This window comes from Manihot esculenta, chromosome 10 (assembly GCF_001659605.2).
Source record: "Manihot esculenta cultivar AM560-2 chromosome 10, M.esculenta_v8, whole genome shotgun sequence".
In the NCBI taxonomy this organism is placed as follows: Eukaryota; Viridiplantae; Streptophyta; class Magnoliopsida; order Malpighiales; family Euphorbiaceae; genus Manihot; species Manihot esculenta.
In genome coordinates, this window is record NC_035170.2 from 3,773,706 (window position 1) to 3,917,884 (window position 144,179).

The window sequence follows — 144,179 nt, forward strand, 5'->3', positions numbered from 1 at the left end:
TAAATTTGTATGTAATGATATTAATAAAATTCTCAAATTAGAAAATGATTTTTTATTTTTGAAAAAAAAAAACTTTAATATTTTTCTATAAAATATTTTATAGGAAATTACAAAATATAGAGAATTAAAATTAACTCTAACAAAAACTATGGAATTAAGTTATTGAAGTTTGGTAGAAACGGATCATCAACGACTGACCACATACATTTTCTTTTCCATTTCTTTCTTTTATACTTTCCGTCCTTCTCTTTAGAAAAACTTTATGTATTTCTTCCTTCTCGCCCTTTTCTTAAATATTATTGACTAACAATTAATATTATTAAATTATTTTTGAAAATTGCATGACTTTATTATTTATGGTTTATGGATTGTCAAGTTACAAAAGAATTTGTAAACTTTGAGTATAATTATATAAATTAATTATTTTTTTTGTGAAATTATTTGATTATATTTTGATAAGTGATCCCCAATTCAATATTTTTTTTAAAAATATTATTGAACAAAATCTAAATTTTAATATTTTTTTTTACTCGAATATATATGGAGTCATTCTGAAAAATGGGTGTGTGCAATTTCAGGTAAAAAATTGGATGGAAAAGGAGTAATTGAGTGAAATATTTGGCAAAATAAGTGATCCCCAATTCAATGTGTGCATAAATATGTATATATAGCTGATTTGGATTCCAAGGCTTTGTTTGGTTTGGTTACAGAAAATAGGATGTGAAGTTTGAGGCTATTGGCTATGGTAACTCAATGCAAGAATCTGATTCCAAGACTAGCATATGAGGAATTGCCATTGCCATTGCCTTGCGTAATTTCGAAGATAGTTATTATTTATTTTAATTGTGATTGATAGAATATTATAAAAAATAAATTTTTATAATATACTTTTTTTTAATTTTAAATGACTGTATTTTGATAAAGTTAAAATATAAAATATTATTTTTAAAATTATTACTAAACAAAAATTTAGAAAACATATAGATTGTTATAAAAATAACTTTGTTTAAAATTTTAGCTGATGAATTTTTTTTTATTTAGATATTATTATTCTTTTAATATTTATTAGTTATAAAATTTTAGCTTTTTAATTAATTTTGTATACCCATAAATTATTTATTAATATAACACAAATAAATATAAAATATTATAAATGATAATTAAATTAATTATAATATTTATTTTTATATGACATAAATAGGTTTAGACTATAAAATCGTTATATCTGCTTCACGAATACATGTTAATTTTATGTAATGTTTCACGAATATATGTTAATTTTATGTAATGTTCTGAGATGTAGAGTCCACATTTATATAAATATGAATGTAAAAACTTAATACGAGGGGTTACGTAATTTCCATTTATTCCTTTTTCTTTATCTTTTAGTGACGTACACTACAAGAATCCAACGGAACACTAACGGACTTCACCAACGGATTGAAGTCCGTTAGTGATACTGACGGTTTACTCTAACGGATAATTTTAATCGTATTTTCTATCAACGGATGGAACCATCCGTTAGAAATCCGTTAGTGAAATATTAACGGAACCTTTTCCCGTTAAAAATCCGTAAGTGAATTTTTGGAGCCAAATACAAAACCTAAATGAAATCCCTAAATCTTTTGCTTGTAAAATCAAAATCAAAAGCACTCTGAAATCTGAACTTCCCTCCAACTTCTTCTCGGTCGTTCACTGTCGCCGGCATCCATCGTGTTGCGCTATCAACGGTTCGCCGCCATCCACTGTCGCCGGCATCCATCGTCCTGCGCCATCAGCTTCTTCTCGGCATCACTGTCCACGTGCTCACTGAAATCTGCACTTGCGTCCAACGGAACGCTCGTTCACTGCCGCAGGCATCCAACGTCCGCCGCCATCAAAGGTTCGCCGCCATCTATTTCAAATTTCCCACTCCACTGGTAGGTTGCATATTTCTTTTGAAATCTAGGAACTACTTGCATGCTTGAATAACTTGAACAGTGTGACTCAGGTTATACATTTTATTTTAGAAAACTAGAGAAATGAAAAGCAACAGAACATATGAACCATGTTAAATGCCTGTAGACTGGGTTATGACAAGTTACTGAAGTTAAAGTGGGTACTTGTTCTGTGCCATGCTATTCATTTGATTAGTGAGCCCTTCCTGTGTTTTAGTTTTGACCATATGGAAATAAGATAATTTGGAGTTGGATGACATATCTAAACTTGCATAGGGAAGTTAAATATAAATCTGTTCAGACTCTATTTAATGCAGCATGCTTATAATAGTTTGGAATAATGTTGGATTTTACTCCTTAGGTTCATTAAATCCAGGTTGCGTACCAACTTAAACACATCTAATAGACTTGTAATATTAGGCTTGTCATATCCAGGTCGTTGACCAATTAAACACATCCACTAGACTTGTACATATTACTGTAATATTAAACTGAAAATACTATATCCATTCTCAGGTTGAGATATTAAAAGGAAAAATAAGGCTAAAAAGGCTTACACCACCATGTTAGAATCTGAGAAATTAATTTTGGAAGGACCATGAATAGCATTATTTCTATAAGTGGTTGTGGTACCTGCTGTAAAAGGTTTCACATGGTCTGTCTTTTCAGGAAACAACTAGAGGGAATACTCGAAAATCTCAAAGAGAAGCCAGATGGTGGAACTTTGTTGCTGGTAAAGACTCTGGAAAACCTATATTATGAGTTCTATTATTTAATATTTTTAACCATTCTATTCTTTCCTTTCTACTTTAGCAGTGAAACCTGCAATAAGTTGTATATCTTAAACTATTTTGAACATATTGGCACATCTACTGTCTAATGTGTTGAAACTTCATCTGTTTGACCATTGTACTGATCTTTGAATTAGATTAAATAACATTAAAATAAAATCTTTGCACCACTTTAACCTTTGCCGTCTTGTCTGTCTGATAATTTGTTTTTCTTGCATCCTAAATAAATTGGATTATGTTCTGCTTAGTGCAAATTACTATTAGGGGATTCCCTTGAAGGAGTTTTCCCAGCACTTGTCTTGGGGTTCTGGAAAATTTTTTTTCTGAGTATTTGCTAGCTATTACTTGTCTGACTTAGCTTCAAGCAATTAAAATTGGAGTACCTATCCTCTACCTTTCTTTGGTGATGTTAATGAGATGTTAATGCACAGTATGATCAATATTCCTGTCTCAAGAATTCTTTGATTTCAGGATGCCAGTTTTGCATCTGCTAAGTGCTAATGCTACTTTTGTTTCAAAATTTGTGTCCAGGCACTACAACGAACTTTAGAATTTGAGGATGAATTAGCAGAAAAATTTGGAGGCCGCTCTACTAGTAGAGAGATTGGGAATGAGATAGAAGAAATTGGCAGGGACAGTAATAGTCAAACTGTATCAGATATTCGAAAAAAGTACGAAAAAAAGCTTGCAGCTAATCAAGGAGAGCCTGAAGTATGTATATTAGTCTTCCTTACAGAGTGATACAATTTTTTCCTAATTGATATATGATTTGAGTCAAATTGCCATTTTTTATTTGTGCTAGCAGAAGAAGGATGAAATTAAAGATTTATCAGTACCAGGAGCACCAGCAGGTGCACATTTCAAGTGCACCAGCAGGTGCACATTTAAAGTGCACATGCTGGTGCACTTGTGCACCTGCTGGTGCACTTGGACAAGTGCACCAGCAGGTGCACTGCCAATGTGTGCACCTGCTGGTGCACTTTAATGTGTGCACCTGCTGGTTTCAAGTGCACCTGCTGGTGCACTTGGACAAGTGCACATGCTGGTGCACTTGTGCACCTGCTGGTGCACTTGCCTTGTGCACCTGCTGGTGCACTTGTGCACCTGCTGGTGCACTTGGACAAGTGCACATGCTGGTGCACTTGGACAAGTGCACCTGCTGGTGCACTTGCCTTGTGCACTTGTGCACTAGCAGGTGCACATTTCAAGTAAATATGCTGGTGCACTTCAAAGTGCCAGAGCAAATGCACAAGTAAATACACCAGCAGGTGCACATTGGCAGTGAAATTGAAATCTAATTGCATTGTGAAATTTTTTTGTTGCATGTGTTTGAATTTACACTAAGTGTGCGTGGATAGGTAGATATTCCAAACATGATGCATTTTTAATATGGATGATGGCTGAATACGTATACTGATTGCTATAATTTCTCATTAACAGCCTAACGAACCTGGTTATACTGCCCCGCCACCTTCCCCTCCAGTAGAAGATACTGCCATTGATATCAGGCAAGTTCAAATTTATGTTAATATTTAGTTCCAAAATGAATGTAGTTATCAGATTATCATTTTGATATAATGCACAATTTAATTGTTGGTTTTCAGGCTCTGTTCGAAGATAGGGTTTATAAGTTATTTGTTTTCATATCAGCATATTAATTGTAGTTAATATGACTGCTGAACGAAGTTGGATGTATGCTCGTCTCATAGACGGTTTACTGAATCCCAGATATTTAGAGGGTATCAATGAATTTCTAGAGAAAGCTAAGACCTGCACAGAATATTTAAATGGCGATCAGATCCGCTGTCCTTGTAATCGATTTTAGTGCCAGAACCGTAGCTTTCAAGATGAAAATACAGTTAAATATCATTTAATGAAGCATGGTTTTGTTCAAAATTACCTTGTTTGGTATTTGCACGGTGAAACTGAAGTGCATGACGGATATGGTGATACAGATTTAGACATGTCTTATGGTTCTGACAGTGTTAATCGCCCAAATTTCAATCGTTTTGAGGACATGGTCATGGATGCAACAAGCTGTCATGTAATGCATAATGATACATATGAGATGCCAAACTCGGCTGCACAGAAACTGTATGATATGTTAAATGCATCTAAGCAACAACTATGGCCTGGCTGTGAAACTCACTCCCAGTTATCAGCTGTTTCACGTTTATTAAATCTGAAGGCGGAACATCATTTCTCAGAACAGTGTTTTGATCAGATTTGTGAACTCATGAAGGAGATGTTACCGAGTGACAATGTCATGACGGACAGCTTTTACTCAACAAAGAGACTAGTCCGAGGATTGGGGCTTCCTGTACAAAAGATACACTGTTGTGCGAATGGTTGTATGATTTTTTGGGAAAATGATAAAGAACTTACACGATGCAAATTTTGTGACCATGGAAGGTTCAAACGCCTGAAGCACAACTTGGGGAAAGGGAAGAGTCAAATACCATACAAAAAGATGTATTACTTCCCCATTACACCACGTTTGCAAAGACTTTATGCGTCATGTGTTACAGCTAAGTATATGACTTGGCACAATGACCATGCAACTGAGAACGGGGTGATGCGCCACTGTTCAGATGCTCCTGCTTGGAAGCATTTCAACCAAACTCATCCAACCTTCGCACTGGAGGCCCGAAATGTCAGACTTGGCCTTTGCACTGATGGATTTCAACCATTCGGTCAATCTGGGCAACAGTATTCTTCATGGCCAGTAATACTAACTCCATACAATTTGCCACCAGGTATGTGTATGAAAGATGAGTACATGTTCCTGACAATTATAATACCTGGTCCCAAGAATCCGAAAGAGAAGCTTGATGTGTACATGCAGCTATTAGTGCAAGAATTGAAAGAACTTTGGGCAACTGGTGTTAATACTTACGATGCTTTCCAACAGAATAATTTTACTATGCGTGCTGCATTAATTTGGACTATAAGTGACTTCCCTGCTTATTCAATGCTCTCAGGGTGGAGCACTGCAGGACGCACTGCATGTCCCTACTGTATGGAAAACACAGATGCATTTACATTACGAAAGGGGGGTAAACAAACATGGTTTGACAGTCATCGGAAGTTCTTGCCTGACGACCACCCTTTCCGTCGAAACAAGACATCTTTTATTAAAAACAAATGTGTATCGAAGTCACCACCGCCAATTAGAACTGGGGAATACTTGCTAAAAGAAATTGAGCAAATTGGGTTGAGGCGGGTTATAGACATTGACAGTCATGAAATAAATTGTCGGCTTTCAAAGATAACTGGTTGGCGTAAGCGGAGCATATTATGGGATTTGCCATATTGGTCTTCAAATTTGATTCGCCACAATCTTGATGTCATGCACATTGAAAAGAATGTATTTGAAAATATTTTTAATACAGTTATGAATGTGGAGGGGAAGACAAAAGACAATATCAAATCAAGGGAAGATTTAAATGAAATATGCAGGAGACCAGAATTGAAGAAAGATCCAATTAGCGGGAAATATCCTAAAGCATGTTATTGTTTGGATAACCAATCGAAGGTGATACTGTGTGATTGGCTTAAAACACTCAAATTCCCTGACGGATTTGTTTCCAATCTAGGGAGATGTGTTGATAGTCGGAAGCTTAGACTTTTTGGTATGAAAAGCCACGACTGTCATGTTTTCATGCAACGAATTCTTCCTATAGCTCTCAGAGAGTTCTTACCAAATAATGTTTGGCAACCAATAACAGAGCTTAGCAATTTCTTTAGAGAACTCACCTCAACTACACTTACTAATTGGGACATGCAACGGTTACATGAACAAATTCCTGTGATCCTTTGTAAGCTTGAACGAGTTTTTCCTCCAAGTCTGTTTGATTCAATGGAACATTTACCAGTACACCTTGCATATGAGGCATTAATTGCAGGACCAGTACAATATCGGTGGATGTACCCATTTGAGAGGTACACGTACTTAATATTTACTTGCACTCCTTACCATGATGAATTACTTAGTAAACATATATAATTTTTGTTTCCACACACTAGGTACTTGAGAAAGTTAAAGAACAATGTTAAAAATAAAGCAAGGGTTGAAGGTTCAATATGCAATGCTTACTTGGTAGAAGAAGCAAGTGCATTTTCTGCTCACTACTTTGAAGCACATGTAATGACCAGACATCGAAAGGTTCCACGCAACTTGCATGAATTTGTATCTGATGATGACATACCAGGTAAATTAAGCATATTCAAATGCACAGGTAGAACTATCGGAAAAGGAAAATCCAGATATATGACTGAAGATGAAATCCAAGCCGCTCAAACATATATTCTATTAAATTGTCCAGAGGTGAAAACATATATTGAGTAAGTATTGGTAGTTATACTAATAGTCAAATACCTCTTATATTGTACATTATTGTTAAACATTACTTGTTTCTTTGTATGTATAGTATTTATGTGGAGCGAGTAAAGTCGACACAACCAAATATCACAGATGCAGTTGTTGATGAAAAACTAGAGAGGGACTTTGTCAAATGGTTTTACAAGTATGCCCATGAATCGCCAAACAATGTACAAAATCAGCTTATGCAAGATGTGGCGAAGGGACCACTCAGAAGTGTCACCACTTTTAATGGGTATTGTGTTAATGGATGTAAATTCAACATAATCAATGGAAATTCAAGTAGTAATTCAATGAATTTTGGTGTATGTATAAAAGGGAGTAATTACAGTTCTGAAGAAAGTGACTACTATGGACAGTTGGTCGAGGTGTTGCGATTGGAGTATCCAGGGCTACCAATTAAGCGGACTGTACTTTTCAAATGTGACTGGTTTGATCCAACACCAAATACGGGCACCAAAGTACACCGACAGTATAGAATTGTTGATATTAACAATAAGCGTAGATACAGTAAGTACGAGCCATTTGTATTGGCCTCTCAGGCAACACAAGTCGTTTATGCTTCATACCCGAGCAAGCGTCGTGACAAAAATGATTGGTGGGCTGTGATGAAAGTTAAAGGTAGACCCGTTGTTGAACTATCTCAAACGTCTTCAAAGACATATGAACCTTTTCAAGAAGATGACATAGAATATGCTGAAGTAAATATCGATGATATTAATCAACAACACTGCCTCAATGATCCTAGCGAAGGAATGACTGAGATTCATGATGACGTTTCGATAGATGAAGACGAATTCCTTAGTGACCCTGACTCTGATGCAGATGCAGACGGTGATAATGAGTACAATTCATATGAATCAGACTAAATTCATCTATATACTAAAGAAGTTTGGAGTTGTAAATTTCTTTTATTACTCAGTGAGTACCTTAATACATTTGTATATATTTAATATAATGTTTATAAACTTTATATTATTTTTGACTATGACATTTTTTGTTTATTCACAGATGAGGGGACGTGGAAGGGTTAGCAAGGCCAGAGGACGGGTTCAACTTCCTGCAAGTGCTAGTCAAGAGGACGCGAATACAGATGACGGACATGAGCATGAGGCGCATATACCACGGGCACCGACGGGACTTGGGGATACGGAACTTCAAATATGGGTTCCACTTGCATCCAGTGTACAGCCATCTCATATAGATCGATCATATACACCAGTTGCACCATCTGCCGATGCACAGCTTCCCCGTCCCCTTCCACCACCTCACCGTCACAGTTTACATCCTCACCACCCTCCTGCAGCTCCACGACCACCGGTATCACATACACATTCACCTCATTCTGCATCCCCTTCTGGTACTGCATCCGCTAGAGGGACAGGATCTGCATCAGCATCTACTCCATCATCTGCTCCTGCATCAGCTCCAGCATCAGCTGCATCAACCACTGCTGTAGGCGGAACACAGTCATTCAGACAGACTATTTCACTCATTAACAACAAGTAATAATTAATTGTTTATTAATTTACAATATTTTAAATGTTACCATTTACTTACTCTAAAATTATCTTGTTCATGTAGTTTGCATCCGTCGGAGATGTGCAGCCGCAGGATAACTCTGATAGTGAAAGAAAGATTGGTCGAGGAAGGCCACTGTTGGAAGACTGTGCCCAATGAAACCAAGGAGTTTTATTGGCAGGAATTCAAGGTGAAGCATATTTAATTTATCCCAAAAAGTTTATCATCTATTTTTGAACTGTTTAATTACTATCTAATCATAAAATGTAATCTTTTTGCAGAAATACTTTCTATGGGACCAAGCAATTGAGAGCTTGGTAAAAATTGCCTGGCAGAAAAAAGCCGCTGAGCGATACAGGGGCTTAATGTGGGAAATCCGGAAAGGAAAGGCGAAGAATCTTGCAACCCCTGATTATGTTTTGAGGAAGTGGCAGGAAACTTGGAACACTTCTGAATACAAAGAGAAGTGTGAGAAGTTTTCTGCCAATAGGCGCAGTGAGGCTGGAGGTTCAGGATCTGACATTTCTAGGCACGCATGCGGTTCTGTTTCACAGTACACCCACCAGCGGAGGATGGTATTTCTTATAACTTTTATTTTATAATTATCTTCTTATAAATATTTTGGTTCGATGACAAATGCTACAATTCTTATAATTGGTAACAGAGGGAAAGACTAGGCAGAGAACCACATCCGCATGAGCTTTTTGAGGCCACTCATAAGAGAAAGGGGACGGAGGAGTTTGTTGATGCCAAATCAAAAGCTATTTATGTAAGTTCATCTTAAATGTAGTTATTAACAATTTTGATTGATGTAAATTGTTTTACTTATATGTTACTTTAAAATTATAATGCAGGATAAATACGTAGAGCTGAAGGAGGCTGCTACACATCAACAGGAGGGAAGCAATGAACCAACGCCCATAAATGAGGCCCAACTGTACTACGAAGCGGTTGGTGGACAGAAAAAGAGTCGAGTTTATGGGTTAGGGTCCCAGGCCTCAGCATATTTTCATGAGCCAGCTCATTGTTCTGCATCATACACGTCTGCACCCCCAGTGGATCCTCCTACAATTGAAACAATGAACAGGATGCAGAATAAAATTGATCGGCTAGAGACAGAGAATAGTCGAATCACCACAAGGCTGGACGAGTTGCAGACGTTTATGCATAGGATGATGGCACAACAGGGTATTGGGACATCCACTCAGACATCTAGTCCTACGCCACCTCCAGCTCCGTCTCCACAGCAGCGGCGTGATGATGCTCCTGCCATTGGTGATCATCATACAGATAGTGATGATGATACAGATGATGAGCTAGCTAGTTTAGTTTAGTATGTACATTTTGTTATGACCACTTTATAATTTTTTTTCCAACATATAATTGTAGTACAAATTCATTACGTTCTTTATATATTTTAATGAGTAATTTAGTTTTGTCTGTTTATAGTATTTTTATTATATGAATATACAAATGGATGTATATGAATGTACAGGGTACAGATGCATGTATATGAGTGTACAGGATATAGATGGATGTGGATGTATATGATTGTGGATGTGGATGTATATGAATATACAGGGTGCAGATGGATGTATATGGAGTTACAGGGTAGGGGTAGGGATGTGTAATTCTGTATTTTTATTCACTAACGGATTAGTAACCAAACATCCGTCACTGTCACCAACGGAAAATTCCGTTGGTGATCCGTCACTGTCACCAACGGAATTTCCGTTGGTGATCCGTCACTGTCACCAACGGAATTTCCGTTGGTGATCCGTCACTGTCACCAACGGAATTTCCGTTGGTGATCCGTCACTGTCACCAACGGATTTTCCGTTGGTGATCCGTCACTGTCACCAACGGATTTTCCGTTGGTGATCCGTCACTGTCACCAACGGAAAATTCCGTTGGTGATCCGTCACTGTCACTCACGGGTACAAATTTCCGTTGGTAATTAAAATTACCAACGAGGATTTTCCCGACGGACTTAGTCCGTCATAGATCCGTTGGTGATCCGTTTCACCAACGGAATTTCAGTAATTACCAACGGAATTGTCCGTTGGTAATTATGAAATTTCTTGTAGTGGTATAACCGTGGTTACGTAATTCTCATTTATTCCTTTTTCCTTTATCCTTTAGTGACGTATAATCGTTAATCTACTATAATGCCACATGTTTTATCACCGATATCTATATGTAAGGACCAGCGCATCCATTTCTGTCAGACGGTTATGAAGTAGGTGAGTTTGTTCCTCTGATAGACCCAAGCATAGGATGGTCCGGATGCGCATGCTGATAGGGTCACGAGTTAGTTGGACCTGTTCTCCTACCTCCTATCATGTCACCGGACTAGATTCTCCTCCAGTAAACTTAAGCATAGAATGGTCTGATTTGGTTTAGTCACGGGCTAAATGGCGCGATGTTGAGCACTCAATGAAGTCTATTGAGTTTTAAACTTATTTTATTCTCTAGAGCCCGCCTTTAGCTCGGGTGCTAAAAGTCCGGCGGTCAGGACAATGAATGTTTAGTATAATACTAATCAGCAAATATTGGAAAGGGATATAAAGAACCAAATTCCAATTTGTTTTTCATTTCCTAATTTCTATGAGCCGCACGACACAAAAGAAACAGTTGCTTTTTTGAGCTGGAAAATTTTACATGAACAAAGCATATGTCCCAGAAAACAAAAACAAAATAAAAAACAAAAATTGACCTTCCATTAAATCACAGCCCTTCAATCCAAACAAGCTCTTTATCATAAGATACAACACCTGGTTTCAAAAGTAGCAGTCTTCCCACTTATAAATATCACCAGCATCTTAAACAAAGCAAATCAAGCAATCAAAGAAGATCAGTAGATAACAGTTCCTTCATATTCTTGTTTTTATTATTGATGATGAAGACGTTGATGGAGTTTTATGAGTTGGTGAATGGGTTGAAGCCGGTGGTGGTGATGGTGGTGGTTCAAGTGGCGTACGGTGGTGTTAATGTGCTCTATAAATTAGCAATCAGCAATGGAATGAGCGCCAGGATCATTGCTGCCTACAGATATATTTTTGCTACTGTTTTCATGATTCCTCTTGCTCTCTACTTTGAGAAGTAACAATTCTCTCTCTATTTCTTCTTCCTTGTTTGTCTTATTTTCTTTGATTTTGATCTAACTTGTTTGGATTCACAGAAAGAGTATAACTAAACTTACATGGACAGTACTTTTTCAAGCGTTTCTTTGTGGGTTATTTGGGTAATATTTTCTGCCAAACTCATTTTCCTTAATTACAGTATCATCCTCATTTATTTGTAAGTTTGCATTTTCACCCTTGATTTAATTACAATATTTGATTGCAGGGGATCATTATCTCAAAATCTGTACTTGGAAAGTTTAGTCTTGATATCTCCCACATTTGCTACTGCCATTTTTAATCTTGTACCAGCAATTACCTTCATCTTAGCCATCTCTTTTGGGTATTATAACTTAATAATTCTTATTTAATTTCTCCATTTTTCAAAGCAGGATTATTAATTTTCTTCAACTAATTAATTACAAAGCTAATCATTCTTCTTCATGTGAATTTTAGGCTTGAGATAGTGGGATTAAAAACTCCAGCAGGAAAAGCAAAAGTGTTAGGGACAGTAATGGGAATTAGTGGAGCTATGCTACTGACCTTCTACAAAGGACCAGAAATTAACGTTTGGAAAACAAATATTAATCTTCTGAAACATCATCAATCTCATCAAACCCACTTGGCTTCATCTTCATCATCTCATATCTTAGGTTGTTTATTAGCTTCGGGCAATTCCATCGGCTATGCTTTGTGGTTAATCGTTCAGGTGATTCTGTTATAATCACTGATTATGGTTCTTACAAGTTTTTATATAATTGCCTTAATTAATTTTATATTTATATAATAAAACATTTTCTCCTTATAAAAAAAATTAACTAAATTATATTTCTGGCGTTAGGCTAAGATGAGTGCAACATATCCATATCCATATTCAAGCACAGCTTTAATGTCATTAATGGGATCAATTCAAGCCACTGTTTATGCTATTTGCATTGAGAAAGATTGGAGTGCATGGAAGCTAGGCTGGAATATAAGGTTGCTCACGACAATATATGCGGTAAATTTATTTATTTATATATCTATATACATAATTTATTGCTAGACTAAATCTGTGAATACGGTTATTTCATCTATTTAAATTGTTAATATAATTAAAATATCGAAATTTTATTATTTTTTTTATAAAGACTATTTAGCGTATTTTTTAAAAGAGAGATTAAATAGTGTTTTTGGTTGAAATTGCAGGGAATGTTTATAGCTGGCCTGATGACCACTCTTGTAATATGGTGTGTGCGCAAGAAAGGTCCACTGTTTGTCTCCATCTTTAGCCCTCTAATGCTTGTGTGTACTGCCTTGGCTGGATCTATACTACTTAATGAAAATCTACACGTGGGAAGGTATATAGATTTTCTTAATTTTCTTTATTAATAAGAATATATATACTTGAATTATTAAAAATTTTTGCAGTATGGGAGGAGCAGCATTGATAGTGTGTGGTTTATATGCTGTACTATGGGGCAAAAACAAAGAGATGAAGAAAGTGAGTCAACTTGTTCCATTAAGAACCTTCCAAGAAACTGAAAAGATTGAGGTGGTTGTTTCTTCTCTCAAAAATGATAATGACAACAATCACTCCAACGTTGAACATTGCAATAAAGACATGACGACGGCTGACGATTTTTTACAAAAACAAGATAAATAATAAGATTTACAAAGAAGCAATTAACAAAAAAAAATTCGCAGACCGTGGTCTCGCCATTGTTCCAATTTCCAATTGCCACCAAGCTTGGGCAAATTGGAAATTATTTATGCATCTGCTTTTTTTATTTTTATTATTATTATTTATTAATTAATGATAATCAAATAAAATTTTGCTTACAAGCAGCAAAGTATCATATTTTTATTAATTATTTTACATGCTAATAATAATATTTTATTATGAATTTATTATCAGCTACCCATTATAATTTAATTATCTGCTATTAATCATATTTAATAATTAAAAAAATAATAGTGGGTAACAAAAACAGTGGCGGAATTTTTAACCATGCAATACACTAGCTTAATATATAAAGCTAGCGGAGGTCACTTTTGAGGCAATATCAATGTGATTACAGTAAAATTTTTATTAACTGATTATCTATTAATTACCAATTAATTCCTAATGAAATTTAATAATTATATTTTTAATTTTTAAAAAATTTACTATTTAATTCTTAAATATTACTAACGAGTCAGCATTTTCAAAAATCTATTAAAAGATTTTTATCTTTTTTATTTATCAAAAAAATTATCTTTTCATTTATTTTTATCATTAAAAAGATAATAAAAAATTAAATTATCTCTCTTCTTCTGTTTTTTCTTTTTGACACTTTCTTTTCTTCTTCGTCTAGACGCTTTATCCTCTTGTTTTTTCTTCATCAGATGCCTCATTCTCTTCTTCTTTTCTAATTTTGATTCTTTTTTTTTATTTTGATTATTCTTCTTTTTTCAAAAACAGGAAGAGAACTCTTCTTCATTTTTTCTCTTTTCTTTTTGAGGATGAGAGGAAAATGGACTACTTTATTGATAAAAAAAAATAAAAATATTTTAATAAATTTAATAAAATATAAAAAATTTTTAATAATTTTAAAAAATATATAGACCGATTTATTGTTAATAATAATATCTAAAAACTGAATAAAAAGTTTTATTTAAAAGTAAAATAAAATATTAAAAATTTTATCTTTTATTATTCATTTATTTTAACGAAAAAAAAGATTATTTTATTAAAAATATATATAAAAATATTTTAATAAATTTTTAAAAATAATAAAATTAATTTATTAATAATAAAAATAATCAGAAACTATTTTTTTTTGTGGTGAAGTAAGGCAAGAGATGAATATTGGGTAAAGTGGTTTTCGACTCAGTTTCCATACTAAGCGGACAAAAGATATTTGGGCAACTTCTCTTTAATGAATAGAAAGGCCCAACTCAACCTTTTTAACTTCCAGACCATCGTATTCTAATTATACAAATCCTAAAATTACAGGAAATTAAAATTAATTATTTATAAGGTCATTATTTTTTACAATCTTTTTCCACCTGAAGCGTGAGAATCCCACTTCTCATCACGTCTTTGTACACTGATAGGGATGTTTATTGCTGTCATTCTTTTTTTTTTTGCTTAAAGCCACCCACTGTCGGCTGCCAAAATAAAATTAATTTTTACTTTTCTTTTAAGAAAAATATTATTTAAATTTTATAATATAAAAAAATTTATCAAATGATTTTTTGATTTTAAAAAATATATTAAAATATTTTTAATAATTAAAATATTTATTAATAAATTATTTAATTAATTTTAATTATTAAATATTTTATTATTTAATTTTTTATAATTTTAAAAAATTTATTAATTAATCTTTTAAATTTATAAAAAATTTATTAATTAATTTATATATATTATATATGTTTTAAATTTTTTTATAATATTTAATAATTAAAATTATAAAAAAATTAATTAATAATAAATTTTCGAGATAAATGATAAAATTTATCTGTTTCTAAATATTATTATATATGTTTTTTATTATATATTAAAAATAAATAACATATATATATTATATATGTTTTTAATGATAAAATTTTCGAGATAAATGATTATTAGTTTCTAAATATTATTTATTATTTATTTTTAATTATTAATTTTTAAAATAGATATTAATTTATTTTATGTTATTTATTTTTAATAATAAATTTTTAAAAATAAAAATATATATATATTTTTAACTCGGAATTGAAAATTGGAGAGTAAAACTAGAGACTATTTAAATTTACTCAAATACACTTATTATCAGATTAAATATATCAATGCAAAAAATATATTAATTTTTAAAACATTTTATTATTTATTTTTAATAATAAATTTTTTAAAATAAAATTAATTCATCTTATATTATATATATATTTTTTTTAACTGAGAATTGAGAATTGAAAAAATAGAATATGAGATCTCTCATATTTACTCAAATACACTTTTCACCAGATTAAATTTATGAGTGTAAAAAAAAGTATATAAAAAATTTTAAATCTTTTAAGATTAATTTTATCATATAAAAAATTTTAATCACTTTTAAATTTATTATTGAAATATTTATCATTCGCATATAAAAAAAATATTATGAATTAATTAATATATAAATGAATTAATATATAATGTATTGAATACGTATATACTAAAAAATTAAATATGCAATGCAAATATATAAATATATAGTTGTATGACATTTTATTGGTATATATTAAAATAAATAATTATAATTATATTATAATGAAATTTATATTAATAAAGTTAATTTACCATGTTAATAAATAAAATTTTAACTAACTAGATATATATACAATAATAAATTTAAAATTTTAAAATATTTTAGTTTTATTATATGATTACTTAAATTTATATCATAAAGTGATATTTTTAATTAAAAATATACTTCAAAATTTATAAATTATAATGAATTTTAATATATCATAAATTTATTTTAAGAATTAAAATGTAAAATTAAAAATTAAAAAATAAAAAATAATAAAAAGGGAAACGATGTGGAACCAAGTGGGATTGAAGTCCCACATCGTTCAGAAAAGAAAAGGGAGACATTTGCCTCCCAATAAATAATGAAAAAAAGCTTCCTCCATTAAAAATTCTTAAGTGTTTCCCTTTTAATTATATTAATCAGAGTTTGGTACAGTGATTTTTGCGAGTATTTCACTTATTTGCATTTTTAAGATCAGGATGTGCAATGAGTGTGTTCAATCTCCAACATAATTAGAGAATATGTCTTTTTAAGTTACTGAGTTGGAAATATCATTTTTTTTTAAATTAAAAAAATTGAATAGTTAGATTTCACCGTCAAAATTTGAGACTGCAATTTCAATTCCCATTCTCATAAATCTTAATCGAAATCATTGATTTTGGTCTAAGTAAGCCCTTTAATTAGGCATAATGTTGAAACCTGTGGAAGTGGGCAACAATAAATTATGAGAGTGGAGATGTAGGATGAGCTGGATTTGGCGTTAATCATCAAATTAAACAATTGTAATCATTTCATAAATGCTGGTTTGAGAAGAGAAGGCAGTGTCCAAAAATGCAAGGAGAATTTTTACTTCAATAACACTCCATACACAAATATCTATTAAATTTGAAGCCTCAATTAATGAATTTTTCATAAACTTAAAAGAAAAATAATTTTAATAAAAATCAGAAACTAAATTATTTACTGTTAAATTAGCAAGAATTAAATTATATATTTTATTAAATCTCAGGATTATACTGTAAATTATCCTAATTTTCTTTTTTAATCTTCCCAGGAAATCCAATGACTGCAAGCCATGTGGAGGAGTTCTGGGCCTGGGCCCAATTCAAATGGTCTCATCTCACTCCAATGATTGGTTATCAAACCCTAATTTTAGAAAACCTAATTCACATGCAAATCACGTGACTGTATTTTTCTCATACTACGTAAATAAAGATGCGAATATGTCTCCACACCTGGAAAAAAACAAAAACTCTCTCCACTCCAGTAAAGTCAAAGCAAAAATGTCAACAACAAATCTGGAAGTAGAAGAAATATGAGTTGAAATAGTAAAATTCCACCATTAAACAACGAAGATCGTATCACTTTAGCGCCAAGTACGCGAACACTGACATCAACGCTGCGCGCGTAAATCCACGAAACGACAGAAAATTGAACCCCACATTTCCGTGTTCTTTGTAAATAATTTTTTAATTTAACGTTTCTCTCTCTCTTTCCTCCATTATCTTTCTTTCTTTTAATGATTAAGGTTCTTTTCATTTCTTTTTTATTCTTTATTTTTGTCCCTGGATTGATTTATCAAGAACGAGGAAGGAGAAAAATACCCGATTTCTGTTTTGGGTCTTAGACATATTTTTTTTGTTTTTTTTAAAAATTTTTTTTGCGTGTTCAAATTTGCTAAATTCAATTGGTTTGGACCATTTTCTTTGTATTCGTATCTGTTGACTATAAATTGTTTTTCAATGTTTCGGCGTGTCTGTTTCTTTTCTTGATTTATAATCAACATTTGAGAGTGATCTAAAGATTGTTTTATTTACTTAAACATTTTATTTAGAACGATTGGAGACGATCCTGATTCAAGTTTTTTGCATGCGGTGGAGAAATCGGGTTCTGGGTACCCAGAAGAAGTTAAGATTCCAATCTTAATTGGAAGATCTCCGAAGAAGGTCCCTTCTCTTTTCCCTTTTCTGTGTGATTAATTCTGTTTTATTTTTCTTTTTATTTTTTGGGATGGGGAGGGGGGTGAGCGGCGGCGTTGCGATTGTGATTATTCCGTGTGATTTCATTTTGGAGTGTGCTGTTAAAGTGGGTAATTTATTTTTTGTTCTGTAGTGGGATTTCATCAGAATCATTTTGTTTTATGATGAAATAAAACCATAGATGGCTATTATCGTTGTTTGTTGTTGATATTATGGCAGTTCATTGGTGGAACTTTAGTTTTATTTTTCACCATTTTGTAATTGGAATTTATTGTATCTACTATTCAAGTGATGATAGCTGTACTCAACTTTACACTTGTTTCTATGTTGTTCTAATTATTGCTTACCAAAAGAAACTATTTTAATGATTTTGTTTCTGCATGTTTGAATTCCTGCAACTTTTACTTCTTGCCTTTAATGGATTTGATGCGTCTGGGATTTCTAAATTACCTTTTGGCTTCAGGTTTGGTCCCTTAATCCTGTCAGTTGGTTTCACTTGCAGTTTCTTTTTCTTTTCTTTTCTTTTTTTAATTACCTTCTATTTTATTTTCGTTTCATTTTTTTCCCTTTTCTTTATTCTCTTCAAAGTTGATAGATATTGTCTGGCCTGCTGTGATTCCATTATCTGAGGCATTTTCAAAAGCAAAATCCAACCTTTTGTTTTGATTTGTTTAGGTTTAATCTGGGAAAGGAAGAAAAAGGGATGCTTGTGTTCAGGCTTAGAATTCTTTGTGCTATTTACTTCACTTTTTATGTTTATGTTATGGTGTTTTAAATATGTTTCCTTTCATGAATCAAAAAATTTTTTTATTACTGGCCTTTCATGATTGTATTTAGAGTCCGTCTTTCGTTATATGCGCCATTTCTTGGCCCTTCTTTTTGTAAATCTTTGGCATATTTGCTTATTTTCTGTGCACATAAATGCTTTTCATTTTCATTGAAATATTGAAGAATCATTTCCAAGAAGCCGGGAGCCTGGATTCCTGGGAGTCGTCGTCCAAATTAGTTAGTTGATAGCACTATCACTTAGGAAGTTAGATTGAGCAGCTTATTAGCATATTGTTTTGCAGATGTTTGCTGCTTTATTTTGCATAGCAAATAATGAAGAGGAGGAAAATATTGAAGAGTTAGGCTATAACAATAAATTTATTTCCTTCTTCAAATAGCTTTTCTCTTTTTGTTTGATGCAGGTGCATCATTGTATTTTCTGAAGTGCTTCAAAGAAATGTCAACAAAAAGGGAATCTAAACAGGCTGCACCAAGTGTCATGGCAAGATTAATGGGGTTGGATGAAATGCGACCTCAGCAGCCTATTCAAAAGAAACCAAGAGTTCTCTCTGAGAATTATCTCTGCAAGGCTGCTTCTATTGGTATCAGAGAGAAATGTCCAGAGCGTCATTCATTTAATTTGAATTCTGAAGATCAGGATGGACATAATGCTGTATTCTTACAAACACTGAGGAAAAAGAAGCAACCTAACACGCCAGTTCAAAAGAGGGAACTGCATTTGGATTCATCTGGGGTCAAGATGAAAGTCACAGAAGCACATCATGTTTCATGGGATAAGAAACTAAGAAGTTCAAAGGATTCTAATGAACCGTTAGCAGCTATTGATTCAGAGATGATCAATATTCTAAAACACCTCCAGAGACCAGATTTGCGTATCACCAAGAAAGTCAATCAGCCAAATGATGTGCGTTCGAGCTTGCAGTCAGGATGTGTTAGAGTCTTAAAGTCACCAAGTGCTTCTTACAGCAGAAAGATTAGCATGTGCAGGAAATTTAGGAGGAAAAGTGAACGAGGGCATGTCAACTCTCTAAATATAGTTCAGAATGGTCTTGGAATAGGAGACGTTTTAATTGATGATATGAACAAGTTTTCAAGATCAAAATTCAAGGCAAATAACAGATCATTTCTCCCAACTTCCACAATTGTTGTTCCAAAACCGAACCTGGGAAAGGCAGATAGTGCTTTGAGATCCTTTTCTCATTATGTATCTTATCCGGGTAACGGAAAGCAAAAAGATATTCTAAGTTCTTGCAATGGGGATTTATATTCTCAAGTGAAAAGGGGTAAAAACTTGGCAGATGGCGTGGGAATTGTTAAGCCAAGGTCTAGATTTTTGAGGGAAAGAACCAGAAAAGTGGGGCGCAACATAGGTAGCATGCCCTTTGAGGAATCAAGTTCTGAAATTAGTGGTAGTGGCCTCTGTGCAAAAGAATCTGAGTTAACAGTGCTCTCGACTCCCATTTTATCTGATAGGAAGGGACAGTTTTTTAATTCAGATGGATCAAATGTGGTCAGGGAAGCCAAGAAGCCAATCTCTGAAAGGTGGAAGATGACCAAAAGAAACTACGATACTCTAGGCATAAGCAGTGATGTGAGTCATGAGTTTATCCGTGACTTACCGAGATCCAGGTCCCTTCTTGCATACTTTAATGAAGTTGGAAGTCCCAATACCAGGACAAGCCATGAACCTCTTGAAAATAGCAGGCGTGCAAGTGACTTTGAGTCTGTCAATTTGATACAGAACAAGTTAAGAGAGCAAGATTTTGACCAGAAAGATGATAGTTCAGAATTTAGAAGCTCAGACTCCAGCTATAAAAAGTCTCAACGTTTTCCTTGTTTGGAGGTAGAAAACATTAGCCCAGTTGGACATAATTGTGTGGTTCAGAATGAAATGGAGTGCAAACTCAAGGAGAAGGATTCGGGTGGCCAAGTTTCAGCAGTTGCTAAGTCCTCTGGGCAAAACAATCAGACTTCACAAGATATTTGGATGAAGCAGGAGGGACTCAAGAATGAAGGATGGAGAGAGGATCATCCTGGACATCAATTTGAATCAAGAAACTCTGTCTTGTCGATAAGAGAGGAAGATTCTTATTGCCATATCCAAGATAGTTCAGTTCAACAGGTTTGTTGCATCTTGCTTGTGAAATACACTTGATACCTAGGAATGGTCCTTTTTTAGCACATATCCAGGGCAGTTTATGTCCCTTGTAACTCTATTCTTTTGCAAACAAAATTTGTATAATCCTGGTTCCAAACTTGGCCTGGTCTTTTCCTGGCTTGAACTCTGTGAAGTTAGGACTGAGCTAAACGGAACCAAATATGTTTAGTTTGGTGGAGATCCTATAGGATCCTGTGCCAAAATTTTACTCCCGTCCCCTCTTGTCATAACTCATAAGAAATTCTCTAATGGTACACAATTTGCTATAATAATTAGCACATATTCTGTCTTGTTGCAAAAATATATCTTATTGTACCTCAGATTATATTTTATAATAATACCTAGCATGATATAATACAAACATTCAGAATTAGTGTTTAATTGGTTTTGAAGAAAGAAACTAAAACAAAACCCTAAGCATAGCAAAGCATTTACAGGCTTAAAAATAGAGCATATTGATGGAATCCAGGATTGAAGCCATTCATGTGTTGTTCTTGCATACAAATTTCTTTACTTTGTCAAATGGTATAAGCATGTGGAGAATAACTTATTAAACATGAATTATGTGAAAATACATCTGTTCATCTATGACATTTTTACTCCTTTTCTTTGTTGTAATAATCTTGAGTTCTTTTGCTTGATTGAGCTGAATCTGGAGTTATGTAGTTTGGTTCATTTATCAGCTTCATATTGTCTTGCAAATACTTGAGTGTTTGCCGCAATGAAGTGAAATACAAAAAGCTTTTGAGTTGACTGTTTCTCTTTCTAGGATTCACATCATGCATTGTTTTGCATATGCTACCCCATTTTTTATGTGAAACCAAAATGAAGAATCATGGACAGCCTTTTAGTTCTTTGTGCAGTTGAAAAATAATTTAGGAAATATAGGGCTTTGTTTAGAGTCAAATAACGTCCCCTGTACAGTATTGCGTCTATTAGAAGGATGGTATGTGATTCTTGTTTTTAGGACCAGGCTTGAGAATCGGATAAGTGCTGCATTATACTGATATGGAGTTTCTGGATGCAGAGAAACAGTAGAGAGGTTATGGGGATTGGGAAATTTTCTGTGAGATTTTCTTTTTTAACAAATTTGTCTTGTTCTTGAGAATTAAATAATTTTAGACTCTTCAAATTTCTTTATTTGGCTTATAGATCCCCCTAGTGAAATTTATTACTTATCATCTGAGGTGAAGCTGTTAGCACAAGGCCATATAACTAAGAATTGTTTGTCTGTCATCTTGATGTTATATTAATCAATTAGTTACCTTGCTTATGAAATCATTAAAAAAAAAGATATTTCTCATAAGCACTAAGTGATTATCGTTTCTTCTCTGCACATTTTTTTGGATAGTTCCTCCCCATTTTTTCATATGTATTTGAAAGTTTCTATGCTTCTTGCTTATTTTAAGTTATTTCATAACATTGCAGGAATTTTCCAATGATATCTTTGAAGAAGAGTCTGTTTCCTCACCAATCTCTTGCACAGGCCCAGAATCAGTGATGAGCTTCGAGGAGGCTTATCAACCTAGTCCAAATTCAGTACTGGAACCATTTTACGGAAAGGAGATTTTTTCTAGCTCTGACTCTTTTAAAGGAGTGAATGCTTCCTTACATGGTTAGCAAACTAGCGCTGCTGCTTCTAAATTATTAAAATTTATTTCCTTTAGGTTTTCCCCTTCTTTTCCATATATATATTTTTTATAGATCCTTCTTTTTGCTAGGTTTGCATACGCAACTTGAACTCCTACAGTCAGAGACATCTGAGGCATACTCTGAAGGATCCAGCATGGTGGTGTCTAGTGATGAAGATAATGGGGAAGGATCTGTAAATGATTCTGAAGAAAATCAAGGCCTGATGAGATTGTTCAGGGTCGAAGAGAGTAGGGATTTCTCCTATCTCGTTGATGTGTTAGCTGAGGCAGCTTTTCACAACAGAAACTCTCACTCTCAGGAATTCCCAATCAGTTCTTCTGTCTTTGAGATCCTGGAGAAAAGGTATGGTGAGCAGATATCCTGGAAAAGATCAGAAAGGAGGCTTCTATTTGATCGCATTAATCCTGGGCTGATGGAGATTTTGCAGCTATCCATGGGTGTGCTGACATGGAAAAAATCTGTGGCAAGAAGGTTTAATTTTAGTCGAAGGCCTGACATGATTGAGGAGGAGCTGTGGATGTTACTGGTTAACCAGGAAAAGGAAGCAAGGAAGGAATCTGAGAAGTTTCTAGGAAAACATGATGGGTGGATGGAGTTGGGAGATGATATTCAGATCATTGGCAGAGAAATAGAGAATTCTTTGATTGATGAGCTAGTAGCAGATGTTAGCATGGAGAGTTTTTGATAGACGGTATTTTTGCTTTTGATATATTATCAGAACTACATTGCATATAGATTTTTTTTTTTTTTTTTTTTTTTAACTAGAGAAAGAGAAGAAGAGGAATGTTGTGTTTGTTTTTTTCCTAGTTTGTGTTCTTTTTTTTTTTGAACCACGAGAGAGATATATATAGGAAATTTTTTGATAGAGTGAGATTTGAAATTGGGTAGTCAATATTCGTGTAGTTTTTCATAAAAAGAAATGATGAATATACATGTGCCCTGTTCTTCTTAGGTTTTTCTGTTCTTCGTTTTAAGTTAGCTATTTTCTGTCCATAACTTCTTGCATGCAATTGTACAGCCTGTGATTTTATTTGTGATGTTATACTTGTGTTTCTGAACTTGTGAGGATTTGCTGATCACTATGTAATGATAATATATACTTCTCTTTCTTCACCAGCAATGCATCTTGAAATCTTAGGACATGCTTCCATGATGATTACTTTTTTGTCTCTGATTCATGATGTTTCATTTTTGCCCATGAAGTTGTCGCTTTGTTTAGGTGAGCTAAACCTGGTATTCACATGCCACTTTCCAAACCTGAATGCAAACTTCTTTTCGTTCCCAACCAAAACACTGAAAATTAGAAGTTCATCTACCAACTCCATCCCATCAACTCCCATTTTACAGCTCAAAACTCTAGCTATTTATACAAAAATTGGCAATCCCTTCAATGCATCAAGAGAGCATCAAGGGAGCTGCTGTTATTTGCCTGCTTTATCTATTTCATGGATTGCCACAGCTTTCTCTTTATCATAAACAAAGCCAAGGCCACAGTCTACCTTATATTCCTTGCCCTCACTGTTGCCGCCTCAGCTCGGAAGCTAGTTGAAGAACCACCAGTTCCGGTGGTGTCCCCGCAGCCGCTCCCTACATCATTACAACCTAATCCTAGTGTAGCTGCAACTACTACTGCTTCAACAGTCAACTCTGGCAATACCTTAACCTTCTTCATGCATGACATTCTTGGCGGGTCAAACCCCACAGCCAGAGCAGTCACCGGCATAGTCAACAATCCAGCAGTCAGCGGTCAACTCCCGTTCGCCAAACCCAACGGGGCAGTCCTTCCAGTGGATAATGGGGTGCCCCAAAACAACAACAATAATGGCCTTATAAACAACAATAACCTCCCATTCCTTACAGGCCTCAGTGGAACCACAGCAAATGTTGTTCAAAACAATGGGAACAATAACTTGATCAACAATGGATTTAACTTCCCGGTTGTCAATGGAGACCAACTTCCATCCACTCTTCAACAACTCATGTTCGGAACGATTACTGTGATCGACGATGAACTAACCGAAGGGCATGATCTAAGGTCAGGATTTGTAGGCAGGGCTCAAGGGTTCTATGTGGCTAGTTCTGTGGATGGTACCAGCCAAACCATGGCATTTACAGCTATGTTTCAGAATGGGCATTATGAGGACAGCCTTATATTTTTCGGAGTTCATAGGACTGCTGTGTCTGAGTCTCAGCTTGCTATTATGGGTGGCACTGGAAAATATGTTAATGCTAAGGGCTTCGCCATTGGTAAGACCTTCCCTGCTACTAATCAGCATGAGACTGATGGTGTTGAGAGCTTGTTGCACTTTACTGTTTATGTTAGTTATTAATTCTATTTTGATGGGTATTATGTTATAATTCAAAGAAAAATCTGTGAATCATGTTGAGTGAAAATTTGAGAAATTTCAGTTTATTTTCATGGATCTGAAAATATTATGCTCCATATAAAACGGATATATTAAAATTATATTTTTATAAAAAATAAAAAATTAAAATTACCACAATTATTAATATAATAAATTATAATAGTTTAGTTGTTTTTATAACGGTTAATTTAAAGTATTGAAAACACTATTTTATTTATTTTATTTTACATTAATTATTTTACGTTAATTATTTATCTCTATTTATTTTTTTATATAAATTATTTAAATTGAATAAAATTTTATACAATTAGTTTTATTAATTCTTTAATTCTTTTTATATTTTATCACAATTAATATTTTTTATAATAATTTTAATTTATTATATAAATTTATTCTATATAATTATATTTTCTATAGGATAATTATTTAATTTTTATAAATATATTTTTAATATTAATAAAAAATATAATATTATTTTAATAATAAAATACTATGAAATTTTTATTATAATAATATATTATATTAAAAGGTAATAAAAAATAAAAAAGTTAGTAACAATTTATATAATAAATTGTATTTATTATATCAAAATATAGAAAATCGAAAAATCATATATTAATAGTGATGATAAAAATAATAAATAGTATTTAACATATATATTAATTATTATTTTATATAAAATTAAAATTAAAAATATATAAAAATTATAAATTTATGCTATATGACATCATTATGTAAGTTAATTATGTACTAGTAATTTTTTATATATTTATTATTATTTACATGAAAAATATATAGTATCAATTAATTAATAATATTGATTATAATATTAATTATTCACATAAATAAAAATAAAATATATATATTAAAATTTTTATTTTATTATAATTAATATATTATATTAAAAAATTATAAAAAATTAAAAAGTCATATAGTAGAAAAATAAAAAGTCATATATATATCATAAAAATAAAAATAATAAATTTCATTTATTATGAATATATTAATTAATAATATTATTAAATATAAAAATATAATTTAAAAATAAAAATAAAAATATTAAATATATCACTTTATATAAATATATAAATTTTAATAATGTTATTTACATAACTACATAAATTTAAATATATCACCGGTCAATCTCTCTCTAACTTATTTTAAAATTTAGCTTTATATATATTAAAATTTAATTTTTATAAATATATTTTTAATATTATATTTATTATTAAAATAAAAATATAATATTTTTTTAATAATAAAATATAATAAAATTTTTATTACAATATTAATAATATTTTATATTAAAAAATAATAAAAAAATAAAAGGTTAATAATAATTAATATAATAAATTATACTTATTATAACAAAAGGTCATATATTAATAGTGATGATAAAAATAATAAATTATATTTAATATATATATATATATTAATTATTATTTATATAGAAATAAAATTAAAAGCGTATAAAAAATTATAAATTTGTGTGAGTTAATTATAATACTTTTACAATCTCTCACATATTTATTATTATTTCTCAAATATATTATTATTCACATAAAAATAAAAATATATAATATTAATTAATTAATTATGTTGATTTTTTTCAGTTTATTTATTATTAAAAATAAAATATATATATTAAATTTTTTATTTTATTGTGATTAATATATTATATTAAAAAATTATAAAAAATTAAAAAAACACATACTGTAATGATAGAAAAATAAAAAATTATATATATATATATATATATATATATATATATATATATATATAAATTATAATAATAAAAATAATAAATTTAATTTATTATAATTAATAATATTATTAAATATAAAAATATAATTTAAAAATAAAAATAAAATATATTAAATATATTATTAGACACAAATATATAAATTTAATACAAGCACTTATATAAATATACAAAATTAAGCATATTATTTATCAATCTGTTTACGCTCTACAAGATTTGAGCTTGATGTTCCAGCTCTTCAACTTCGTCAAACACCGTCCGTCGTGTGCTGATCCACCTGAGGAAGAGTCTCAACGGTGGCTACCCTTTTGCATTCTCATACTTTCCGGTGCCACCAACCACCGCAATCTGCGATTCATGCGATGTAGTCCTGTGTACCCCAAAGAAACTAATACTATCTTCAGCAACTCCATGCAATAAAATCGTCAGTGCCATTGTAGGGCTTGTACCATCCAGCGAGCTAGCCAAATAGAAACACTGAGAAATTCTTAGGTGGAAGAATTTTTAATAATGCAGGATCCACTTGTCTGTCTTGAATTTTTGATGGACTGGGTCCAGCCAACTTTTTCCTAAAACCCTGTGCTCTGCCAAGTATAGCAGATCCCAACTCATCATGCTTTCTGTAAACTCGTCATCGATGACCGTGATCGACCCAAACATGATTTTCTGCAGTGTGGACCCTTCCAGGATCTGACCGGCGGTGACAAATGGTTGGTTATTACCGTTGACAACGTTGTTGTTGTTGTTGCCACTGTTTTGGAGAACATTGTTGGCTTGGCCAGGGTTTAGGCCTGTGATCAATGGGGCAGTGTTTGGGCTTTGTAATGCTGTTAATATTGTTAAGGTTGGGCAGTGGAGCCCCACCTTGGAGTGGGAAGAAGTTGTTGTTGGGTACAGAGAATGGGATGCGATTACTGTCTGTCCGGGCAATGATTCCGGTGACCACCCTCGTGTTATAGAAATAACTTTGATAGCTTATTTAAATAAAATTGTGAGAATGAAAAATAAGAATGATTATAAATTTTTTAACATTCTTATGATAAATTATATGTATGATAAGCAGCTAATAGAATTTTTCTAACTTATGAGATAAACATTGAAGGAAAGGAGTTTCTTTCTTTTGTTTTCTTCTTCCCCTACACTAGAGTCTCCATCTACAACCTTAATCACTGCATAGCCATTAGCAGCCTGAAACTTCCCAGTCCCTCCAATGACTGCAATATGAGACTCATGCACATCTCTCTTGTACTCGCCAAAAAAATTCAACCCATCTTCAGACTCACTCTCGCCAAACTTCACAACCATTGCCACTATATGACTAGTTCCATTTTCTGAGCTTGCAACAAACATTCCTTGTGCTTTTCCTGTCGCTAACGAACCATATGTTGTTTCTTCAAATAAGTTTTCATCAATTTCAATCACACTTCCAAATTCCATTTCCTGCAGAGTAGCACTGACTGGAAACGACATCCCAACGTTCGAAAAATCAAGCGATGCGGGGTTGGATTGCGGTAAAGGGATGCCTCCATTGGGAGGAAAATATCCAAGAGGTTTAGAAAATGGAATTGGGGTAGTGAATTTAGTGGTTTTAGGGTTTGGAAAAGGGTATGTCACATTGAGAACATTTGGCATTAGGAATGTGATTTGGGGATGATTATGGTTATGATGAGAATTAGATGGAGATGGATTGCCAAGATTTCTAGCTGAGAAGGATTGATTGATAATGGCCATGAAGAAGAGGAAACCAATGATGGCTAAAATGAAAGGGTTCTTGGCCATTGTCATTTACAAGTTTATGGTAGTTTGGACCATGTTTAATTTCTAGGGTTACCAAGTTTGATCAATTTATAGAAAATGAAGAAGAATGTGAGAAAATGGATTAGCTTTGCTTTTAATGGATTTGGTAAAATGGTGGAGTTGGTAGTAACTGCATGGCTTTTGGGCTTGTTTAGCTACTGCAAAGTGTGAATTGTTTGGCAATTGGAATTCAATTTTCATCTCCTTTGAGCTTCGTCTCCTTCTTCAAATATCTATTTACGAAAGAAATGGATCAGTAAAAACAAACTTCTTTTTTATTATTTTTAAAATTATATAATTTTGTGACCTTTATTATTATTACATAGCCAACGACATGACGTTTGGAGGCAGGCTCAAATATATATGGGCTGTACTCGGGAACAGCCTAAAAATTCTTTTGATGGACTTTGATTCATAGGCCATAGCCCGTTATGTGACTCTGAAATTAAATGCTTGCTCCATCATGAAAAAAAATCCCCAAATTGATGACTCTCTTTTATCGACTCTCTAGTAAAACCCTAATTCTTTCAAATCTCTTCCCTCTCAAAAACTTTAATTCTTCATTTCAACTCTTCCCTCTCTCTCAATGTACCTCTACAGTCTTACGCTTCAACGAGCGACCGGCATCATCTCCGCGATCAACGGCAGTTTCTCCGGTGGCAAGACCCAAGAAATTGTAGTAGCTCGCGGAAAAGTCCTTGATCTTCTCCGCCCTGACGAGAATGGTAAGCTTCAGACTCTTCTTTCTGTTGAAATATTCGGTGCTATTCGCTCTCTAGCTCAGTTCAGACTAACTGGATCTCAAAAGGATTATATAGCTGTTGGGTCTGATTCGGGAAGAATCGTAATTCTTGAATATAACAAGGAGAGAAATGTTTTTGACAAAATACACCAGGAAACTTTTGGGAAATCTGGTTGCCGCCGGATTGTTCCAGGGCAATACTTGGCCATTGACCCAAAAGGAAGAGCTGTTATGATAGGTGCCTGTGAGAAACAGAAGTTAGTTTATGTTTTGAATAGAGATACTGCTGCTAGGTTGACTATATCGTCACCGTTAGAAGCACATAAGTCTCACACAATAGTATATTCAATTTGCGGTGTTGATTGTGGGTTTGATAACCCAATATTTGCTGCTATTGAGTTGGATTATTCAGAGGCAGACCAGGATTCAACAGGGCAGGCTGCCAGTGAGGCACAGAAACATTTGACGTTTTATGAGCTTGATTTAGGGCTTAATCACGTGTCTAGGAAGTGGTCTGAGCAGGTGGATAATGGGGCAAATATGCTCGTTACAGTGCCTGGGGGTGGTGATGGACCAAGTGGAGTTTTGGTTTGCGCAGAGAATTTTGTAATTTATAAGAATGAGGGGCATCCAGATGTGAGAGCAGTGATTCCAAGGCGAGCAGATTTACCTGCTGAGAGAGGGGTTTTGGTAGTTTCTGCAGCTACTCATAAGCAGAAGTCCATGTTTTTCTTTCTTTTGCAGACAGAGTATGGTGATATCTTCAAGGTTACATTGGATCATGAGAATGATAAGGTAAAGGAGTTGAAAATTAAGTATTTTGATACAATTCCTGTTACTGCTTCTATGTGTGTGTTGAAATCAGGGTTTTTGTTTGCTGCATCAGAGTTTGGGAATCATGCATTATATCAGTTTCAGGCGATTGGGGAGGAGGCTGATGTGGAAGCCTCATCAGCTACTTTAATGGAAACTGAGGAAGGTTTCCAGCCTGTGTTTTTCCAGCCAAGAGGTTTGAAGAATCTTGTTAGAATTGACCAGGTTGAGAGCTTGATGCCTATTATGGATATGAAGGTTTTTAATCTTTTTGATGAGGAAACACCTCAAATATTTTCACTTTGTGGACGTGGTCCTCGGTCTTCATTGAGGATATTGAGGCCAGGTTTAGCCATTAGCGAGATGGCTGTTTCACAGCTTCCAGGTGTACCAAGTGCAGTCTGGACTGTGAAAAAGAATGTTAACGATGAATTTGATGCATACATTGTTGTGTCTTTCAACAATGCCACACTAGTACTTTCAATTGGAGAAACAGTTGAGGAAGTCAGTGACAGTGGGTTTCTTGATACTACACCTTCCCTTGCTGTTTCTTTGATTGGTGATGATTCTTTGATGCAAGTTCACCCAAATGGCATCAGGCATATAAGGGAAGATGGGCGTATAAATGAATGGAGGACTCCTGGAAAGAGAACAATTGTAAAGGTTGGCTCCAATAGACTTCAAGTGGTTATTGCTTTAAGTGGAGGGGAGCTTATATATTTTGAGGTTGATGTTACTGGTCAGCTAATGGAGGTGGAGAAGCATGAGATGTCTGGAGATGTGGCCTGTTTGGATATTGCACCTGTTCCAGAAGGAAGACAGAGATCCCGATTCCTTGCAGTTGGTTCATATGACAATACCATTCGTATCTTGTCCTTGGATCCTGATGACTGTATGCAAATTTTGAGTGTTCAAAGTGTCTCATCACCTCCAGAATCCCTCCTCTTTCTCGAGGTTCAGGCATCAGTAGGTGGAGAGGATGGTGCTGATCACCCTGCTAGCCTTTTCCTTAATGCTGGTTTGCAGTCTGGGGTTCTATTCAGGACAGTGGTAGACATGGTGACAGGCCAGCTTTCTGATTCTCGTTCCCGGTTCTTGGGCTTGAGGGCACCAAAACTCTTCTCCATTATTGTGAGAGACCGGCGTGCAATGTTGTGCTTATCAAGTCGACCCTGGCTTGGTTATATTCACCAAGGGCATTTCCTTTTAACACCCCTTTCATACGAGACTCTTGAATTTGCTGCTTCATTCTCATCTGATCAGTGTGCAGAAGGTGTGGTAGCTGTAGCTGGGGATGCCTTGAGGATTTTTACCATTGAAAGGTTGGGAGAAACATTTAATGAAACTGCAATACCTCTAAGGTACACTCCAAGAAAGTTTGTGGTTCTACCTAAGAAGAAGCTTTTGGTAGTTATTGAGAGTGATCAAGGAGCATATGCAGCAGAGGAGCGTGAAGCTGCCAAAAAGGAGTGTTTTGAGGCTGCTGGGATGGGGGAAAATGGAAGTGCAAATGCTGATCAGATGGAGAATGGTGGTGATGATGAAGACAAAGATGATCCACTTTCTGATGAGCAGTATGGTTATCCAAAGGCAGAATCAGAAAAGTGGGTTTCTTGCATCAGGGTTCTAGACCCAAGGACAGCATCCACAACTTGTCTGCTGGAGCTTCAGGACAATGAAGCTGCATTTAGTGTGTGCACAGTTAACTTCCATGACAAGGAGCATGGAACTCTTTTAGCCGTCGGTACTGCCAAGGGACTCCAGTTTTGGCCCAAAAGAAGTTTAGTTGCTGGGTTCATTCACATCTATAAGTTTGTGGATGATGGCAGAACCCTGGAACTTTTGCACAAGACACAAGTGGAAGGTGTACCACTTGCCTTATGCCAGTTTCAGGGAAGACTGCTCGCTGGGATAGGACCTGTGCTCAGACTGTATGACCTAGGGAAGAAGAGGTTGCTTAGGAAATGTGAGAATAAGCTGTTCCCTAACACTATTGTCTCTATTCACACCTACCGCGATAGGATATATGTGGGTGATATTCAAGAGGTATGCTATCTGTATATAAAAATCTAGACATTTCTTATCTATAATATCTTTGTTGCAAAAAGATTGTCATGTCTAATTTTTCTCATAGTTTAAGAATCATAATATAATGTTCTTTACATTTTTCCTTTAGATCGTCCTTATTTTCTAGAGCAAAAAATTATTCTTTCTTTTTATTTTGCCTTCAACATGTATAAAGTTACAATGCATATCTCATTTTGCTATGGAGCTGATGAAGGGAAAATCTCTACAAGTATTTTTTTTTTAATTATTTTTTTGCTTAATGGAAGTGGCATATATTTTGGGACATCCTGAAAAGGAACAGTAGGCAATCTTTATGGGACCCTCGGGTGGGGGGGGGGGTATGTATATTATTTTTGTTTTATATGCTTGCATGTCCCTTTTTTTCCATGTAATTTGACTCACTAGTTTCCTTATTGTATACGCTGCAGTCGTTCCATTTCTGCAAGTATAGGCGAGATGAAAATCAGCTCTATATATTTGCAGATGATTGTGTTCCAAGATGGCTTACTGCAACATCGCACATAGATTTTGATACTGTGGCAGGTGCCGACAAGTTTGGAAACATCTATTTTGTGCGGTTGCCCCAGGATGTTTCTGATGAGATAGAAGAAGACCCAACTGGTGGAAAGATAAAATGGGAACAGGGGAAGCTTAATGGAGCTCCGAACAAGGTAGAGGAGATAGTACAGTTTCATGTTGGTGATGTCATTACTAGCCTGCATAAGGCATCCTTAATTCCAGGTGGTGGAGAGTGCATCATATACGGGACAGTGATGGGGAGCTTGGGGGCTCTGCTTCCATTCACCTCTCGCGATGATGTTGACTTCTTTTCTCACTTGGAGATGCATTTGAGGCAGGACCACCCACCATTATGTGGAAGAGACCATATGGCATTTAGATCTGCTTATTTTCCAGTTAAGGTAAGTCATAGTGCATGGTCCTTGTTTTACTATATTTGCTCAACCCTCAAAATGAATAGGAAGTATCATGAAAATGGTGATCTCATTGCAAGATCACAGCAATTTGATATGGGCCTTATTGTTTTAGCGGTTGCTCTCAAAGAACACTCTTTTATGCTGCTCAATTTCTGTGTGTTTTTCTGGATAGATCAATTGACCCTTCACTTCTCCGTACTTTCTGTAATGTGTTAAATGTTTGACATGATTTTGCAGGATGTGATCGATGGGGATCTATGTGAGCAGTTCCCAACACTTCCACTTGATGCGCAGAGAAAAATTGCTGATGAATTGGATAGAACACCTGGGGAGATACTGAAGAAACTAGAAGAAATTCGAAATAAGATCATCTAAGGAAGGTCTATGCTTGAAGGTGCAGTTTTGCTTTAAACGTTTATCATCTTATTTTTGGATCATTCTGCAGGGTGGTTACTAGTATTGAAGGAATGGAACATAACATCATTCTCATGAATGTAGGATGATTTATATGTTTATTTATCGGAAATTAAAAGTCTGAGAATCTAGTTTATCACTTGGTTGCTGTTTCTGAAATTGATACTTATCAAGTTTTTTATAAAGAACTACGTCAATGCTATGCAGCATGGTTTTATTCTCCATGCCATCCAGTTGTGGCCTTGTAGAGCATTGAGAATACTTGTGAATTTGGCATGAGCATATCTGTGGGAATACATGTGAATATGTTCTTGATTGGTGGAATTTTTAGTTGGGCTATATGAACTAACAGCAGCAAAATACCAGGTTCATGAATTTTGGTTTGACCATCTAATGGCGCTTATGAAGAATTTGATCTTGTCCATGCAGGTCTTTTACTCTAGAGTTCATAAGGGTCATTGTCGGTGGCAATCGAAGGTGAAATGTGCTGATCTGTCTAAAAAATGCAGATGTGATAATTGGACAGTGCCAGGACTTGACCCAAAGACCAGCCGGGTGAATTTTATTGGTGGAAAAAGCTACCTGGAAGTTTTGTTGGTTGAAGAAACAGGCTGACTATTAGAAAAAGCTACCTATATTGAGGCAGCCCTTTCTGTAGATGTATTGTCTTTTATCAATGCATCGTCTGGTTCTTGGCTCTATAGCTTTAAATGGCATCGATGAAAATGGCAACACGTTTCAGATGATGGTGGATATTGTAACCATGCCTAGATAGTTAAAGCTGTTTGTCTCTTGTGAAAATGAGAAGAAATCTGTATGATTAAATTTGAAATGCTTATTATATAATTTGAACTCTCATATTTACACTGATAAAAGTCAGATGACAGTTTAATATTTTTGTTATTAACCTTTTAACTTCTAATTTTTATTAAGTTATAATATAAGTTATAATTATTTAATTTCTACACGTAAATGATCTAAATTTTTAAGTGTTAAAATTTTGGATATTGAAAAATTTTTAATTTATGAAATTACATATATTAGAAGTATTATCTAATAATTTGCTTATAAAATATAAGCTATCAACACTGGTATGAGCTCTACAGGTGAATACTGTGGAGCGTTGGCTATTTGATGATACACACTGGCCTACTTGAGACTAGAATTTGGGAAAAGCATCCTACCACACCATTTAATGTCAATTCCAAACTTCTGGGATCAACCTGCGACTTCTCCAGAAAACCCTTAAAAGTTAAATCCCTTTGCCTTCTCCATTTCCATCTTTTTATCCCAATAATGATTCTTGCTTAGCAACAAACTTATATTTATTCCTTATGCATACTTTGATAAATCATCATTTCTATGTTTTAGCTCTCTCTCCAACCTTGTATTTCCAAGGCTTGCTCTTTCCCTTAGCCATTCTATAATGTCCTTGAAAACAATCTCAATGTTTTCTAATGGCTCCCCATAAAGCAAACCATGCCACATTCCTGGGTATAGCTTGATGGTCTTGTCTGTGCTTGAAGCTTCTCTGTGGAGCTGTTTGCTAACTGATTTATCAGTCACCTTGTCGTCTTCGCCATGGAGAACCAGAAATGGAAATGAAACCTAGTTAATCACATGAACATGGCAGTGTTAGATTCGATAAATATTTCGAGTATGAATTTTTCTAATTTAAGTCTATCTGACTAATTAGTAGATATTTTAAAATTTTAAATATATTTTAGTGTCTTTTTTAAAATTAAAAGAATAAACTAATTAATTTTTTCATAATATAAAGGCTAAATAATAATTTTCTTTATATATTATAAGAAAAGCTTGCTTGGCAGTAACAAACCTCTTCAAGCTTTTGTTCCATTTGCAGAGTTGTTCTATAAAGTTCATATCCAGTTTTCAACCTTGGCCTGCCTTTGTAGCAATATGGGTTTGATCTAACCTGCAATTTGAATTGAACATCAATTTATTAGATGGTGATGAAATTAAATCTCAGAAGAAGAATGTGAATATGAATGTATAGTATTATTACCTCTTGTCTTACTTGAGGGACTTTAAAAGCAAGATCAATAATATCCTTGGAAGGGATTATTTTCCAAGTTGGAATGAAACTGCTAAGCTTTGTTAGAACATTGATTACTACTGGATGTGGTCTCAAATCATCAGCAATCTGTTTACAAATCAAATCAAATCAAATATCTTTTCAGATTAAATTTCATCAAGCAATTATTATTATTTAAGCTAAATAATTTTCTTAATGAAGAAATGTAACTAAAAAAAAAATTAATTTGACAAAGCATATATAATTAGAATAAACAAGGTTAGCCAACTCTTGCATCATTTAAAACCTAACCCTAGTTGAAATTGGGTATCTCTTTCCCTAATCTTTAGAAATTTGAGCCTAAAACTAACTACTCTTCTGACTGGACAATACCCTTTAACATTAAAAAAAAAAAAAATTGTTCAATTTACAAGTTCTTTGAATTAAAATTTTATTTTTCTGGTAAAGGTTTGCGTCTGATAGTGATGTTTTGATGAAAACACCCTAAAATAAATATTATTTAATTTTTTTATTAAAATTAAAATGAGTTGATTCAAACTGTTTAATTTTATAAAAAATATATATTTTAATCAAATAATTTTAATATAGGAATGAATTAATAAATTTTATAAAAATTAATTTTTTTTTTATGTAAAAAACAAAGAGGGTACACTAGATCCGTAATTGTAGGGACACGGAATCAAATTATAAGGGATATGAAACAATCATGGCATCCACAAACTCCAAGCAAAAGCCAGAGGGATTCCACCAGAGAGACAGAGTTGAAAACAAACCTTACACATGGGCGCCACCAACACTGCACCATCCCAAAACTCTGGTTTTTTCCTATGCATAAGCATAGCCACTGCTCCTCCCATGGATTCTCCTAGCAAATATCTCATCTTCTTTCTATTCTCTTCCTTCTCTGCAAATAATAAATTTTTTATTTTAAAAAAACTCAATAAAATTTTAATAAATTAAAAAAAAATTATCATTTAATATCTGTAGTATGAAAAAAATTTATTAGTTAATAAAAAACTTACCACATATGCTAGTGAAATGCATAGTGCAATCATCTATAACATTATCCATATTATCAACATAGCCTTGTAATCCTGAAGATTTTCCATGCCCTTCATAATCTATTCCATAAACTGCAAATCCTTCCTTTGCTAGACGATTTGCCGTGCCTGATTAGATTTCAAGAACACCCATTATTCTTTTTTTTCGTGAAATTATTTTATGGAGTTGGAGTTGCAGCTGACAGATAGTTACTTACTGTTCATGGTGATGCTGCACTCCATGGCGTAGCCATGGCAGATAAAGATCAAAGCTATTGGTTCTTGGTTCAGAGGAATCCATCTGCATGTGAATAGCTTTAATCCTCTGGGATTCAATATGAACTCCTGCAAAAATCCAACCAAGAAAAAAAATTAAATCAAATTTATATGTATTTTAATCAAGCAATCAATCAATCTCCAGTATAAGGAAGTTAAACTCAGCCAACCTCATCGTATCTGATGTTTTCTGTCTGTTTTTCCTGCAAATATTGAAGAACAACAAGTCCATAAATTACAAAGTATCATGTAAGAAGAAGAAGACGCACAGAAGAGAGAGAAAAATACCATGAAAATAGGATGAGTGAGAAACTCAAGGGATTTGGAAGAGAGAAAGTTTATTACAGAATCCTAATAATGTGGGGATATAAATAGATGTGCAAGGAATCTCACAGGCCCATGCCGCCAACAAGTCAGGAGTTCAGACACAGACTTGCAACTTGTATACAACAAGTCGTCAATTTACGAGCGCTGTTCTTTGGGAAAAATTACTTGCGGGTCCTTTAATTTTTTAAAAGAATTATTAATTCATCCTATTTCAAAATTAAAATCAAAATGGTTATTATCAAAGAAACCGTTAGTCAAATTTAATATTTTTTAATAGAAAAATTGAACAATTTGATTTCAAATAATAAAAGCATATATTAATCAAATGATTTTGATGTAAGAATGGAATAGTTTATTTTCTAAAAAGTCAATAGTTTATAACTAAGTTTTTCAATTATATATATTAGAACAAGTATTTATTAATTTAGAAATTACCTTCTAAATTTGACCATTATTGATATATTTTTTAAAATTATAAAAATTTAAAAAATAGATTAAAATATTTTTAAAATTTTAAATTATTTATTAATTAATTTTTCTATTAATTTTAATCATTCAGTAGTACTTAAAAAAATTAAAATGTTTTTAATATAAATTAATTAATTAACAAATATTTTTATAAAATTAAGAGATTAATTAATTAATTTTATAATATTATAAATATTAAATATTAAAATATTTAACGACTAAAATTAATAAAAAAATATAATTAATAGATTTTATAAAAATTTAAAGATGTTTTAATATATTTTTTAAAATTAAAAAATTAATTAAAAAAATTTATTATATTATAGGAATTAAATTATAAATTTTTAAATTATATATATAATCATAACTGCTTTGAAAGAGACGAGTTAGGAGTTAAGCAAGCTAAAATTAAGTTTATTTTATTGAATTAGTTAACTAATAATAATTAAAAAATTATGAAGGTGGGGTAAGCAACTTGGCTTAGCAATGGATTTGTGATGGTGAATTATTAATTATTTTGATTTCGCAATTGGCTTTTTGGTCAATGTTTTGAGGCCTAAGCAAATTTGTCCATTCCGGCGTACGCTAAGGGCTTAGCTTTATCCCTCCAATTGGGATACGTCACTCCAAATATTAAAAAAATTATGATTTTTTAAATTTTTAATAAAATTTAACCGTAAATTATTAAAATTTAAACGTGTTATTGTAAAAGCAAGTGATGAGACAGACGGCACCTTTGACCTGTATTATTTATTTATTTAATTTTTTTTTAATTCCTCACGATAATTCTACAATTTAGTGGTGTTTGCAACTTGAAAGTTGACAATTACTAGAAATCAAGACTTGTAAATAGGATACGATCTTTCGGTTTAAATTGAAAAAATTGATTGAATTTAATTAATTTAAAATTTTAATTTAATTTTTTATATATTTTAATTTGATTCGATTTTTAATTTTAAAAATTTTAATTATTTTAATTTGATTTTAATCAAGAAAAAATTAAAAAAATCAAATCGAACCGATTAGTGATAATAATATATTTTTTTCAATAATATAAGAAATTAAATCATATTAAAATTAAAATATTTTAATTAAATTTTAAAATATTAAAAATAAAGTGTAAAAAATAAAAAATTATTAAAAATCGAAACCGATCAAATCGAATCGAATCAAACCGAATCAAATCAATTCGATTCGATTCGATTTCTAATTAAAATCGATTCGATTTGATTTTCATAAACACTAAAATTTTAATTTTTGATTTATTCGATTCAGTTCGATTTTAAACCGAACAAAACCGAAAACACTTGTCTTTATCACTATTGCTAGGGCCAGAATTAAGGTTCCCACAGCTGGCCTGGCCTGCAACATATAAGAGAAAACACGGACTTTTGACCGAAAACTGTTGTTTGAAAATTATTTTTCTTTACGGTTTGGTTTTAAATTGAAATTTATTTACTATTTAACTTTATTTTTTAGATAAATATAAATTAAAATCATGTCTCACTGATTTTTTTAAATAAAAATAATAATTTAATATAAATCAATAAGATTATTTTTTTAAAAAAAATATCACATATTTTAAAATAATTAAATCGAATCAAATCAAAATATTATCCACGACTGCTTTCTTTTAAACAAAATAATCCACGACTGTTTTGTAATCACATGTTCACCAAAGGCAAATCCAAAAGTCTTGTAGCATAGAAAGGTCAAACAATCTATTCAACTCCTCTATGAAAACAAAAGGACTAATTACTTTGAAGTTGTTTTTGTCCTTTTTTGTGCTTATCTTCTCACCCACCACAATAATATCTCAATCCATTTTTTTTTATTTTTTAATTATTTAAAATATATGATTAATTATATATTAACTTAGCAATAAATTGTTGAGTTTTAATAAAATCACCCTAAAAATAATTTATGTACATATTCAAAAATAACTTAATCTATTCATATAATAAAAATTATATATGATATTTTAAAAAATATATTATAAAATGTTACACGTGATTAATTTTCATTTTAATATCTAATATTTAATGTCAATTTTGCGATAAAATAGTATTTTATATTAATATATTAATAATAAATAGTAATATTTGTGTATGTGTGTCAGAAAATATTTTAATATTTTTATTTTTTTATATAATAAAATAGTGATATTACATTAAAATAAATGGAGTATTTTTGTCTTGTGAACTACTACTCAAAATTGGCTGCTTCCCAACAAGCCAACTTAATTTTAGGAATGCTATCTAAGTAAGGAAATTGGTTAGGAGTAGGATTCAAATTATTTAATTTTTCTAAAAAATGATTAGACATTTGATATATTTAGGGGTGACTATTCGATCGGTTTGATTTTATCAAATAAATTAAAAATTTAAATTTTGGTATTTATAAAAATCGAACCGAATTGATTTTGATTATAAATTAAATCAAAACGAATCGATCTTATTCGGTTAGATTTAATTTAATTTGATCGATTTGAATTTTTAATAATTTTTTATTTTTTTTATTTTATTTTTAAAATATTAAAAATAAATTAAAATATTTTAACTTTAATATAATATAATCTCTTTATATTATTGAAAATAATATATTATTATAACTAATCGATTTAATTTAATTTTTTTAATTTTTTTCTAATTAAAATCGAACCAAATTAAAATAATTAAAATTTTTAAAATTAAAAATTAAATCGAATTAAAATAAAAAAAAATTAAAATTAAAATTTTAAATTAATTTAATTCAGTCAATTTGTTTAGTTTAAACCGAATTCCCATCATATATACCTTTTGAAACTTCAATATCAAACCCTATTTACTACAACAGCAATATTTGCCAAAAAATATTAATGCTTAATTTCATTCCTTCCTTCCTTTTTTCTTATCTAAATTAATTCAGAAATTTTAATTTAAGATTAACTTTTACATGTGTAAAAATTATAAATAGTTAATTTTTAATTCATTTAATTAAAAATATATCATTTCAAAAGTATTCATATTAAAAGTGATTTTTTTTAAAAAAAATATATATATTATCATTTTATTAAATATAAAATAATTTTTTAGTAAAATATATTATTTTATATATATATAATAAAAAATAAATTTTATTTATAAAATATTAAAATACCACTGCTTAAATCTTAAAACATAATAATAAATGCTTAATTTATTTAATTAAAAATATTTTACTCCATCTCGAATTCTTACAATTTTTTCCTCAAACAATAAATGCTACTTTATTTTTTTAAAAAAAAATTTCAAAGAAAAAGAAAATTTGTACACCTAGCCATGAATTAATTGATTGGCATTTTCTTCTTTTCTAGAATGTCTAAGTCAAGGGATGGATATTTTATGCCATTTTTGTAGATTTTCATTAAAAATTCAAGGATTACTTTTTTCAATTTTTCAATCTATTGAAGAACAAAAATTTCAATCACTATTAAAAAAGTAATTAAGAGAGAAAATTTAATAAGATATAGGACGTTGGAGGAAATTATAAAAATAATTAGTATATATTTAATGGAGCTAATAATATAATTAAAACCATTAATTTGTATTTCTTTATTTTCTTTAAATGATAGAAAATTTTAAATAAAATATTTTTTCTATAATATAATTAAAACCATTAATTTATATTTTAAATGATATAAAATTTTAAATAAAATATTTTTTGTTTAGAAAAAATGATGATAGATAAAAAGGTGCATTTACGGGTTTAATTAGATTTAATTTAGTGGGGTGTGTATCTCAAAAATAATAAATATATTTAAATAAATTAAAAAAATATGAAATTTTATTTTTCGATTAAAAGGTCGGAGAATTTTAAATATTGTTTTCATATGTGGTTTATGTATATATGACGAGTGATGAGGGATGAGTGACGAAATATGATCATTTGTCAAAAAGTTTTACTAAATAATTGAAAAAAAAAACTATTTTTAATCTATATTAAGATTATTTATTCCAAAAGATAAGTAAAAAAATGTTTATTTCCAAGAATAGTAAATTTCAAGTAATAAAAAATATACTATTTAACTATTCCTTTAATAAAATTACTTATTTAACTCTTTTGTGGTGAGTATTTAAAAATAATTTCTAGATTATTATGCAATTGCCAAGTGTAAAAGATTAAAAAAAAAAGAAATTGTTCTATTATTTTGAAAGTCACGTTGCCATGTTATATTCATTTTCCATTTAATTTGATTAAATTTTATTTAACTTTCATTTATTTATAAAAAATATTTTATATTTTAAAAATATTTTTTATAAAATAGTAATCTTTATTAAAATTTCTATACATAAATTTATTAATAAATTTATATTTTTAAATTAAAATTAAATAACACTATCTCGTTAAAAAAATATTTTAAATATAAATTATCTTTTTCAAATAAATCAAGATTAAATTAATTTTTTATTTTAATACAAATACTAGATCATTAAATATGATATTTTTTGAAGAGATAAATAAATTAATGAAAATTGAAATTCAAATTTGTCAGGTTTGTCGCTTATGTCTTAGCCGCTGATCAGGCAAGACTAGATAAATATTAATTATTACTTTAATAATAAAATAATTTAAATAAAATGAAAATATTAGAAAAACACCTTATTTCTCATTGGTTGTTTCTTAGTAACGGACACATAGAAAAACTATATAAATTATTAAATATGATATGACTTATATTTTGATTTTTTGTTAGCAAAATAATTAAGGGCAATATATAAATAGCGAAATTGAGCATCATTTTCATGTCTGACTTTGAAGGTTTTTTTTTCTTCCATTTGGATAGAAGCTGGAAAATCACAGGCTAATATATCAGTTTTTTAGAAAGATATATTTTATTAGATTTGTTCAAATTTAATTTTTTTAAAAAAATAAAATTACATATTATATTAATAAAATTTCATTATATCATTTCAAATAGAGAGACGATTATACCTAATAGATTCTCTAGCTAAAATATGAGCAATTAGAGTAGTATTACGACGAACCCATTTAACAGAAATATCAGTCTTAAACTCTAATAAAAATTTATAATCATTCAAAATCAAATCCCTACATAAAATAATTTGACAAAAATACTCCTCGAAATGCCTATCTAAACTTCTATAGAAGATAATTTGGAAAAAATAATTTTTCTTCTTTCTCATCTCTCGAATATAAATCATTAAAGTCTCTGAAACTCAAATAAGATTTCAAAACTGATGTCGTCGTTGCGATTCCAGAAATCCATAATAACTAGTAAATTTTCATTGAACATTACTTTCCGAAACAACCGAATCAATAAAATTTGAAGAAAAGACAACTCTAAAAACATACACGTGACTCTTTTACACTGAGAACTAAGAACTTTTGTTTTCATTAAAAATAAAATATCCAGCTTGTAAATAATAACCAAATTCTTCAATACATTAACTGTTCGAGAATTGCCGAGTTCTCGGTAGTTTCAACACAGGACGATCATTGCTTTCGGTTATCCGACTTTTGACGAGATGAACCGCTTCACTATTGTCTGTCAAATTAACATTCTCTATATTTTTAAAATCAACATTATTAAAAAACCGAAACAAATATTTTTTTGCCTTTAATTCCATAATAGATACCCTCTAAAAAATGTTATAAATCTATCAAAGAGGTCTGCATATTCTAAAAATTGATTGGATTGTATGTGAAAAATATTCCCATCATACAGAAATTATAAGTCACGACTGGAATATTTCTGAAACTCTTAATAGGAATAACACCATCTTCTTTTTCATCGATAATCAATTGATGTAGATCGTTTTTCATAGAGAAGGGGAAGGGAGAAACTAGGTTTAAAAAGAGTAAAAGGTGAGAGTATCGAGTTACAAAGAGACCAAAAAAAAATTTACGTTCAAAGTCGCAATTTGATTTTGATCAGATTTAATTTATTTTAAAAATTAGACAAGTAAAACGAGTACTGCATAATACCTCTCCATCACATGAACATGAAATTCAACACATTCATTATGTTATATCATATTCAATTTAAATCATATTTAATTATTTCAAAAATTAATTGAATAGAAAAGAGTGTCCAACGCCAATGGATGTGAGATTCAATTGTTTGATTAAAAGCACTGGTTGAGATTGGAGGATGCACTACTGTTAACATCATGTAGCTTATTAAAATTAATTATTTTGTTCTTTTTTTTTAACTCAACAAAAAGTTTTATAAACTAATTTTTTTAATTATTTCATAAAAAAATATTAATAAAATTTTTTAATATTGATTAATGAGATTAAATAGTATAAATAATTAAAACTATCAAGATTAAATAATATAAATAGTTAAAATATAAAAATTTAAGTCTAAATTAAAATGTTTTTCTTTAATAGATGGACTAAAATATTTACTTTTATAATTTTTAATTTTTATAATACTACTTAGTTATACCAATAAATAATGATAATTTTTTAATACTTTAAAAAATATTTACCTAATAATTAAAATATAATTATTAATTAAAAAATAAAAATATAAAAAAATATATTATATATTTACAAATTTAATTTGATAGTAAATACATTTAAAAATTTAATTTGATGGTAAATACATTTAAATAAATCTGAGAAATCTCAGATTCTACTCCTCTATATTAATATAAAATTTTTACTTTTTATTAATTAAATATATAAATTAATTTATACGCTCAAAATACGTAATGGGATATATAGATAATTATAAAACGAATTATTAAAATAACTTCATTATTTTAAATTCTATCAAAGATGTTTGTGAAATTAATATTTATTATTATATTATTAATTTGACTTAATACTAAGACATAAAAATTTCAATTCATATAAAATTTTTATATTTAAAAAATATTTGTGTTTAAAACCTATTTTATACATATGATTTATTCATAATTATATTAGTAATATAAAACTCTATAATTATATATTATATAGAAATAATTATAAAAAAAATTACCATCTGATTTAATATTTTTTTCAAATAGAGTCATTTAATTTAATTTATAATAAAAATAATTATATGATTTCACTCTATTAGACAAATGAAATTTTTTTAATTTAATACCGTTAATAAATTCTGATATAACATCTAAAATTTAATTAAATATAATTTTTAATTAAAATAAAATAAATTTTAATTTTTAAAATTTTATAAAATATATAATTTAATTAAGATATTTATAAATTTAATTATAAAATTTTATTTTATAATAAAATAGTCCCTTTAATTATAATTCATTCTTATATTTTTATAAATTAATAACTAAATATCATAATTATTTATAAATAAATATTTATATAATTTTTAAAATTAATTTCATATGTTTATTAAATTTAATATTTTAAAATAAATTAATAAAATAAAATTTAAGTGATGAATCTCAGCACAATATACATCTAAATTCAAATTTAAAAAATCTTTCTAGTCTAATTTTTTTTTTCTCAATAAGTCTTTTTATTAATTACAACAAAAAGGAGATATCAAATTATTTTATTTTATTGTTTTTCACATGTTAAATATTAAAATTTAATAAACAAAAAGATTAATTTATAAATATAAAAACTTATTAATAATTACAATATTTAAGGATCAATTTATAAAAATATAATAATTAATTTAATTTAAAATATAAAGTTTAAAAATTAAAAAAATTATTTTATTATTCAAATAAAATTTAATGAATTAAATTAAAAAATGCAAGTCTAAAATATAGTTTTCATTAAATATTAGGGTAAATTAACAATTTACCAGTAATATCTAACGGTGTTAGAAAAAATTTCTCTACTTTGTTAACGGCATGAAATATATGATTATTTTTATTATAAATTAAAATATAAAATTTTACTTAAAAATGTTGAGAAATAAGTTTATTTGTTCCTAGTCATAAGGAGTTTGTTGACAGCATATCTCCCATTATTTAGTTATTGGATGTTTTATTTCCTATTTTATAGCTGAAATTTGTTATGCTCTGCTATATTTAAAGAGCTTATGAATGTAAGTTTAATATCAGAAAAATATTCAAGCTTTCTACACTTCATTTTCTTCTTTACTATATAAGCATATATAGTTTAACAGTGGTATCAGAGCTGAATTCGGTTGGGACTTGAGTTTGAGCGAAACACGTGAGGGAGAGAATTTGAGAGTTTTGTTGCAGCAAAATAAAAAGTATCACATGGCTGCAGAGAATTTTGTTCAACCAGCCATTCCTCGTTTTGATGGTCACTATGACCATTGGAGCATGCTTATGGAAAATTTCTTAAGGTCCAAAGAATATTGGACAGTTGTTGAGTCTGGGGTAGTAGAACTAGTAGCAGGTGTTGTGCTAACAAATGCTCAAAAGGCTGAGCATGAAGCACTGAAATTGAAAGATCTCAAAGCCAAAAATTATCTCTTCCAAGCGATTGATCGTTCAATCTTGGAAACCATTCTTAGCAAAGAAACTTCCAAGCAAATTTGGGATTCCATGGAAAAGAAGTATCAAGGGACTTCAAAGGCAAAAAAAGCACAGCTACAAGCACTTTGTGCAGATTTTGAAACATTAAAAATGATGACAGGAGAATCTGTTTCAGATTACTTCTCACGGACTATGGCAATAGCAAACAAGATGCGTATACATGGTGAAAAGATGGAAGATGTCACTATTGTTGAGAAAATTCTGCGCACGATGACTTCGAAATTTAACTATGTTGTTTGTTCGATTGAGGAATCCAAAGATACTAGTGAACTTTCAATTGATGAATTGCAAAGTTAATTGCCAGTTCATGAGCAGAAAATGAATCGCCAAAACACTGAGGAACAAGCTTTACTTACCTCATCAAGTAATCACTCTTCAGCAGCGAGAGGAGGTAGTCGCGGAAGAGGTAGAGGCCGAGGCAGAGCCAGAGGAAGAGGCAGAAACAACAACAGTAATGGTGGTGGGAGGCACTCTGATAATTTTGAAACAGGAAGAGAAGATGACCATTCAAAGCCAAAGTATGTTGACAAATCTAAAGTTGAATGTTATAGATGTCACAGGTATGGTCATTATCAATCAGAATGTCGAACTAATTTGAATAGAAATGGTGGAAGGCAATCTAATTTTGCAAAAAAGGAAGAGGATTCTGAAATCACTCTACTAATGACCTACCAAGCATCAAATCAGTCAGAGAAAGATACTAAATCAAATATTTGGTATCTTGACTCTGCATGTAGCAACCATATGAGTGGGAACAAGTCTGTCTTCTCCATCATGGATGAATCCTATCAGGACTCGGTGAAATTGCGAAATAACACTAGAGTCTCTGTCATGGGAAAGGGTCAGGTAACTATTCAAACAAGAAATAATGCTACCCACAAAATTGGTGATGTTTTTTATGTTCCAGATTTAAAGACCAATCTCCTCAGTGTTGGTCAACTGCAAGAAAAGGGGTATGAAATTCAAATTAAGAATGGAATATTCCGACTTCTTGATGATAATTTGGGCTTAATTGCTGAGGTCAAAATGACACCAAATAGAATGTTTCCTCTTCATTTTAATCATGTTGATAATTCATGTTTCTTGGCGAAAGAAGGAGATGAAGCTTGGTTATGGCACTTCCGTTACGGACATTTAAATTTTGGTGGATTAAAGACCCTGCAGCAAAAGAACATGGTGATTGGCCTTCCTCAAATTACACCACCTTCTCAAATTTGTGAGGATTGTGTCTTGAGTAAACAACATCGTAATTCATTTCCACAAGGAAAATCAAAGAGAGCAAAGACTGTTCTGGAACTTGTATATTCTGACCTTTGTGGTCCAATAACACCATGTTCCAATGGAGGTAAACGCTATGTCATCACCTTCATTGACGATCACACACGGAAAATTTGGGTGTATTTTTTGCAAGAAAAATCTGAGGCTTTTGAAGCTTTTAAAAGCTTCAAAATTCTTATAGAGAAGAAGGTTGGAAGTCCAATAAAAGCTCTTCGAACAGACCGTGGAGGTGAATATAACTCACATGAATTTGTAAATTTTTGTGAGGCTCACGGAATAAAGAGACAACTTACAGCAGCTTATTCACCTCAACAAAATGGAGTTTGCGAAAGGAAAAACCGCACTATTATGAATATGGTGCGAAGTCTACTAAAGAGCAGTAGCGTCCCCAAAAATTTTTGGCCTGAAGCTGTCAATTGGAGCATTCACGTTCTGAACAGAAGTCCCACTTTTGCAGTTAAAAACATGACTCCGGAAGAGGCTTAGAGTGGACAAAGACCAGCAGTGGACCATTTTAAAATTTTTGGGTGCATTGTATATGCACATATTCCAGATCAGAAGAGAAAGAAACTTGATGACAAAGGGGAGAAATGTATTTTTCTTGGTGTTAGTGATCAATCAAAGGCCTATAAACTTTATAATCCTAACACTAAGAAAATTATCATTAGCAGAGACGTTGTTTTTTATGAGAACAGTTTCTGGTCGTGGGATAAAATTGTCACTCAAGTTCAAATTCCAACCAATTTTGATGGAGAAAATGAAGAAGAAGCTCCTAATGTCGTTCCTGGAAATTCCCAAAATGACGATGTTGATGTTCCGAATTCTGATGTCGCACCAATTTTGGAGGCAGAAACTGAAACTCCAACAAATTCACGTGCTCAACGTGTTCGAAAAAGGCCAGCTTGGATGTCAGATTATGAGGTAACATGAATTGATAATTCTGATGATCCTCTCACCTATCTTGCTCTATTTTCAGATTGTGATCCAACAAATTTTGAAATTGCTGTCAAAGACAAAAAATGGCGAGAAGCGATGAATCAAGAAATAGCTGCAATTGAAAAAAATGATACATGGGAAATTTCTGATCTTCCAATTGGTCACAAAAAAATTGGTGTCAAATGGGTTTATAAAACCAAATTGAAGGAGAACGGAGAAGTTGATAAATACAAGGCTCGGCTCGTGGCGAAAGGCTACAAGTAAGAATTTGGTGTGGATTATAGAGAAGTCTTTGCTCCTGTTGCAAGACTTGATACAATCAGATTAATGATTGCAATGGCTGCTCAAAATTCATGGCCCATTTTCCAGTTAGATGTAAAGTCGGCCTTCTTGCACGGAGAGTTACAAGAACAGGTATTTATCGAACAACCTCCTGGTTACATTAAAGCTGGTGAAGAGAATAAAGTTTACAGATTGAAAAAGGCTCTATACGGACTTAAGCAGGCACCTCGAGCCTGATATAGTCGTATAGATGCTTATTTTCAAAAGGAAGGTTTTCGAAAATGCCCGTATGAGCATACTCTTTACATAAAAAATGGAGATGAAGGAAAAATGTTATTTGTATACTTATATGTAGATGATTTAATTTATACTGGAAGTGATGGTGTTATGTTTGAGAATTTTAAAAGATCCATGATGCTTGAGTTTGACATGTCTGATCTTGGAAGGTTGCATTATTTTCTGGGCATAGAAGTAGTGCAATCTGCTGATGGAATATTTATCTCTCAAAAGAAATATGTTCGGGAGATATTAGATAGATTTCAAATGAGCAATTGCAATTCTGTTACTACACCATCAGATGCTGGATTGAAGCTCACAAAAGATCAAGATGGCAAGAAGGTTGACAACACTCTTTTCAAACAAATTGTTGGAAGTTTGATGTACTTGACAGCAACAAGGCCGGACATTATGCATTCTGTGAGTGTAATCAGCAGATACATGGAGAACCCCACTGAATTACATCTTTTAGCTGCCAAGAGGACTTTACGCTACTTAAAAGGTACAACTAATTTTGGGGTGTTTTACAAAAAAGGAGAAAAATCAGAATTGGCTGGATTCATAGACAGTGATTATGCTGGAGATTTGGATGCTCGAAAGAGTACTTCGGGTTATGTTTTTATGTTAAGTTCTGGTGCAGTCTCATGGTCAACAAAGAAGCAGCCAATTGTCACGTTATCGACAACTGAGGCTGAATTTGTGGCTGCTACTTCTTGTGCTTCACAAGCAATTTGGTTGAGAAATATACTTGCAGAGCTGAATTTTAAACAACAAAAAGGAACTATAATTTATTGTGATAATAGTTCTGCCATAAAGTTGTCTTAAAATCCTGTTTTACATGGGAGAAGCAAACATATTGATGTGAAATTTCATTTTTTAAGAGATCTTAGCAGAGAAGGAGTAATTCAAATGATTTATTGCAGAAGTGAAGATCAATTTGCTGATATATTCACTAAGTCTCTCAAAGCAGCACCATTTGTCAAGTTCAAAAAGTTACTTGGTGTCTGCACCATGGAAGATTAAACTGATTGTTTGAGAACATCAGTTTAAGGGAGGAATAATGTTGAGAAATAAGTTTATTTGTTCCTAGTCATAAGGAGTTTGTTGACAGCATATCTCCCATTATTTAGTTATTGGATGCTTTATTTCCTATTTTATAGCTGAAATTTGTTATGCTCTGCTATATTTAAAGAGCTCATGAATGTAAGTTTAATATCAGAAAAATATTCAAGCTTTCTACACTTCATTTTCTTCTTTACTATATAAGCATATATAGTTCAACAAAAAATACGCTAAACTACAAAATAGTTTTACATAATTATTCCTATTATATATTACAAGCCAAATATATAATTTACCTTTCGTTTTATTATGAAAAATCATTTTACTCAAACTTTATTTTTATTCTAGTTAGACATTTGACTTTTAAATTTTGAATTATTTAATATTTAAAAAAAAGAAAATGTACTTATCACCTTTCAATTTTTAATTATTAAATAAATACATTTTATATATATTATATAGAAAAATAACATAAAGTATATAATTATTAAAATTTGAGTGTAAACAGCAAGTAGAGACAACCTGCAAGGCACATTTAATAAAACTAGTATATATAAAACTCTCATTAAGTTGTTCTTTATCAAAAAGAGAAAAAGTTTGTCAGAATTATCAGTTCATCGCAGTATACATCCACGCGATGAAGATGATGGAGAGCTGTCTGAAATTGCAACTCCATGAAGCAAATCTGACAGGCAGTTTCCCAGATCATCTGCACTAAACCTCGCCAACAATTCCAGATTCTTCTCTCCACTCAACATCCCTAAATACTTCTTAGAAAATTCTCTGTAAGCTGGTACAAGTTTTTTAGCTATGGACAACACCTTCAATCCATTGCTTAATTTCCCATCTGGTAAAATCCATGATGTCTGCTTCTTATATGCTTCTTCAAAAGCTGCATTAAACACCCGAAAACATTCTTTTGCTGCTTCTGGGGATAGTTCTGGAGAAGTTGGCAAAGATGAAAAGACCTTATTCCAAGCCATTGTTTCATAGTTGGCTGCATATTGTCTCACCTTCTTGGCATGCTTGATGATCCAATCCTCGCCTAGCAGGAGCTTCAGGTTTGTGTTGCTGACCTTTTTTATGATAAATTGAAGATTGTTTGCGAGGAATAGATATGACAAAGACACATCTCTGTAAGCTTCTGCTTTAGTGTCAGGCTTGCAGAGAAGAACCAGAATGAGCCAAGCCAGGAGGACTGAGATTGCTGGGGTTGAGCTATCATCAGTGGTGGGACTCTGGAAGTACGATTCAGGCAATGTTGGTGAAGAGTCTCTGAAGATTTCAGAGAGAACCCCACCATAATCTGCAAGCTTATATATGTAATTGATCACCGTCCGAGTCAGGAGGTGAATGCCACCACCGGGAACAGGGGTTTTTGACGAGTCCTTTTCAATTGTTGATTCAAAGTCGGATAGAATTGCACGAACTGATTCGCCAAGTCTCTGCAGTGATGAAGCAGCTTGCAATTTAACTGCTGAAGTTGATTCAGAGTTGAATGCGAATTCAATCTCTGGCCAAAGATTGGAGAGTGCTTCAGAGAGTTCCATTAGCAGGAAAATTCTTTCCGGTGTTTCCTTGCTCTTAGCGACAAGTTCAGGAATTCTGAACAGATTTGTTGCAGCTTCCTTGCTAATATCAGTGAAGCATGATTCTCTGATAGTCTGAGATGCAGAAAAAAACTTGATCACAGAGAGCTTTTTCTCCGCTAAATAGTGTTTTGACTGCAATCTTCACTGCATTGAGCAGATTCTTGATTAGATGAGTTGCAAAACTCGGTCACTTTTTCTATATTAAATTTCATTATTTTGTTTTAAATGGTTCTTCTTTTTCTCACCTTCCATAAAGTTAAAACAATTTAAGTTCTACGTGGATAGATACCCATTTAACCAATCTGCAAAATCTATTAAATTAAGGAAAAATCAGCTTTATATTGAGGGATTCGACGCCCGTAAAATGCTCAAGAGCTTCCCAGTTCATTTTTTGAATTTGGGAAGATCTGAACTTTTCAACTCCAAGAAGATAGAGTCCTTCATCTACAATGGATTTTCTGATGAGCTTGTATATTTTGACACACTCTTTGCCATAGCCACAACTTATCATGCAATCAGCTATTAACTTGAGATCAGGCATGACGATTTTTGCTTCTCTCTCAACCTTAGTGATTGATGATTCACCAGCTATTTTAATCTCTCCTTCAGATTCAACCTCGTCTTCATCTTTAGAATTGGTCGAGCTATCTGACGATAGACCTGAAATAGACTCTGGATCAAGTTGGTCACGATTTGCAGACAGAATCAGAGACAATTCTTTTTCAAGTCTTTTCATGGCAATTTGCATGAGGTTTTGAGCACGAACAAGCTTATTAGAGGCTGAATGTTCAGACAGTAGAAAGTGCATGGCACGACGGAGATCTTTGACACATCTGAGGAACTCGTTTGCTTCTTTTCTCTGGTGGAATAGGGAAGCTGATGATGATTCAGAGTCCCATTTCTTGATGATTAACTCTGCAATTTGAATGTTCTCTTCCATCATAGATTCAGTGAACTTTTGAACAACAGGAGAGGAAGGAACAGAAGAGCTTGGAAAGGAATTAGAAGAAGGAAGAGTTTTTGAGGATGAAAAGAAGAGAGTTGACAACCCTTCTTCTTGCCATACTTGTAGTTTTGCGATTACTCTTAGGAGACTGAGAAAAATCATTGAGACTTGAAAGGGTAATTAATCCAAATCCTTTCCTTTGATTTGCTAAGTATTTGTGATGAAGATTATACAGGGAAGAGCCTTCGTTGTTATCGAGGAAGGTGGATACTAGCCGGTGACTGAAATTCAGTTCAGTAGCCTAATTTAAATAAATATTTCTCATTTTATTATTTTATCAATTTTATTATTATTATTTTAAATTATTATTATTATTTTTATTATACTAATATATATTTAATTATTATAATTCTATTTAATTTTATATTATTTTTAAATAAACCTATTATTAATTATTATTTTTTAAATAAGTATTTAAAATATTTATTAATATTTAATAAAATTTAATATTTTTAAAATAGTATAATTGAAAAATCAATAAAATAAATTATTTTTTTAATATATGTAAAAATTAAAATTAATAAAAATGATAGAATCAAAAGAATATAAAATAAATATATTTAAAAAATAAATTTTTATAAAAAATAAATAAACTATTATAATGGTCATTTTTATTTATTTTTAATGATTAAAATATATTTTTAATGATATATTATCATTATTTGTAAATAAATTTTTTAATATAAATTATCGATCAATTATTTATATTTCATTAATTTTTAATGATATTTTGATATGGAGCAGTTAGTCTTGAACTTTACGGCAGACTTGGACCGGACCTAACTTTTGTATTTTAATTATTATTTTTGGATATTTTGGGTATTTTCATAATTTTGCACATTAGGGTTTTGTTTCTATTATAAATAGCCTCTTTTAGCTATTAGGATATTTTGGGTATTTTCATATATTTGCACATTCGGGTTTTGTTTCTATTATAAATAGTCTCCCTTGGCTATTAGAAAAACACTTTTCAATTTTTGAGAAATTTCAGTAAGACTTTTAGTCTTTTATCATATCTTTTCCCTTATTTCGTCTTAGCCAAACGATATTGGTTGAAACTCCTGACGGAGTCTAAATAGTCCTTTATCATATTGGTATCAGAGCGAAGTTCGGCCATGGCAGATAACCAAGAGGCGTGACTTGCTGCGATTGAGGCATCCTTGGCAGAATTGAGGGAGATGATCGGACAGCTGACCCTGCAGCAAGGAATCCATCAACCCGCCGCCGCCGCACATCCCCATGTGGCCGCCATTCCTGTGGCCGCCAATCCTGTGCCTGCAAATCCCCAACAATACTATCAGGAAGGTTACAGGATCAAGGTAGACCTTCAAAACTTTTCTGGTTCGTTAGATGTTGAATCTGTTCTTGATTGGCTGGCAGAGGTTGAACGCTTCTTTGAAATTATGAACGTGGAAGAGGAGCGCAAGGTTCCAATTGTGGCCTATAAGTTGAAAGGGGGAGCAGCAGCCTGGTGGAATTCGATCCAAAACGAACGCTATCGGAAGAGGCTGGAGCCTATACGAAACTGGGTGCTGATGAAGCAGATGTTTGAACAACGGTTCTTGCCTAGCAATCACGCTCAGGTCTTATATAACTGGTATCATGACTATGTACAAGGGAACCGAAGGGTGGATGAGTATACTGAGGAGTTTTTAAAGCTGCAGGCGAGATGTGAAAACTGTGAGAATGAGGCCCAACAGGTTGCTCATTATCAGAGGGGGATGAATCACGAAATTCGTTGTATGATGGGAGTAGCAGCGATTTTCACCTTGGCAGACGCTATTGAGATGGCAAAAAGGGCAGAAGAGCGTGTTGATTGGCAGCTACGACAGCAGCAGTACAACCAGATTTTTAATTACAGAAATTCTGGTTCAATAGGGACGCAACAATATAGAGGCAACTACAGCGGGCAGCCTTCTAAGGTTGTAAACTCTAGCAACCCTCCGAATACCATGGAAGAAAGGAGAGACAGTAAGGGCAAGGCAGTCACTATTACAACAGACAAAGGAGGCAGGACCAATCCTTATCAGAAGCCAACGGGAGACATATGTTACCGATGCAGGCAATCTGGTCATCGATCAAATAATTGTCCAGAACGTAGAGGAGTTAATACTGACCGCCGGCAGGTTAATATAGTTGAGCAGGTGGCTGAAACTGACGAGGAAGAGGATGACGATGACGGATCTGTTGCTGGTTCTAAAGATGGAGAGGTCACCTATGTGGTGAAAAAGATCTTATGCTCAACAAAACAGGAGGACGAGACATAAAGGAGGACGATTTTCCAGGCAAAGTGTCGAGTAGGAGAGGCAATTTGCAGGCTAATTATAGATAGCTGCAGTTGTGAGAATCTGATAGCTAAGCAGTTGGTGGAAAAATTACAGTTGCCTACACAGCCTCACCCCTCACCATACAAAGTCGGATGGATTAAGGAAGGACCGACAATTGAGGTCAACAGAATCTGCAGCGTGTCTATCTCGATCGGTAAATCTTATACTGAACATGTTAATTGTGATGTTGTAGATATGGATTGCTGTGGTATTTTGCTAGGTCGCCCGTGGCAATTCGACGTTGATGCTTTGCATAAAGGGAAGGAGAATTCATACATGTTCACTTGGAATCAAAAGAAGATTACTATCTTGCCTTCCGGTTCTGCGAAACATTCTAAGGTGGAAGGGAAGCATACTGTTGCTATTTCTACGGGAGTGCAGAAGCTATCAGGCGCAGTTGAGAAATCTGGAGGCACACTAGCTTTATTGGTGAGAGCAAAAGGTACAATGGAGGATGCACCATCTTTGCCACCACCCGTTAAAGAGTTGTTGAAGGAGTTTCCTAAGATAGTGGAGGAATCATCCGAGCTTCCACCCCTGCGGGATATCCAACATCAGATTGATCTAATTCCTGGATCAAAATTACCGAATCTGCCTCATTACAAGATGAGTCCAAAGGAGAGTGAAATCCTCCAAGAACAGGTGGAAGAATTACTGAAGAAAGGGCATATTCGGGAAAGCATTAGCCCCTACGGAGTACCTGCCCTATTAGTTCCAAAGAAAGATGGGACTTGGAGAATGTGCGTGGATAGCAGGGCCATCAACAAAATTACAGTTCAATATCGATTTCCTATCCCACGATTGGATGACATGCTGGATCAGCTATCCGGGGCGAAAGTCTTTTCTAAAATCGACCTCAAAAGTGGCTATCACCAAGTTCGGATCAAGAAGGGAGATGAATGGAAGACTGCCTTCAAGACTAAGGAAGGCTTGTATGAGTGGCTGGTTATGCCCTTTGGTTTAACAAATGCACCTAACACTTTTATGCGACTCATGAACCAGGTTTTGCGTCCTTTCTTACGCAAATTTGTGGTTGTTTATTTTGATGACATTTTGATATTTAGTCGCAGTGAGGAAGAACATCTACAGCATCTCCGTCAAGTCATGACGGCCTTACAAGAAAGTGAGCTGATTATTAATCTTAAGAAGTGCATCTATATGACGGAGCGCGTTCTGTTCCTGGGATTCATTGTTAGTGCAGAAGGGATACATGTTGATAAGACGAAGGTAGAAGCAATACGGAATTGGCCCATCCCCAAAACTATTTCTAAAGTTCGCAGCTTTCATGGCCTTGCCACTTTCTACCGACGGTTTATCAGAAATTTCAGCAGCATCGTTGCCCCTATCACAGATTGCTTGAAGAAAGAGAGAGTGCAGAAATTTGCATGGACTGAAGCTGCCAACAAGAGCTTTGAAGAGATTAAAGATAAGCTTACTTCTGCCCCTATTCTTGCTCTACCTGATTTTGATAAACTGTTTGAGATTGAATGTGATGCTTGTGGAGTTGGGATTGGAGGAGTATTGTCACAGTCTAAAAGGCCTATTGCCTTCTTTAGTGAGAAACTTAATGAAGCTAGAAAGAAGTGGTCTACTTATGAGCAGGAACTATATGCAGTATTCCGGGCTTTTAAAACTTGGGAGCAGTATTTGATGGGACGAGAATTTATTATTCACACAGATCATCAGTCTCTAATCCATTTTAAAACTCAAAAACATGTGAATAAGATGCATGCCAGATGGGCAGCTTACTTTGGAGCCTTTCATTATGTCATCAAACATAAGGCTGGCCATAGTAATAAGGTGGCAGATGCTTTGAGTAGGAGGGCTGGTCTGTTGATTACAGTTAATCAGGAGGTTGTAGGTTTTGAATTCCTGAAGGATTTGTATGCTACAGATGATGATTTTGCTGATATATGGGCTAGAGTCCAGACTCACCAGCCTACTGATGGGTTCTTTATACATGATGACTTTCTTTTTAAGGAGAACAGGTTATGCATCCCTCGATCTTTCTTGCGGGAAAAGTTGATTCGCGAGATCCATGGAGGAGGTTTGAGTGGTCATTTGGGGCGTGACAAGACTATTGCTGGGTTGGAGGAGCGTTTTTACTGGCCTCAATTAAAAAAGGATACAGGTCGGATGGTTCAGAAGTGCCTAGTGTGTCAAACTCAGAAGGGACATTCGCAGAACACAGGCTTATACACTCCACTGCCTATTCCAGCCCATCCTTGGGAGGACTTGTCTATGGATTTTGTTCTTGGTCTTCCACATACTCAACGTGGATCTGATTCCATTTTTGTTGTTGTTGACAGGTTCTATAAAATGGCGCATTTCATTCCTTGTAAGAAAACTAATGATGCTTCTCATGTAGCAAAACTGTTTTTCCAGGAGATTGTTCGCTTACATGGTGTCCCCAAGACCATTACTTCTGACAGAGATGTGAAGTTTCTAGCTCACTTTTGGGTGACTTTTTGGAAATGTTTTGGGACTGAACTTCGATACAGCAGTGCTGCCCATCCCCAAACTGATGGACAAACTGAAGTCGTGAACCAAACGCTTGGCAATCTTCTACGCTGCATCTGCAGTAACAAGAAAACTGCTTGGGATCTTGCTCTTGCCCAAGCAGAATTTGCTTACAATAGTGCGATTCACAGCTCCACAAAGATGTCACCGTTTGCTATTGTGTACAGGAAAGTCCCAGCGCATACAGTTGATCTTATCGCACTTCCCACAGGTTATCACAACAGTCTTGCAGCAAGCAACCTGGCAAAGCAGCAGGTGGATATTTTCAAGCAAGTACAACAATGCCTTACGGAAGCCAATGATAAATATTAAGCTACAGCTAATAAACATAGGTGTTTCAAATCCTTCAATGTCGGTGATCAAGTTATGGTGTATTTAGGCAAGGAACGTGGTGGAGGACAAAAAAAGCTGGATGCCAAGAAGATTGGTCCATTCCGGATCATTCAGAAGATTAATGACAATGCCTATGTTCTTGACCTCCCACATGAGATGAAAATTTCCAAGACGTTTGACGTGGCGGATCTATTTCAGTACTATCCTGCTGAAGACAACTCGAGGTCGAGTTCTTTACAAGTGCAAGGGAATGATATGGAGCAGTTAGCCTTGGACTTTACGGCAGACTTGGACCGGACCTAACTTTTGTATTTTAATTATTATTTTTGGATATTTTGGGTATTTTCATAATTTTGCACATTAGGGTTTTGTTTCTATTATAAATAGCATCCCTTAGCTATTAGGATATTTTAGGTATTTTCATAATTTTGCACATTAGGGTTTTGTTTCTATTATAAATAGCCTCCCTTGGCTATTAGAAAGACACTTTTCAATCTTTGAGAAATTTCAGTAAGATTTTCAGTTTTTTATCATATCTTTTCCCTTATTTCGTCTTAGCCAAATGATATTGGTTGAAACTTTTGACGGAGTCTAAATAGTCATTTATCATATTTATTATAAAAAAATATTTTCGCTAGGATTATAACATGCAAATTCATAAAAAAAATACTATTAAAATAATATAATATTTTAATACATAATTTATTACTGAAATTTATTTATTTTTTAAATTTTAACCCATTAAAATTTATTTTTATATAATTTCAATCATATAAAAAAATTAGTAATTAAGTGAAATAAAAAAATATTACTTAATAATAAAAATTATATATAAAATTAAATTAAATAATAAGTAAATAATTTAAGAAAAAATTTAAATCTAGATTTGAATTTGAAACTAAATTTTTTAAATTGAAAAATAATATAAAAGATAAAGGGTTAAATAGTAAAAAAAATTTTAATAAATGAATTAAAGAGTTTGAATTTATAAAATATAATGATGATTTAATTAAATAATTTTAAAATAAAAATAGTTAGATAAATTTTTAAAATATATAAAGATTTAACAATAAAATAATTTTTTATATTTAAAAAAAATATTTATATATTTTTAAAAAATTTTAAAAATTTCAAGAAGATTCATACTCTTGGCTATGAGTGGCTTCGTCCCAGATTACATCCGGTTTGCATTGACCGACTCTGCTGGGTGCGTATCAGTCTAGAAGAGAGAGATTGTTGACATGAGTTTTTGGTTGTTTTGAGTTTTATTTTGTGATGTAATCATAATGACGAAAAGCCAATACGACTACTAAGAAGTGGAATGACCAAAGGATTCCTAGGCTTGTGATTAAATAGGAGTCCATGGCTCCCATTCCCTCCCCCCACTTCCCCTTCGTGGATTTCTTCCTATGATAAATGTTCAATTTACTCTATCTACAGATGGAAGAAGAATAGATTTTCTTTTTCAAGTCATTTTAAGTTTTTTTTTTTTTTTTCAAAAAGAGGGATAAAGCTCTTATTTTATTAATTTAGGCCGTAAAAGTCCCAACCTATCAGTATTCAGTAAAAATTTAATAGTAACAAGAGGTTATTGATAAATTTTCAAATTAAAATCATCATGGTTAAACTAGTCAAACGATTCGCTACCGCATTTGATTTCCTATAAATTTTTACAATATTGACTTCCCAGCTTCTATTGATAATATCACAGCAATTCCTCACCAAATTAGCAACTCTAAAAACTCCTCCACCTCTACCTGCAAGTAAATCTAACGCGAATTGAGAATCCGTTTGAACTTTAATCTTCTTCCACCCTAAATCCCATACTAATACTAAAGTATATATTCCCCATAGCTCAGTTTTCATTGCTCCACAATTGCCCAAAAACGAAAGCCCAAAAGCCATCTACTTTCATTATTTTGAAAACATCCTGCACAACTTGCCCTTCCTGCTAACAACAATGCAATACCATCGGAATTCACTACCACCCAGCCTGTTTCTGGCGGCTTCCACCCAACATACTTCAAAGACCGGCCTGTCGGTTCAGACCCAGTCTGCACCAAAAATCTCCATGCGTGAACATATTCTTTTGCTCGAAGCTGAATAAAGGACGCATCAATAGTATTCTGGTCATTATTCTCATTAAAAATCAACAAGTTTATTCGCTTCCATAACCACCAAACAGTCAAACTAAAAAGCACATCCCATGGTATTCCATTAGCCAATAACCCTACTTTTTCTATATTAGCAGATAGCCATAAGGGCACATTCCAAATATCAAAAAATGGGAAAACTAAATTGGTAGGTAAAAAGAAATTCCAAATTTGTTTCACATGTTGGCAATCTTGTAGAGCATGCAAAACAGATTCATTTGCAACTTCACAAAGAGGACATAAATCATAATCAATAAATTCTTGCTTTCGACGTTGAACATTAACCATGATTTTTTCATGTGCCACTTTCCACAAAAACACTCGAACTCGCTGTGGCACCCTAACCTTCCATAACTCTTGTCAATCCATATTAGATCCTAGCACTTCTGAATAAAATATATTAAATCCTGACTTAACTGTATATAAGCCAAAAGAAGAATGTTTCCACGCAAAACCATCCAAACACGACCTATCATCAACTAAAGTAATTGGTTGGAAATATAAAAGGACATCAGTAGGAGGAAGAGAATTTTAATATATATATATATATATATTATTACATATTTAAATTTATTAACGCAATTAATTCAAATTTATATTTAGCAGATTTATTAAAAGATGAAAACTTTCTTTTTCACATTTATAAATACTTTTATATTTTTAAATATTATATATTTTAATGAAAAAATATTTTAACTTATTAAATACTACAATAAGTTTTCAAAGTACCAAACGATTTTTTTTATTTGTAATATAATAAAAATTCGTTGATAAATGGATTATGATTCATTATTAAAAAATTAATAAATTAAGAAAAAAATTTACCAATGGTCATTAAAAAACTAATAAATTGTGAAAAAATTTATTAATAAATATGAAATTTATTAATAAATTACCAACAAAGATCAATTCGTTAATAATTTTACTGATAATTTATATTGATGACCGCTGGATTCCTTCACCCCGGGCCAGGGGCTTGACCACAGCCCAAGGCCCATGACGTAGAGGCCCACACACCTGATATACATAACAAGCCTGGCTCATCCAACCCTCAAGGCCGGGCTCGACCCATCTTCTTCACTCAAGCCGGCCCGGCCCACACGAAGCAGGCCCTCTCCACTCAGGCTTAGCGTCCGGCCCAACTCACGGCCTAGCCCAGGATCCAGAAAAATATTCACCAGACAGCCTGGCAGATCCACTTGAACGTACACACGAGAGGAATCAGAGGCCGTTACGCATGGAGCAGGCGGCTGATACCCTAGTACCTCCGAATCCGCATGGCAGAGACGCGTGGCCCAATCCTGGGGAGACCTTTACACGTCACCAACAAGCAAGACAATGTATAAAAGAGGAGTCCCCTCCTCATAAAAGAGAGCCTTATTCAGTAATACAAAACCCTTGTAAAACCCTATTCTATTGGATCTCAGATCATCAATTGGCGCCGTCTGTGGGAAACGAAGGAGATCTTTTCATCACCGGAGTTTTCACTTTCAAAACCCACTGAGATCCACGATGGCAAACCACCAAGAAAGTAACCTTAATATTCCAAATGACCTGAGCTCTGCCCAAGATGGGCAGCAGTTCTCCTTTTCTAGCCCTACAACGTTGAATAACCAAACACCTATTTCTCTTAATCCCTCGCCAAGCCTGGCAGGGAATACTCCCACCATGACCCTGTCTAACCAAGACATTCAAACCATGGCTCTCCAGCTACAAACCACTGCTCACTGGTTGGGGCAGATAATGCAACAAAGGGGACTTAGCACCCCAGTAAACGCACTCCCAGTAGTGGAGGAACCCAGAACCGATGAACCCCAACCTACCTCTGCCCGCCTCCAAACTAACAACCACGATGCCGGAGAAGAGGAAGAACTGGAGGCCCGAATCCATGGGAGAAGGGCAAGAGAGTTGATAGAAAATGAAGAGGTGAACGACTACTCTGCTGAAACAACCAGGGAAACGGGAACTGAAACAGAGGAGGAAGAATGTAGTTTGGGCAAAAGATCCAGCCAGGAAGATGAGAAAATGAACCAAAAGCTGAAAAGGTTGAAGGAGCAGCTCCTAGCCGAGCTAGGTAAGAAAGATCAGAGTCAAACCTCCTTGCCTACTTCTTCTCCCTTCTCAAAGTTAATGCAGCAGGAGACCGTTCCCAAAAAGTTTATGATGCCGCCGATGGCGGCCTATAATGGGGCTGGTAACCCGAGAGAGCATGTCATGAACTATAAGACCTTCATGGAGTTGCAAACTCTGTCAGATGCTCTGATGTGCAAGGTGTTCCCAACAACGCTCTCGGGACCAGCGAGGGCATGGTTCAACAGCCTGGAGGCCGGAAGCATTAAAAGTTTCGGAGATCTGGCCACCCGCTTCATTAGCCGGTTCGTAGCCGAGGTGCCAGCAGATAGGAAGACGAGCTATTTGGAAACAGTGAGACAAAAAGCTGGTGAATCCCTCCGAGAGTATGTCGCCCGTTTCAATACGGAGGCCCTGCAGATTCCCGAGCTTGACGAAGGAAGGGCGGTAGAGGCCATGCAAAAGGGAACAACCTCTACCGAGTTCTTTGGTTCTCTGAGCAGGAAACCTCCGACCTCACTGGCCGAGTTGATGAAGAGGGCGGAAAAGTATATAAGGCAGGATGACGCCTTAGTAACGAGTAGATTTGCCAAAGGGGTGGAAGGAAAAGAGAAAGCCCCGGAGGAGGGGAGGTCGGAGAAACACGAGAAGAAGCGTGGAAAGAGGCCTGAGCCGTACAAGCAGGCCTGGGAAAGAAGGGATCAAAGGCCTCCTCCTCCTCGGGTTCTCGAACCAAGAGTGCTCCCTCCTTGGGTCCCGGAGAAACCGACTCCATTAAATGCGTCCAGAGCCGAGGTTCTCATGGCTGTCCAGGATAAGGAGTTTCTCCAGTGGCCCAAACCTTTAAAGTCGGAAGCAGATAAGAGGAATCCTGACAAGTATTGTCAGTACCACCGGACGCATGGCCACGATACAAATAACTGTTTTTAGTTAATCGCGGAGATTGAAAGATTGATAAAAAGGGGGCATCTCAAAAATTTTGTGAAGAAACCGGAGGGGCAGAGGCCTCAACCCGGTCCGGCAGCCCAGATGCCCAGGAGAACTGGAGCTGGACCAGTGAATGATGGGTCCAGTGGGACTATTAATATGATTGTTGGAGGAACTGGAGGACGGATGAACCGTCGAGGAAAGAAGAGAAACCGGGAAGGGGAGACCAGCAATGGCGAGGTTATGCAGATCGTTGAACACTCTCCCATGACCATCGCTTTCTCTTCGGAAGATGCACAGGGCATTCAGATGCCCCATGATGACGCGCTTGTCATTGAAGCAGTTATTCATAATTTTCGGGTGAAGAAGGTTCTGGTGGATGATGGGAGTAAGGTCAATTTATTGCCATATCGGGTTTTCCAGCAGATGGGAATCCCAGAGGAACAGCTGGTTCGGGACCAGTCACCCATCAAAGGGATCGGAGGAGCACCGGTAGTTGTAGAAGGGAAGGTGAAGCTGGCCCTTACCTTAGGAGAAGCACCCAGAGTTCGCACCCATCATGAGGTGTTTTTGGTGGTCAAACTCCCACTGAGCTACAATGCGATTTTGGGGAGGCCGGCGTTGTTCAACTTTGAAGCTGTCACTAGCATCAGGTATCTGGCACTCAAGTTCCCAACGGAAGAAGGAGTGGGAATGGTCCGGGGCAGCCAGGAAGAAGCAAGGGCAATATACTTGGCCACAGTGACGGAACCGAACTCAACCGGAGAAGCGCTTGATTCAGAAGTTTTGGAGGTCAGGGATGAGACAAAGGAAGCCCGGACAGAGCCCGTTGGAGAGCTGGAGACCTTCTCCCTATCAGAAGAAGAAGCGAGTAAGGTCTTCAGTCTCAATGCCGACCTCACCAAAGAACAAAAAGGTGAAGCCATGGCCCTGATCCGAAGTCACTCGCCGACCTTCGCATGGAAGCCCTCAGACATGCCGGGAATTGACCCCAAAGTGATGACACACCGATTGAATGTCCTCCCCGAGGCCAGACCAGTAAAGCAAAAGAAGAGAGTAGTGGGAAGAGAGAAGCAGCAGGCTACCCAGGAAGAAGTGCAGAAGCTAGAAGAGGCAGGCTTTATTAGGGAGGTTATGTACCCACAGTGGTTGGCAAATCCTGTGTTAGTCAAAAAAGCCAATGGCAAATACAGGATGTGTATAGATTTTACCGACCTGAATAAGGCCTGCCCTAAAGATTGTTACCCCCTCCCCGATATTAATAAGATGGTCGACTCAACGGCCGGTTTTGATTATATGTCTTCTTTGGATGCTATGCTATGTCTGGTTACCACCAAATCCCAATGGAAAAGACGGATGAGGAGAAGACCTCATTTATAACTGAAGACGGGACTTACTGCTACAGAGCTATGCCCTTCGGATTAAGAAACGCCGGGGCAACTTACCAACGATTAATGAATAAAATCTTTAAGAACCAGATCGGCAGGAATGTAGAAGTGTATGTGGATGATATAGTGGTTAAAAGTTCAACTTTTCAACAACACATAACGGATTTAAGGGAGATATTTGGGGTGTTAGATCAATACAGGATGAAGTTGAATCCAGCAAAGTGTGCTTTCTTCATCAGGGGAGGAAAGTTCTTGGGATACATGGTGAGTGGAAAAGGCATTGAGCCCAATCTGGAGAAGGTGGAAGCCATATTGAATATGCCAGAGCCGACCTGTGTAAGGGACGTCCAGAGATTAACCGGGAGAGTAGTGGCGCTTCACCGATTTATGTCAAGGTCGGCAGAAAAGTGTTTGCCATTCTTCAAAAAATTAAGGAAGGTCCCGAATTTTGAATGGACAGAAGACTGCCAAAAAGCCTTCATAGAGCTTAAGGAATACCTCAGCTCGCCTCACGTGCTCAGCAGCCCCATAAAAGGGGAAGAACTCCTGATATACTTGGCAGCCTCAGAGCAAGCAGTCAGCGCAGTACTAGTAAGAGTGGAAGAAGGGGAGCAGAAACCTGTTTTCTACGTCAGCAAGGTACTCAGAGACACTGAGGTCAGATACTCGAACATTGAAAAATTGGCGTATGCCTTGTTGTTAGCAGTCCGGAAATTCAAAGTTTATCTGGAAGGCCACCAAGGAGTTGTGATGACGGACCAACCTTTAAAGAAGATCCTACGTAGGCCGGAAACTTCAGGACGGATGTTAGCATGGTCCGTGGAAATCAGCCCTTACTGTCTGGAGTACCGACCTCGGACAGCTATAAAATCTCAAGCGCTGGCTGACTTCATAGCAGAATGCTCATTCAACGAGGAGAAGGAAGGATCATCCTCGGAGATACCAAGAAAAGAAGGAGAGGGAGAGCTTTCCCAAGAGTCCAGCTGGAAGCTATATGTAGACGGAGCATCAGGCTCTGAGGGCAGTGGCTTTGGGATAATACTTAAGGGGCCGGAGGGCTTTAAAGTATGTTATGCCTTACGGCTAGAATTCAAAGCTTCTAATAATGTGGCCGAATATGAAGCCTTGGTGAACGGAATGTTGGTAGCTTTGGAAATAGGGGTAACCGACCTCGAAGTAAATAGTGACTCTCAGCTGGTGATCAACCAGGTGACGGGAGTATATCAGGCCAGAGATCCCATCATGCAGAGTTATCTTGATAAAGTAAAAACTGTGGAAGCCGACCTCACGAGCCGAGGAATTATTACCAGATTTCAGAGGATACCTCGAGATGAAAATGAGGAGGCAGACCTGCTTAGTCGACTGACCAAAGAAGAGTTAGAGCAGCTCCCTGATGAAGTATACATACAGCATGTCAGCACACCTGCTTTCAAGAAGACAAACATAGTACTGCAGGTGGAGCAGAGCCCAACTTGGATGACTCCATACCTGAGATACTTGGAAAAGGGCGAACTCCCCGAAGATAAAGTTGAAGCCAAAAAGATAGCAGCTCGAGCTGCCAATTACCAAGTAATAAGGGGAACTTTATACAGAAAAGGGAAGTCCAGCCCATGGCTCCGGTGTGTGAGTCCGGAAGAAGCTGCAAAGGTAATGGAGGAAATACATAGAGGCCTATGTGGGGTTCACGAGGGAGCAGGGACATTTGCTAACAAAATATTCAGGCAAGGATACTACTGGCCCACTGTTAAAAAAGAAGCAGAAGAGTTTGTCCGGAGGTGTGACGTATGTCAGAGATTTGCTAATGCCATCAGGACCCCTGCCACTCCTCAAGCAAGCATATCCAGTCCATGGCCTTTCTCACAATGGGGAATTGACATCCTGGGACCTTTCCCCAAGACTACGGGGCAAAGGAAATTCGTAGTGGTGGCTGTGGAATATTTCTCGAAATGGCCAGAGGCAGAAGCAATAGCCACAATCACAGCTCGCAAGATGATAGATTTCATATGGGGACATATCATCTGCAGATTTGGCATACCAAGAGTACTTATCTCAGACAACGGCAGACAATTTGACTGCAGCACTTTCAGAGCCTTCACGACGAACATGGGCATATGGCATAAGTTCTCCTCCGTGGCTCATCCTCAGACTAATGGCCAAACGGAAGTCACTAATAGAGCTATCCTTCAAGGATTAAAGAAACGGCTGGACGGCGCAAAAGAGAATTGGGCAGAAGAACTCAATAGCACTCTATGGGCACTCCGAACCACTCCCAGAGCGCCCACTCAAGAAACCCCGTTTGCACTTGCTTATGGCACAGAGGCTGTAGTCCCAGTTGAGTTGCAGATCCCCACTCATCGAGTTCAATTCGTTAGTGAGAACGGTAATGGGGACAAATTAAGGAGCAACCTAGATGCTCTTGAAGAAGTTAGGGAAGAAGCCCAAGTCCGAACTGCTGCTTATCAACAACGAGCGGCAAGATATTACAATCAAAAGGTCAGAGAAAGAAGCTTGAAGGTGGGAGACCTGACTTTAAGAAACCTGGAAGCTACAGGAAAAAGAGCAGCCGCAGGCAAGCTAGCACCGACCTGGGAAGGTCCATTCAAGGTGACAAAAGTGGTTAAGCCCGGGGTATACCGAATCGAAGATATGCAAGGAAACCCCGAGCCCCACGCTTGGAACATCCAGCACCTAAAAAGGTATTTTCCTTGAAATATTCGTAAAGAAAAACGTTGTATTTTGACAGACATGAGTAAATAAAAATTGTTTATACAATGTGATTATCTTTATGAATAACGTTCTACATGAAACAAGGCCTCAGTTAGGCACAAAACCAGCTGAGATGACGAAGCGACAGTAAGGCCAATGAGCCTGAATCTTGTACAAACAACCGGCGAGGCCCCGAGGTCGTCCCAGAAATTCAAAGAAAAACAGGATCCCGTAAGATCTCCTGGAAACAAAAAACAACCGGTGAGGCCCCGAGGTCGTCCCGGAAATTCAAAGAAAAACAGGATCCCGTAAGATCTCCTGGAAACAAAAAACAACCAGCGAGGCCCCGAGGTCGTCCCGGAAATTCAAAGAAAAACAGGATCCCGTAAGATCTCCTGGAAACAAAAAACAACCGGCGAGGCCCCGAGGTCGTCCCGGAAATTCAAAGAAAAACAGGATCCCGTAAGATCTCCTGGAAACAAAAAACAACCGGCGAGGCCCCGAGGTCGTCCCGGAAATTCTAAGAAACCCAGGATCCCGTAAGATCTCCTAAAAAAAAAAAAAAAAAAAGAGGGCCGAGCTCCCAGCTCGGATAGACTTATATTCTTACAAAACTCAAGGTCGAGCTCCCAGCTCGGACCAATATTCACAAAAGCCCAAGACCGAGCTCTCAGCTCGGATAGACTCATATCCTTAAAGGATCAAGATACGAAGGCCAAAGAGAAAGGCCGAGCTCCCTCCATAGAAGGACTCATAAATGAAGAAATCCTTAGGAGGATAAAAAGGCTATAATCAAAGCCTAAATCAGTTTATCTGGAACAAATATACGAAGTCACAACCAAGAAAGAAAGACTAAAAGCCAAAAACTGACATGATAGTTGCCATTAAAAAGGTACGAGATTTGATCTCTCAGACTATCAGCTAGGAGCTGAGCTCGCAACTTAAGATTAATTCAGAGCTTATGAATGAAAATATGTAGTTTACATCACAAATACGAAGAGTAGAGATAAATGTCAAGAAATATGAAAAACAAGAAGGAAACTAATTGATAGGCGGTTGTCGAAGCCGTCAAAAATAAACCTATTAAACAATCAACAATAAACTTGTAGATAGTGGCAATAGGGTCGAACCACAGGGAATTGACACTAAAGATCTTCCTAATAATAACCAAGATGAGTAAATAACAAATAATTAAAAGAGGGGGGGTTTGAGTTTGATGAATTAAAACTAAATAGCAAAAGAAAGCAATAATTTAAAGATGAGTAAATCAATAAGAGAAAAGCTTCTAGTTGAAATATGGATCTTATTTCAGATTGTTTAGAATTGATCATTGATTTTTAACACTCCTATTTATTCCAATAAATTAGTTTTGGATGTGGAAGACGCTTCTCACAATCCAAATTCCTCCTTAGTTCTAGTTTGATTAGGAAACGTTCGCTAATCAAACACTAGTTAACAAGTTGCCAAGGAACGTCCTTGGGGCATTATAGCATCGAACAACTGTTAACTGCATTAAGACTTAGAGAAACCTAATTCTAACCTTGCCAACCGCGTGGTCAAGTTTAGATCATGCAACTTGATTAAATGTGAGTTTAAACAATTTAAGCAATTACGGACCTAAATCATTCAAACAATTTATCACTTTAGCAATTTAAAAGCAATGGGCCCTTATTGATTCTAAAAGCAAAGTAATAATTATGGAAAAGATCAGATTGCATAAATATTGAAATAAACAAGAGTTCAACAATGGAGTATTAAATCTCCCAATTCATCACAAAATCTGAAATTCACCAACTTCAACTAGAAAGGAAAGTGTTTAGCCACTCATGGTGGACTAAATACACAAAAAGATGAAAAGAAAAGAAAAAGGAAGATGCTAGAGAGTTTCTGGCGAGTTGAGTTGCTGATCAGAAGATGATATTGCTGGTTTGGAGGCTCTCCTTTTATAACTGCAGAATTTCTCTCCATCTAGGGTTTTGAAATCCCTCTTTGATTTGGTGTTTGACTCCTCTTTTGATGTTGATTTTAATTGCAATTGGAATTCCTTGGATGAGAGACTCTTTCGTGGCTCTTGGTTTTGTGTTGGAAGTGATTGGATTGGATTTGGACTTCTGAAAATTCGGATTTCTGTTTTCTGCCCATTTTCCCGCTTTGCTGTAAGTTTCTACTGTCAAAGTGATTTGCCCGGTGCTTTGACCAGTTTCTTCAAGTGATTGGGCAAATCACTGCCCATATCGCTTCTCTGTGAGTCAGTCCTCTGTGTCTCTGCGAGTGATTTGACCAGTGATCTTCGAGTTTCTTGGGCAAATCACTGCCCATATCACTGCTATCTGTTGCCTCCGGGTTTCTGCTTTGGCTTGATTTGGGCAGTGATTGGAGCAGATTTTTGGGCAAATCACTGGGCAAATCATCCTTTTGTAATTTTTCTGCACTTTTTCTCCCATTTTCCAATTTCTTCCTTTTCTGTAAAAACAAGATAAAAACCATAAATTAAACTAAAAAATGTGTAAATAAGCAATAATAATTATGATAAAAATGTGGCTAAATTATGCTTGATCAAATACCCCCACACCTAACTTTTTGCTTGTCCTCAAGCAACAAATAACTTAGCCAATCAAGCCCCCTTTTTCCTTAGAGCCTAAGTACCACTTAATCAGCCCCCCTAGACTCCTAATCTGAATTATCACAGTATAGAGTACATGCACTAAGGTCATCCTCTCCTTTCCTTGTTTCCTTTCACCTACCATGGTCAAAAGAAAGGTTTTTGGCTCAATCATGCTTATTCCTTTATGTTAGTTTTAATGCAACCCCTAGGAGTGACTTGCCACCTTCTCCCTTTCTCCTTTTTATTTTATTTTTATTTTATTTTCAGCAGCACTTATTCTTATCCTTGCCTGAAAAAGTCACTAACCTTTTTACGCGATTGTGTACATGGGTGATACATCCCCGGTTACTCAGTTAGTCACTTGTTCAAGTGGCTACTAGCTCTGTTCATAGTCTAGACCATCGAAACTTATTTGCTTGAAAAAGTTACTGACCTTTTTACGCGATTGTGTACATGGGTGATACACTCCCGGTTACTCAGTCAGTCACTTCTCCAAGTGGCTATTAGGCTCAGTTCATAGTCTTAGACCATTGGAACATGTTTATGATTTGTGCTTTGTGCTGATTTTTCATGATAGTTTGGGCAAATCAGCTCATAGGGAGTTACACTAGCTTTTTATTTGCATGTATTTTTATTTTTATTTCCCTTGACCACAACAAATTCAAGGATTCAATTCAAGAGAAAAACTCCCTAAGTGAAGGTAACATACTGTGAATGATTCAATTTAGGCTTAAAGGGGTGGCAAATCAATGGGGTCATGAGATAAGGGTACTTTTTCAACCTTGTTATCTATATTGAGTAAAGCAATTAGCTACAAAATTCTGTGTGTGTGTGCTAGGAGTATGAAAAAATTCTGGTGTGTGCAAAAAGGGGTAAAAAAAATGCAAAAAGAAACAAAAAGAAACAAAAAGAAATAAAAAGAAATCAAAAAGGTGGTGTGATCAGTGAATAAATACTCTCCAGTACCCCCACACCTATCCCAAATATTGTCCTCAATGTTTGAATATATATATATAGAGAAATGAAGGAGAAAAGGGAAAGGGACTTCCTGGCCTGTGAGTGATTTGACCAGTGACTTGGGCAAGCACTGGGCAAATCACTGGGCAAATCGCTATCTGTCACGGTGCTGGGGCAGAAAATGTTGAACCAGTAGCTGCAACATGTCTTCCATGTGCTGCATCCTGTCTTGAGCCTCCACCGAATGGTCTTGAGGTGCCTTTTATGTCCTCCAAGGTCCACCCAATTGCTTTCTTGTGCTTCCTCAACACATCAAAGAGCTTTTCCTCTTCTTCTTGGCTGAGCTGGTTAGAAATAATTACTGGAAGTGTATTTCCAGCTCCCAAGTAGGCATATTTGAGGTGATTAGGCAAGGGTTTCAGTTCTGGTGCATCTTCTGTCTGCTGATTTTCTGTCTGCTTACTGTCTGATTTGAGCTGTGATTTGAGCAGATTTTCTGGTATTCTGGGCAAATCACTGGGCAAATCACCCACATCCAGCAAGTTACAGCAGTCTGCTGTTTTTTCTGCTTCAGTGATGTTGCTGTCCACTTCTCCTTTCCTGCAAAGACCATCATAAAGTAAATTTTCTTGATCAAAATCAAAAGTTTCTTGACTTAAATCATCAATTATATCAAGGCCATAAACAGGAGAAACATCATTGGGGAATTTCATGGCATCATAAACATTAAATTTTATAATTTCCCCTTCAAACTCCATGGTCAATGTGCCATCATGCACATCAATTTTTGTTCTTGCTGTGCTCAAGAATGGTCTCCCAAGTAAGATATCAGAGGTGATGTTGCCCTTGTCCTCCTCCATGTCAATCACATAAAAATCAGCTGGGAAGACTAGTTGGTCCACTTGCACCAACACATCTTCAAGCACTCCCTTGGGGTAGACAATGGATCGTTCAGCCAATTGGATCACAATGCTGGTGTCCTTGAGTGTACCTGCATTTAACAAGTTAAAAATAGACAGAGGCATGACATTTATTGAAGCTCCAAGGTCACACATGGCCTTCTTTATTCCCACATTGCCTATTTTGCATGAAACCGCGAACATTCCTCTATCCTTGCATTTGGTTGGAAGTTTCCTTTGGATGACAGCTGAAACACACTCCCCCACACTTACCTTTTCACGTTCAGCAAGTTTCCTCCTATTGGTGCATAGCTCTTTGAGAAATTTAGCATACCTTGGTATTTGTTTGATAGCATCAAGTAGGGGTATGTTGATTTCCACTTTGCGAAATGTCTCCAATATCTCTTTTTCCTCTTTCTCCTTTTGGGATCTTGCAAATCTCTTTGGGAAAGGAGGAGGTACCTTGAATTTCTCCATAGGTTGCTGTTTCTGCCTTTGACTGGATTCTGCCTTCTCTGGTGGTTTGGGCAGATCGCTGCTGGACAGCTTAGTTTGACCAGCGATCGGGTCAGTTTCTACTAGTGAACTGGGCAAATCACTGCCCTGATCACTTTTTGGCAGAATTTCTTCCATGCCCTGTTTTTGCAATTTTTCAGCCCTATTGTCTTGCAATTCCTTTCCACTCCTCAATGTGATGGCACTAACATTTTGCCTTGGATTTATCTCAGTTTGGGAGGGTAAACAACAACTTTCCTGTGCTAGCAATCTGGTTGTGCTGGATTCTCCAGGGGGCTGGTCTGTTTCAGAAATTTCAGCAGATTTTGGTTCAGTTGGGGCACTTCCAGCAGTTGCTGGTTTATGGACAGCAGCAGGGGATGTAACAGTGGCTGATTCAATACTTGTTGATTTTTGGACAGCCGGTTCAGCAATTGCTGGTGTAATTGTGGAAGCTTCAGCAGTGGCAGGCGTGGCAGTGGATGAATTTGCTGGTGCAGCAACAAAATCTGCAGGTGCAGAAAAATCTGCTGGTTCAGCTGGGGCAATTTCTGAGGTTGCTGATTTTTGGACAGCAGGTGCTGTTTCTGCAGTGTATATTTCTGATTCAGCTGGTTCAGCAACAAGTGTAGTGGTGATTTGTGCAGCAGACTCTACAGCTCGGTCTGTTTCTTCATCATCGTCCCATAGATCTTGAAGCTCTTCCTCTCTTCTTAATATGTATGCGTCCACTGAGTTGACCGCTTGATCTACTTGCTGTTGGAGAATTTTCCCAGAAATTTCCAATTTCCTCACCATCTCTTCAAGTTCCATATTGGAGTTTTGAGGTGTTGCTTGGGCTTGATAGTTTTGGTAGTAGTCAGCCCTTGCATAGCCATAATTCGGATTGTCCCCCCAACATGGGTTGTATTGCAGATCGCTTTGGTAGTCATGGTAGTGGTCTGTCCTAGCATAGCCATAGCTCAGATTGTCTCTCCAACCTGTATTGTATGTGTCAAGGTAGGGATTATGTCTTGGCTGTCCATAGAATCCTTCAAATGCATGTGCTTCTTGAAGTTGTTGAACTTGTCGAGCTTGACCATAATTTCTCACCATAGAGGTTAGTTCAGAAATTTGAGAAGAGAGAAAAGACATACTTACCGTAGCCATGCTTGTAAATCAGCCCTGGTCATAAAAGGAAAATACGTTAGTTAGATCAATTCCCCGGCAACGGCGCCAATTTTTGATAGGCGGTTGTCGAAGCCGTCAAAAATAAACCTATTAAACAATCAACAATAAACTTGTAGATAGTGGCAATAGGGTCGAACCACAGGGAATTGACACTAAAGATCTTCCTAATAATAACCAAGATGAGTAAATAACAAATAATTAAAAGAGGGGGGGTTTGAGTTTGATGAATTAAAACTAAATAGCAAAAGAAAGCAATAATTTAAAGATGAGTAAATCAATAAGAGAAAAGCTTCTAGTTGAAATATGGATCTTATTTCAGATTGTTTAGAATTGATCATTGATTTTTAACACTCCTATTTATTCCAATAAATTAGTTTTGGATGTGGAAGACGCTTCTCACAATCCAAATTCCTCCTTAGTTCTAGTTTGATTAGGAAACGTTCGCTAATCAAACACTAGTTAACAAGTTGCCAAGGAACGTCCTTGGGGCATTATAGCATCGAACAACTGTTAACTGCATTAAGACTTAGAGAAACCTAATTCTAACCTTGCCAACCGCGTGGTCAAGTTTAGATCATGCAACTTGATTAAATGTGAGTTTAAACAATTTAAGCAATTACGGACCTAAATCATTCAAACAATTTATCACTTTAGCAATTTAAAAGCAATGGGCCCTTATTGATTCTAAAAGCAAAGTAATAATTATGGAAAAGATCAGATTGCATAAATATTGAAATAAACAAGAGTTCAACAATGGAGTATTAAATCTCCCAATTCATCACAAAATCTGAAATTCACCAACTTCAACTAGAAAGGAAAGTGTTTAGCCACTCATGGTGGACTAAATACACAAAAAGATGAAAAGAAAAGAAAAAGGAAGATGCTAGAGAGTTTCTGGCGAGTTGAGTTGCTGATCAGAAGATGATATTGCTGGTTTGGAGGCTCTCCTTTTATAGCTGCAGAATTTCTCTCCATCTAGGGTTTTGAAATCCCTCTTTGATTTGGTGTTTGACTCCTCTTTTGATGTTGATTTTAATTGCAATTGGAATTCCTTGGATGAGAGACTCTTTCGTGGCTCTTGGTTTTGTGTTGGAAGTGATTGGATTGGATTTGGACTTCTGAAAATTCGGATTTCTGTTTTCTGCCCATTTTCCCGCTTTGCTGTAAGTTTCTACTGTCAAAGTGATTTGCCCGGTGCTTTGACCAGTTTCTTCAAGTGATTGGGCAAATCACTGCCCATATCGCTTCTCTGTGAGTCAGTCCTCTGTGTCTCTGCGAGTGATTTGACCAGTGATCTTCGAGTTTCTTGGGCAAATCACTGCCCATATCACTGCTATCTGTTGCCTCCGGGTTTCTGCTTTGGCTTGATTTGGGCAGTGATTGGAGCAGATTTTTGGGCAAATCACTGGGCAAATCATCCTTTTGTAATTTTTCTGCACTTTTTCTCCCATTTTCCAATTTCTTCCTTTTCTGTAAAAACAAGATAAAAACCATAAATTAAACTAAAAAATGTGTAAATAAGCAATAATAATTATGATAAAAATGTGGCTAAATTATGCTTGATCACTAATATTTCATTAATGACTATTACAATTTATCTCTCCGGCGAGGCAGGAGAATAAATAGTCCTTAAAGGACTTACATCAGTAAGAACACCCTCGCCTGCATTATCTCTATTTACAGCCACCTCCGAAGGAAGCTCGGTGTCCCTTGGGCCAGAGCTCTCAACATTAATAGTATGGGCAACTTCTGACCCAAGGTGGAGGCTGTCTTTCTCAGAATCAGGATCATCCTCCTCCGACCCTATCTCGGATTCCCCTGACGAAGACTCAGCTGGCCGGTCTATGTTCCTCCGAGAATCTCCTCGGGGCAAAGGGAAATCATCCTCCCCGTATAGCACTGACTCGCCATCTGAGTCCACTTCGCGCCTACGAAGCTTGGCCAAAGGAATATCAGGAGCCTGTCTAGCTTCTCTTAAACCGCGATTGTATCCAGTTACATACATGCGGTAGGCCTTATCAATGATAGCCTGTTTCATTTCACCAGAAGCTTTATACTCATCAAGATGTTCTTCACAAGTCTCAGCCACAAATTCCTTAAATTCAGAAGAGTCTTTGTAGTCCTAAAGATGAGCTTCACAGGCCTGTTCAATTTTAACCTTCAGCTCATCAGACTCCTGATACTCCGCTATACACTATTCACGCTTTAGCTGAGCCTTCCTTTCGGCATACTTTACCACCTCGAGCAGGGCTAAACATTTACGTTCCAAAGCCCTGACTTCATTTTTTAGCTGTTGTTGGCGAAGGTTGAACTCTTCAGCCGATGAAGACAGATCTTTGATACGTTCAGAATTTGTGCCCAATTCCTGCTCAAGGACCTCCACCCGGGCTAGGGCACTTTCCCTCTGAGCCCTCACCTCATTCAGGTGAGCTTGAAGCCCTTCAAAATCGGCCTTTAAGGCCTCATATTGGCGCTGGACCTCAGCTTTTTGGCTTACAGCCTCATCCCTCTCCTGAAGGGCCGCTGTCATAGAGGACAGCTGCTTTACAACCTCTACACAACGAGCTTCCACCTCAGCTGCCCTCCCATCGGACTCCTGGAGAACCCTGCGAGTACGAGACAGCTCTGATTCCAGGGATTTGCTATGTTCTGCCGCCTCAACCGCTCTGTCCTCAGCTCTTTTAGAGGCCTCCAGCGCAGAATGCAACTCCACTCGGAGAGACTGGATCTGCTCCCGGGCGGCTGCCAGGTGGCCCCTCGCATCGCTGGTGGCAGTCAGGTTTTCATCGCGACGCGCTTCCTCGATCTGGCGGTCCACGGACTCCCGGAGAGAGAGGTCACGGGCATCCACCTCCATAACCAGGCCTAACACCTAGTACGGAAGAACAATTGTCAAGAAAAGAAACAAAGCAAACTCAAAGAGAAGTGAAAAAATAACTTACCATCAGAAGCATTTCTCTAATCGTGGATCCGAGATCCTCACGAGAGCGAGATTGGAAGGACACCTGCTCCTTGGTAGAACTGGCCAAGTGACTAGTCAGGGCCAGAAGACGAGGATCCGAAGCCTCTGTTATCCCGCCGAACATCCGCTCCCGGAGAAGTGCGGCAACAGCAGAGGCCGGAGACTCAGGGGAAATGCTTGACAGGTCCAGAATGTTGTCAGTAGGAGACGACGAAGGAACAGCAGAAACACCCTTCCCCTTCCCAATGGGAGAAAGAGGTGGGGAAGGACCCGCAGCAGTCCTGGATTTCTTCCGAGCAGGAGATGGGACAGGCGTTCCAGAAGGGGTCGGACGCTTGCCCCCGGTCTTTGAGGGGACACCCTCAGATCCCTCAGGCTCAGTCCTCACAGGGGCAGGGGCACCTTCACCAGAAACCTCTGGGCTTTGATCCTCTAGGAGGATGATCTCCATCCCTGTCCCAGAGGTCTCCTTGTCTTCAACAGGGGACTTAAATTTTCCCCCTAACACCCCCTCAGTAGAATGGGCGGCACCCTGCCCCACTTGTTCAGTAGCTTGGGTCTGCTCCACAATAGCTAGGGAAGTTTCCCTCACGACCTCTGAGGAGGCTGGAACGGATCTAGACCCTTCAGCAGGCGTCGAGGTTGAGCTCGACCCACCATGGCTAGATGGCCGAGCTGATTTGATGCTGCGAGAGCTCGGCTTGGAAGTTCGAGAAGAAGCTTTGACGGGAGGTCGGCTGACCTTCTTGGAGGAAGCGGCCTGAGCCAGCTCTGCAGCAATCTCAGTTACAGAACGCCCATCCCTAAAGGCGTCAAAAATTGCATGCATGTTCTCCCGAGACAGGTCAAAATTCTTGGGGAATTTGATGCCATCCATTCTAACCTCAGAAGCTGCAAGAAACAAGAAGTTATAAAGAGTCAGCATACTTCCTGATATTATGAGCAAAGAAGAAACAGAATAGCCAGACAAAGCACTATACCCGTGTCCCGGATATCCCTAAGGTTGGACGCAAACATACACTTCTCGACATCATACTTCCTCTCAACGGAAGTCAGTCGAAGCAGCCCGACCTGCTCAATAAGACTCAATTCGGGCAGATCGTTGCAGCCCGGAAAGATCTCCCCCCACCTTAGGTCCACATCCCACGATCGGCAGGACCCTAGTTTTAACTCCGCCACAAGGAAATTCTCTACCCATCCCTTTATAGAATCCTTGTAGCCCGTAAGAAGAGACAGCCCATTACGGGGGGAAAAGTAATAGAAGTTTTGCTTCGCCCTAACCAGGCGGAAAAAAGTGACAAACAGACAGGCCGTAGGTGCAAAACCCCAACCCAGACAGATAGACTCGAAACAGGACATGAATAAAATGGAATTTGGGGATAACATTCGAGGAGTTACCCCAAAGTATTCAAAGACCTCAACAAAGAAAGGGGTAAAAGGAAACGGTAGACCAAATTCTCTCTGCTTCAGGAAAAACACTATGCTATGAACCTCTTGGGGATCCACCAAACCAGGAGGGCGAGGGTAAGGAAGAACTATCCTCTCATTTGGAAGAGGTACTCGAATAAGATACAACGGAGTATCTAAAAGCCTCCGGGAAATGTGATTAGTTATGTTGGAAGGTGTAATATGCGACTCAAGGTCAAAAACATCAGGAAGCTTTGAACTTGCCATGGAAGAACAAGGAAGCGTACCTGAGAACACGATGGGATGAAAAACCGTACAAGGAGTTGCAGGAAGACAGAGAGCAGACAAGAGCTAGTTCTTCAAAAGACAGAAGGAATTCGAAAAGAAGGGCAATTATGAGGCAGGGCGTTGATCTGAACAGTTTTGTCTTGGAGCGGCGCGATCATTAATTGTTCTCGAAGTTTACCCTCTCAACGGTTAGGTAATAACCGGCGAGACGGTAAAGGGGCAAAAGGATGATCGCTGGGCTTATCTACATCTATCAAGGGCCAAGTATACGATGACAGCCCATCATTTAAAAGCCCATTCGCCATCCACATAATACAGGCCCAACTCATCAGTCAGAGCAACTTAGCCTACTACTTTACCATCCCTATGGTAAATGCCGAGGAAACAGAGGGGCAAGTCATGAAAAGACTCAAAAGTACAAGGAAATGGGAGCATGATAAAGGTCAGGCTTGCTCATCACTTAAAACGTTATAAGATTTGATTTATCGTTATTAAACAAAGGATGTGAGATCATAAAGAGGCGCCAAGAGCACCTCGGGATCATACAGAGCTGAGAGCTTAGAGTTCAACTCATCAGAAGCCGAGCTCAGAGGTCGGATTAGTCCAGCTCGGACAGCATGACTTGAGAGCTCGGCCAGCTAAAGGAAACTCAGAGCTCATTTCACTAAGCAAAGACAGAACTCTCGGGTCGGTTAGTCCAGCTCGGACAACATGACCTGAGAGCCCGGCCGGATGAAGGAGACTCAAAGCTCAATTCATCGAAGTAAAGACCGAGCTCACAGGTCGGTCAGACAGTCCAGTTCGGAAACTTGAAAGCCCAGTTGGCTAAGTGGATCCGGAGTTCAACTCATCAGAGCTCGCAGATATGGTTAGATCAGCTCGGGAAAAAGCAGGACAGAGCTCAGTTGGTTAAAATTATAAGGCGATCAATCTAAAGTATTTCACACATGATAAAGGAAGAACAGCTTAAGCATGAGAGCAGAATAAGAACTTCATTAAAAGAAAAGTACACTACAGCACGTTACAAAGGCCTACACTACGGGATGAAAGACTATCCTTAAAGGATTTACATATCCAGATACTTCATCATCTACGATTATCACCTACCCTACTATCCTAGTCTTCAGCTCGGAGGACTTCTCGTAGCTCGGAATGTGAGTTTTTCAGAAAAGGCCAAGATCTGTCCCGCTATTATAGGGGAAATGAACAAGTTGATTCCCATAAGCATTTCTCACTGTCCCCCTGGGCAAACGTTCGGTTACCCGAATGTGATGCACGGTACATTCGAACAAGCTCAGATATTGTATGCCGGCCGTGCACCACACATGAAAAACATAAGTCTTCGGGCTATGGCCCCGAAGAGATCGCGAAGTACACATTCGAAGAAATCGCTGGAGACCTGACTGAGTGCAGCAGATCCCAGTCTCACGTAATACTGGTACTTCACACCAAAGGGAATAATAATACTGGTACTTCACATCAAAAAGAACAACAAGCTGAGCGCCGGCGCCACTCCCATTTATATCAAAAGAGGACAACAGGGGCATCGAGGAAATTCCCTTTTTCTCTGCGGAAAAAGGTGAAGTTAGAGCGAACCCCTCAATAGCCCAAAACTTCTTTAGAGCCCGGGCAACAAGCAGAGGAGGAGGCCGGCCAGACGACCTAGGTAAAGCAGTTTCAGCAGCTTCCCGAATGGTCCCACCCTTCGACTGCCATACCAGAAGGATCTTCAATGCACCATCCAGACGCCTTAGAGGTAACATCAAATTTTCAAGAATTTCGAGCTGACCCATTTTTATTTCAGGAACTGCAAAAAGTTTCAAAACAGAGACAAGTCAGAAACAGTTCTCCCTTAAGATGATAAGAGCAAAATCAAAGCAAACCTATGAGGCACAAGGCAATCTGTTTGAAGAAGGCGTCGAATAGACCTGCCACAGATAAAACAAGAATTTCTCATTTCAACAGAAGGCTCAAGAATGAAGAAAAGCTGGCGCTGATATATACTCGGAGCCTGAGGACTTAGTACGGGGCAGAGCTACACTAGACTCTAAGCCAGTGATGTCAGATTCTTAAAAGATATTCACGGGAAAGGAAAGAAAGGAGATGTCCAGATAATGATGACAAAAAAAGCAAAGGCGGCAGAGGACAAGAAGAATAGAAAAAAAGACAGAAAGAGAAAAGAGCAGATAGAATTCAGAAGCTGCGCAACGACTGAAAGATGAAAGGATGTTATTAAGGCACCTGAACCCGAACAGACGCGATCATACTAGTTCTTAGTATTCACCCCCTCGGCAGTTGGAGCAATAACTGCCGAAAAGGTGAAGGGGCAATTGATGACCGCTGGATTCCTTCACCCCGGGCCAGGGGCTTGACCACAGCCCAAGGCCCATGACGTAGAGGCCCACACACCTGATATACATAACAAGCCTGGCTCATCCAACCCTCAAGGCCGGGCTCGACCCATCTTCTTCACTCAAGCCGGCCCGGCCCACACGAAGCAGGCCCTCTCCACTCAGGCTTAGCGTCCGGCCCAACTCACGGCCTAGCCTAGGATCCAGAAAAATATTCACCAGACAGCCTGGCAGATCCGCTTGAACGTACGCACGAGAGGAATCAGAGGCCGTTACGCATGGAGCAGGCGGCTGATACCCTAGTACCTCCGAATCCGCATGGCAGAGACGCGTGGCCCAATCCTGGGGAGACCTTTACACGTCACCAACAAGCAAGACAATGTATAAAAGAGGAGTCCCCTCCTCATAAAAGAGAGCCTTATTCAGTAATACAAAACCCTTGTAAAACCCTATTCTATTGGATCTCAGATCATCATATATAATTCAAAAAATAATTATTATTTAAATTAAATAATAAATTTTATTGTTAATATTACTTTTTATTAATTCAGTAGAATTTAAAATTATATTATTATTGTAATTATATTTAATAAGTTTTCAATTTTTGTCAAATATTTATTAGAAATGTAAATATATTTGAAAAAAAGTGTAAATGATAAAGTAAAGTAAGAAAAATAGAAATAAGAGAAAAGTAAATGATATGAAATAAGAAAAAATAATAAAATAGAAAGAAAAGGAGAAAAAAAAAGAAAATAATAGAAAATAAAATTTATAGAAAAGAAGAAAGGATGAGAGAAGAGATAAATAAGAGAAAATATAATAAATACTTAAATAAGAAAATAAATAAAGAGAAAATAAAATGATAAAAATTATAAAAAGATGAAGAAAATGAGATGAAAGAGAAGAAAAGAAAATGGAGAAAATAATAAAAAAGAAAATTATAGAGAAATTGAAAAAAAAAAGAGAAAAGAATAGTAGAAAAATAAAAATAATAAAAAAATTATAAGATAAAAAATTTAAATAAAAGAAAAATATAAAATAAATAAAATGAACAAATAAAAAAAAAAGAAAATAACGTTCTATTTATAACGATGAATAAATAATAAAAAGAATAAATTATTAATAAATTTAGTATTAGATTTAGAATTTGATATTAATTTTTTTTTTTAAAAAAAAAAGATTTTTAGACTGTACTTTTGGTTCGTAATGTATGTATGAGTCTTGGGCACAAGAGCCACAGTTTACCCACTTTAGTTTACCTGGTGTTGCCCTTGGTCTTCCAACACCAATAATGACTTTATCTAGAGAAGCCCACTAATAAAACAAAGCAAGTCTTTATGGGAACAAAATCTCTAAATAAAATTCCCAAATTGCATGAACAAAGGCTTGCACTTTTAATATTTACAAATATTTTAGGGCTTTATAAAATTCAAATAGTCCTATATATAATTTTAAATTACTGAATTATATTATTTTATAAAAATGAAAAATTGAAATATTAAAGTTAAAATCTTTCAAAATTTAACTAAATATTAAATTCGTGAAATTCGCTAAAAAGATATTATTTGTTTTAAATTATGCTTAATATTAATTAGTGATTTTCACTGGAGAGAGCATATATATAAGTTTGAATCGAAAAATCAAATCAAATCGATTAATTTTGGTTTAATAATTTGATTAATTGAAATATTCAATTCAGTTCGATTAATATTTTTCAGTTTATTTGATTTTCGATTTGATTCTGTTTAAATGTGTTAAATAATCGACAAACCGAATAATCGATTTTATACATATTTTTATTATGTAGAACACTAATTTTATTCATACTTTTAAATTTTATATGAATTTATATGAATTTTTTTAAATATTATCATTATAAATTCAGACAATATTTATTGATAAATTTATATAAAATATTTATTAAATTATTTTATTGAAATTAGAAGTAAAAAATTTTAAAAAATTACATATTTCGGTTTGAAGTAACCGAATCAAATTGATTTTTATCGATTTGATTTAATTCAATTATATTTTTATAATCAATTTTTTTAATTTTTAATATTTTTACAATTCAATTTTCAATTTTTCCAGTTTAACAACCTAATGATAAGAATTAAATAGTAATCCTCCCTTCTTATAATTCTATGACTAGTATAATCTTTAATGGAAGAATCTCATTACATATGGAAAAAAAAAAAAATTAAAGTGTATCAAGAAAGTTCATGCATAAAAACTACAATGCTGTTAATAAAATTTTAAAATATAAAAAATACTTTTCTTTTAAAAAAAATTAAATAACTTAATTTTTTATTTAATTAGAGAAAATATTCTTTATTAATTAATTTTTTTTAAGTATATCAAACGTTATATTTTCAAGAAAAGCAAGAATTAAAAATTTTATTTCATTTTTTTTAATAGAGAGGACTTGAAGTAAACTACAAAGAAAATTATTGAGTTTCTAGATAAGATCAGAAATTAACCACATCAATATTTTCTTGGTCTATGATCTTCATTAATAGAGACCTAGACTACTACTTTGTCATGATACTAATCATTAAGAAGAATTACCATAGTTTTTTTTTTTTTTTTTTGTTCATCTTAATGGAGACATTAAGATTAATAAAATGGATAAAAGTATTTGGTCTTACATGTATAGACCAAGAAAATATTGATATGGTTAAATTTCTGGTCTTATCTAGAAACTCAATTATTTTTATCTACAAAAATGTAAGCCTTTGTTTATGCAATTTGACAAATATTGTTTTTATGAGGTCATTTAAAGGGTTAAATCATATTTTACAAGAATTTATCAATTCCTTTTAGTGATTTTCTTCCCATTGAGTGGGGAATGGAGGCCATGGAGTCCTAACAGACCTTTCACTGCCTGCAATTTCCTGGAAAGTTTCTCGTTACATCACAAGCCTAGAATCCTTTGCCCATTGCATGATTATATCTTAGTAGACATATTGGCTTTTGGTTTTATTTTTCATCATTATGATTACATCAGAGACTGATACGCACCCAGCAGAGTCAGTCAACGCGGACCAGTTAGTATCCACCTTCCCCAATAGCAACAATGGCTCTTCTCTATATAAACCCTTCTTCATCACAAATACTTAGCAAATCAAAGGGAAGGATTTGGATTAATTACCCTTTCAAGTCTCAATGATTCTCTCAGAGTCTCCTAAGAGTAATCATAAAACTACAAGCATGGCAAGGAAAGGGCTGTCAACTCTCTTCTTTTCATCCTCAAAAACACTTTCTTCTTCTAATTCCTTTCCAAGCTCTTCTGTTCCTTCCTCTCCTGTTGTTCACAAGTTCACTGAATCTATGATGGAAGAGAACATTCAAATTGCAGAGTTAATCATCAAGAAATGGGACTCTGAATCATCATCAGCTTCCCTATTCCACCAGAGAAAAGAAGCAAAGGAGTTCCTCAGATGTGTCAAAGATCTCCGCCGAGCCATGCACTTTCTGGTGTCTGAACATTCAGCCTCTGATAAGCTTGTTCTTGCTCAAACCCTCATGCAAATTGCCATGAAAAGACTTGAAAAAGAATTGTATCAGATTCTGTCTGCAAATCGTGACCAACTTGATCCAGAGTCTGTTTCAGGTCTATCCTCAGATGGCTCTAGCAATTCTGAAGATGAAGATGAGGTTGAATTTGAAGAAGAGATTAAACTAGCTGGTGAATCAATCAGTAAGGTTGAGAGAGAAGCAACAAACGCCATGTCTGATCTCAAGTTAATAGCTGATTGCATGATAATTTGTGGCTATGGCAAAGAGTGTGTCAAAATATACAAGCTCATCAGGAAATCCATAGTAGATGAAGGACTCTATCTTCTTGGAGTTGAAAAGTTCAGACCTTCCCAAATTCAAAAAATGAACTGGGAAGCTCTTGAGCATCTGATCAAGAACTGGCTCAATGCAGTAAAGATTGCAGTCAAAACACTGTTTACTGGAGAAAAAGCTCTCTGTGATCAAGTTTTTTCTGCATCTCAGACTATCAGAGAATCATGCTTCACTGATATTACCAAGGAAGCTGCAATAAATCTGTTCAGATTTCCTGAACTTGTATCTAAGAGCAAGAAAACACCAGAAAGAATTACCCTGCTAACGGAACTCTATGAAGCTCTCTCCAATCTTTGGCCAGAGATTGGATTCACATTCAACTCTGAATCAACTTCAGCAGTTAAACTGCAAGCTTCTTCATCGCTGCAGCGACTTGGCGAATCAGTTCGTGCTATTCTATCTGACTTTGAATCAACAATTCAAAAGGACTCGTCAAAAGCCACTGTTCCCGGCGGCGGTATTCACCCCCTGAATCGGACAGTGATTAATTACATATCTAAGCTTGCAGATTACGGTGGGGTTCTCTCTGAAATCTTCGCAGACTCTTCACCAGCATTGCCTGAATCGTACTTCGAGAGTCCCACCTCTGCTGACGGCTCAATCCCAGCAACCTCCGTCCTCCTGGCTCGGCTCATTCTAGTTCTTCTCTGCAAGCTTGACACTAAAGCAGAAGCTTACAGAGATGTGTCTTTGTCATATCTATTCCTCGCAAACAATCTTCAATTTATCATCGAAAAGGTCTGCAACACAAACCTGAAGCTCCTGCTAGGCGAGGATTGGATCGTCAAGCATGCGAAGAAGGTGAGACAATATGCAGCCAACTATGCAGCAATGGCTTGGAATAAGGTGTTGTCGTCTTTGCCAACTTCTCCAGAACTATCCCCAGAAGCAGCAAAGGAATGTTTTCGCAGGTTTAATGCAGCTTTTGAAGAAGCATATAAGAAACAGATATCATGGATTGTAGCAGATGGAAAGTTAAGGGATGCATTGAAGGTATCCATAGCTAAAAAACTTGTACCAGCTTACAGAGAATTTTCTGAAAAGTGTGTAGTGATTTTGAGCGGAGAGAAGAATCTGGAATTGCTGGTGAGGTTTAGTACAGATGATCTGGGGAATTACCTGTCAGATTTGTTTCATGGAGTTGCAATTTCAGACAGTTCCCCATCATCTTCTTCGCGTGGATGTATAATCCGATGAACTGATAATTCTAATAAACGGTGAATTAGAATAAAATTTTAAAATTATTCGTTAATTTTTTTACTTATTATGTAAGATTTTTTTTTTTCATAACGATTGGAGGGTATTATGAAATAATATTTTGTACAACACTATTAAACATATTTCTGAACTTATAAGGCACTCGAGCGATGCTGCGTTGCAACTATGAAATTTTCGATAATTTTATTAATTAAAAAATTTATTGCAAAATTTTTAAAATTAAAAATTTATATAATGTGAGCATTAAGAGATTGAAAAATTAAAATTAACAACCACAAACAGAATATTAAGATTAACTTATAGAATAAATAATTCAAGATAGGATTTTTATTTTAAAATTAAAAAAATTATTATTTAGTCTTTCGATTTTAAAAAATACATAAAAACCCATTAATTAGTCTCTTAGTTAATTTTAGTCATTAAATATTGTAAAAAAATATTTTAAAAAAGTCTAAAATACTCTTTAATAGACACGGTAAGAAACTGTTGAAATAATAATAGAAATTAGTAACAGAATTGATTTCATTAGTGATACTAACACAATTTATAACGGAGTGCAAAATATATTATTTTATTAATGGAAGTGAATGAATTATAGATTTCGTTATTAAATATATGAATTACTAATGGATGTTTATTTCTACTATAGATTTAATAACATAAATATTTCAGTTATAAAGTCCATTATTGAACTGTAATTTGCGAGTGAAATCAATAACATATACCTTGTTTGTTAGTGTCAATAATAGAAAGTTTTTGTTAGTGAGATTTAAATCCCTAAAACAATACATCACTTCCCTCTCACTGCTCGTAATTTATTTATTGCAATCTCTCTCTATATACATATATATATATATAGTAATCCCTACTGCAGTTATCGGCGATTTCCCTCTCAGGCTCATTGAATAGGGTCTCATTACCTATTATCGGCACCTCCCCTTAATTCCTTCTCAATCTCGATTAAGAATGTAATACCCGGCTAGAGTCCGGCGTCGGAAGTCCTGTAGTCCGGTGGACTTTCGGATGTCGGAATCCTCTGGAAGGGTACGGCTTATGTTTTTCTATGTTTTCTATGTTTTGAAAGCATTTTCATGTTTTAAAGTGTTTACAGAAGTAAGAAAAGCAACAAGGGAGAAAAGCCAAGGTTCGGCCGCCGAAGGTCACTTTCGGCCGCCGAACGTGCATGGCATTCGGGTTCTCCTTCGGCCGCCGTAGTTGGTCTGGCCAGCCAACTATAAAAGGCCCTAGGTCGGTCAAATGGATAAGATTTGCTGTCCATTTGCACGAGCTGAGGTGAGACTTGATCTTCCTTGAGTGATTTATGTGTTTTCTCAAAGTTTTCATGGTTTTGATGGATTTGCATGTGGTTTTGAAGTTTTTGAGCAAAAGAGTGAAGTTTGGAAGTTTGGAGACTTTGAGAGAGGATTTCTCCATCTCTCCACGTTGGGATCGTTTAATCTCTTGTTTGGAAGAGGTAAGTGAAGATCCTGAACTTCCTTTCTTGAGTTTTAAAGGTTTTATGGAAGTTTTATGGGTAGGATGCATGATAGGGTTTCGTTGAGGTTTTTGATGATCTTTGGTGTATATGTATGCTTAAGTGTTATTTGTGATGTTTGATGGAGGTGTTATGAGAGGTTAGGACCTCTTTATGCATGTTATATGGTATATGCTAGTTGGAAGTAGTTGCTATGCATGTTGGATAGGTTTTGGGTGAAGTTTGCATGAAACAGAGCAGGTTTCTGTCCAACGGGCAAAACCAGGTTCGGCCGCCGAAGGAAGGTTCGGCCGCCGAAGGAAGGTTCGGCCGCCGAAGGAAGGTTCGGCCGCCGAACCCCTTGTGGAGGCAGTTTCGGCTGCCAAAGCTTGCCCCCGAACATTTGGACTTTCGTCTCTGGAGGCAAGGTTCGGCTGCCGAAGGTTGAGTTTCGTCTCTGGACGAGACTTTCGGCTGCCGAAGATGCCGCCAAACATGCATGAGTTTCGTCTCTGGAGGGGAGTTTCGGCCGCCGAACCTGCCGCCGAAAGTGCCCTGTCCAGCTTTCTTTTGCATGATTTATGTGATTGTTCTAGGATGCTTTAGAGGGTTTTTGGGGAGTTTCTTAGAGATGTTCTTGAGTTAGTTTGGTCCCTCATTTCAGTCCACCTGTGTAGGAACGGACCAGAGGAACCAAGGAGGTCAGCAGTGAGCACTGCTTCAGAACCTGCAGAGTCAGTATAGAGTCAACCAGAGGTGAGTGGAACTGAACTAAAGCTTTGAATATGAGAACTCAAACATTTTGAGCATGTTTCATGCATCATTTATGCCATGTTTATAGTTTTGCATTAGTGAGCACGAAGATGTTGCATTAATCAGTGCATGTACAGATCGGGCGTAGCTTGGATTCATTAGCCCCCTAAATGAAGACCTGAGGAGCCCTGAAAGGGCCGGGCACATGGTACCATAGGGTGCTGAATGAAGACCTGAGGAGCTCCTTCGTGGGCCGGGCAATGTGGGGAAATTTTGAATTAGTCCGTCTGAGATTATGTGATTTACTTGTGTTATGATGCATTCCATGAGATCATGTTTTATCACCTGTTTTATATGTACTACTCACTGGGCTAGTATAGCTCACCCTTCTCCCTTAACCCCAGTCTTGCAGGTTCAGAGTCCAGAGAAGTCAGCAGGGTACAGATAAAGAGAAGAGTTATATAATAGCTAGTGTGGACATGTAATTGTATAAGAAAGTGTATGTTGTATAGATGATGCTTGACCTTATGAGTTGTAATCCCGTTTGTATATACATGGTCTGTTATGAAAATGCTTTTAGTGTCTATGTTTGTATGAAAAACCAGACTTAACATTATATGAGAGGACCCGCCTAGAGCAAAGATGAGAGCTCTAGCAGGGGTTTTATAGTACAGAGTTAGCGCATGCACAGGTTAAGCCTTGGAACAGAGAAAAGTTTTAATGTTTACAGAAAATGTATGATCATGTATGGGATATCACAGGTACACAGAGTTCATGCAATCAGCTATTAACTTGAGATCAGGCATGACGATTTTTGCTTCTCTCTCAACCTTAGTGATTGATGATTCACCAGCTATTTTAATCTCTCCTTCAGATTCAATCTCGTCTTCATCTTTAGAATTGGTCGAGCTATCTGAAGATAGACCTGAAATAGACTCTGGATCAAGTTGGTCACGATTTGCAGACAGAATCAGAGACAATTCTTTTTCAAGTCTTTTCATGGCAAGTTGCATGAGGTTTTGAGCACGAACAAGCTTATTAGAGGCTGAATGTTCAGACAGTAGAAAGTGCATGGCACGACGGAGATCTTTGACACATCTGAGGAACTCGTTTGCTTCTTTTCTCTGGTGGAATAGGGAAGCTGATGATGATTCAGAGTCCCATTTCTTGATGATTAACTCTGCAATTTGAATGTTCTCTTCCATCATAGATTCAGTGAACTTTTGAACAACAGGAGAGGAAGGAACAGAAGAGCTTGGAAAGGAATTAGAAGAAGGAAGAGTTTTTGAGGATGAAAAGAAGAGAGTTGACAACCCTTCTTCTTGCCATACTTGTAGTTTTGCGATTACTCTTAGGAGACTGAGAAAAATCATTGAGACTTGAAAGGGTAATTAATCCAAATCCTTTCCTTTGATTTGCTAAGTATTTGTGATGAAGAAGGGTTTATATAGGGAAGAGCCTTCGTTGTTATCGAGGAAGGTGGCTACTAGCCGGTGACTGAAATTCAGTTCAGTAGCCTAATTTAAATAAATATTTCTCATTTTATTATTTTATCAATTTTATTTTTATTATTTTAAATTATTATTTATTTTTTTATTATAATAATATATAATTAATTATTATAATTCTATTTAATTTTATATTATTTTTAAATAAACCTATTATTAATTATTATTTTTTAAATAAATATTTAAAATATTTATTAATATTTATACAAATTAATACTTTTAAAATAGTATAATTGAAAAATCAATAAAATAAATTATTTTTTTAATGTATGTAAAATTAAAATTAATAAAAATGATAGAATCAAAAGAATATAAAATAAATATATATTTAAAAAATAAATTTCTATAAAAAATAAATAAACTATTATAATGTTATTTTCATTTATTTTTTAATGATTAAAATATATTTTTAATAATATATTATCGTTATTTGTAAATAAATTTTTTAATATAAGTTATCCATCAATTATTTATATTTCATCACTAGAGTTAATTTTTAACGATATTTATTGTAAAAAAATATTTCTGCTATGATTATAACATACAAATTCATAAGAAAAATATTATTAAAATAATATAATATTTTAATACATAATTTATTACTGAAATTTATTTTTTTTAAAAAATTTTAACCCATTAAAATTTATTTTTATATAATTTCAATCATATAAAAAAATTAATAATTAAGTGAAATAAAAAATATTAATAAAAATTATATATAAAATTAAATTAAATAATATGTAAATAATTTAAGAAAAAAATTTAAATCCAGATTTGAATTTGAAATTAAATTTTTTAAATTGAAAAATAATATAAAAGATAAAGGGTTAAATAGTAAAAAAAAATTTAATAAATGAATTAAAGAGTTTGAATTTCTTATAATGATGATTTAATTAAATAATTTTAAAATAAAAATAGTTAGATAAATTTTTAAAATATATAAAGATTTAACGATAAAATAATTTTTTATCTTTTAAAAAAAATTATTTATATATTTTTAAAAAAATTTAAAAATTTCAAGAAGATTCATACTCTTGGCTATGAGTGGCTTCGTCCCAGATTACATCCGGTTTGCATTGACCGACTCTGCTGGGTGCGTATCAGTCTAGAAGAGAGAGATTGTTGACATGATTTTTTGATTGTTTTGAGTTTTATTTTGTGATGTAATCATAATGACGAAAAGCCAATACGACTACTAAGAAGTGGAATGACCAAAGGATTCCTAGGCTTGTGATTAAATAGGAGTCCATGGCTCCCATTCCCTCCCCCCACTTCCCCTTCGTGGATTTCTTCCTATGATAAATGTTCAATTTACTCTATCTACAGATGGAAGAAGAATACATTTTCTTTTTCAAGTCTTTTTAAGTTTTATTTTTTTTAAAAAAAAAGGAATAGAGCTCTTATTTTATTAATCTAGGTCATAAAAGTCCCAACCTATCAGCATTCAGTAAAAATTTAATAGTAACAGGAGGCTATTGATAAATTTTCAAATTAAAATCATCACCAATGGTTAAACTATTCAAACGATTCGCTTCCACCTTTGATTTCCTATAAATTTTTACCATCTTGACTTCCCAGTTTTTATTGATAATATCACGGCAATTTCTCACCAAATTAGCAACTTTAAAAACTCCTACACCTCTACCTGCAAGTAAATCTAACGCGAGTTGAGAATCTGTTTGAATTTCAACCTTCTTCCACCCTGAATCCCATGCTAATACTAAAGCATAATATATTTTCCATAGCTCCACAATTGCTCAAAAACGAAAGCCCAAAAGTCATCTATCTACCTTCATTGTTTCGAAAATAACCTGCACAACTTACCCTTCCTGCTGACAACAATGCACTACCATCGGAATTCACTACCACCTAGCCTGTTTCTGGCGGCTTTCACCCAACATACTTCAAAGACCGGCCTGTTGGTTCAGACCCAGCCTGCACCGAAAACCTCCATGTATGAACATATTCTTTTGCTCGAAACTGAATAAAGGACGCATCAATAGTATTCTGGTCATTATTCTCATTAAAAAACAACAAGTTTCTTCGCTTTCATAACCATCAAACAGCCGAACTAAAAAGCACATCCCATGTTATTCCATTAGCCAATAACCCTACTTTTTCTATATTAGCAGATAGCCATAATGACACATTCAAAATATCAAAAAATGGAGAAACTAAATTGGTAGGTAAAAAGGAATTCCAAATTTGTTTCACATGTTGGCAATCTTGTAGAGCATGCAAAACAGATTCACTTGCAACTCCACAAAGAGGACAAATCATAATCAATAAATTATCGCTTTCGACGTTGAACATTAACTATGATTTTTTTATGTGCCACTTCCCACAAAAACACTCGAACTTGCTGTGGCACCCTAACCTTTCATAGCTCTTGTCAATCCATATTAGATCCTGACACTTCTGAATAAAACATATCAAACCCTGACTTAAATGTATATGAGCAAGAAGAAGAATGCTTCCACGCAAAATTATCTAAACACGACCTATCATCAACTAAAGTAATTGGTTGGAAATATAAAAGGACATCAGTAGGAAAGAAGAGAATTTTAATATATATATATATATATATATATATATATATATATATATATATATTATTACATATTTAAACTTATTAACTCAATAAATTTATATTTATATTTAGCAGATTTATTAAAAGATGAAAACTTTCTTTTTCACATTTATAAATACTTTTATATTTTTAAATATTATATATTTTAATGAAAAAAATATTTTAACTTATTAAATACTACAATAAGTTTTCAAAGTACCAAACGATTTTTTTATTTGTAATATAATAAAAATTCGTTGATAAATGGATTATGATCCATCATTAAAAAATTAATAAATTAAGAAAAAAATTTACAATGGTTATTAAAAAATTAATAAATTGTGAAAAAAATTTATTAATAAATATGAAATTTATTAATAAATTGCCAACAAAGATCAATTCGTTAATAATTTTACTGATAATTTAAATAATGCAAAAAATAATTATTATTTAAATTAAATAATAAATTTATTGTTAATATTACTTTTTATTAATTCAGTAGAATTTAAAATTATATTATTATTGTAATTATATTTAATAAGTTTTCAATTTTTGTCAAATATTTATTAGAAATGTAAATATATTTGAAAAAAAAGTGTAAATGATAAAGTAAAGTAAGAAAAGTAGAAATAAGAGAAAAGTAAATTATATGAAATAAGAAAAAATAATAAAATAGAAAGAAAAGGAGAAAAAAAATAATAGAAAATAAAATTTATAGAAAAGAAGAAAGGATGAGAGAAGAGATAAATAAGAGAAAATATAATAAATACTTAAATAAGAAAATAAATAAAGAGAAAATAATAGAGAAAATAAAATGATAAAAATTATAAAAAGATGCAGAAAATGAGATGAAACAGAAGAAAAGAAAATGGAGAAAATAATAAAAAAGAAAATTATAGAGAAATTGAAGAAAAGAAGAGAAAAGAATAGTAGAAAAAATAAAAATAATAAAAAAATTATAAGATAAAAAATTTAAATAAAAAATAAATAAAATGAACAAATAAAAAAAAAGAAAATAAAGTTCTATTTATAACGATGAATAAATTATTAATAAATTTAGTATTAGATTTAGAATTTGATATTAAATTTAAAAAAAAAAAATGATTTTTAGACTTGGCCACAGTTTACCCACTTTAGTTTTACCTGGTGTTGCGGTTGCCCTTGGTCTTCCAACACCAATAATGACTTTATCTAGAGAAGCCCACTAATAAAACAAAGCAAGTCTTTATGGGAACAAAATCTCTAAATAAAATTCCCAAATTGCATGAACAAAGGCTTGCACTTTTAATATTTACAAATATTTTAGGGCTTTATAAAATTCAAATAGTCCTATATATAATTTTAAATTACTGAATTATATTATTTTATAAAAAATGAAAAATTGAAATATTAAAGTTCAAATCTTTCAAAATTTAATTAAATATTAAATTCCTGAAATTTGCTAAAAAGATATTATTTGTTTTAAATTATGCTTAATATTAATTAGTGATTTTCTCTGGGGAGAGCATATATAAGTTTGAATTGAAAAATTAAATCAAACCGATTAATTTTGGTTTAATAGTTTGATTAATTGAAATATTCAATTCAGTTCGATTAATATTTTTCAGTTTATTTGATTTTCGATGTGATTCGGTTTAAATGTGTTAAATAACCGACAAACCGAATAATCGATTTTATACATATTTTTATTATGTGGAACACTAATTTTATTCATACTTTTAAATTTTATATGAATTTATATGAATTTTTTTAAATATTGATGACCGCTGGATTTCTCCACCCCGGTCTGGGGCTAGGCCCACGATACCAGCCCATTATCTAGAGGCCCTCAAGCCTCACACATGCACCAGGTCCGATCCGCTCAGCTTTGAAACCGGACTCCAGTTAGTCTCTTCAACCAGGCCAGCCCAGCATTGTCAGCCCAACGAACAGATCCTCTCTGGGTTAAGTCTTAATTCTACCTTTCGGTCCAGCTCAGGATCAGGAGGGAGGCCTATCCATCCGTCACAGGAGACCACCCGCATGCGCATCCGGAAAGAACCAGAGGCCGTTACGCATGGGGCAGCGATCTGATTTCCTCGTACGTCCATATCAACAAGACAGGGCCAATGACATACATTCTGTTACACGTCACTAGCGGACAAAAGGAAACATATAAAATGAGAAATACAGTTCTCTAGGTCTAAGTTTTTCCAGTTTTAAAGAACCCATTGTAAAACCCTATTTTCTGGATCTCAGACCATCAAATATTATCATTATGTATTCAGATAATATTTATTAATAAATTTATATAAAATATTTATTAAATTATTCTATTGAAATTAGAAGTAAAAAATTTAAAAAAACTTACATATTTCAGTTTGAAATAACTAAATCGAACCAATTTTTATAAGTTTGATTCAATTTGATTATATTTTTATAATTAATTTTTTCGATTTTTAATATTTTTACAATTTGATTTTCAGTTTTTTCAGTTTAACAACCTAAGAATTAAATAGTAATCCTTCCTTTTTATTATTTTATGACTAGTATGGTGGTGGTTGAATCTTTAATGGAAGAATCTCATTACATATGGGAAAGAAAAAAAATTAAAGTGTATCAAGAAAGTTCATGCATAAAAACTACAATGTTGTTAATAAAATTTTAAAATATAAAAAATACTTTTCTTTTCAAAAAAAAATTAAATAACTTAATTTTTTATTTAATTAGAGAAAATATTTTTTATTAATTAATTTTTTTTAAGTATATCAAACGTTATAAATGTGAAAAATATTTTAAAAGATATTAAATAATTCTTATATAATAGTTTTCTATTTTTCAAGAAAAGCAAGAATTAAAAATTTTATTTCATTTTGTTTAATAGAGAGGACTTGAAGTAAACTACAAAGAAAATTATTGAGTTTCTAGATAAGATCAGAAATTAACCACATCAATATTTTCTTGGTCTATGATCTCCATTAATAGAGACCTAGACTACTACTTTGTCATGATACTAATCATTTTTGGAGTTTTCTTTTTATTTTTGCTTGTGCGAAATTGGAAAAATTTAAGAAGAATTACCATAGTTTTTTTTTTTTTGTTCATCTTAATGGAGACATTAAGATTAATAAAATGGATAAAAGTATTTGGTCTTACATGTATAGACCAAGAAAATATTGATATGGTTAAATTTCTGGTCTTATCTAGAAACTCAATTATTTTTATCTACAAAAATGTAAGCCTTTGTTTATGCAATTTGACAAATATTGTTTGACTCATACATCCATTATAACTAAAGGAAGAGTCTAAAAAGCAATTCTCAATCTTTAGTGTTTGATTTTGAAAAGAAATTATACAATTTTTTTTAAGTATCACGTTACTCATAATACGTATTATTTTTAATTGATAAAATTAAAATATTTAGTTATATGAGTCGTAAAAAATCTTACTCGAAAAAACCCTTGTTCTTTTTAGAATGAGTAAATTGAACCATTACCATACAAGGAAAATCCATTTTTGAGTGGGGAATGGGGGCATGGAGTCCTAACAGACCTTTCACTGCCTGCAATTTCCTGGAAAGTTTCTCGTTACATCACAAGCCTAGAATCCTTTGCTCATTGCATGATTACATCTTAGTAGACATATTGGCTTTTGGTTTTATTTTTCATCATTATGATTACATCAGAAATAAAACTGAAAAAGCCGAAAAAAAAAAAAAAGTCTATTGGCTTTTGGTTTTATTTTTCATCATTGTGATTACATCAGAGACTGATAGCACCCAGCAGAGTCAGTCAACGCGGACCAGTTAGTATCCACCTTCCCCAATAGCAACAATGGCTCTTCTCTATATAAACCTTTCTTCATCACAAATACTTAGCAAATCAAAGGGAAGGATTTGGATTAATTACCCTTTCAAGTCTCAATGATTCTCTCAGAGTCTCCTAAGAGTAATCATAAAACTACAAGCATGGCAAGGAAAGGGCTGTCAACTCTCTTCTTTTCATCCTCAAAAACACTTTCTTCTTCTAATTCCTTTCCAAGCTCTTCTGTTCCTTCCTCTCCTGTTGTTCACAAGTTCACTGAATCTATGATGGAAGAGAACATTCAAATTGCAGAGTTAATCATCAAGAAATGGGACTCTGAATCATCATCAGCTTCCCTATTCCACCAGAGAAAAGAAGCAAAGGAGTTCCTCAGATGTGTCAAAGATCTCCGCCGAGCCATGCACTTTCTGGTGTCTGAACATTCAGCCTCTGATAAGCTTGTTCTTGCTCAAACCCTCATGCAAATTGCCATGAAAAGACTTGAAAAAGAATTGTATCAGATTCTGTCTGCAAATCGTGACCAACTTGATCCAGAGTCTGTTTCAGGTCTATCCTCAGATGGCTCTAGCAATTCTGAAGATGAAGATGAGGTTGAATTTGAAGAAGAGATTAAACTAGCTGGTGAATCAATCAGTAAGGTTGAGAGAGAAGCAACAAACGCCATGTCTGATCTCAAGTTAATAGCTGATTGCATGATAATTTGTGGCTATGGCAAAGAGTGTGTCAAAATATACAAGCTCATCAGGAAATCCATAGTAGATGAAGGACTCTATCTTCTTGGAGTTGAAAAGTTCAGACCTTCCCAAATTCAAAAAATGAACTGGGAAGCTCTTGAGCATCTGATCAAGAACTGGCTCAATGCAGTAAAGATTGCAGTCAAAACACTGTTTACTGGAGAAAAAGCTCTCTGTGATCAAGTTTTTTCTGCATCTCAGACTATCAGAGAATCATGCTTCACTGATATTACCAAGGAAGCTGCAATAAATCTGTTCAGATTTCCTGAACTTGTATCTAAGAGCAAGAAAACACCAGAAAGAATTACCCTGCTAACGGAACTCTATGAAGCTCTCTCCAATCTTTGGCCAGAGATTGAATTCACATTCAACTCTGAATCAACTTCAGCAGTTAAACTGCAAGCTTCTTCATCGCTGCAGCGACTTGGCGAATCAGTTCGTGCTATTCTATCTGACTTTGAATCAACAATTCAAAAGGACTCGTCAAAAACCACTGTTCCCGGCGGCGGCATTCACCCCCTGACTCGGACAGTGACTAATTACATATCTAAGCTTGCAGATTACGGTGGGGTTCTCTCTGAAATCTTCGCAGACTCTTCACCAGCATTGCCTGAATCGTACTTCGAGAGTCCCCACTCTGCTGACGGCTCAATCCCAGCAACCTCCGTCCTCCTGGCTCGGCTCATTCTAGTTCTTCTCTGCAAGCTTGACACTAAAGCAGAAGCTTACAGAGATGTGTCTTTGTCATATCTATTCCTCGCAAACAATCTTCAATTTATCATCGAAAAGGTCTGCAACACAAACCTGAAGCTCCTGCTAGGCGAGGATTGGATCGTCAAGCATGCGAAGAAGGTGAGACAATATGCAGCCAACTATGCAGCAATGGCTTGGAATAAGGTGTTGTCGTCTTTGCCAACTTCTCCAGAACTATCCCCAGAAGCAGCAAAGGAATGTTTTCGCAGGTTTAATGCAGCTTTTGAAGAAGCATATAAGAAACAGATATCATGGATTGTAGCAGATGGAAAGTTAAGGGATGCATTGAAGGTATACATAGCTAAAAAACTTGTACCAGCTTACAGAGAATTTTCTGAAAAGTGTGTAGTGATTTTGAGTGGAGAGAAGAATCTGGAATTGCTGGTGAGGTTTAGTACAGATGATCTGGGGAATTACCTGTCAGATTTGTTTCATGGAGTTGCAATTTCAGACAGTTCCCCATCATCTTCATCGCGTGGATGTATAATCCGATGAACTGATAATTCTAATAAACGGTGAATTAGAATAAAATTTTAAAATTATTCGTTAATTTTTTTACTTATTATGTAAGATTTTTTTTTTCATAACGATTGGAGGGTATTATGAAATAATATTTTGTACAACACTATTAAACATATTTCTGAACTTATAAGGCACTCGAGCGATGCTGCGTTGCAACTATGAAATTTTCGATAATTTTATTAATTAAAAAATTTATTGCAAAATTTTTAAAATTAAAAATTTATATAATGTGAGCATTAAGAGATTGAAAAATTAAAATTAACAACCACAAACAGAATATTAAGATTAACTTATAGAATAAATAATTCAAGATAGGATTTTTATTTTAAAATAAAAAAAATTATTAGTTAGAATTTCGATTTTAAAAAACACATAAAAATCCATTAATTAGTCTCTTAGTTAAATTTAGTCATTAAATATTATAAAAAAGTCTAAAATATTTTTTAATAAACACTATAAGAAACTGTTGATATAATAATAGAAATTACTAATGGATGTTTATTTCTAATGGATGTTTGCGAATGAAATCAATAACAAATACCTTGTTCGTTAGTATCAATACTTGAAAGTTTTTGTTAGTGAAATTTAAATCCCTAAAACAATACATCACTTCCCTCTCACTGCTCGTAATTTATTTATTTATTTATTTTTTTTTGAAATGGGGTTGGAGGATTCGAACCTGAGATCTATCAGGTTTAACCGGATGCACTTACCATCAGACTAAGCCTCTACATACATATATAGATATATATATATGATAAGCGGTTGTCGAAGCCGTCAAAAATAAACCTATTAAACAATCAACAATAAACTTGTAGATAGTGGCAATAGGGTCGAACCACAGGGAATTGACACTAAAGGCTTTCCTAATAATGACCAAGATAAATAAATGACAAATAATTAAAAGAGGGGGGTTTGATTTGATGAATTAATACTAAATAGAAGAAAGCAATAATTTAAAGATGAGTAAATCAATAAGAGAAAAGCTTCTAGTTGAAGTATGGATCTTTTTCAGATTGTTTAGAATTGATCATTGATTCTTTAATACTCCTATTTATCTCAATAAATTAGTTTAGGATGTGGAAGACGCTTCTCACAATCCAAATTCCTCCTTAGTTCTAGTTTGATTAGGAAACGTTCGCTAATCAAACACTAATCAACAAGTTGCCAAGGAACGTCCTTGGGGCATTATAGCATCGAACAACTGTTGACTGCATTAAGACTTAGAGAAACCCAATTCTATCCTTGCCAACCGCGTGGTCAAGTTTAGATTATGCAATTTGATTAAATGTGTGTTAAATAATCTAAGCAATTACGGACCTAAACTATTCAAACAATTGTTACTCAAGCAATTAAAAGCAATAGGCCTAAATTGATTCTAAAAGCAAAGCAACAATTATAGAAAGATCAAATTGCATAAATATTGAAAATAAATAGAAGTTTAACAATGGAGATTTAAATCTCCCAATTCATCACAAATCTGAATTTTCCAACTTCAACTAGAAAAGAAAGTGTTTAGCCACTCATGGTGGACAAGATCACAAAAGAAAAGAAGAAAGAAGAGATTGCTGTGTTTCTGGAGAGTTTCTGAAGCTGAGAGATGATCAGAAGATGATTTTCTGGTTTGGAAGTCCTCCTTTTATAGCTGAAGAATTCTCTCATCTAGGGTTTTGAAATCCCTTTTTGATTTGGTGTTGGACTCCTCTTTTGATGTTGAATTTAATTGCAATTGGATTTCCTTGGATGAGAAGCTCTTTCGTGGCTCTTGGATTTGTGTTGGAAGTGATTGGATTGGATTTGGACTTCTGAAAATTCGGATTTCTGTTTGCTGTCCATTTTCCCGCTCTGCTGTAATTTTCTGCTGTCAAAGTGATTTGCCCGGCGATTTGACCAGTTTCTTGGGCAAATCACTGGGCAAATCGCTTCTCTGTGAGTCAGTCCTCTATGCCTCTGCGAGTGATTTGGCCAGTGATCCTCGATTGTCTTGGTCAAATCGCCTGCCCATGTCACTGCTGTCTGTTGCCTCTGGGTATCTGTTTTAGCTTGATCTGGGCAGTGATTGGAGCAGATTTTTGGGCAAATCACTGGGCAAATCATCCTTTTGCAAATTTTCTGCACTTTTTCTCCCATTTTCCAGATTCTTCCTTTTCTGTAAAAACAATATAAAAACTATAAATTAAGCTAGAAAATGTGTAAATAAGCAATAAAAGAGATAATAAAAATGTGGCTAAATTGTGCTTGATCAAATACCCCCACACCTAGCTTTTTGCTTGTCCTCAAGCAACAAATAACTTAGCCAATCAAGCCCCCTTTTTCCTTAGAACCTAAACACCACTTAATCAGCCCCCCCTAGACTCCTAACCTGAATTATCACAGTATAGAGTACATGCACTAAGGTCATCCTATCCTTTCCTTGTTTCCTTTTACCTACCATGGTCAAGGGAAAGGTTTTTGATTCAATCATGCTTATTCTTTTATGTTAGGTTTAATGCAACCCCTAGGAGTGACTTGCCCCTTTCCTTCTCTATTTCTTTTTGTTTTTATTTTCAGCAGCACTTATTCTTATCCTTGCCTGAAAAAGTCACTAACCTTTTTACGCGATTGTGCACATGGGTGATACACCCCCGGTTACTCAGTTAGTCACTTGTTCAAGTGGCTATTAGCTCTGTTCATAGTCTAGACCATCGAAACTTATTTGCTTGAAAAAGTTACTGACCTTTTTACGCGATTGTGTACATGGGTGATACACCCCCGGTTACTCAGTCAGTCACTTGTCCAAGTGGCTTTTAGGCACAGTTCATAGTCTTAGACCATTGGAACAAGTTTGTGATTTGTGCTTTGTGCTGGTTTGTCATGATAGTTTGGGCAAATCAGCTCATAGGGAGTTACACTAGCTTTGTGTTTGCATGTATTTGTATTTTTATTTCCCTTGACCTTAGCACATTTAAGGATTCAATTCAAGAGAAAAACTCCCTAAGTGAAGGTAACATACTGTGAATGATTCAATTTAGGCTTAAAGGGGTGGCAAATCAATGGGGTCATGAGATAAGGGAACTCTTTTAACCTTGTTATCTATGTTGAGTAGAGCAAAAGCTAAGACAAAAATTCTGTGTGTGTGTGCAAAAAGTGAAAAAATTCTGGTGTGTGCAAAAAGGGGTAAGAATAATGCAAAAAGAAAAAAAAGAAACAAAAAGAAACAAGAAAAAAACAAGAAGAAATCAAAAAGAAATCAAAAGATGGTGTGATCAGTGAATAAATACTCTCCAGTACCCCCACACCTATCCCACATATTGTCCTCAATGTGTGAATAAACATATAGAAAAATGAAGGAGAAAAGGGAAAGATATTTCCTGGCCTGGGGGTGATTTGACCAGTGACTTGGGCAAGCACTGGGCAAATCACTGGGCAAATCGCTATCTGTCACGGTGCTGGGGCAGAAAATGGTCCACCAGCAGGTCCAACAAGTGCTCCATCCTGTGCATTCGATCCTCAATTCGACTGAGACGAGCCTCTACTGTCTGGTTGGGGGCTTCGCCTTCAGGTGGCTGATGGGCATCCTGTTGGGGTCTGCTGGAAGTGTATTTGCTGGTTCTTGCCCTGTTTCCTGTTCTGTCTTATCTGCAGGGGCTGCTATAGTGGCTGGTGGAGGGACATTCGCGCCTCGTCATCACTGTCGGAGGGGATGGGTTTCGGCAGCCCTAATTTCTTCCACATGAATGGCCCGCCGGTGGCCTTCATCTTGATTCTTACCATGGTGGACTTGAGCTCGCCGGTGGGTGAGTGGTGGTCGGAGAGGAGAAAGCTTGAAGAAGAAGAGATAAAAAAAACAGTAGATAGCGTAAAAAGTAAAAAAAATAAAAAAAATAAAAAAATAAAAATAAAAGAAAAGACTACTTAAAGTGATTTGGGTATGTGAACTGCCCTGATCATTTAATGCTGGCCCTCTGGATTCTTGACAGGGTGATTTGACCAGTGATTTGGGTAAGCAGTGGGCAAATCACTTGGCCAGATCACTCCTCCTTTGCAGTTGCTGGGCTGGTACTGTTCACGCCCTTTGCTGATGATGTGCTTGGTTTTGCGATGGGACCGGTGATCTGGTTACTTTATCTGGGCAACTGGGCAAATCACTGCCCTGATCACTTGTGATTATGGTACATTCAGTCGATTTGCCCGGCGATTTGGGCAAGCAGTGGGCAAATTACTGGGCAAATCACTACATCTGGGCTGCCTCCCAGTAGCGCCCTGTTTTCTGTCTTGGGCTGGACTTCAGTGTCTTGCTCAGCAGTCTTGGGAAGGGGGATCCAAGGGAACCTCCTCCACAACATGGACAATAAAACCTTCATAGAATCTTTTCAAACGATGCCCATTAACCTTGAAAACCTTGTTTGTTTGTGGACTCCGTATGTCAATAGCTTCATGTGCTGCATCCTGTCTCTGATTCTGGTGAGATGAGCCTCCACCGAATGGTCTTGAGGTGCCTTTTATGTCCTCCAAGGTCCACCCAATTGCTTTTTTGTGCTTCTTTAACACATCAAGGGGCTTTTCCTCTTCTTCTTGGCTGAGCTGGTTAGAAATAATGACTGGAAGTGAATTTCCAGCTCCCAAGTAGGCATATTTGAGGTGGCTTGGCAATGGTTTCAGTTCTAGTGCTGATTTCTGCTGTTTGCTGTTTGATTTGGGCAGATTATCTGGTGGTCTGGGCAAATCACTTTCTGTCAAGTCTGTCTGCTCCAGTGATTTGGTCTGTGATTTGAGCAGATTATCTGGTGGTCTGGGCAAATCACTGGGCAAATCACCCACATCCAGCAAGTTACAGCAGTCTGCTGTTTTTTCTGCTTCAGTGATGTTGCTGTCCACTTCTCCTTTCCTGCAAAGACCTTCATAAAGTAAGTTTTCTTGATCAAAATAAAAAATTTCTTGACTTAAATCATCAATAATATCAAGGCCATAAACAGGAGAAACATCATTGGGGAATTTCATGGCATCATAAACATTAAATTTGATAACTTCCCCTTCAAACTCCATAGTCAATGTGCCACCATGCACATCAATTTTTGTTCTTGCTGTGCTCAAGAATGGTCTCCCAAGTAAGATGTCAGAGGTGATTTTGCCCTTATCCTCCTCCATGTCAATCACATAAAAATCTGCTGGAAAGACTAATTGGTCCACTTGCACCAACACATCTTCTAGCACTCCCTTGGGGTAGACAACAGATCGATCAGCCAATTGGATCATAATGCTGGTGCCCTTGAGTGTACCTGCATTCAACAAGTTAAAAATAGAAAGAGGCATGACATTTATTGAAGCTCCAAGGTCACACATGGCCTTCTTTATTCCTATGTTGCCTATTTTGCATGAAATGGCAAACATTCCTCTATCCTTGCATTTGGTGGGAAGTTTCCTTTGAATGACAGCTGAGACACACTCCCCCACACTTACCTTTTTATGTTCAGCAAGTTTCCTCCTATTGGTGCATAGCTCTTTGAGAAATTTAGCATACCTTGGTATTTGCTTTACAGCATCAAGTAGGGGTATGTTGATTTCCACTTTGCGAAGTGTCTCTAATATCTCTTTCTCCTCTTTCTCCTTTTGGGACCTTGCAAATCTCTTTGGGAAGGGAGGAGGTACCTTGAATTTCTCCATAGGTTGTTGTTTCTGCCTTTGACTGGATTCTGCCTGGTCTGCTGATTTGGGCAGATTATTTGGTAATCTGGGCAAATCACTGGGCAAATCACTGGGCAAATCACTTTCTGGCAGATTCTCATCAGCAACCTGTTTCTGTAATTTTTCAGACTTTCTGTCTTCCAGCTCTTTTCCACTCCTCAATGTGATGGCACTAGCATTTTGCCTTGGATTTATCTCAGTTTGGGAGGGTAAACAACAACTTACCTGTGCTAGCAATCTGGTTGTGCTAGATTCTCCAGGGGGCTGGTTTGTTTCAGAAATTTCAGCAGATTTTGGTTCAGTTGGGGCACTTCCAGCAATTGCTGGTTTATGGACAGCAGCAGGGGATGTAACAGGTACTTCGGCTGGTGCTGATTTGCGGGCAGCAGTGGTTGTGGCAGTTTGATAGCAATTGCTGTCTCTATTTTCAGCAACTTGGACAGCAGCAAATTCTGTAATTTCTGGTGTAATTTTGGCAGTTTCAGCAAGTGCAGCAACTTCTGGTTCAGTTAGAGCAATTTCTGAGGTTGCTGATTTTTGGACAGCAGGTGCTGTTTCTGCAGTGTATATTTCTGATTCAGCTGGTTCAGCAACAAGTGTAGTGGTGATTTGTGCAGCAGGCTCTACAGCTCGGTCTGTTTCTTCATCATCGTCCCATAGATCTTGAAGCTCTTCCTCTCTTCTTAATATGTATGCGTCCACTGAGTTGACCGCTTGATCCACTTGCTGTTGGAGAATTTTCCCAGAAATTTCCAATTTCCTCACCATCTCTTCAAGTTCCATATTGGAGTTTTGAGGTGTTGCTTGGGCTTGATAGTTTTGGTAGTAGTCAGCCCTTGCATAGCCATAATTCGGATTGTCCCCCCAACATGGGTTGTATTGCAGATCGCTTTGGTAGTCATGGTAGTGGTCTGTCCTTGAATAGCCATAGCTCATATTGTCTCCCCAACTTGTATTGTATGTGTCAAGGTAGGGATTATGTCTTGGCTGTCCATAGAATCCTTCAAATGCATGTGCTTCTTGAAGTTGTTGAACTTGTCGAGCTTGACCATAATTTCTCACCATAGAGGTTAGTTCAGAAATTTGAGAAGAGAGAAAAGACATACTTACCGTAGCCATGCTTGTAAATCAGCCCTGGTCATAAAAGGAAAATACGTTAGTTTAAATCAACTCCCCGGCAACGGCGCCAATTTTTGATAAGCGGTTGTCGAAGCCGTCAAAAATAAACCTATTAAACAATCAACAATAAACTTGTAGATAGTGGCAATAGGGTCGAACCACAGGGAATTGACACTAAAGGCTTTCCTAATAATGACCAAGATAAATAAATGACAAATAATTAAAAGAGGGGGGTTTGATTTGATGAATTAATACTAAATAGAAGAAAGCAATAATTTAAAGATGAGTAAATCAATAAGAGAAAAGCTTCTAGTTGAAGTATGGATCTTTTTCAGATTGTTTAGAATTGATCATTGATTCTTTAATACTCCTATTTATCTCAATAAATTAGTTTAGGATGTGGAAGACGCTTCTCACAATCCAAATTCCTCCTTAGTTCTAGTTTGATTAGGAAACGTTCGCTAATCAAACACTAATCAACAAGTTGCCAAGGAACGTCCTTGGGGCATTATAGCATCGAACAACTGTTGACTGCATTAAGACTTAGAGAAACCCAATTCTATCCTTGCCAACCGCGTGGTCAAGTTTAGATTATGCAATTTGATTAAATGTGTGTTAAATAATCTAAGCAATTACGGACCTAAACTATTCAAACAATTGTTACTCAAGCAATTAAAAGCAATAGGCCTAAATTGATTCTAAAAGCAAAGCAACAATTATAGAAAGATCAAATTGCATAAATATTGAAAATAAATAGAAGTTTAACAATGGAGATTTAAATCTCCCAATTCATCACAAATCTGAATTTTCCAACTTCAACTAGAAAAGAAAGTGTTTAGCCACTCATGGTGGACAAGATCACAAAAGAAAAGAAGAAAGAAGAGATTGCTGTGTTTCTGGAGAGTTTCTGAAGCTGAGAGATGATCAGAAGATGATTTTCTGGTTTGGAAGTCCTCCTTTTATAGCTGAAGAATTCTCTCATCTAGGGTTTTGAAATCCCTTTTTGATTTGGTGTTGGACTCCTCTTTTGATGTTGAATTTAATTGCAATTGGATTTCCTTGGATGAGAAGCTCTTTCGTGGCTCTTGGATTTGTGTTGGAAGTGATTGGATTGGATTTGGACTTCTGAAAATTCGGATTTCTGTTTGCTGTCCATTTTCCCGCTCTGCTGTAATTTTCTGCTGTCAAAGTGATTTGCCCGGCGATTTGACCAGTTTCTTGGGCAAATCACTGGGCAAATCGCTTCTCTGTGAGTCAGTCCTCTATGCCTCTGCGAGTGATTTGGCCAGTGATCCTCGATTGTCTTGGTCAAATCGCCTGCCCATGTCACTGCTGTCTGTTGCCTCTGGGTATCTGTTTTAGCTTGATCTGGGCAGTGATTGGAGCAGATTTTTGGGCAAATCACTGGGCAAATCATCCTTTTGCAAATTTTCTGCACTTTTTCTCCCATTTTCCAGATTCTTCCTTTTCTGTAAAAACAATATAAAAACTATAAATTAAGCTAGAAAATGTGTAAATAAGCAATAAAAGAGATAATAAAAATGTGGCTAAATTGTGCTTGATCAATATATATATATATATAGTAATCCCTACAGTAGTTATTGGCAATTTCCCTCTCAGACTCGTTGACTAGGGTCTCATTACTTGTTATTAGCACCTCCCCTTAATTCCTTCTCAATCTCGATTGAGAATAGTAAGTAGAATCTCCTCTCACACTCACAATTCATCGACTGAATGGGTGATTCATGGACATTGCAATACTAAGCTTAATTTTTCTATTAATTCAATTTCCTATCTTAATTAGAGTTTAATGCTTATCATTTTAGTGCTAAGCTTTAAAGAAATTTGTGAGTCTTTATTTTGAATTTATAATCGAAGTTTTAGTTTATTTTAATAGTGCTTGTATGTATTATACGTCAAAAATATCAAAGGAGAATCATCTGAAAGATAAATGAAAGACAATCTAGATAAATAATGTGAAGTAATGCAGATAATGGATTCAATTGTCAATTTTGTTTATGCAATTACTCATAAAGTGGAGAAGATGGAGGTGTTTGGATAAGGCTTAGACCCAAAGCAGATATTGAAGTTTATTCAATGGATCGTCATATTGATTAATGTCCTATGTTTTTTCCCCTTTAAATTCTTACATTCATTAGGATATATCAGTGGATATTCTAATGTTTTAGTTATTGATGCATAAATGATACATGACTGAGAATATGCAATTGAAGTCTGGGATGGATTTGTTTCTTTAACCTTATTTCTCATCAATATTTTTCGTATTTTCTAAACATATTTCGTATTTTTCTTATTTCTTTATAATCTTTTCGTCCTTTGCCTCTTGGATACTTCTTTTGCTGATTGTGTTTTGATGATTTGTAGATTTTTATCTTTTATATTCCTGTTTTGAATCCTATGTATCTATCTTATCGAAACACCTCCATCTTCATCATGTTAGCAATCACAGCTGATATAAGGTGATAAGTGTGATTCTGCAAATTAAGTACAACCTGTTCATGGAAAATATGATAGGTATAAGGTTGTCAAAGGGGTTATAAGGTTGACTAATATTTTCCTATTTTTCACAACAAGAATATATTTGGTTATTTGATATCTTTGTGCAGCAGGTTCTTGACTTGGTATTAGTTCATATTCTTAGCCAAATAATCTGGCTTCTGTTACTATTTTTTGAATAATTGCATTATTATAGGGATTCAGTAGATTGTATTTGTAAAACAATCTCTATTTAAAGAGCATTGTATTTGTATTGATGGGTGTGTGGAAAAAATATTAAAAACAGTTTTTTTCTCTATTAAGGTTTTTTTCTATCTTGGTATCAGAGCATCACATCCAGGAACTTCATGGCCTTAACAGCCTCTTCATCCCTATCACTGAATGTAGGTAACTTCGTTACCCTTAAATTAACTCCAAACAACTACCTCCTATGGCGTGAGCAAGTTCTTGGGCTAGCTGAAAGTCAAGAACTCTTAAACCACTTAACAAATCCACCACAAACCAATCCAGCCAACTCCGACTCAGCTACAGATCAGGCTACACAAAATTATATAGTCTGGCAGAAAGCAGATCGCTTGCTTCGCGGATGGATTATTGGCACATTATCTGAAGAGTCCCTTGGACTCGTTATTGGCAACGACACAGCATATGCTGTTTGGGAAGCACTAAAAGAATCTTATGCTCAAAACTCGCAGGAACGTGAATTTACCCTCCGTCAACAATTGACGTATCTGCGCAAAGAAGACAACATGGATATTAATACTCATATCCGCAAATTCAAAAATATATGTGACAGTTTGGCTGCCATTGGACGCCCAGTTTTAGAAAAAGAAAAAGTTTACAGTTTATTAACAAGTTTAGGTCCCCAATATGAGACCTTCACAACCACAATGCTAAAACCTCCCAGACCCACATACTCAGAGTTGATCTCGCACCTTCAAAACCATGATCAAAGACGAAATTGGTTTGCCAATTCTGGAAATTCCTCATTTACTGTGCACACACCACATTTGGCATTTTACACGCAGCAGAAAAAAACTCCTCAATCTAGTGGATCTCAAATGGTGTTTGAAAACAAAACCCCACGCTCATCTTTCTCTTCAGCAGGACGCGGCTTCCAAGCGCAGAGTCAAAACAACTATGGCGGACAACAACGTCGTCCTGCACCTCCTGGTAAACGACGAATGACTGCAGCAGAGCGGGAACTGTACCAAAATGAGATATGCCAAATCTGTTCCAGGAAAGGGCATATTGCCAAAATATGCTGGTGGTATCAACCAACCTCTCCGTCAAATGATCTTCCACAAGCCTTAGCAACATTGACATTGGATAACAGTGTAGCTGATCATGATTGGACCTCAGATACCGGTGCCACAAATCATATGGCTGGAAATGGAGGTATGGTGACAAATTTACAAAATTACAAAGGTAGTGATGAGGTTATTATTGGTGATGGATCTTCAATTCCTATTGTTGGTATTGGTAATTCTCAAATTAAGAAAAATAACAAAGTGTTGCCTTTGTCTAACGTATTATATGTTCCAAGCTTAAAGAAAAATTTGTTATCGGTAAGTCAATTAACCTCTCAATTTCCAGTCAATTGTGAATTTACTGACAAGTCTTTTATTGTGAAGGAACGGAAAACAGGTGCAATGATAATGCAGGGACCAAAGAAGGGTGATTTATACACTATTTCAAGCAATCCAGAAGCACATTTTTCATTTCGCTTTAAGTCGTGCAGTGCAGATGTCTGGCACCAACGACTTGGACATCCACAAGTTTCAGCTTTAAATAATTTACATAATAAAGGCCTCATTTCTGTCAATGGACCATTAAAAATAAAAAATTTGTGTGATAGTTGTCAACTTGGAAAACTTAGTCGATTTCCATTCTCAAATAGTTCTAACTCTACTTCTGTTCCGTTTGAAAAAATTCATTGTGATTTATGGGGACCAGCTCCGGTTTTATCATTTGAAAAATTTAGATACTATGCTTGTTTGGTTGATGACTGCACTAAATATATTTGGCTAATTCCATTGCGTATGAAATCAGATTTTTATTCTGCTTTTATTGCTTTCGAAAAATTTATTCAGCGTCAATATGATGCTGTTATTAAAATTTTTCACTCTGATGGTGGAGGTGAATTTGTCAATAATGCCTTAACTTCACACTTTCTTGAAACCGGAATAAAACATCAAATCTCCTGTCCTTATACACCTGAACAAACTGGTGCAGTAGAACGCCGTCATCGCATAATTCGTGAATTAGGAATGTCAATGTTGTTTCATAGTCGTGTTCCTTTGTCATTATGGATGGATGCTTTTGCAACAGCTGTTTTTCTTATCAATCGGTTACCATCGTCATCTCTGTCCTTTGAGTCACCATACTTTGCTTTACATAAAAAACATCCTGATTATTCCATTCTGCGAGTCTTTGGGTGTAAATGCTTTCCGTATATTTGGGACTCTAAAAAAAATAAGTTTGATCCTAAATCTATTATCTGTGTTTTTGCAGGTTATAGTGAAAAATATAAGGGATACAGGTGCTTTGATATTCATAATAGACGATATATAATATCCAGGAATGTTGCTTTTGATGAAGTGTGTTTTCCTTACAAATCTAAAATGGGTACAGATGTCATTAACCAAGCTGGTCAAATTATTGACAACTGGACCACTACTTTAAAAACTACTGAGTCGCACCCAGAGCAACCAATCTCAACAATACCCCTACCTGCACCTGGTCTTTTAACACCTGCAATCGTCCCACCACAAATAACACCTTTGAATTCTGCTCCAACGTTGCCATCCAATTCACCACCCCCGCTCCTCAGTTCACCAATTGATGTCAATTTCACACCTCAAACCCAATCGGAATCTAGAGTATCCCAAGCGGATTCCATTTCCTCTCACCATATGTCGGTGTTTTCAGAAACTACACCACCCAATTCACCTGCAATTCCTAGACCGTCAATTGAATCCCAGTCACCCACCTCAGGTGGATCTGTTCCGACCATCCATCAAGATGAAAATCGACAAGCAATAATAGTGGCAGAACACTTACACATTGATCCTCCTGTTCCTCAACATTCGATGATGACGAGGTCAAAATCTGGCATTGTGAAACCTAACCCCAGGTATGCTCTTCTAACAACTGTTGATTCATCCATTCCAAAAGAACCTCGCACAGTCCGACAAGCTCTGGCCCATCCTGGTTGGAAACGTGCTATGGAGGAGGAGATAGTTGCTCTTCACAAAAATGAAACCTGGACTTTGGTTCCCAGGCTTCCAAATATGAATGTCATCGGGTCCAAATGGGTCTTCAAAGCCAAGCTTAAATCAGATGGTACCTTAGATCGGTTGAAAGCACGGCTGGTAGCGAAAGGTTTTCATCAGATTGATGGTAAAGATTTTACGGAAACGTTCTCTCCAGTAATCAAACCAGGTACAATACGTCTTGTTTTGTCTATTGCACTGGTTCGAAAATGGCAGATTAGGCAATTAGATGTGAAAAATGCGTTCCTGCATGGACACATTACAGAGGATTTGTACATGACTCAACCGTCAGGTATGACAGATTCTCAGTTTCCAAATTATGTCTGTAAACTGAAACGAGCGTTGTATGGTTTGAAACAAGCTCCGCGAGCTTGGTTTGATCGGTTGAGTAGGTTTTTGATTTCGTATGGGTTTGTTTGCAGCTTAGCTGATCCATCTCTGTTCATATTTCAGTCCTCCAAAGGCATGCTCGCTTTGTTAATTTATGTCGATGATATGTTGTTAACAGGTTCTTCTGCTGTTTTACTTGATGAGTTTGTTCAGTTATTATGTAAGGAATTTGCCATGAAAGATCTAGGACAATTGCATCATTTTTTAGGCATAGAAGTTACCCATACGTCTGAAGGATTGTTCTTGAATCAGTTCCACTATGCATTCACATTACTTGACAGGTTTGGAATGCTTGATAGTAAGCCCATGTCGACACCCTTAGAGCTTCGACCGCCGGTTACCAAGGCTGCTGCTTCAGTTGATGCCACTATATATCGCAGCATGGTCGGCGCCTTACAATATCTCACTCTAACACGACCTGGCATTGCTTTCAGTGTTAACTTTGTTTCACAGTTTATGCACGATCCGACGGTACTTCATATGAAGTTTGTACATCGCATTCTCCGCTATGTGAAAGGCACTCTTGAACATGGTTTACATTTTACTTCCAACTCCACCTTAACGCTTCAAGGATTTGCTGATGCTGATTGGGCCGGCTGTCCGGTCACAAGACGATCCACCACAGGCTACTGCACTTTCCTCGGCTCCAATTTGATTTCCTGGTGTGCAAAAAAACAGCACACGGTCTCACGCTCAAGTACGGAGGCAGAGTATAGAGCTATGGCGCATGCGGCAGCAGAGCTTACTTGGCTCACCTATTTGCTCCAAGAATTCTTGGTCCCTCTTACGGTTACTCCGCTTTTGTTTTGTGATAATCTCAGTGCTCTCTATCTCACTATCAATCCCGTTTTCCATGCACGAAGTAAACACATAGAATTGGACTATCACTTTGTACGAGAACGTGTTGCACAAGGACTTCTTGTAACTAAGTACATTCCCAGCACTCAACAGGTCGCTGACATCTTCACTAAACCAATCCATAAATCTGCCCTTGTTCCATTTCGGACCAAACTTCGCCTCCAACCTCGGCCAAGTTTGAGGGGGGATGTTAGCAATCACAGCTGATATAAGGTGATAAGTGTGATTCTGCAAATTAAGTACAACCTGTTCATGGAAAATATGATAGGTATAAGGTTGTCAAAGGGGTTATAAGGTTGACTAATATTTTCCTATTTTTCACAACAAGAATATATTTGGTTATTTGATATCTTTGTGCAGCAGGTTCTTGACTTGGTATTAGTTCATATTCTTAGCCAAATAATCTGGCTTCTGTTACTATTTTTTGAATAATTGCATTATTATAGGGATTCAGTAGATTGTATTTGTAAAACAATCTCTATTTAAAGAGCATTGTATTTGTATTGATGGGTGTGTGGAAAAAATATTAAAAACAGTTTTTTTCTCTATTAAGGTTTTTTTCTATCTCATCAGCAGGGGAATGTTGTTGTGCATCACAGCAGGGGAATGCTGCAATTTTGTATCAGCACAACAGCACATCACAAAAGCAGCAAGTACCTGCTGTTGTGTACCACATAAGCAGCAATAGCTGCAGGCATCTGCTGTTGTGCAGCATAGAAGTAGCAGCAGCTACATCAGCTGCTGTGCAGCACAGTAGTAGTAGCAGCTGCAACAACTACAAGCACCTATCCCAGTAGATTTGAGAAATAGATTAACACTAGTATTTTGCTCATAATGGTACATACATTAACACCATCAGCAGAATCTTTCTTTTTTTGAAAAAAAAGGAAACAGATTTAATATTTAAGAACTTTTAGCAAAAATAAATAACCAATAAGTAAGTACATACTTGGAAAACGATAAAAAAAATATGTCATTATCAATTTGTGCTTATGGGTAAAGGGGAGAATGCACAGCTCATAAGAAAAGATCCAAACCTAAAATTTATATGGAGGACCAAGGAAGCAAAGAGCATAACAGATTTGAAGCATAAAATATCAAAGGCTGGTATTTATGATTAAAATTTATTTATTTATTTATTATTACATTGATAATTTTATCCTTAATATAATTGTCCACATAAAGAAAGTTTGGAAAGAGATCATCATCCTCATGAGGTTTTTGAGTACACATATAAGAGTAAGGGGATGGATGAATTTGTTGATGCAAGGTCACAGTCTATTATGTAAGTTTCTAAGATGTTAAGTTTTTTTTTTTTTTTTTTTCTGAAATGGTAAGATGTTAAATTTATAATCACCTTTTTAATTGTTATATTATCAAATAAATATTATATTGATATATTTTTATATTGCAGGAGCGCTACATAAAGTTGAAGGAGTCTGTTACGCAGCAACAAGAGGGAATGAGTGAGCCGCTAAACTTTGATGAAGTCCAGCTGTATTATGAGATAGTTGGTGGCAGAAGAAGAGTTGAGCTTATGGACTAGTCTCAGATTTTTGCATATTTCCATAGTTCTTCACATTATTCTACCTCATTCTCCTCCGCACCCCATGTGAATGTTGTTGTAAGTGAGAAAATGAATTTGATGAAGACTAAAATTGATTGGCTCGAGACAGAGAATGGTAGACTAAACTTAGTTGTGGAGCAAATGCAAGAGTTTATATATAGGATGATGGCACAACAGGATAGCGGATATCCTCTCAAACATCTGTCCTACCCCCTGCTCTACAACAACACCGTGATGATGTCCTGTTTGATCCTAATCAGCATACAGACAGCGATGAAAATACAAATAATGAGCTGGAGAGTTTAGTTAATGATGCCACTTTTAGTTTAACTTGTGGAACTTAGTACATATTATACTTAAATTAGATATTACTAATGCAATGTTTGATATTTTAAAACACTTTTAGTTTTAATTATAATTTTAGTTATTAAGTTGATAATTGCTTATATATAATATAATTGATTATGTTTATGTTGAGATCATGAATATTATTAATGTACAGATATAACGTTATGAAAAATAGGGATGTGGTGAAAAAATAAATGGTACTATAGCTGAATTTCCATATTCACTAACGGATTACCAATGATAATAGAAAAAATCTATTATTGATCCAATTAGTTGTTGTACTCTACAGTAATGGATTAGTGACAGAAATTTCATTAGTATCTGTAACAAAATAGTAAGAAAAATTTCGTTAGTATCTGTGATAGAATAGTGACGGTTTTCAGTTAGTACTATGATAGAATAGTGACGAAATTTCAATTAGTAATATTTTAAAATCAGTTGTCCAGAACGATTGCGGTCAACAACGGATTGGCCATCCGTTTTAATCATTAACGTAATTGTCTGTTGATGAGTCATTGTAGGCACTGACAAATTTTTAAGTGCCAAATAAAATTACCAATGAGGTTTCTACAATGAATAAATTCTGCTAGTAATCCGTTAGTGACTCGAATCACCAACGGAATTATATCTTTTATTAACGGATTTGTCGCTTAGTAAACTGTGAATTTCTTGTAGTGAGACTTCAATTGAGTGAGTCAGACTAGCAGCAATGGATATGTGACAAAAAAAAAAGCAGAAATCCTTGCATCAACAGCTTTTATGGTAAATAGTCTCTTGGTACAAGTTGATGAATATTGGACAAATAGAAACTTTATTCTTGAACAGATTAAGAAGCGTCTATATAACTATTTTTTTTAATGGGAGAAGCTATTTAGTTCCTAGGTATTGTCATTATTAACAAGTCAGTCCCTACATTTTCATATTTTCAGAAACCTATTAAAACATTCTTATCTTTTCTCTCCGTTAACGAAAAAGTTCTTCTATTTATTTCTGTCGTTAAAAATAAGACCAAATTATCCTCCTTCTTCTCCTCTTCCTTCTTCTTCTTCTTCTTCTTATTTGATTCTTCTTTTTCTTCTTCTTCGATTCTTCCTCTTCCTTTTCCTCTTCCTCCTCCTCTTCTTCTTTGATCTTGTTTTTTCTTCTTTCTTCTTCTTCTTTTGATGATGATGATGATGATGATGCTGGAGGAGGAGGAGGAAGAACTATTTTGTTGACGGAAAGAAACGATAAGGACGTTTTAATAAATTTGAGAAAATATAAGGATGTTTTAATAGATCTAAGAAAAGATAAGAACATTTTAATAGATTTCTGAAAATGTAGGAACTGACTTATTAATGATGGCAATACACAGGTACTGAATAAGAGATTTTATGTGAGGGCAAAATTGATTTTTAAGAAATTTCTCTCTCATTCTTCATTTATTTTTAACGAAAAAGAGGATCGAATGACTATTTCGTTGATAGAGAGAAAATATAATAACGTTTTAATAAGTTTCTGAAAATGTAAGAACTGACTTGCTAATAATGGCAATACTTGGGAACTAAATAGTAAATCTTCATTTTTTTTTTATTATAAAAATAAAGTTATCCAATTTTTTAATTCTGATAGAACAGAGGGAATATCATATTAAATTTTTGGTTAATTTTCAAAAAACAAAACTTGAGAATTCTTCTTCTTGGCTATTAAAGCTTTAGGTTCACACTTTATCTCTGCTCCGTTTTCTTTGGTGGATTGAAGAGCTAATAGCGTTGTTAGTGATGTAGCAAAACTCGGTCATGTTAAAAAGAGATAGAATATATTTTAATTCCAATAATACCCTCACCCCCTAATTTATCTCTCTCATCCTAAGAACCCCAAACGCACAGTGAAAGCTTTCTTCACATTATGTGATTCTAGTTTTCGATCAAAGTCTAACATCTTCCAAATTGATCACTAGGTGATATTGGTAGTTAAAGAGGGGCAAACACATATATGTTTTTTTTTTTTTTTTGCTGAATTTAACTCCTCCTTTGCTCTCAACCATATGAAGCACACATAAAGAGCAAAGAGAAAGCTTTAACTAAAGGACAAAAAATGACGGGAGAAAATGGAAAGCTTGAAAAGGAGAGACAAATAGAGACAAAGATCTACAAAGGTTTGATGGTTTTCGAAAAGATGACATCCAATAAGAAGATTGCAGCTGAAAGCAAGTCTTTATAGGAATTGGAAGAGAGTTTCATGTAAGCATAATTGTATTCAATCGTTAATGCCAAGCTTGCTATCTCTCAAGACAAGAAAAATATCAAATATCCAGCATTAGACAGAGGATAAGATAGGGGTTTAACTGATAATATATGAGGTATAAGACTCTTTACGATTAGGACACGTATTCACGGTTCGATCGAGTTTTAATAACCAAAGAGAACTAATCATGATAAAGGCTGTGCAGATTGAGTACAGCCTGATACAATCAGAGGATAGATATAAAATTTCTGCGAAAGTGATCAATTCCACTTATGCTTGCCGAGGTCATAAATGCGTGTCCTATGGATTAAGTATGGGACAAATGATGTGATGTGTACAAAAAGATTAGGTATGGGATAATTGATTCCGCATTTATTAGCTAATTGTCCACCATTAATGAACCGCCTGACACACTTGTCAAAAGATATCCCATTCCGATTTGATAAGACATAGCGTTGAGGCTGTCAAACAATCAGAGTATAAATACCCCAGAATCAACCCTAATCAAATATATTGAACTCCTTCGGAGAGTATTATGCCTCCATTACTCTAAGTATCTTAATCTACCCAAACCGACATATTTAGCTCTATTAATTCTACAACCATTAATTATGACTCATTGATTTTCTTGAGAGGTCGAAACCTAATTCAAATATCTCTTTTTAGTGAATCAACCGGATCTCAATTCATGATTTATATGATATAAACTATTATTTTTTGGGATTATAATTTCTTAACAAAAAAAAATTGGATATTTTTTATTAAATTTAGATTTGATGAATTTAGAATCTCACGCATCCATAGAGCTGAGTTTTTTTTATGAATCTATAAATAAATTTAGATTTAATTTTATGTAAGTTTTAGTTAAATAATGAAATGTACATATAAATTTATGATGAACAATAAAATTTTATCGAGATTTATGTTTTTTTTTTTACCTTTTGATTGTTTGATTTTTTAATATGCGATGTTAATTAATGAGTAACTAATGCTTTTAGGAAAATTGCACTCAGTCTAGAGTAGAATTCAATTGCTTTGATTTGTAAACCGAATGATAAATTTTTTAATCAAGTAAATGTTTTCATGTTATAATTATGGGTATCTAAATATTTTTATATCATTGGAGACTAAAATGTACTAATAAATAATATTTACAGTATAAAAGTGTTTAAAATTTTTTAAATGGGATACATTCAATTTTAAAGATTTTACAATTATATAAAAGTAAAATTGATATGTTCATTTAACATAACGATAAAAATAAATTAAAGAACCGCTTGTTGGACTGATTTAAAATATAAAAATTTAAGTATTTAATTTTTAAAATAAAAGTGCTAAAATTTAATAATTAATGGTGTAATTTAAAAAAAAAAAAAACTCGGCTGATAACAGATAAGATTTTACCGTAAAATTCTTGTAAAATATAAAGTATATATTATTATGGTCAAAATCAACCACCATATTTGTTAGAATGTGTAGGGTGAGCATTCGGTCGGTTTGGTTTAAAATTAAACCGAATCGAATAAATCAAAAACTGAAATTTTATTGTTTATAAAAATCAAACTGAATCGATTTTGATTAGAAATCGAATCGAATCGGTCCGATTCAGTTCGGTTTGATCGATTTCGATTTTTAATAATTTTTTTATTTTTTACACTTTATTTTTAGTATTTTAAAATTTAATTTCTCTATATTATTGAAAAAACATATTATTTTTACTAATCGGTTCGGTTCGGTTTTTTCAGTTTTTTTCTGATCAAAATCGAATCGAACTGAAATAACTAAAATTTCTAAAATTAAAAACCGAACCGAACCGAACCAAAATGTATAAAAAATCAAACTATATTTTTAAATCGATTCAGTTTGATCGATTTTTTCGATTTGAACTGAATACTGCTCACCCCTAAGAACGTGTACATTCAATGCAAATGATAGTTTGCAGATTTAAAAAAAAAAAATCTTTTTCTTATTAAAAAAAAGATATTTCAATGAATTGATTAATACTTTTATAAGTGCTTATACATGCAATTCGTTATTAGTTTTCTTTAAAAAAAGTTATTATTATAATTAAATTTTTTTGGCAATCTTCATTTGTTTGACAAATTAACACAACAATGCAGACAAACAATGCACAAACATTAAATTGAATAATTAAGAAAGCTCTATCTTTGCTAATTTGGCTAATTCTCTTGGATTTAAATTCAATTCCCTAATTTGATTAAAGATAAATTATTTTCTCTATTTTTTTAGAAAAAAAAAATCTTGTATTGATCAACAAACTAGGAAACAAGCAAATAAAAAAATAATTGCAATTTATTTAAAAAAATTATAATTACAATTAATTGAGATAAATTTGGAAGATTTTTATGGTAAAAATTTTGTTTGACTTAGTTGGGAAATAAGGGACGGTAAATTAAATAGATATGAAAAATTATTTTAAGATATTTATAGTAAGCAAAACTTAAAACAAGCAATATTTTTTTTATTGAACTCAACGGCTCTATTATTTTATTTTTTTTCTTCATCCACACGTTCTCTCCCACCCTAATCTTTTTCTTTATAAAAGTATAATCGGTAACACACAACATTTAAATAATTTTTAAATTAATTTTTCACTTGAATTAATAAGTTAATTTAAATTATCTATTAATTTAAGTTAATTAAAGTGAACAATATTCCATTCAAATTAAAAAAATTAATCGAATTGAATTAATTTAAAAATTCAATTTAATTTTTTATTCATTTCAGTTTGGTTCGATTTTTAATTTTAAAAATTTTAATTATTTCAATTCAGTTTAGTTTTGATTAAAAAAATTAAAAAATCGAACTGAATTTATTAGTAATAATAATGTATTATTTTTAATAATATAAAAATATTAAATGATGATTAAAATTAAAATATTTTAATTAAATTTTAAAATATTAAAAATAAAAATAAAAAATTTATTAAAAAATCAAATCGAATAAAATTAAGAGAATGCTCACCCTAAATCTAGCTATATATTAATGCCCTTAGATTTTCATTTCATCACTTGGAATCAATATCCGACAAACAAAGTAGGATGTTTCATGATGATTAGATCATTTGATTTTAACTCAGTAGTTAACGGGGCTTAATTGTGATTTAATAAAATATAATGTTAATTATTTTGTTAATAAGTGAGTAGATAATATAAAGTCATATATATCATTAAAAAAATGTTAGTCATAAAATGATAAGATAGAATATAATAAAAAATATATAAATGTAAAGAAAAAAGAATTATTTGATATATATTTAAAATATTTAAATTTTTAGAAAATTTATCAATCAACTCTATTCTTTCATAATATAAAAATAAAATATATACAAAATTTAAAATATACACTTTTATACTCTCATTCTTAGCTAAGCTACTTTCTTATATTTGTCCTTTGTGATAAATTACTGATTTCAATAACATATTGATTTATAGACATTAGGGGTGAGCATTTGATCGGTTCGGTTTAAAATTGAATCAAATCGAATAAACCGAAAACTAAAATTTTAGTGTTTATAAAAATCGAACTGAACTGATTTTGATCAGAAACCGAATCGAACTGAACCGGTCTGATTCGGTTCGATTCGGTTCGGTTTAATCAATTTCGATTTTTAATAATTTTTTATTTTTTACACTTTATTTTTAATATTTTAAAATTTAATTAAAATATTTTAATTTTAATATAATTTAATTTCTCTATATTATTGAAAAAACATATTATTATTACTAATCGGTTCGGTTCTTTCGATTTTTTCTGATCAAAACCGAACCGAACTGAAATAACTGAAATTTTTGAAATTAAAAATCGAACCGAATCGAAATATATAAAAAATTAAATCAAAATTTTAAATCAATTCAATTCGATCGATTTTTTCAGTTTGAATCGAATACTGCTCACCCCTAATAGACATGACATCAGTCGTTATTTAACCAATCATTTTTTAGTTTATTTTCTGCAATAACTAATTTTAGCCAACTTATTTCATTTGTTTAGAAAATTTAAGCTAATTATTACGATTAATATGTAAAATTACTAATTAAAAAATATATATTAATTTATTATATTAATAAAATAAACATAAAAAATATTAATTTATATAGCATATATATAATAATTAAAAATATAATTTTTAAAATATAATTATTTGTTGCATATGTATATTTTTTTCTATAATAATGAAGATTATAAATACCTTAATTATTAAATATAACATTTTCAAATTATCTATTACACCTTATAACTTTAAATAATTTATTGATATAAAAATTTAATTTAAAAGTTATAATTAATAAATTTTAAAAGAGTAATATATCATTTAAATAAAAAATAAAATTAATTAATAGATGTAAAACTGTTATAATTATAAACTAACATAAAAATGTAGCGGATAAATCTCGTATCAATACTCCATTAATTTGTTTAAATTTATCAAATTAAATACACGCTAGCTTTTAATAGCTAAATCAAATGTCATTAATTGCGGCATCATCCACTGTGTCGCTGCGGGTACCGACTGCTGCATTGCTGTGACATCTTCATCCCCTTCAAAGCATTTTTCAGTCACGTGCCTTACCCTACCTTTCCTCCGCCCTGATTAAAATATTTCATATAAATAATATTCATTTCTCCCCAATTTTTCTCCATTCCCAGCCAAATTCAAAGGAAGAGTTCTAAATTTGTTTTAAGAGATTAAAAAAATGTAATTTCTTTTTTTTTCCTCTTATTTTCCCTCAATTTATTGTCCAAACAAAAAAAAATTGTAAGAATCAGTCTTTTCTCTGCAATTCCCTCAAATGCCAAGCGAAGATTAACGAAGCTTTATATTTCTTTTCCTACATTTAAAACTCGGTCAGGGTGGGAACACAGTAGGAACGGAAAATCGAAGAAAGATCGGAGAAAAATCGAATATGAAACTGACCCAAGCTGGAGTCGTCCTCCTTGCTTCCTTGCTTTTTCTCGTTTTCCCATGAATTTGTAAACGGTTCTGGGGTCTTGATCCAGATCCCCTCCACTCTGCGTATCTTCCTCCTAGATCAGTGTTATGAGATCGATGTCCTCATCAGCGGAAAATACTTGCATTTTATTTTCCTCAAGATGCTTTCAGGACTGTAGTACCATGCGATTCCCCAATCTCCAGAGCAACAGTTTTTCGAGTTTATCGTAGTATTCCGTGCTCAAATCGTAGCCTTTTTCTCTGGATCCAAGTTGGGTACCTGTGATTTTAACTTCTTTACAGTCCTTGTTGCCATGAGTTCTGCTTCCGATGTCGCAGCTTGCTCCTATAGCCTTTAGCCGTTATTGCATTTAAACTGTACGATAAAAAACCACACTCAAAACTTGCAAGTACGATCTTCTTTGTGGGTGATTCTAGCTTTATCCTTCCATATGTATAAAAGTAAGTTTTCACATATTCAACCGACTGAGTTCGATTCTTGTCCAAGTTTTCTTGAGCAAATATTTTGAGGACGGTACATGTGAGAAGGTCGAATCCAGAGAAGCTTTCTCTTCATGGGTTCGTGCATTAGTACAGTATCCAATGCCGAGATCGATCTTCATCGTGGTGTGATTCCTGAGACGGATCTTCATCGTGGTGCGTTTACAACTTAAAAAGCATTTTTTATGTGTTTATTTTTACCAATGCATGTTTTACTGCATTTTGCAAGGTCGAATAGGGCTAACTAATTTCTTATGTATATTTGAGCTTTATAGAATATAGATTGCTAAAAATAGCGCGTCACGTGTGTTGAGTTTTGAGCGTACTTACTTTTTACTGATTGAGCAAGAAGGCAGAAGCCTGCTTTTGTTTGAAAAGTATGACCTTTGTGTTTGCTTCGTTAGAATTAGACATTGATCCTCTGTCTCCTTGCTGACCTGAAGTGTTGAATGGGTAGGATATTTTTTAATACTTGATCTTATTGTGATAGACTTAGATAACATACAATAGGGTTTAAGATGGTTTCCATCATTCGGATTATAATATTAATCGAATTTGTGTTGGGATTCTCGCATATACCCTAACCATTTATTTCCATACTAGAAGGGAAATAACTTGAGATGTTTTACTTTAACTTAGTTCATTATAATTTTTTGAATAATTCTTTCATGATGTATACACGGCCTAATAAAATAAAAACATTAGTTAAAATCAATGTAAGTTACGCAGTTAAATTTAAAATAATAAACTTTTATTGGATGACACTTTGTTGTATGTAAGAAATTTCTCTTATTCTAGGATTTATTGGTCTGATGGACTCACATAACTGCATAATTGTACCTTCTAGTTAAATTACATTGGCCTCAAAGAATTTTACCCTAAACCATTGACCTTCCTATGTTAACAAGTGTTTGTAGCCTATGAATTAATAAGACTTCATTACCGAAACACAAGATGCATTCGCACACACAAAGGGAAAACATAACTACTAAGAATTTTATCTCAATGAAAAAAGAAATTCTCTTATATTTTCTCTGTACTTCTAACTCTATTTAATTGGCAGTGGAGTTTGAAAGTAGTGCTTGTTTTTGTACTCTGGTAGGATAAATGTGCTGCCTTCTGGTCCATAAATAATTTGTTTTAATTCCACAATCATGTAATTATGCGTTTATGAACACGTATAAAATAAATTTATTCTTAAAATATTCCATTTTCAGCAGTGGTAAAGAATGATATGATTTGGTTAATCTACATTTCATCCTTCACAGTGACTTCACATCCTCGGACACAGGGTGGGATCATCGAAGCAGCGAATTTGGTGTGCTTTTGCTTCAGTGAACTGGCAGCAGCCACAGGACACTTCATTAATGAGAATGTGTTGGGTTCGGGAGAATTCGGTGTTGTCTACAAAGGATGGGTTGATGAGCATTCCCTAAAGGCTACAAGTCCAGAGATGGGCATGCCTATTGCTGTAAAGAAGCTTAGAGATGACAGTTGCCAGGGTCAACAAGAATGGTTGGTGAGTGCTTGCTACTTAGTATCTCTTGCTTCTATAGTTATTGCCAGCTTTTGTATAGAAACATTGTAGTTGCCTACATGAGAGTAATGTGCTGCCCAAACATGCCATAAAGTAATATGCAAAATTCCTTTGAAAGTCACATTGATTCTTAGGTTATTGCAGAAGATTCATTAGATTGTTATCATTTTTTTGGGGTCAATTGCAAGACATTTATAGATCCTGATCTTGGTAGTTTTAGTTGCATGTATGATTGATGAATTCTATGGTATTTGGTCAATAGACAGAAATCAAATACCTGGGGCACCTCTGTCATCCAAATCTTGTGAAATTGATGGGTTACTGCATAGAGGACAAGAACCGGCTTCTAGTGTACGAGTTTATGCCAAATAGCAGCTTGGATAGACATCTATTTGAAAGTAAGTGTATAATACTGTCTGTATTGGCAATTCAAGCTTCTAACCCCAGAAATTAACTATGCACTTGTCAAACAGCAGGACATTCTCCCGTTCAAACAATCACTTGGCATCACCGAATAAAAGTTGCTCTCAACGTTGCTAAGGCTCTAGCATTCCTCCATCATGAGGTAGACGCAATACATCGAGATGTTAAGCCTTCTAATATCCTACTTGATGCGGTATGTGAGAATCTTCAATCTAAAAATTTAGTTTCTAAGGGACCTATGGATGCATATCCTAGTTAACACATCCTTTCCACTAAATGGCAGAACTATAATGCTAAACTCAGTGATTTTGGGTTGGCCAAGGATGGGTCTGTGAACAGTAGAACCCATGTCACAACAAGGGTCTTAGGTACTGAAGGGTATTATGCTCCTGAATATATGGAGTCAGGTATGTTTTGATCTTTAACTTCATGTTCATTTCAGAATTGTCCTCTATAAAAATTTGCATATGCTACAGCTACCATCTGTCCAAGCAAATATTTGAGCGTTAGTTGACAGGGCCTTCTATTTTATTTCTTTCTTGCGAAGGTCATCTAACAACAAAATGCGAAGTATATAGCTTTGGGGTGGTTCTACTGGAGTTGTTATGTGGCAGGCCAGCCATAGACATAAATAGGCCGTACAAGGAAGCGAACTTAGTTCAGTGGGCGAGGCCTTCCCTTAGTCCACGCAAAATTTTCCGGATTCTTGATGCTAGATGTTTCAGCCCCTTTTTTTTATCAGAAAGTGTACTAAAAACAGCAGAGTTAATATCACTGTGTGTGTCATCAAAACCAATGTCTAGACCAACCATGAGAGAAGTGGTAGAAGCTTTGGGAAAAATTCAAGAACTCAATCGAAATGTGATATCCAGGGCCTGAAAAGTAAGATCACAACTCAAGCGGTGTCCCCAGTTATATTAGGAAAACATCAAATGAGGATTGCAATGAATTTGAGGCCATCAAATTCTCCTGTTTGACATAAGAGAGGAAAGTAATTGGTTCTTAATTTTATGTAAGCCGAAGGGATATTAGGTCATGTTTGGTACACTGTAAATTACATTACTTATTTAATTACTGTGTTTGGCATTGGTTGGTAAAAAGTTTTTATCGTAGCTAAATGAAGATCAGGCGTATTTGTCAATACATGTACAGTTGTACTGACGTAATTTCCATTCCATAGCAAAACGAATTTCTTCCCAGAATTTCTTCTCCTGCAAATCCACATTTCTTCAATGTTTCACTCTCATGGCTCCCATTTCTCTTCTCCATAGGAGCTCTAGGATTTGGCAAATTGATTTTTTTTTTTAGGGACCTTTCTTTGCAATACCAATCTCTCTAGCCTCTAATCATTCCCTCTCTTGCAGGAACAAAGCCAGCCATGAGTCTTCATATCAGATGAGTTGCTTTGAAACCTTATATTAGTAATGACCTGCAGAATCTGTTCTAATGGTTAATTCTCAATCTTGGAAGAAATGAAACATTAAGATGGCGAGATTAGTTAATGAGCTGATAATATTTCCAAGTCTTGTTCTGGAATTGTCTATTTTCAGCCTGTCTTTTACCTGCTTAGTTAGGATTGTAGATTGTTTGATGGTAGGTTTGTTTAAGCAATTAGATAATCAATTGATTTATAATCAGAAATGGGAGTTAATTAGATTAGCTATATTCTGCGATTCTTTGGGTATAGTTGAGGATTTGGCATTTAGTTTTCACTAGGAAGTATCTTCTCTGATTGCTGGTTTTCCTTCTATGGCCTTATTCGGCAGAACTAGTTTTAGTAGTTGTTATCTATTTTAATAGTAATAATTGTTCAGGTAGTGATTAGATAAAAGTTAAAAAGGTATAACTTTTTATAATCCACTACCTAAACCTCTAAATATTAGTGTTTTAACTATTTCAAAATACTAAACACTTTATTGCTGAATAGGGACTATATATTTTGGAGTTTTCAAAAAATTTCAGTATCCTGGTACATTTTTCCCCACAACTTTATCTTGGTCTGGGAACTCTTCTTGCCCAAATTGTAGGCTATGCATGGAGGCCCAACGAAAAAAAAAATCATGAAAAAGAGCCAAAAGAAGGGCAGTAATTTCTGAGCTTCATCACATGGGGAACTAGATTAAGAGGGCATGAAAAGCATAGACTCTGTTCCTCCAAAAAAATTAAAAAAAAAAAATCTATCTGCAGATATCATAAATTTTCTGCAGAGAGTTTGCTACTTGCAGCCTTTTTGCCGCTTCTGTTTATTTAAGTGATTGTCTTATTACACTAAAGGCGAATTCAACAGTTTAGGCCAAAACACTTCTCTTTCTAATAAGCCAAAAGTACAAAACTTTTGAAGATTTCCTTGCATTAACATGGTGTTTTGGTTTGATGATTGAGTTATATATATATATATATATATATACTGTTGCTGTGCATCTGAATATTTGAATTGCTGCTCTGAATTGTGGTTTAGAAATGTTGAAATTTTAACTTAATTACTGTGCATACTTAATTTTCTTTTGCCATGTTTCAACCTCTGCTTCATTTTTATTAATTTATTAAGCTAACATGCACAACCTAATTATCCCATTTGCCATTGACCAGATAAAATCTTCGTGGACAAGGTTTATTTTAAAGATAACAGTTTTGCTTTTGGTCATACTTCACCACCGTACATTGCTATGGAATTTCTCAGAAGCTTCAAAAATATTTTAATACCAAGATAAGTACCGTAATTCTCAGCTTATGTTTATATTATTTTTATTTCCGACATTGTATTTTTTTTTTCACTGTTTAGAATCAAAAAATTTGCAAGAATTCAATTTAATTTTTTATTAATTTCTCATGTTTAAATGGAAAGTTTCAATTTTCTTAACTAACAATCTAGCTAAAATTGGCCTAAATTATTTTTAGAATCATTTTTCACTTGGTTCAAAATGATTGACTCATGCAGGTGTTCTGAACTAGTTATTATATATCCTTTTATCATCTTGATAATCTTGTGATGTGGGAAGATTATCACCTTATACAATTGGATCACATACCTAAAAATAGATGTAAGACCAAAAGCTACAAACCCCAGTTCGTTTTCTTTTCTCCTAAAATATAGGGAAAGGGCCTGAAAACTATCTTGGGGGAAGAAAATGAAAAGAGATCTTTTCAAACATGCAAGTGATGCAAACAAAACAATGAGGAACCACACAATTACCATGCAATCATCTCTCTTGGGTGAGGAATAGATTGCCAACCTGCACAGATTTGGACAACTTGTTTCAGAGAATCTGAAGGAGCTTCCAATGTCCATATTGGATAATATTCACTTGGATGAAACACACATTCTTCACCTACACCTGTTAATAAGCATGCCTGAGCTCCATTAAGGAATACATCTCCTTCGGATCTTATTAAACCAGACCTCGCCTCTTCCTTGTCTGCTGCCTGCAAAACCATCAGAATGGCAACATTTCAGAAATATATGTCGTACATATGTTAATAGCCATTAAGGTTAGAAGTTGTAATGAAAAACATAATGCAAATATTCATATAATGTTTTTGATATAAAAGTTGTCACAATGTGTATGACATTAATTACTTTAGTGACAGAGTACCCAACCAGAACTCGAAATCCAAAAGCCAGAACCTGAAACCCAAGAGGTCAGAACCCAACCAAAAGACGTCCTAATTCAACTATAAGTCCCTATCAAATAGAGACTCAAACGGAGTCGAACATGGAGTTCTTATCCTACCAAATCTCTATTAAATCTCCAAACCTTATCAGGATTAGACTTTCAACAGTTATAAACTCCTAGGTATGCATTTATATCATTGTTCACCCTTTTCATTGTTCACCCTTTTCGCTAATTACATCTTTAAACCGATTATTGACTTAAGTATCAGAGGTTATACCAAACAAACCACCCAGTGCTTTACTTAGTTTGCATATCTGAACCTATCAAAGGAGCTGGTGCAATGTCATTTAGCTTTAGAAAAGCTATCCATGTCTGTGCATCTTTCCTTTTTCTTTGGCCCTTTTTCATTTTTTTAATTTCGCTTGAGTTCTTGTTACTCAGAAATTAATCAACTGGAGTATGATTTTCCCAAAAGAAATATTATTTACTAACAAATTGCTTTCACCAGAAAGTTGAACCGCATATGATATGATCGGTGATATATGTTTATGCTACATGCTATAGTATGGAAATTCATTACACAAATAAACAAAAAAAAAATACAGCTGATAATTTAAATTGGCTACTTAAGATAACCTAAAATATCCAACTCAAGTTAAAACCTATCCCAAAATACAGCTGATAATTTAAATGGGTTAATTTTAACCGTTAAATATTTTATTATTCAGTTTTTATAGTTTAAAAAAATTTATTAATTAATCTATTAATTTTATAAAAATTCTACCAATTAATCTCTTTGTATTCTCTTTGTATTGAAAATATTTTAAACTTTTTTTATCACTAAAATTAACAGAGAGACTAATTAATATTTTTAAAATTTTAAAAATATTTTAATATATTTTTTAAAATTGAGAGACTAACTGATGAATTTTTGCCGCCATGACAAGTCAGGCGTTTTTAGCTTAATTTGTGAGGTAAAACTTGGAATTTAATGAAAAGTGGAGCTAATTCATGGCTTATTTGATGGGTTTTAGCTCTTCAATTTCAACAAAAACTTTATAAAGATGGCTATGATCATTGTAGTTTGATAAGCGATTCAGAAATATTTTCTTTTGGTAGTCTTTATTTAGTGTATGAGAAAATTACTATTTGGTCCTTGTATCTCACGTCAACAAATTAGATTCAAAGAAAGGGGAATCGTTGGGGCTCAAAAGAGAAATAATTGAATAAGTGAAGCCTTTGAATAATTGAATAAATAAGTTTTTTAAAGTGATGAGACGAATACCAGCCAAAGTGGTCACGGTATAGAGCGGACCATGGAGGCCAACAATTGCGAAACGGCCGAATCCCTCTGCACGACCGGCCATTGCTCGGAGGCATAAGTCGACGTCGCCGTACGGCAGCGAGGCCATGTTCGTTCCCCTGTTTGAGTAGAATTGAAGAATTTTTCTGCGCGCATGAAATGAAAAAGCAAGCAATTTATTTCAAGACTTCCCCGTGGCACATAAGCCGTTGTAGCGGTTTGGCTGGACCATTAAGCAGGTGATTAGTCGATGTCGGACTTTTTATAATAATGGAATAATTAAATTAGCATATGAAACGTTGAAAAAAAGAGCGGCGGACTTTTTATAATAATGGAATAATTAAATTAGCATATGAAACGTTGAAAAAAAGAGAGCAAAACATCAAGAGAGAACAAAAGGACAAGTTAAAAATAAAATCAAAAAGTAGAAAGGCGAGAATATGCGGAGACAAGAAGAAGGCTATAAGGCGGATATTCGCCAGGAGTGTTAATTCCACTAAATAAAATATTTTATGTCAAGACCATAAGGTGGTGGATTTTCGTCAGGCCATAATCTATTTATTAGTTTTGCTAAATAAAATATTTTATGTCAAGGCTATTTGTTAGTCCTACTAAACAATACATTTTATGCCAATATCATACGATGGGTATTCGTCAGACCATAATTAGGGTGTTAGTTCTGTTAAATAAGACATTTTATATCAGACCATAAGGTGGGTATACGCGAGGCCATAATCCGAATATTAGTCTCGTTAAACAAGACATTTTATACCAAGAACACAAGACGGGTATCTGCCATACTACAATCCGTGTGTTAATCCCGCTAAATAAGGCATATTATGTCAAGCTACAAGGGGAATATCTACTAGGCCACGCAATCGGATATTAGTCTCGTTTTCCAAAAAGTTTTCAAGGCAATTTATACTCAGGCTATAAGGTGGATATTCGTCAGACCACGCAACCAGGTGTTAGCCCCATTTTACAAAAAGATTCTAAGGCAATTTATATCCAGGGCACAAGGTGGGTATTAGCTAAGCTACACAACCAGGTGTTAGCCCCATTTCACAAAAAAAATTCCAAAGCAATTTATGTCCAGACTACAAGGCGGGTATTAACTAGGCCACGCAACCATGTGTTAATCCCATTTAACAAAAAATTTCTAAAGCATTTTATGCTCAGGTCACAAGGTGAATATCCACCAAGCGAGTTTTCGACTAATAAAGATAGAGGTAAGTTTCTACTAATATTTGCCACAATGTGGATAACCGTCAAGCGAATTTTCGAGTGTTAATACCAAAAAGCATAGACAAGTTTTTGCCAAAAAGTGCATAACTACTAAGCAGTATTTGGGTATTAGTCTCAAAAGGTAAAGTTAAGCTTCTGCCAAAAAGTGTCACAAGACGGATATCTTCCAGGCTAACAACCAGATGTCAATCCCAATTAATAAAATCCTTTAAATCATTATCATAATTGAGTGTTAAATTCAATTTATTATTTTTTTTAAAGTTCTTTTTTCTATAGCCACGAAGTGGATATCTGCCAGACGAGTCATAAGGCGGAGGTAAATTCTATTAAAAAATTCAAAGTTACTTTATGGTAAAAAGTAGAGACTTCCAGGTATTTGGTCGGTGTTAACCTCTTAATAATTTTTTAAAGAGATTATTCAAGTCTTATTTGATGATGGTCGGATGAAGGTTATAAATGAGTACAGAGCATATAAACACTCAGTAAAAGTAATGACAAGATATAAGAGAAATATTTTTCATTAAAATCATGAAAGGCCAATTGAGATGTGCCACGTGTCCTAAATCACAAAGATAACTGTCACCTTTAAATTTAAAAAAAGAACTTTTGATATAACACAATAATCAATCAAAATAGGCTATATGATGGCACTTGATGATAGGGTCACGTGACAAAAGTCTAATTAAGTAATACTCAGTCCCATAGAGGAAAAAGAAGGTCCGAACGCTTTAAGACTCAGCTTTTCTTCAAAACTCGTCTTCTCCACTACAAGGTGAGACTTAATAGAAAGTTATAATTAGTGGATACAATTTAGCAAATCCCATTACACCTATAATTATGAGATTTTTTATTTATTAACCGAAATCAGTCAAATTTTCAGAAAATGTAATATCTAACTTTATCTTTTTACAATACAAAAACAAATAAATATCGAAATCAATATACGCAATTCTTATATTAAATTTAAAATATTATATTACACTCGCGCTTATTTTCGGTGTATTGAATTGAAAGTTAGAACCGCGGCCATCAACCACCCACATCTTTTTTTAATATTAAACAATTACGGTGCAGGTTTCAGCCCCATCCATTTTAAATTATTTTTAATAATTGTAATGGTGGCATACAATAATCCATAATAATACTTAATACAATATTATTATAATTAAAATTAATAATTCTTATTAAGACATTTCAAAAATATTATGAATTACTGTGCCAAACTTTTAATAAAATTTACAATTAATTCTGATTATATGTTTTTATTTTTATAAATCAAACATTTTAATTTTATAACAATTTCACTATTAAAATATTATATGCATAATCTCTAAGATTTCTCTTTAAATAGCATTCTATACTTTAAAATGTCACATAAACTATTTTTTAATTTATAAGAAATTTATAAATTAATAAATTTATTAATTTTTTATTTAAAATTATAGTCTTTATTTTTATAATATATAGCTTTTACTGTTTTTAGTATAATATAAAATTTGAAAATCTTTTATTCTTATTTTTAAAATATTTTTAAAAAGAGTTGTATGAAAATCTAAATATTCATCTTAATTTATATAATAGCTAAATATTTAAATTTTAGATAATAAAATAAAAAATTTTAATTAGTTACGTAAATGTGGAAATCAAATTATATTTAGAAAACTTAATAATAAATTACAATATAATTACTAAAATAGATATTAATTTAAATTATTTATTTAAAATAGATTTTTTAAAATTACTCTTCTAAATATTTTTTTTTATGTCAGCCACAGTAAGTGTTTTTGGGATTAATCAATATGGTTTGGTATTTTATGGGTTTGATGAATATATTCTTCTTCCGTTGAATTTTCCATTTTGTTGTTTGATTAAAATTACAAATATATTTAAAATTAAAATTAATATTTTATTAATAGAAAATTTTAAAAATACTATTAATAAGTTCATCTGATTTCTTAAAAAAAAAATTAAGATAATTTATAGTATAGCTCTTGAAATTTAATAAAAACCATAATTTAATCTTTATATATTTAACAGAAAATAATTTAGTTTTTCAATTTTAATTTATTGATAGAATAATTATTTTTATTAATTTTATATTAGTTAATTATTAATTAAAAAATAATTTAAATTAAAGAATTAAACTATAAATATTAAAATTATAATGATTAAATTATTAAACATTATTAAAATTAAAATAATTAAACTGTTGTAAAATATAAAATTTAAATAATTAAATTATTACAGTAAATTTTAATAAAATAATTATTTTATTAATAAAATGAAATTTGAAAAATGAAATTATTTTTATTAAAATAATAAAAATTAAATGGTAGATTTTACTATATTATAAAATTTCTAAAAAATATTTAGAAATCACTTCACACTTCAGTGGTAAAAATAAGATTTCTTTCGAGTTTATGATGCGAAAGCTGATTGGAAGCCGAAATGAAGCAGTTGAGCAGCCAACCATTAACGTTCGCGACCAAAGCCAAAAAGCCAACTGACAACGATAATGACAACGGAAACAGCCAACGTGACTTCACTTCAAAAAGAATAGTCGTGCAGGCTAATGAAAAAGAAGAAGTAAATTTATTATTTAATTTTTATATTATAAAAAAAATTTAATTAATCTTTTAATTTTTTAAAAAATATATTAAATATTTTTTTTAGATTTTTTTTAAAAATTATTATTTTATTTCTCTATTAATTTTAATTATTTTATTATTTATTATTATATTTTTAAAAAAAATTTTAATTTTATTAAAATGTTTATTAATTAATATTTTATATTGAAGATATTTTAATTTTTTATAATAATAAATAGTTATAATTAATGAAAAAATTAATTAATAATTTTTTTAAATATTAAATATATTTTTATATATTTTTTAGTATAATATAATCAACTAGAGATTATAATATAGGGATTAGATAATAAATTATTAAAAAAATTCTCTACTCTCTTCGCTCGAGCTGAGGACCTTCTCTGTACCTTCTCATTTCACAACTCTCTCTCTCTCTCTATAGATATATATATATCATCTCAAATTTTCTCTTTCTTTCATTTACTGACCTCTTAGGTCTTTTATCTTTCTTCACCGCCATTAAATTTTCAACCACTGATGGCTTCCCCAGTAGAAGAAGGTATTCACTTTTTCTTTTCTTGTTCAAAATCGATTTACTTGCTTGCTTTTCATAGTTTACTCGATTTTTGTTAATGGTTTAGAAATTTGGAAGCGATTTTCTTGTTAGTGAATCTATGATAGTATCTGCAACTACTGTTAGATTATGGCAATGATTATACCTAAGAAACTTCACTTCTACTGTTTTCTAGAAGATTTTTCCTTCCAACTAATGTATGTGATGCAAAATTTACTTCTATTAATCTGTAAGATCAATTCACTTTTTTTGTTACATCGGGAAATTTGTATCAACCTCTGTTTGGTTTGAAGGAAAATGGTACTATAAAAATTGGATAGTGAATTTTTTTTTTCTACAATTACTTTGAATCTAGATTATCTATCAATTCTAGCCAAAGAATTTACAAGAATCTTCAGTCATATAGTAAAATTTTATAATTTTCTATTTAGAATCAATCTCTTCAAATCTAAGTGACCTAAGAAATGGGGAAAGCATTCTTACTTATGTCACTTCTGTAATTGAATAACTTTTTGCCTGGTGATTGTGTAGGGGGAGAGAGGGACCTAGAAAAGGGACTCATATATCCACAACAAAACCAAAACCAAAACCCTCTTGCAGAACCCTCACCAACACCATCACCTTCCTCAACTTCATCAGCTCCAGCCCTGGTTCTATCCAACTCTGGAAAACGGATTGATCAAGCAGGAAAAAAGAAGTATGTAAAACAAGTAACTGGGCGACACAATGACACTGAGCTGCACTTGGCAGCTCAACATGGTGATGTGGCAGCTGTAAAGCAGATTCTTAATGATATTGATTCACAATTGATGAGAACTTTTAGCGGGGAGGAGTTTGATGCAGAGGTTGCTGAAATAAGGGCATCAGTGGTGAATGAGGTGAATGAATTGGGAGAAACTGCACTGTTTACTGCTGCAGATAAGGGGCATCTTGAGGTGGTAAAGGAGTTGTTAAAGTACTCAAGTAGAGAGTGCATTACAAGGAAGAATAGGTCAGGTTTCGATCCATTGCATATTGCTGCTGTGCAAGGGCATCATGGTAATGTTCTTGAGCTTTCTTTTCTCTCTCTCTCTTTTTTCTCTTTTTTTTTTTTTCATTTGAATTGATTGATCTCTTTGGTTGTTAAATTTGCAAATAAGGTAGCAAATCTGTTTTGGAGGAACATGTGAACTATAGCATCTTATGTTTGTATATACTGTGTTTTATACTGTAGTTGTGCTAAAAGTTATGTTTTTTTATCGAACAATTGCTTTCTGGTTAACTGCTTAGATGCTTTAGTGAATCAATGGGAAGAATCATAAGTTTTAAATCTTCCATGTAAGGATCTGAACTTCATTCAATCTATGTATGTAACGACTGTTAATAAGAGTTGGTGGACTGTGAAATTCATACTGCTAAGTGTCCCCCCCCCCCCCGCCTCCACTTCATTACTTGCTGCAGTGTAGAGGCTTTGACTGCTATGAGATTATTCCTGTGTCATTGTGATACTATCAATAGTAAAAATTGGATGTTTCTTTATGAAGAACAGGAAATAACAACTTTAGCATGGTATAAGATAAGCAGTTTGTGGATTCATAGGCACTTATCTAATAACTAAGAAAAGGTTCTCCTTGTCTTCTTTTGTCTTGACAAGTGCAATTCATACATGCTCAAGTAATTGTGCAAGGGGAATTGCCTATTGTCAATTAGTCATGTTACCAGGAGTAATGTATTATTGTTATAAAAAATAATGGCTTTGGTTCAGTTCTAAGTCCGATGGAAAACAGAAGTATTATTCTTAAACATAAGGAACACAGATAAGTGTCTTTCCAACTTCAAGGGTGTACTAATGAGGATGTAGTTTTGGTATTTTCCATGGTATTGCCATCTTCCATTTTGAGAGTATGTTTTCATTTTCCACACCATCCCAAAGAGCGTTAGAGCCAATTTGGTTGCAGAATTTGTTCCATTATAATTATAGTAAAATTTGAATGCCTGCCAAGGTGAATATTATATTAATTATGAATGTCACCAGCTGTAGAATTTATGTTCCTATTATCAATAGTTCTGGATAAAAATTAGGAAAGCAATTTATGAGGATTCTTTTATTACAGCCATTGTCCAAGTCCTTCTAGATCATGACCCAAGCCTGAGCCAAACATATGGCCCATCAAATGCAACCCCTCTTGTATCTGCAGCTACAAGGGGGCATACTGCAGTAGTCATTGAATTGTTGTCAAAGGATGGTAGCTTATTGGAAATTTCCAGATCCAATGGTAAAAATGCATTGCATTTGGCTGCCAGACAGGGGCATGTAGATGTTGTAAAAGCATTGCTCAGCAAGGATCCACAGTTGGCACGAAGGACCGACAAGAAGGGGCAGACTGCTTTGCATATGGCTGTTAAAGGGCAGAGCTGTGAGGTAGTTAAATTGCTTCTTGGGGCAGATGCTGCTATTGTGATGCTTCCAGACAAAAATGGTAACACAGCATTACATGTGGCAACTAGGAAGAAAAGGGTGGAGGTATGACATATTCATTTCCTTCTTTTAGAACTAGAATACTTACTTTATGTTTTCTCTTGGAATTGTCAAGGTCTATCAGATCTCCCTGTTCTAAATTTGCAATGAATCTTACTGAAGCTTTAGAAGTTCAGTGTAGAAGGATAATATTTGTTGTATATCACAATAGATATTACAATTTATTTATACATGAAAGACGGTATCTAAACAAGAAGGAAAATCAAGCCTATGATTGTATCAGCCTATGATTATACAATCCTAAGATTAAGCAACTAACCCATCTATCAATATTTACTTCCTATATTAACATATCTTAAATGTTACCCTTTATAGGTAACCCAAATGAACATTCAGTAATATCTTAGGTTTGAAAATTTTCCTTGCAGATAGTGAATGAGTTGTTACTGCTTCCTGACACAAATGTGAATGCACTGACAAGAGACCATAAAACAGCTCTAGATATTGCAGAAGAGCTTACCCTCTCAGAAGAATCATCAGAAATAAAAGAGTGCCTGTATAAATATGGTGCTGTTAGAGCTAATGAACTCAACCAACCAAGGGATGAGTTGAGGAAAACTGTTACACAAATTAAGAAAGATGTTCACACCCAACTTGAACAAACCAGAAAGACCAACAAGAATGTTCACAATATCTCTAAAGAGCTTAGGAAGCTACATCGTGAAGGGATCAATAATGCTACCAACTCGGTGACTGTGGTGGCTGTGCTATTTGCAACGGTGGCCTTTGCAGCCATATTTACTGTACCAGGTGGGGATGATAAGAGTGGGATTGCAGTGGTGGTAAGCCATACTTCTTTCAAAATTTTCTTCATCTTTAATGCTATTGCACTCTTTACCTCATTGGCTGTTGTGGTGGTTCAAATTACACTGGTTAGAGGTGAGACAAAAGCAGAGAGACGTGTGGTAGAGGTGATTAACAAATTAATGTGGTTGGCTTCTGTGTGCACTTCAGTTGCATTTATGGCCTCATCATATATAGTTGTCGGCCGGAAACACGAGTGGGCTGCTATTTTGGTTACAGTGGTAGGGGGAGTGATTATGGCTGGGGTTCTTGGCACAATGACATATTATGTGGTTAAGTCGAAGAGGATTCGGTCGATGAGGAAAAAGGAGAAGCATGCACGAAGGAGTGGATCAACCTCATGGCAACACTCCGACTTCTCCAATTCAGAAGTTGATCGAATCTATGCCCTGTAATTTGTGAATTCTTAACTTCTGGAACATCTTTTAACTTAAGATTGTAGAGGGAAAAAATGGATGTCGAAGCAAATGAAAGTATTATAGTTAAATAAAAATGGTTCTTCCTGTAATTTCTTTGATGGAGTTAACTATCTCTTGAACCCAAAGGTAAATGAGCTTGCTAGGCCTCTGGACGTGACAGGCCAGGTAAGGCAATTCAATTTCTAAATTCGAATTAAAATATTTTAATCCAAAATTATATTGAATTCAAGTGAAGTAATATATTGTATGAATAGAATAATATATGAATAATACATTTGTAATTATAATCAAATAAATATTTCATAATTATTGTGTTCATGAGGAATATGAATGATGCAAATCAGATCAATTTTCTAGGGAGTCCTCTATTTTAATGCTCTGCTAAATTTTGATTTACTACTCTATGCTTAGTTTTTAGGGTAATGTGTGTAAATTAGTTTAATGATGAAGAACATGGCTCGTAAATTTCCAATTGAAATTTAAACTTAAAATCTTATAGTTTAAGATACGACTTCAATACTTGTATCTGTAGCAGATCTTGAGGTGCAGCTTCCTTATCAAAGAAAAATGCCCCATGTTAGGATTATTCTTCACATGTTAGGTTTCTGGGTCAAGCATACTGCCAAAAGACGAATGAGCAAATATTCTTCTATTATTATTATTGAGGCAGGCCAGCTCAATAATTAAATTTTGAAATTGTCTTATTCTGGCGCAGTATTCTTGTTTGTTATCTCTCTGCCTTAAATTAGGAATAAAATAAGGCCGCCTTGTTATACTTAAATAAGTAGGCAATCAGAAATCAAAATGAGTTTAGATTTCTGATATAATGTACAATCAAGAAGGTATATATTATAAATTTCATTTACTTTATTTATCATCAATTAGACAACTGGGAGAAGTTTTCACTCTGATTCTTCATCTGGTGGATTCAAAGAGGAGGTCAATCAGTGTCCTTTTCAACGGTTTGTTTGCCGCCTTTCGACTTCTGGAACCTCATCTCCTTCTTTTTCTTCTCTTATAAGCCTTTATTAATAGTAAAAGTCTGTTTTGATTATGATGGTGGAAGTGTAGCCAGCAAGATTGCCAAAGGAAGGGCATCACTAAAAGCAGCACTAGGTGCTGGGTTGCTTGTGTTGCTAGGTCATGATAGATGGATGCCCTAGTAGGTTTATATTATATGATTAATTAATTAATTTTAAAAATTAATTAAAATTACATTTAAATGTTAATATTAAATTAATTTATTTAAATTTCAGTCGATTCACCTTTTTTTAACAGCTTTTTCATCTAGCAATTCTGAAGCAGCAGTGAAGAATCTTCATGCTTGATCATTCAGGGATTTTATTCACCTGGTTAAGGCATAGTTTTCTTCAACTCTTTTTCCAACTTGAAATTTGGATTTTGTCATTTTACAGAAATAAACTATTTTATTTCGATCTATGCACAACTTTTTGTTAAGCAATTGTTACTTTATATTTAGACTAATTGATTAAAAAAAATTTCTAACATTTATGTGGTTTTTTATTTTAATTTAAATGTTTAAATTTTAAATAAATTAATTTAATATTTACATTTAGATGTATTTTTATCTAATTTTTAAAAATTAAAATTTAAAAATTCAAGTTGCATACTATATATAATATTTTATTTTTTAATATAAACTAATTTCACCTATTAAACTAATATTAACTCACCCCTTAATTATAATTAAATGATAAATTTTATCAGTTGCAATAATTATGAAAAATTTATAATACATATATTATTTTTATTATTTTATATACGTTATTATTTTAAATTAAATAATATATTTTTATCAAATTTTTATAATTATTAATACAAAATAAAATGTATTATTGTTGAATTACTTATTTAATAATTGTATTGTTTATCTAGAATATATTAATTAATTAGAGTTAAGTAAGAGTATTATTTTCACATGGAAAATTAGTTTATATTCAAAATTAATAATAAAATATTACATAAATATGACACCTAAATTTTTATATTTTAATTTTAAAAATTAATTAAAATTATACTCAAATATAAATATTAAATCAATTTATTTAAAATTTAAATGTTTGAATTAAAATATAAAATGATGTAATTATGTTATTTTCAATCAATTTGCCTTATCTTTCAATGGGCTATTGTATTATGACTTCCTTCATCTAAATCAATAAAAAAAATTTTCTCAAATTTAATATCCTTAAATCATTATTGTTGAAATCATGATTACTAAAATATTTTTTAGTATATAATAATTTTGGTATCAATAAATGAATTTCATCGTTTCTTAATTATTATATATTTAAAATTTATTATATTTTAGTTATAAAAATATTAAAATAATAAAAAAATGTAATTTTTCTTCTTTAAACATTTGAAGTAATTTATGTAATTTCTGAACTTTTAGAAATTTTTATATGGTTATTTATGTAATTTATATTAATTTTAAATAAATAGAAGAAAAATTATTATTCAGTTTCTAAATTTTTTAAAAATTTATTAGTTTATCCTATTTAAAAATTATTTAATTAAAATATTTTTATATCCTATAAAATAAATATTTTGATTTTTATAAATTTATTAATATTTTTTAAATATTTATACTATTTATTTTATATAATTTTAATTATATATATTATTTAGTCCCTATATATTTAAATATTTATGTTATAAGATAAGACAAGTTGATTAATAGTTATTTTGACTAAACAATTAGTTTCATAAACCACATGAAGTTTTAATTGAGTAATTTTTATATAATTGATTTTATGAATTATTTAATTTAAAAAATAAATTTTACATAAAAAAATAAATTTAATAATTCACTGTTATATTTAAAATTTAAAAATTTTAAATATAAATCAAAACATTAAAATCAAATAATATTTTTGAATATATAATAATTTAAAATTTTATATTAAAAAAATTTAAAAATTCATATTTAATATTTAATGTGAGTAAATTCATTTACTTTTGTAAAATTTTATATATGTAAATTTTTTTTATTTTTCTATTTAAAATTAAATTTTACTTTAATATTATTATGCATATAGATAAATATTTTTTATAAATTAAATAAAATTAAAATTTTCTGAAAAAAAAAATAAAATTCAACCTGATTTAAATTTCTGGATTCGTTAGTGATAATTTGATCTGTTTTCTATAAACTGGTGTTTATTTTTGGCTACTTTACATTGCTTTGATGTTTATAAAATTGAGATTCATCATCACTTTGCACAGTAAACGATGTCAAATACATAGAGTGTTTGAGAATAAACAGTGATAAGAAGATACTATTAGCCTATTGCTGGTACTAGAATCTTAAATTTGTAGATTTTGGTATTGATTGGAAAATATTCTTTCAAACAATTGGTATTATTTTTTTTTTTAATTATGATTTGTTTTATTTTATTTTATCAATGCAAATTTATTATATTTTCTAAGGTCCATGTGGACTATATACAAAATGATAAGAAAAATATCAAAGACTTAATAAAATTTAAGTAAATATAAATCAAGTCAAATCTAAACCAACAAACAAACTAACCAAATGCACAATCCCAATCAAGTTGCATATGTTGAAGCACACACCCACTCTACAACAATTCGCTGCTTTAGTCATCAAAAAATAACCAACAAGACAACTAGAATTCAAAACAATAGATAGGAAGTTACAACACTTCGAGAATATAGACACAACAATACAAATATGCATGCAACAAGTATTAAAAATTAAGAAAACAAGAAGAAAGATTCTTGTTACGATAAAGCAACTAACCGGCCATCAAAGAGTTATACAGTAGAGTTTCAATTAAAACAGTCTACGGTAAAAATTGATTCAATTAAAACATCATATCATGAATTCTAGTCTTGATCTTCATACTGTTGTAAATATCATGCTTCCTATAATTGATTCTAATAAAGGAAGCTTCATATCTTCTAAACATATGTATGATTGTATTATGACCATGATTGATTTGCATGATAGACTAGGCCATGCATTTGTTAGCAAACTCAAGCACATCAAGGGTATAAACATTAGTGATAATTCTATAACATGTTGTCCTATTTGCCCTCTAGCAAAACAATCAAGACTGCCCTTTCCTAGACCCATACTTTGGCTTCAAAACCTTTTGATTTGATTCATATAGACATATGGGGGCCTTATAAGACTAGCTCTATCACTGGTGCAAAATTTTTCCTTACCATTGTAGATGATTATAGTAGGGCAGTCTGGACCTTTATCATGCATCTCAAGGGCCAATTCTTTAATCTGACTAAACACTTCATCAATATGGTGGAAACTCAATTCAATACCACCATTGAGGCCATTAGGACAGATAATGACAGAGAATTTTTAAGTCATGCTTATAGCTCTTTGCTCACCAGTAAATGGATCATTCACCAAAGATCTTGTCCATATACTTCACAACAGAATGGAGTTGTGAAAAGGAAACACAGACACGTCGTTGACACTGCTAGAGATTTAAAAATGCAATCTCATGCCCCTACCCAGTTTTGGTCAAAGTGCATTCTAACTGCCATCTATCTTATAAACAGAATGCTCATGGAATAATTTAACTAGACTACACCATATGAGAGACTTTATGGGACCTTGCCATATTATTCTCACCTCAGAAAATTTGGGTGTCTTTGTTTTGCTACTACTATGGGCACCCATAAGGATAAATTCTAAGAAATAGCTATCAAGGTTGTAATGGTGGGTTATGCTAGCATACACAAGACTTATAAGCTGTATAATCTCACTGAGAAGTCTATTTTCATGAAAATATTTTTCCTTTTCAAAACAATGATGATATTGAGAGTTCTGTTATTCCCATACCTATGGTTGAATCTAAACACACAGATTCTCAACCTTGCAAACCCAGCCCTACAAGTGATAGCCTTCAGGAATGTTCTTCTCTTAGAAGGTCTCAAAGGCATAGACAACCACCCGTTTGGATGCAGGACTATGTCAATCCATTGCACACATTCTCTCTTTTTTTCTGTCCCTCTTACAGCTCTTACATTTACAATATCAACAAGGTCCATGGACCTTATACCTATGCTCAGGCTTCTAAGGATGCTCAATGGGTTGAGGCCATAGAACAAGAATTTCAAGCCTTGAAAAATAATAATACTTGGACTCTTACTACTCTGTCTAAGCACAAAAAGGCAATAGGCTGTAAATGGATATATGTAGTGAAATTCAAACCCAATGGGAATGCTGATAGATACAAAACTCGTTTAGTTATCAAAGGCTACAACCAAATAGAGGGCTTAGACTATAAAGATAGATTCTCTCTTGTGGCTAAACTTACCACAGTAAGGATCTTCATTGCCCTTGCTACTTCTAAGTAGTAGCCAATCTTTCAATTAGACATCAATAATGCTTTTTTGCATGGACATTTGAATGAAGAGGTATATATGATACCTCCTCAAGGCTATCACTGTAACGACTCGAAAATCGGACCGCTACCGGCGCTAGGATCCAGGTCGGCTTAAGGCCGCCGGGACCCGTAGCAAGCCTAACATGCATCCTGTGAACCTGATTAATCCCATACATGATCAACAACATACATAAAAATTAAAACTTTTCTTTCATTCATTTTCTCATACACCAAACTCAACCTGTGCATGCACTGAACATAAACATAATCATAAACATTGGCCCCTCTGTGGGACCTCATCAATGCCCCCAATGGGTGGCATAACATGTGTTGAGTTGGTTTACATAAGCATTACAAAACATCTAAGATCATGTATTAAAAGGGATATCATACACATAGGGTCAAGCACAATCTCTAATCCTCAATGTCATTACATTACATAACTATTCACAACTCTACATCATTATACAATTTGTCATGTCCACATTCTAGCTATTACATACACAAGACTTCATTACTCTTACTGACCTCCTGGTCTACCCTATACCTGCAAGCCTGGGGGTTAAGGGAGAGGGGTGAGCTACAAGAGCCCAGTGAGCAGAATAATAAAACATTTGAAACATATGATAACATGAAATGCATCACATCACAGCTAATCACATCAAGGATGAATTTGTCACCAATAGTCCTCTACATGGTCCAACTGTGCCAGGGGCGTAGAATGGGCCTCACTGGTCTTTCTCTTACATAATCATAACATAGCATAACATAACATTCCAACTGTGCCAGGGGCGTAGAATGGGCCTCACTGGTCTTCCGTACCGTATCATCATCATATCATAACATATGAGGACTAAAGGATCATTCAACATTCATCCGCATCATCAACATATTATGCAATGCAACATATTCGTGAGTTCTAATGCAAGCACCCTATTATATCTCATGGCATTCATAATGCGTGAATCATGCTAAAACTGGTTTATTTATTTAAAAGCATAAGAGTTATTCTACTCACCTCTGGCTGAAGCTCTACTGACTCAGAAGCAGCTGAACTCACTGTTGGGGTCCTCGGTTCCTCGGGTCCGAACCTACACAGGTGGACTCAAATGAGGGACCAACATACTATAACATGACTCTGAAAACATCCCCCAAAAACCCCCTAGAACATCATGAAATAGTCATAGAAAATCATGCAAAAGAGGGCTGGACAGGGCACTTTCGGCGGCAGGTTCGGCGGCCGAAACTCCCAGACAGAGACGAAAGTCTCCTTTCAGGGGCAAGCTTCGGCAGCCGAAGGCTGCTTCCACAAGCATGTTCGGCGGCCGAAAGTTCCTTCGGCTGCCGAACCTGGTTTCTCCTTTAGTGGCAGAAACTCAGCTCTTCTATCCATATACGCCTCCAAAACTTCCCAAACATGCACAAACCTATTCTACAACACACATACACATGCATACCAGCTCCTAGGGGCTTCAAACTACTTAAACCCCATCTACAACACATCAAGCATGCATTTGCAAGCCACATTGATAAAAAACACAACATAAACTCATAAACCTAACCATAAGCTGAACATGCATTCTACCCCATAGATTTTCATAAAACTTACTTAAAACATGCAATGAGCTTAAGATCGGCTCTTACCTCTTGAAGATCGAGAGAGAGACGACCTAATCTTGGAGATGGGAGATTTTCAACTTCCTTGGGTCTCCAAGCTCAAAACTTGCTCAAAACTTGAAAATCTTCAAAACAAGATGAAAACTTGTGAAAATCGTGAAAGATTTGAAGAAAAAACTCAAAGATTGGTGAGGGACGGCGGAGAGCTCACCTTGGCCGAAAATGGGGAGAAAAGCTCACCCATTTCGGTTAAGGGACTCTTTTATAGTGGCTGGCCAGGCCACGTTCGGGGGCCGAACGTGCCTCCGCATGCATGCCATGTTCGGCGGCCGAACTTGAGGTTCGGCGGCCGAACCTGGACTTCCCTCACTTATGCCTTCGGGGGCCTAAGGCACACCCGAAATGTCTGCATGTTCGGCGGCCGAACCTGGGTTTTCCTCCAAGGTTGTTTTCATGCAAAAACTCATTTCCATCTTGTTTAAAATCATAAAACACATTAAAACACTTTATGAAAACATGGTTTTACCCTTCTAGAGGTCTCCGACATCCGAAATTCCACCGGACGGTAGGAATTCCGATACCGGAGTCTAGCCGGGTATTACAATCACAAAGCTCAACCTGGGCAAGTCTATTTACTTCAAAGATACTTGTATGGGCTTAAATAGGCCTCTAGCCAATGGAACATTGAGTTTATTACCTTTCCTAAGACTTTGGGATTTATACAATCCTCACACGATCACTGTCTCTTTATATAGCATACTTGTAATACCCGGCTAGATCAGACATCGGAATTCTTACCGTCCGGTGGAATTCGAGGATGTTAGAGGTTTCTAGAAGGGTAGAGTGAAGGTTTTCTAAAAGATTTTTAAGAGTTTTTAAGGTGGTGAATCAAACCGGATTGAGTTTTGAAGAGAAAGGACAAAGGAGACTTTTGTCACTTTCGGCCCCCGAAGGTTAAGTTCGGCCGCCGAAAGTGATAGAGTTTCGGCCCCCGAAGGTTAAGTTCGGCCCCCGAAAGTTGCATGGTTTTGCATGCAGTTTCGGCAGCCGAAGCTGGGGTGGTCGGCTAAGCTGTGCATGCTCCTCAGTCCGTGATTTGGCCAGCTGTTGCCTCCAGATCATGGCGAGGGGGTTAAGCCACGTCTCCCTTGACTCATCTGCAAGCTTTAATCAGCTTATGCAGAGGGTTTGGTCATTTGCCAAAGGGTTTGAAGGTTTTTGAGAGAAAATGAGAGAAAAGTGAGTTTTGGTGGTTTGAAGCTGGAGAGGAGAAGTTGCTGAGTTCTGTTGTTCCAGCTTCTGTCTTCAAGAGGTAAAGGAAGGTTTTAGTTGTTTTAATGCGTTTTTACCAGCTTTTAAAGAAGGAGTAAAGAGTTTATGCATGAGTTGCATGCTTAAGTTAGTTTATGTGTTTTGATTGATAAAGCATGATTATGT

The 144,179-nt window shown here is 34.3% G+C and overlaps 10 protein-coding genes and 2 pseudogenes across 14 annotated transcripts; 8 read left to right on the forward strand and 4 right to left on the reverse strand.

The window, feature by feature from the left end:
• Nucleotides 1–11,484: 11,484 nt before the first annotated feature.
• LOC110625244 (WAT1-related protein At1g25270) lies at nucleotides 11,485–13,525 on the forward strand. The gene is made up of 7 exons (XM_021770848.2): nucleotides 11,485–11,732; nucleotides 11,812–11,874; nucleotides 11,979–12,095; nucleotides 12,209–12,461; nucleotides 12,594–12,752; nucleotides 12,941–13,092; nucleotides 13,163–13,525. Exons 1-7 carry the CDS (start codon nucleotides 11,527–11,529, stop codon nucleotides 13,395–13,397), a joined length of 1,185 nt encoding a protein of 394 aa, XP_021626540.1. The 5' UTR covers nucleotides 11,485–11,526; the 3' UTR covers nucleotides 13,398–13,525.
• Nucleotides 13,526–17,370: 3,845 nt separating this feature from the next.
• LOC110624847 lies at nucleotides 17,371–23,979 on the forward strand. 2 transcript variants are annotated; one of them, XM_043961011.1, is made up of 5 exons: nucleotides 17,371–17,939; nucleotides 19,163–20,883; nucleotides 22,348–22,534; nucleotides 22,641–23,263; nucleotides 23,792–23,979. In XM_043961011.1, exons 2-4 carry the CDS (start codon nucleotides 19,198–19,200, stop codon nucleotides 23,255–23,257), a joined length of 2,490 nt encoding a protein of 829 aa, XP_043816946.1. In that variant the 5' UTR covers nucleotides 17,371–17,939; nucleotides 19,163–19,197; the 3' UTR covers nucleotides 23,258–23,263; nucleotides 23,792–23,979. The 2 variants fall into 2 exon arrangements, with proteins under 2 accessions (XP_043816946.1, XP_021625937.1); XM_021770245.2 differs by lacking the exon at nucleotides 23,792–23,979 and having other exon boundaries at nucleotides 17,372–17,939; nucleotides 22,641–23,333.
• A 35-nt stretch (nucleotides 23,980–24,014) lies between these two features.
• Nucleotides 24,015–24,995, forward strand: LOC110624848 (dirigent protein 25). Its single transcript, XM_021770246.2, has one exon. It carries the CDS (start codon nucleotides 24,018–24,020, stop codon nucleotides 24,900–24,902), a length of 885 nt encoding a protein of 294 aa, XP_021625938.1. The 5' UTR covers nucleotides 24,015–24,017; the 3' UTR covers nucleotides 24,903–24,995.
• A 1,952-nt stretch (nucleotides 24,996–26,947) lies between these two features.
• Nucleotides 26,948–28,479, reverse strand: LOC110624991 (annotated as a pseudogene).
• A 459-nt stretch (nucleotides 28,480–28,938) lies between these two features.
• On the forward strand, nucleotides 28,939–34,362 carry LOC110624692 (spliceosome-associated protein 130 A). The gene is made up of 4 exons (XM_021769938.2): nucleotides 28,939–32,098; nucleotides 32,548–33,039; nucleotides 33,292–33,448; nucleotides 33,898–34,362. The coding sequence occupies exons 1-3, from the start codon at nucleotides 29,084–29,086 to the stop codon at nucleotides 33,427–33,429; spliced, it is 3,645 nt and encodes a 1,214-aa protein (XP_021625630.1). The 5' UTR covers nucleotides 28,939–29,083; the 3' UTR covers nucleotides 33,430–33,448; nucleotides 33,898–34,362.
• A 105-nt stretch (nucleotides 34,363–34,467) lies between these two features.
• LOC110624118 (caffeoylshikimate esterase) lies at nucleotides 34,468–37,254 on the reverse strand. The gene is made up of 8 exons (XM_021769221.2): nucleotides 37,129–37,254; nucleotides 37,011–37,043; nucleotides 36,783–36,909; nucleotides 36,547–36,693; nucleotides 36,298–36,428; nucleotides 35,495–35,632; nucleotides 35,306–35,404; nucleotides 34,468–35,076 (listed from the first exon to the last, which is right to left on the reverse strand). The coding sequence occupies exons 1-8, from the start codon at nucleotides 37,129–37,131 to the stop codon at nucleotides 34,801–34,803; spliced, it is 954 nt and encodes a 317-aa protein (XP_021624913.1). The 5' UTR covers nucleotides 37,132–37,254; the 3' UTR covers nucleotides 34,468–34,800.
• A 13,300-nt stretch (nucleotides 37,255–50,554) lies between these two features.
• LOC110625359 lies at nucleotides 50,555–52,725 on the reverse strand (annotated as a pseudogene).
• A 30,471-nt stretch (nucleotides 52,726–83,196) lies between these two features.
• On the forward strand, nucleotides 83,197–85,145 carry LOC122724882 (exocyst complex component EXO70H1-like). Its single transcript, XM_043960832.1, has one exon. It carries the CDS (start codon nucleotides 83,262–83,264, stop codon nucleotides 85,143–85,145), a length of 1,884 nt encoding a protein of 627 aa, XP_043816767.1. The 5' UTR covers nucleotides 83,197–83,261.
• Nucleotides 85,146–88,148: 3,003 nt separating this feature from the next.
• Nucleotides 88,149–88,766, reverse strand: LOC110608219 (exocyst complex component EXO70H1-like). The gene has a single exon (XM_021747430.1). It carries the CDS (start codon nucleotides 88,764–88,766, stop codon nucleotides 88,149–88,151), a length of 618 nt encoding a protein of 205 aa, XP_021603122.1.
• A 6,560-nt stretch (nucleotides 88,767–95,326) lies between these two features.
• Nucleotides 95,327–97,345, forward strand: LOC110608218 (exocyst complex component EXO70H1). The gene has a single exon (XM_021747429.2). It carries the CDS (start codon nucleotides 95,372–95,374, stop codon nucleotides 97,253–97,255), a length of 1,884 nt encoding a protein of 627 aa, XP_021603121.2. The 5' UTR covers nucleotides 95,327–95,371; the 3' UTR covers nucleotides 97,256–97,345.
• Nucleotides 97,346–120,007: 22,662 nt separating this feature from the next.
• LOC110623998 (probable serine/threonine-protein kinase PBL10) lies at nucleotides 120,008–123,982 on the forward strand. Of its 4 annotated transcripts, none has more exons than XM_021769038.2 (6): nucleotides 120,008–120,857; nucleotides 121,919–122,220; nucleotides 122,501–122,636; nucleotides 122,715–122,854; nucleotides 122,945–123,068; nucleotides 123,209–123,982. In XM_021769038.2, the coding sequence occupies exons 1-6, from the start codon at nucleotides 120,776–120,778 to the stop codon at nucleotides 123,538–123,540; spliced, it is 1,116 nt and encodes a 371-aa protein (XP_021624730.1). In that variant the 5' UTR covers nucleotides 120,008–120,775; the 3' UTR covers nucleotides 123,541–123,982. The 4 variants fall into 4 exon arrangements, with proteins under 4 accessions (XP_021624730.1, XP_021624727.1, XP_021624728.1 ...); XM_021769035.2 differs by having other exon boundaries at nucleotides 120,018–120,857; nucleotides 122,712–122,854; XM_021769036.2 differs by having other exon boundaries at nucleotides 120,019–120,857; nucleotides 121,922–122,220; nucleotides 122,712–122,854.
• Nucleotides 123,983–131,815: 7,833 nt separating this feature from the next.
• Nucleotides 131,816–135,815, forward strand: LOC110624906 (ankyrin repeat-containing protein ITN1). The gene is made up of 4 exons (XM_021770341.2): nucleotides 131,816–131,970; nucleotides 132,517–133,023; nucleotides 134,079–134,488; nucleotides 134,872–135,815. The coding sequence occupies exons 1-4, from the start codon at nucleotides 131,949–131,951 to the stop codon at nucleotides 135,700–135,702; spliced, it is 1,770 nt and encodes a 589-aa protein (XP_021626033.1). The 5' UTR covers nucleotides 131,816–131,948; the 3' UTR covers nucleotides 135,703–135,815.
• Nucleotides 135,816–144,179: the final 8,364 nt, after the last annotated feature.

Bases quoted from the DNA above. Each gene is read 5' to 3' on its own strand.
- LOC110624906 (XM_021770341.2), top strand. From the start codon at position 131,949: ATGGCTTCCCCAGTAGAAGAAG. The intron at 131,971-132,516 runs GTATTCACTTTT...GTGATTGTGTAG, and splicing joins GGCTTCCCCAGTAGAAGAAG to GGGGAGAGAGGGACCTAGAA. The intron at 134,489-134,871 runs GTATGACATATT...TTTTCCTTGCAG, and splicing joins CTAGGAAGAAAAGGGTGGAG to ATAGTGAATGAGTTGTTACT.
- LOC122724882 (XM_043960832.1), top strand. From the start codon at position 83,262: ATGATTCTCTCAGAGTCTCCTAAGAGTAATCATAAAACTACAAGCATG.
- LOC110624692 (XM_021769938.2), top strand. From the start codon at position 29,084: ATGTACCTCTACAGTCTTACGCTTCAACGAGCGACCGGCATCATCTCC. The intron at 32,099-32,547 runs GTATGCTATCTG...TATACGCTGCAG, and splicing joins ATGTGGGTGATATTCAAGAG to TCGTTCCATTTCTGCAAGTA. The intron at 33,040-33,291 runs GTAAGTCATAGT...ATGATTTTGCAG, and splicing joins CTGCTTATTTTCCAGTTAAG to GATGTGATCGATGGGGATCT.
- LOC110624848 (XM_021770246.2), top strand. From the start codon at position 24,018: ATGGATTGCCACAGCTTTCTCTTTATCATAAACAAAGCCAAGGCCACA.
- LOC110624118 (XM_021769221.2), bottom strand. The intron at 36,694-36,782 runs GTAAGTAACTAT...AAATCTAATCAG, and splicing joins GTGCAGCATCACCATGAACA to GCACGGCAAATCGTCTAGCA. The intron at 36,429-36,546 runs GTAAGTTTTTTA...TATTATTTGCAG, and splicing joins GCATTTCACTAGCATATGTG to AGAAGGAAGAGAATAGAAAG.
- LOC110625244 (XM_021770848.2), top strand. From the start codon at position 11,527: ATGATGAAGACGTTGATGGAGTTTTATGAGTTGGTGAATGGGTTGAAG. The intron at 12,096-12,208 runs GTATTATAACTT...TGTGAATTTTAG, and splicing joins ATCTTAGCCATCTCTTTTGG to GCTTGAGATAGTGGGATTAA. The intron at 12,753-12,940 runs GTAAATTTATTT...TTGAAATTGCAG, and splicing joins TGCTCACGACAATATATGCG to GGAATGTTTATAGCTGGCCT.
- LOC110623998 (XM_021769035.2), top strand. From the start codon at position 120,776: ATGGGTTCGTGCATTAGTACAGTATCCAATGCCGAGATCGATCTTCAT. The intron at 122,637-122,711 runs GTAAGTGTATAA...CTTGTCAAACAG, and splicing joins GGATAGACATCTATTTGAAA to CAGGACATTCTCCCGTTCAA. The intron at 122,855-122,944 runs GTATGTGAGAAT...ACTAAATGGCAG, and splicing joins CTAATATCCTACTTGATGCG to AACTATAATGCTAAACTCAG.
- LOC110624847 (XM_043961011.1), top strand. From the start codon at position 19,198: ATGTCAACAAAAAGGGAATCTAAACAGGCTGCACCAAGTGTCATGGCA. The intron at 20,884-22,347 runs GTTTGTTGCATC...ATAACATTGCAG, and splicing joins AAGATAGTTCAGTTCAACAG to GAATTTTCCAATGATATCTT. The intron at 22,535-22,640 runs GTTAGCAAACTA...TCTTTTTGCTAG, and splicing joins AGTGAATGCTTCCTTACATG to GTTTGCATACGCAACTTGAA.
- LOC110608218 (XM_021747429.2), top strand. From the start codon at position 95,372: ATGATTCTCTCAGAGTCTCCTAAGAGTAATCATAAAACTACAAGCATG.
- LOC110608219 (XM_021747430.1), bottom strand. From the start codon at position 88,766: ATGATTTTTCTCAGTCTCCTAAGAGTAATCGCAAAACTACAAGTATGG.